General features: G+C 39.5%; 3 protein-coding genes across 7 annotated transcripts; 1 reads left to right on the top strand and 2 right to left on the bottom strand.

The window, feature by feature from the left end:
• The first annotated feature begins 44,087 nt into the window (after window positions 1–44,087).
• On the top strand, window positions 44,088–100,257 carry LOC580133. Of its 2 annotated transcripts, none has more exons than XM_011672497.2 (4): window positions 44,088–44,246; window positions 74,018–74,106; window positions 88,361–90,438; window positions 90,980–100,257. In XM_011672497.2, the coding sequence occupies exons 3-4, from the start codon at window positions 88,426–88,428 to the stop codon at window positions 97,694–97,696; spliced, it is 8,730 nt and encodes a 2,909-aa protein (XP_011670799.2). In that variant the 5' UTR covers window positions 44,088–44,246; window positions 74,018–74,106; window positions 88,361–88,425; the 3' UTR covers window positions 97,697–100,257. The 2 variants fall into 2 exon arrangements, with proteins under 2 accessions (XP_011670799.2, XP_030831168.1); XM_030975308.1 differs by lacking the exon at window positions 44,088–44,246 and adding an exon at window positions 65,182–65,472.
• A 5,016-nt stretch (window positions 100,258–105,273) lies between these two features.
• LOC590990 (anillin) lies at window positions 105,274–136,798 on the bottom strand. 4 transcript variants are annotated; one of them, XM_030975862.1, is made up of 19 exons: window positions 136,666–136,798; window positions 131,565–131,706; window positions 130,290–130,415; window positions 129,392–129,591; window positions 128,406–128,616; window positions 127,639–128,198; window positions 126,466–126,546; window positions 124,785–124,899; window positions 123,910–124,067; window positions 123,175–123,375; window positions 120,019–120,459; window positions 119,180–119,315; window positions 117,405–117,584; window positions 116,867–116,987; window positions 111,159–111,315; window positions 110,458–110,598; window positions 108,836–109,030; window positions 106,609–106,781; window positions 105,274–105,857 (listed from the first exon to the last, which is right to left on the bottom strand). In XM_030975862.1, exons 1-19 carry the CDS (start codon window positions 136,681–136,683, stop codon window positions 105,740–105,742), a joined length of 3,474 nt encoding a protein of 1,157 aa, XP_030831722.1. In that variant the 5' UTR covers window positions 136,684–136,798; the 3' UTR covers window positions 105,274–105,739. The 4 variants fall into 4 exon arrangements, with proteins under 4 accessions (XP_030831722.1, XP_030831719.1, XP_030831720.1 ...); XM_030975859.1 differs by having other exon boundaries at window positions 127,639–128,616; XM_030975860.1 differs by having other exon boundaries at window positions 127,639–128,616; window positions 129,401–129,591.
• On the bottom strand, window positions 112,691–116,535 carry LOC115920310. The gene is made up of 2 exons (XM_030975863.1): window positions 115,107–116,535; window positions 112,691–113,154 (listed from the first exon to the last, which is right to left on the bottom strand). The coding sequence occupies exon 1, from the start codon at window positions 116,459–116,461 to the stop codon at window positions 115,133–115,135; it is 1,329 nt and encodes a 442-aa protein (XP_030831723.1). The 5' UTR covers window positions 116,462–116,535; the 3' UTR covers window positions 112,691–113,154; window positions 115,107–115,132.
• Window positions 136,799–144,179: the final 7,381 nt, after the last annotated feature.

Genomic DNA, 144,179 nt, shown 5'->3' with positions numbered 1-144,179 from the left:
GGGCTAGATGACCACTCACTGGCAAGGAAACTCACGCCGCGTAGGGCATACCCTCTCACATACCCGGTCGAATTGTAATAATCAGAATAATCAAATTAAGGAAAAAAACAAACTCGCTAAGGGTGCCTTGGAAAGGGCGGCGCTACGAATGGCTCATTCAGATCTGGCCAAATGTTGTCTTAGACTGTGGGGGCTATCCTCCCGAGCATAGAGAAATTTCAGGGCCAGATGACCACTCACTGGCCAGGAAACTGACGTCGCGTTGGGGCATTCCCCCTCACATATTCGCTCGAAATGTAATTATCAGAATAATCAAATTAAAGAAAAAACCAAACTCGCTAAGGATGCCTTGGAAAGGGCGGCGCTACAAATGGTTTAACAGTTGAGATCGGGCAAAAAGATGTGTTAGGCTGTGAGAGCCATTCTCTCGAGCATTAAGAAGAAATGTTAGGGCCAATGACCACTCACTGGCCAGGAAACTCACGCCGCGTAGGGCATACCCCCTCACATACTCGGTCGAATTGTAATATTCAGAATAATCAAATTAAAGAAAAAACGAAACTCGCTAAGGATGCCTTTGAAAGGGTGGCGCTACGAATGGCTTTAACCAAAGACTTCGGGCCAGCAAAAGTCTTGGACTGTGGGGGTATCCTCCCGAGCATAAAGAAGACATTTTAGGGCCAGATGACCACTCACTGGCAAGGAAACTCACGCCGCGTAGGGCATACCCCCTCACATATTCGCTCAAACTGTAATAATCAGAATAATCAAATGAAAGAAAAAACAAAACTCGCTAATGATGCCTAGGAAAGGGCGGTGCTACAAATGGTTTAAACAATGGAGTTCAGGCCAGCAAAAGTCTTAGCCTGTAGGAGCATCCTCCCGAGCATAAAGAAGACCTTTTAGGGCCAGATGACCACTCACTGGCAAGGAAACTCACGCCGCGTAGGGCATACCCCCTCACATACTCGGTCGAATTGTAATATTCAGAATAATCAAATTAAAGAAAAAACGAAACTCGCTAAGAATGCCTTGGAAAGGGCGGCGCTACGAATGGCTTTAACCAAAGAGGTCGGGCCAGCAAAAGTCTTAGACTGTGGGGGCATCCTCCCGAGCACAGAGAAGAAATTTCAGGGCCAGATGACAATTTATTGGCCAGGAAACTGACGCCGCGTAATGCATACACCCTACATAATCTCTCGAAATGTAATAATCAGAATAATCAAATTAAAGAAAAACCGAAACTCGCTAAGGATGCCATGGAAAGAGTGGGCGAGGAATAATTTAAACAATTGAGATCGGGCAAAAAGATGTGTTAGGCTGTGAGAGTCATCCTCTCGAGCATTAAGAAATTTTTTAGGGCCAGATGACCACTCACTGGCCAGGAAACTCACGCCGCGTAGGGCATACCCCCTCACATACTCGCTCGAATTGTAATAATCAGAATAATCAAATTAAAGAAAAAAACGAAACTCGCTAAGGATGCCTTGGAAAGGGCGCGCTACAAATGGCTTTAACCAAAGAGTTCAGGCCAGCAAAAGTCTTAGCCTGTAGGAGCATCCTCCCGAGCATAAAGAAGACATTTTAGGGCTAGATGACCACTCACTGGCAAGGAAACTCACGCCGCGTAGGGCATACCCTCTCACATACCCGGTCGAATTGTGATAATCAGAATAATCAAATTAAAGAAAAAAACGAAACTCGCTAAGGATGCCTTGGAAAGGGTGGCGCTACGAAAGTTTTAAACATTTGAGATCGGGCAAAAAGATGTCTTAGGCTGTGAGAGCCATCCTCTCGAGGATAAAGAAGACATTTTAGGGCCAGATGACCACTCACTGGCAAGGAAACTCACGCCGCGTAGGGCATACCCCCTCGCATATTCGTTCGAATTGTATAAATCAAAATAATCAAATTAAAGAAAAAACGAAACTCGCTTAGGATGCCATGGAAAGGGCGGCGCTACGAATGGTTTAAACTAAAGAGGTCGGGCCAGCAAAAGTCTTAGACTGTGGGGGCATCCTCCAGAGCATAGAGAAGAAATTTCAGGGCCAGATGACCATTTATTGGCTAGGAAACTCACGCCGCGTAAGGCATACCCCCTCACATATTCGCTCAAACTGTAATAATCAGAATAATCAAATTAAAGAAAAAACAAAACTCGCTAATGATGCCTAGGAAAGGGCGAACAGTGGGCCAGGGAGGAACCAAAGTGCGCCAAAAACTTAGTTTGGGTGATTTTTTTTTCTTCAATTTTTTCTTGCCCAGTTGAAAGGTAATACATAGAGGAATACCTCAGTGAAATATTTAATTCGGGTATGCACAAAAAGGGTATCAATTTACTACTTCAAACAGCAAAATCCTACATATTCACAGTTTTAGTGCAAAAGTGACTTATTTTATAAATCTTTCAATTCAACATGAATTTTTAAAGTTATTGATATGAAATTGCTCTCACATATTCCTGATAGTTCATTTCGTTGAATGAATGGGTTACAATTAATAGAAACACAATCTTCATGACATATTATAGGGTAATAAGCGAGTTCACGGTTGCAGTCTGAGCATGAGCAGATAAAGGTCATTGCAGAACAAATTTTGAAATACACGGAGGTGATATTCTGGATACGTGCTCATGAAAGTTATGTAACATTATGCATTCATGCACATTCAGTGCACTTCATGATACACAGGTGGAAGTATTCTTTGAAAAGAGGAAACAAATGCTATTTATATAGCCCCTCCATCGCTGTAGGAGTGATTGTTTCAAAATGTACAAAGTGGGACCTCTTCATGTTTTGAAGATCTGTGGATATTCGGGGTCATTGCAGTAATGTGCTAACCGTGAACTGGTCTATTCACTGAAAATTGACTAATTATCCATGTTTTTTATAAATCCAGAAGAAATGTTTAGATCTCCGCGGTGTACCGCTTAAATTTTAATATCACCATTTTCTCTGATGTCTAAGCTTCAGGTTGATACCAAATTTGGATGCCCGATCTTGCCCGTTATTATGTTAGAGCCGATTTCCCTTGCCACATTGCCCCGAAAAATGTGGGTTTTGGGGGTCCGCGGCTGAATCATGAAGGATTCGTGGTCATAAATCACGGCGCGAGGGGGCGCGCGACACTTGTTCTGACACCGCGGACCAAAATAAACACATTTTTCGGGGCAATGTTGCAAGGAAAACGGCTCTAACATAATAATGGGCAGAATCGGGCAGCCAAATCTGGTATCAACTTAAAGCTTAGACATCAGAGAAAATGTTGGTAATAAAATTTAAGCGAAAATTCCTGGAAATCCAAATATTTCCACTGGATTTATAAAAAATAAATCCCTAAACATGAGTTTTGGCGCACTTTGGTTCCTCCCTGGCCCACTGTGGGGCGGTGCTACGAATGGTTTAAACAATAGAGATTGGGCAAAAAGATGTGTTCGGCGGTGAGAGCCATCCTCTCGAGCATAAAGAAGAAAAATCAGGCCCAGATGACCACTCACTGGCAGAGAAACTGACGTCGCGTTGGAGCATTCCCCCTCACATATTTCCTCGAATTGTAATTATCAGAATAATCAAATTAAAGAAAAAACCAAACCCGCTAAAGATGCCTTGGAAAGGTTGGCGCTACAAATGGCTTTAACCAAAGAGGTCGGGCCAGCAAAAGTCTTAGACTGTTGGGGCATCCTCCCGAGCACAGAGAAGAAATTTCAGGGCCAGATGACAATTTATTGGCCAGGAAACTCACGCCGCATAATGCATATCCCCTACATAATCGCTCGAAATGTAATAATCAGAATAATCAAATTAAAGAAAAAACGAAACTCGCTAAGGATGCCATGGAAAGGGCGGCGCTACGAATGGTTTAAACAATTGAGATCGGGCAAAAAGATGTTTTTGTTTTTTGTGAGAGTCATCCTCTCGAGCATTAAGAAGGAATTTTAGGGCCAATGACTACTCACTGGCCAGAAAACTCACGCCGCGTAGGGCATACCCCTTCACATATTCGCTCGAATTGTAATAATCAGAATAATCAAATTAAAGAAAAAAAGAAACTCGCTAATGATGCCTAGGAAAGGGCGGCGCTACGAATGACTTTAACTACAGAGTTGGCGCCAGCAAAAGTCTTAGACTGTGGAGTCATCCTCCCGAGCATAGAGAAAAAATTTCAGGGCCAATGACCACTCACTGGCCAGGAAACTCACTCCGCGTAGGGCATACCCCCTCACATATTCGCTCGAATTGTAATAATCAGAACAATCAAATTAAAGAAAAAACGAAACTCGCTTAGGAATCTTTTGAATGGGCGGCGCTATGAATGGCATATTCAGATCTAGCCAAAAGTTGCTTAGACCGTGGGGGCTATCCACCCGAGCATAAAGAAGACATTTTAGGTCCAGATGACCACTCACCGGCCAGGAAACTCACGCCGCGTAGGGGATACCTCTTCGCATATTCGCTCGAATTGTATTAATAAAAAAAAAATCAAATTACAGAAAAAACGAAACTCGCTAATGATTCCATGGAAAGGGCGACGCTACGAATGGTTTAAACTATTGAGATCGGGCAAAAAGATGTGTTAGGCTGTGAGAGTCGTCCTCTCGAGCATTAAAAAGAAATTTTAGGGCCAATGACCACTCATTGGCCAGGAAACTCACTCCGCGTAGGGCATACCCCCTCACATATACTCCTAAACTGTAATAATCAGAATAATCAAATTAAAGAAAAAACAAAACGCGCTAAGGAATCTTTAAAATGAGCGGCGCTACGAATGGCATATTCAGATCTAGCCAAAAGTTGCTTAGACCGTGGGGACTATCCACCCGAGCATAAAGAAGAAATTTTAGGGCCAGATGACAACTCACTGGCCAGGAAACTGACGCCGCGTAAGGCATACCCCCTCACATATTCGATCGAATTGTAATTATCAGAATAATCAAATTAAAGAAAAAACAAAACTCGCTAATGATGCCTAGGAAAGGGCGGCGCTACGAATGACTTTAACTACAGAGTTGGCGCCAGCAAAAGTCTTAGACTGTGGAGTCATCCTCCCGAGCATAGAGAAAAAATTTCAGGGCCAATGACCACTCACTGGCCAGGAAACTCACTCCGCGTAGGGCATACCCCCTCACATATTCGCTCGAATTGTAATAATCAGAACAATCAAATTAAAGAAAAAACGAAACTCGCTTAGGAATCTTTTGAATGGGCGGCGCTATGAATGGCATATTCAGATCTAGCCAAAAGTTGCTTAGACCGTGGGGGCTATCCACCCGAGCATAAAGAAGACATTTTAGGTCCAGATGACCACTCACCGGCCAGGAAACTCACGCCGCGTAGGGGATACCTCTTCGCATATTCGCTCGAATTGTATTAATAAAAAAAAAAATCAAATTACAGAAAAAACGAAACTCGCTAATGATTCCATGGAAAGGGCGACGCTACGAATGGTTTAAACTATTGAGATCGGGCAAAAAGATGTGTTAGGCTGTGAGAGTCGTCCTCTCGAGCATTAAGAAGAAATGTTAGGGCCAATGACCACTCATTGGCCAGGAAACTCACTCCGCGTAGGGCATACCCCCTCACATATACTCCTAAACTGTAATAATCAGAATAATCAAATTAAAGAAAAAACAAAACGCGCTAAGGAATCTTTAAAATGAGCGGCGCTACGAATGGCATATTCAGATCTAGCCAAAAGTTGCTTAGACCGTGGGGACTATCCACCCGAGCATAAAGAAGAAATTTTAGGGCCAGATGACAACTCACTGGCCAGGAAACTCACGCCGCGTAGGGCATACCCCCTCACATACTCGCTCGAATTGTAATAATCAGAATAATCAAATTAAAGAAAAAAACGCTAAGGATGCCTTGGAAAGATTGGCGCTACGAATGGCTTTAACCAAAGAGGTCGGGTCAGCAAAAGTCTTAGACTGTAGGAGCATCCTCCCGAACGTAGAGAAGAATATACAGGGCCAGATGACCACTCGTTGGCCAGGAAACTGACGCCGCGTAAGGCATACCCCCTCACATATTCGCTCAAACTGTAATAATCAGATTAATCAAATTAAAGAAAAAACAAAACGCGCTAAGGAATCTTTAAAATGAGCGGCGCTACGAATGGCATATTCAGATCTAGCCAAAAGTTGCTTAGACCGTGGGGACTATCCACCCGAGCATAAAGAAGAAATTTTAGGGCCAGATGACCACTCACTGGCCAGGAAACTCACGCCGCGTAGGGCATACCCCCTCACATACTCGGTCGAATTGTAATAATCAGAATAATCAAATTAAAGAAAAAAACGCTAAGGATGCCTTGGAAAGATTGGCGCTACGAATGGCTTTAACCAAAGAGGTCAGGTCAGCAAAAGTCTTAGACTGTAGGAGCATCCTCCCGAACGTAGAGAAGAATATACAGGGCCAGATGACCACTCGTTGGCCAGGAAACTGACGCCGCGTAAGGCATACCCCCTCACATATTCGCTCAAACTGTAATAATCAGAATAATCAAATTAAAGAAAAAACAAAACTCGCTAATGATGCCTAGAAAAGGGCGGTGCTACTATTGGCATATTCAGATCTAGCCAAAAGTTGTTTAGACCGTGGGGGCTATCCACCCGAGCATAAAGAAAACATTTTAGGGCAAGATGACTACTCACTGGCCAGGAAACTCACGCCGCGTAGGGCATACCCCCTCACATATTCGCTCAAACTGTAATAATCAGAATAATCAAATTAAAGAAAAAACAAAACTCGCTAATTATGCCTAGGAAAGGGCGGTGCTACGAATGGCATTTTCAGATCTAGCCAAAAGTTGTTTAGACCGTGGGGGCTATCCATCAGAGCATAAAGAAGACATTTTAGGGCCAGGTGGCCACTCACTGGCCAGGAAACTCACGCCGCGTAGGGTTTACCCCCTCACATATTCGCTCGAATTGTAATAATCAGAATAATCAAATTAAAGAAAAAACAAAACTCGCTAATTATGCCTAGGAAAGGGCGGTGCTACGAATGGCATATTCAGATCTAGCCAAAAGTTGCTTAGACCGTGGGGGCTATCCACCCGAGCATAAAGAAGTCATTTTAGGGCCAGATGACTACTCACTGGCCAGGAAACTCACGCCGCGTAGGGCATACCCTCTCACATATTCGCTCAAACTGTAATAATCAGAATAATCAAATTAAAGAAAAAACGAAACTCGCTAAGGATGCCTTGGAAAGTGCGGCGCCACGAATGGTTTAAACAATTGAGATCGGGCAAAAAGATGTGTTAGGCTGTAAGAGTCATCCTCTCGAGCATTAAGAAGAATTTTTAGGGCCAATGACCACTCACTGGCCTGGAAACTCACGCCGCGTAGGGCATACCCCCTCACATACTCGCTCGAATTGTAATAATCAGAATAATCAAATTAAAGTAAAAAAGAAACTCGCTAAGGATGCCTTGGAAAGGTCGGCGCTACTAATGGCTTTAACCAAAGAGGTCGAGCCAGGAAAAAAATTTAGACTGTAGGAGCATCCTCCCGAGCGTAGAGAAGAATATACAGGGCCAGATGACCGCTCGTTGGCCAGGAAACTGACGCCGCGTAAGGCATACCCCCTCGCATATTCACTCAAATTGTAATAATCACAATAATCAAATTAAAGAAAAAATGAAACTCGCTAAGGTTGCTTTGGAATTGGCTGCGCTACGAATGGCATATTCAGATATAGCCAAAAGTTGCTTAGACCGTGGGGGCTATCCACCAGAGCATAAAGAAGACGTTTTAGGGCAAGTTGACCACTCACTGGCCAGGAAAATCCAGCCGCGTAGGGCATACCCTCTCACATATTCGCTCAAACTGTAATAATCAGAATAATCAAATTAAAGAAAAAAGAAAAATCGCTAATGATGCCTAGGAAAGGGCGGTGCTACGAATGGTTTAAACATTTGTGATCGGGCAAAAGGATGTGTTAGACTGTGATAGCCATCCACCAGAGCATAAAGAAGACATTTTAGGGCCAGATGACCACTCACTGGCCAGGAAACTCCAGCCGCGTAGGGCATACCCCCTTACATATTCGCTCAAACTGTAATAACCAGAATAATCAAATTAAAGAAAAAACAAAACTCGCTAATTATGCCTAGGAAAGGGCGGTGCTACGAATGGCATATTCAGATCTAGCCAAAAGTTGTTTAGACCGTGGGGGCTATCCACCAGAGCATAAAGAAGACATTTTAGGGCCAGATGGCCACTCACTGGCCAGGAAACTCACGCCGCGTAGGGTTTACCCCCTCACATACTCGCTCGAAGTGTAATAATCAGAATAATCAAATTAAAGAAAAAACAAAACTCGCTAATTATGCCTAGGAAAGGGCGGTGCTACGAATGGCATATTCAGATCTAGCCAAAAGTTGCTTAGACCGTGGGGGCTATCCACCCGAGCATAAAGAAGTCATTTTAGGGCCAGATGACTACTCACTGGCCAGGAAACTCACGCCGCGTAGGGCATACCCTCTCACATATTCGCTCAAACTGTAACAATCAGAATAATCAAATTAAAGAAAAAACGAAACTCGCTAAGGATGCCTTGGAAAGTGCGGCGCCACGAATGGTTTAAACAATTGAGATCGGGCAAAATGATGTGTTAGGCTGTAAGAGTCATCCTCTCGAGCATTAAGAAGAATTTTTAGGGCCAATGACCACTCACTGGCCTGGAAACTCACGCCGCGTAGGGCATACCCCCTCACATACTCGCTCGAATTGTAATAATCAGAATAATCAAATTAAAGAAAAAAAGAAACTCGCTAAGGATGCCTTGGAAAGGTCGGCGCTACTAATGGCTTTAACCAAAGAGGTCGAGCCAGCAAAAGTCTTAGACTGTAGGAGCATCCTCCCGAGCGTAGAGAAGAATATACAGGGCCAGATGACCGCTCGTTGGCCAGGAAACTGACGCTGCGTAAGGCATACCCCCTCGCATGTTCACTCAAATTGTAATAATAACAATAATCAAATTAAAGAAAAAATGAAACTCGCTAAGGTTGCTTTGGAATTGGCTGCGCTACGAATGGCATATTCAGATCTAGCCAAAAGTTGCTTAGACCGTGGGGGCTATCCACCAGAGCATAAAGAAGACGTTTTAGGGCAAGTTGACCACTCACTGGCCAGGAAACTCCAGCCGCGTAGGGCATACCCTCTCACATATTCGCTCAAACTGTAATAATCAGAATAATCAAATTAAAGAAAAAAGAAAAATCGCTAATGATGCCTAGGAAAGGGCGGTGCTACAAATGGTTTAAACATTTGTGATCGGGCAAAAGGATGTGTTAGACTGTGATAGCCATCCACCAGAGCATAAAGAAGACATTTTAGGGCCAGATGACCACTCACTGGCCAGGAAACTCCAGCCGCGTAGGGCATACCCCCTTACATATTCGCTCAAACTGTAATAATCAGAATAATCAAATTAAAGAAAAAACAAAACTCGCTAATTATGCCTAGGAAAGGGCGGTGCTACGAATGGCATATTCAGATCTAGCCAAAAGTTGTTTAGACCGTGGGGGCTATCCACCAGAGCATAAAGAAGACATTTTAGGGCCAGATGGCCACTCACTGGCCAGGAAACTCACGCCGCGTAGGGTTTACCCCCTCACATACTCGCTCGAAGTGTAATAATCAGAATAATCAAATTAAAGAAAAAACAAAACGCGCTAATTATGCCTAGGAAAGGGCGGTGCTACGAATGGCATATTCAGATCTAGCCAAAAGTTGCTTAGACCGTGGGGGCTATCCACCCGAGCATAAAGAAGTCATTTTAGGGCCAGATGACTACTCACTGGCCAGGAAACTCACGCCGCGTAGGGCATACCCTCTCACATATTCGCTCAAACTGTAATAATCAGAATAATCAAATTAAAGAAAAAACGAAACTCGCTAAGGATGCCTTGGAAAGGGCGGCGCCACGAATGGTTTAAACAATTGAGATCGGGCAAAAAGATGTGTTAGGCTGTAAGAGTCATCCTCTCGAGCATTAAGAAGAATTTTTAGGGCCAATGACCACTCACTGGCCATGAAACTCACGCCGCGTAGGGCATACCCCCTCACATACTCGCTCGAATTGTAATAATCAGAATAATCAAATTAAAGAAAAAACGAAACTCGCTAAGGATGCCTTGGAAAGGTCGGCGCTACTAATGGCTTTAACCAAAGAGGTCGAGCCAGCAAAAGTCTTAGACTGTAGGAGCATCCTCCCGAGCGTAGAGAAGAATATACAGGGCCAGATGACCGCTCGTTGGCCAGGAAACTGACGCCGCGTAAGGCATACCCCCTCACATATTCGATCGAATTGTAATTATCAGAATAATCAAATTAAAGAAAAAACAAAACTCGCTAATGATGCCTAGGAAAGGGCGGCGCTACGAATGACTTTAACTACAGAGTTGGCGCCAGCAAAAGTCTTAGACTGTGGAGTCATCCTCCCGAGCATAGAGAAGAAATTTCAGGGCCAATGACCACTCACTGGCCAGGAAACTCACTCCGCGTAGGGCATACCCCCTCACATATTCGCTCGAATTGTAATAATCAGAACAATCAAATTAAAGAAAAAACGAAACTCGCTTAGGAATCTTTTGAATGGGCGGCGCTATGAATGGCATATTCAGATCTAGCCAAAAGTTGCTTAGACCGTGGGGGCTATCCACCCGAGCATAAAGAAGACATTTTAGGTCCAGATGACAACTCACCGGCCAAGAAACTCACGCCGCGTAGGGGATACCTCTTCGCATATTCGCTCGAATTGTATTAATAAAAAAAAAATCAAATTACAGAAAAAACGAAACTCGCTAATGATTCCATGGAAAGGGCGACGCTACGAATGGTTTAAACTATTGAGATCGGGCAAAAAGATGTGTTAGGCTGTGAGAGTCGTCCTCTCGAGCATTAAGAAGAAATTTTAGGGCCAATGACCACTCATTGGCCAGGAAACTCACTCCGCGTAGGGCATACCCCCTCACATATACTCCTAAACTGTAATAATCAGAATAATCAAATTAAAGAAAAAACAAAACGCGCTAAGGAATCTTTAAAATGAGCGGCGCTACGAATGGCATATTCAGATCTAGCCAAAAGTTGCTTAGACCGTGGGGACTATCCACCCGAGCATAAAGAAGAAATTTTAGGGCCAGATGACAACTCACTGGCCAGGAAACTCACGCCGCATAGGGCATACCCCCTCACATACTCGCTCGAATTGTAATAATCAGAATAATCAAATTAAAGAAAAAAACGCTAAGGATGCCTTGGAAAGATTGGCGCTACGAATGGCTTTAACCAAAGAGGTCGGGTCAGCAAAAGTCTTAGACTGTAGGAGCATCCTCCCGAACGTAGAGAAGAATATACAGGGCCAGATGACCACTCGTTGGCCAGGAAACTGACGCCGCGTAAGGCATACCCCCTCACATATTCGCTCAAACTGTAATAATCAGAATAATCAAATTAAAGAAAAAACAAAACGCGCTAAGGAATCTTTAAAATGAGCGGCGCTACGAATGGCATATTCAGATCTAGCCAAAAGTTGCTTAGACCGTGGGGACTATCCACCCGAGCATAAAGAAGAAATTTTAGGGCCAGATGACCACTCACTGGCCAGGAAACTCACGCCGCGTAGGGCATACCCCCTCACATACTCGGTCGAATTGTAATAATCAGAATAATCAAATTAAAGAAAAAAACGCTAAGGATGCCTTGGAAAGATTGGCGCTACGAATGGCTTTAACCAAAGAGGTCAGGTCAGCAAAAGTCTTAGACTGTAGGAGCATCCTCCCGAACGTAGAGAAGAATATACAGGGCCAGATGACCACTCGTTGGCCAGGAAACTGACGCCGCGTAAGGCATACCCCCTCACATATTCGCTCAAACTGTAATAATCAGAATAATCAAATTAAAGAAAAAACAAAACTCGCTAATGATGCCTAGAAAAGGGCGGTGCTACGAATGGCATATTCAGATCTAGCCAAAAGTTGTTTAGACCGTGGGGGCTATCCACCCGAGCATAAAGAAAACATTTTAGGGCAAGATGACTACTCACTGGCCAGGAAACTCACGCCGCGTAGGGCATACCCCCTCACATATTCGCTCAAACTGTAATAATCAGAATAATCAAATTAAAAAAAAAAAAAAACTCGCTAATTATGCCTAGGAAAGGGCGGTGCTACGAATGGCATATTCAGATCTAGCCAAAAGTTGTTTAGACCGTGGGGGCTATCCATCAGAGCATAAAGAAGACATTTTAGGGCCAGATGGCCACTCACTGGCCAGGAAACTCACGCCGCGTAGGGTTTACCCCCTCACATATTCGCTCGAATTGTAATAATCAGAATAATCAAATTAAAGAAAAAACAAAACTCGCTAATTATGCCTAGGAAAGGGCGGTGCTACGAATGGCATATTCAGATCTAGCCAAAAGTTGCTTAGACCGTGGGGGCTATCCACCCGAGCATAAAGAAGTCATTTTAGGGCCAGATGACTACTCACTGGCCAGGAAACTCACGCCGCGTAGGGCATACCCTCTCACATATTCGCTCAAACTGTAATAATCAGAATAATCAAATTAAAGAAAAAACGAAACTCGCTAAGGATGCCTTGGAAAGTGCGGCGCCACGAATGGTTTAAACAATTGAGATCGGGCAAAAAGATGTGTTAGGCTGTAAGAGTCATCCTCTCGAGCATTAAGAAGAATTTTAGGGCCAATGACCACTCACTGGCCTGGAAACTCACGCCGCGTAGGGCATACCCCCTCACATACTCGCTCGAATTGTAATAATCAGAATAATCAAATTAAAGAAAAAAAGAAACTCGCTAAAGATGCCTTGGAAAGGTCGGCGCTACTAATGGCTTTAACCAAAGAGGTCGAGCCAGCAAAAGTCTTAGACTGTAGGAGCATCCTCCCGAGCGTAAAGAAGAATATACAGGGCCAGATGACCGCTCGTTGGCCAGGAAACTGACGCCGCGTAAGGCATACCCCCTCGCATATTCACTCAAATTGTAATAATCACAATAATCAAATTAAAGAAAAAATGAAACTCGCTAAGGTTGCTTTGGAATTGGCTGCGCTACGAATGGCATATTCAGATCGAGCCAAAAGTTGCTTAGACCGTGGGGGCTATCCACCAGAGCATAAAGAAGACGTTTTAGGGCAAGTTGACCACTCACTGGCCAGGAAACTCCAGCCGCGTAGGGCATACCCTCTCACATATTCGCTCAAACTGTAATAATCAGAATAATCAAATTAAAGAAAAAAGAAAAATCGCTAATGATGCCTAGGAAAGGGCGGTGCTACGAATGGTTTAAACATTTGTGATCGGGCAAAAGGATGTGTTAGACTGTGATAGCCATCCACCAGAGCATAAAGAAGACATTTTAGGGCCAGATGACCACTCACTGGCCAGGAAACTCACGCCGCGTAGGGTTTACCCCCTCACATACTCGCTCGAATTGTAATAATCAGAATAATCAAATTAAAGAAAAAACAAAACTCGCTAATTATGCCTAGGAAAGGGCGGTGCTACGAATGGCATATTCAGATCTAGCCAAAAGTTGCTTAGACCGTGGGGGCTATCCACCCGAGCATAAAGAAGACATTTTAGGGCCAATGACTACTAACTGGCCATGAAACTCACGCCGCGTAGGGCATACCCTCTCACATATTCGCTCAAACTGTAATAATCAGAATAATCAAATTAAAGAAAAAACGAAACTCGCTAAGGATGCCTTGGAAAGGGCGGCGCCACGAATGGCTTTAACCAAAGAGGTCAGGTCAGCAAAAGTCTTAGACTGTAGGAGCATCCTCCCGAACGTAGAGAAGAATATACAGGGCCAGATGACCACTCGTTGGCCAGGAAACTGACGCCGCGTAAGGCATACCCCCTCACATATTCGCTCAAACTGTAATAATCAGAATAATCAAATTAAAGAAAAAACAAAACGCGCTAAGGAATCTTTAAAATGAGCGGCGCTACGAATGGCATATTCAGATCTAGCCAAAAGTTGCTTAGACCGTGGGGACTATCCACCCGAGCATAAAGAAGAAATTTTAGGGCCAGATGACCACTCACTGGCCAGGAAACTCACGCCGCGTAGGGCATACCCCCTCACATACTCGGTCGAATTGTAATAATCAGAATAATCAAATTAAAGAAAAAAACGCTAAGGATGCCTTGGAAAGATTGGCGCTACGAATGGCTTTAACCAAAGAGGTCAGGTCAGCAAAAGTCTTAGACTGTAGGAGCATCCTCCCGAACGTAGAGAAGAATATACAGGGCCAGATGACCACTCGTTGGCCAGGAAACTGACGCCGCGTAAGGCATACCCCCTCACATATTCGCTCAAACTGTAATAATCAGAATAATCAAATTAAAGAAAAAACAAAACTCGCTAATGATGCCTAGAAAAGGGCGGTGCTACGAATGGCATATTCAGATCTAGCCAAAAGTTGTTTAGACCGTGGGGGCTATCCACCCGAGCATAAAGAAAACATTTTAGGGCAAGATGACTACTCACTGGCCAGGAAACTCACGCCGCGTAGGGCATACCCCCTCACATATTCGCTCAAACTGTAATAATCAGAATAATCAAATTAAAAAAAAAAAAAAACTCGCTAATTATGCCTAGGAAAGGGCGGTGCTACGAATGGCATATTCAGATCTAGCCAAAAGTTGTTTAGACCGTGGGGGCTATCCATCAGAGCATAAAGAAGACATTTTAGGGCCAGATGGCCACTCACTGGCCAGGAAACTCACGCCGCGTAGGGTTTACCCCCTCACATATTCGCTCGAATTGTAATAATCAGAATAATCAAATTAAAGAAAAAACAAAACTCGCTAATTATGCCTAGGAAAGGGCGGTGCTACGAATGGCATATTCAGATCTAGCCAAAAGTTGCTTAGACCGTGGGGGCTATCCACCCGAGCATAAAGAAGTCATTTTAGGGCCAGATGACTACTCACTGGCCAGGAAACTCACGCCGCGTAGGGCATACCCTCTCACATATTCGCTCAAACTGTAATAATCAGAATAATCAAATTAAAGAAAAAACGAAACTCGCTAAGGATGCCTTGGAAAGTGCGGCGCCACGAATGGTTTAAACAATTGAGATCGGGCAAAAAGATGTGTTAGGCTGTAAGAGTCATCCTCTCGAGCATTAAGAAGAATTTTAGGGCCAATGACCACTCACTGGCCTGGAAACTCACGCCGCGTAGGGCATACCCCCTCACATACTCGCTCGAATTGTAATAATCAGAATAATCAAATTAAAGAAAAAAAGAAACTCGCTAAAGATGCCTTGGAAAGGTCGGCGCTACTAATGGCTTTAACCAAAGAGGTCGAGCCAGCAAAAGTCTTAGACTGTAGGAGCATCCTCCCGAGCGTAAAGAAGAATATACAGGGCCAGATGACCGCTCGTTGGCCAGGAAACTCACGCCGCGTAGGGCATACCCCCTCACATATTCGCTCAAACTGTAATAATCAGAATAATCAAATTAAAAATAAAAAAAAACTCGCTAATTATGCCTAGGAAAGGGCGGTGCTACGAATGGCATATTCAGATCTAGCCAAAAGTTGTTTAGACCGTGGGGGCTATCCACCAGAGCATAAAGAAGACATTTTAGGGCCAGATGGCCACTCACTGGCCAGGAAACTCACGCCGCGTAGGGTTTACCCCCTCACATATTCGCTCGAATTGTAATAATCAGAATAATCAAATTAAAGAAAAAACAAAACTCGCTAATTATGCCTAGGAAAGGGCGGTGCTACGAATGGCATATTCAGATCTAGCCAAAAGTTGCTTAGACCGTGGGGGCTATCCACCCGAGCATAAAGAAGTCATTTTAGGGCCAGATGACTACTCACTGGCCAGGAAACTCACGCCGCGTAGGGCATACCCTCTCACATATTCGCTCAAACTGTAATAATCAGAATAATCAAATTAAAGAAAAAACGAAACTCGCTAAGGATGCCTTGGAAAGTGCGGCGCCACGAATGGTTTAAACAATTGAGATCGGGCAAAAAGATGTGTTAGGCTGTAAGAGTCATCCTCTCGAGCATTAAGAAGAATTTTAGGGCCAATGACCACTCACTGGCCTGGAAACTCACGCCGCGTAGGGCATACCCCCTCACATACTCGCTCGAATTGTAATAATCAGAATAATCAAATTAAAGAAAAAAAGAAACTCGCTAAAGATGCCTTGGAAAGGTCGGCGCTACTAATGGCTTTAACCAAAGAGGTCGAGCCAGCAAAAGTCTTAGACTGTAGGAGCATCCTCCCGAGCGTAAAGAAGAATATACAGGGCCAGATGACCGCTCGTTGGCCAGGAAACTGACGCCGCGTAAGGCATACCCCCTCGCATATTCACTCAAATTGTAATAATCACAATAATCAAATTAAAGAAAAAATGAAACTCGCTAAGGTTGCTTTGGAATTGGCTGCGCTACGAATGGCATATTCAGATCGAGCCAAAAGTTGCTTAGACCGTGGGGGCTATCCACCAGAGCATAAAGAAGACGTTTTAGGGCAAGTTGACCACTCACTGGCCAGGAAACTCCAGCCGCGTAGGGCATACCCTCTCACATATTCGCTCAAACTGTAATAATCAGAATAATCAAATTAAAGAAAAAAGAAAAATCGCTAATGATGCCTAGGAAAGGGCGGTGCTACGAATGGTTTAAACATTTGTGATCGGGCAAAAGGATGTGTTAGACTGTGATAGCCATCCACCAGAGCATAAAGAAGACATTTTAGGGCCAGATGACCACTCACTGGCCAGGAAACTCACGCCGCGTAGGGTTTACCCCCTCACATACTCGCTCGAATTGTAATAATCAGAATAATCAAATTAAAGAAAAAACAAAACTCGCTAATTATGCCTAGGAAAGGGCGGTGCTACGAATGGCATATTCAGATCTAGCCAAAAGTTGCTTAGACCGTGGGGGCTATCCACCCGAGCATAAAGAAGACATTTTAGGGCCAATGACTACTAACTGGCCATGAAACTCACGCCGCGTAGGGCATACCCTCTCACATATTCGCTCAAACTGTAATAATCAGAATAATCAAATTAAAGAAAAAACGAAACTCGCTAAGGATGCCTTGGAAAGGGCGGCGCCACGAATGGTTTAAACAATTGAGATCGGGCAAAAAGATGTGTTAGGCTGTAAGAGTCATCCTCTCGAGCATTAAGAAGAATTTTTAGGGCCAATGACCACTCACTGGCCATGAAACTCACGCCGCGTAGGGCATACCCCCTCACATACTCGCTCGAATTGTAATAATCAGAATAATCAAATTAAAGAAAAAGCGAAACTCGCTAAGGATGCCTTGGAAAGGGTGGCGCTACGAATGGCTTTAACCAAAGAGGTCGGGCCAGCAAAAGTCTTAGACTGTAGGAGCATCCTCCCGAGGATAGTGAAGAATTTTTAGGGCCAGATGACAATTAATAGGCCCGGAAACTCACGCCGTGTAGGGCATACCCCCTCGCAGAGTCACTCAAATTGTAATAATCAGAATAATCAAATTAAAGAAAAATCCAAACCCGCTAAGGATGCTTTGAAAGGGCGGCGCTACGATTGGCATATTCAGATCTAGCCAAAAGTTGCTTAGACCGTGGGGGCTATCCACCCGAGCATAAAGAAGACATTTTAGGACCAGACGACCACTCACTGGCCAGGAAACTAACGCCGCGTAGGGCATACCCCCTCGCAAATTCGTTCGAATTGTAATAATCAGAATATTCAAATTAAAGAAAAAACGAAACTCGCTAAGGATGCCTTGGAAAGGGCGGCGCTACGAATGGCTTTAACCAAAGAGGTCGGGACAGCAAAAGTCTAAGACTATGGGGGCATCCTCTCGAGAATAGAGAAGAAATTTCAGGGCCAGATGACAATTCATTGGCCAGGAAACTCACGCCGTGTAGGGCATACCCCCTCACATACTCGCTCGAATTGTAATAATCAGAATAATCAAATTAAAGAAAAAACGAAACTCGCTAAGGGCCAGATGACAATTCATTGGCCAGGAAACTCACGCCGTGTAGGGCATACCTCCTCGCATATTCACTCGAATTGTAATAATCAGAATAATCAAATTAAAGAAAAAACGAAACTCGCTAAGGATGCCTTGGAAAGGGTGGCGCTACGAATGGCTTTAACCAAAGAGGTCGGGCCAGCAAAAGTCTTAGACTGTGGGTGCATCCTCCCGAGCACAGAGAAGAAATTTCAGGGCCAGATGACAATTCATTGGCCAGGAAACTCACGCCGTGTAGGGCATACCCCCTCACATACTCGCTCGAATTGTAATAATCAGAATAATCAAAATAAAGAAAAAACGAAACTCGCTAAGGATGCCTTGGAAAGGGTGGCGCTACGAATGGCTTTAACCAAAGAGGTCGGGCCAGCAAAAGTCTTAGACTGTAGGAGCATCCTCCCGAGGTTAGAGAAGAAATTACAGGGCCAGATGACTATTCACTGGCCAGGAAACTGACGCCGCGTAGGGCATACCCCCTCGCATATTCGCTCGAATTGTAATAATCAGAATAATCAAATTAAAGAAAAAGCCAAACTCGCTAAGGATGCCTTGGAAAGGTTGGCGCTACGATCGGCTTTAACCAAAGAGGTCGGGCCAGCAAAAGTCTTAGACTGTAGGAGCATCCTCCCGAGCGTAGAGTAGAATATTCAGGGCCAGATGACCACTCGTCGGCCAGGAAACTGACGCCGCGTAGGGCATACCCCTCGCATACATGTATTTACTCGAATTGTAATAATCAGAATAATCAAATTAAAGAAAAAGCGAAACTCGCTAAGGATGCCTTGGAAAGGGTGGCGCTACGAATGGCTTTAACCAAAGAGGTCGGGCCAGCAAAAGTCTTAGACTGTAGGAGCATCCTCCCGAGGATAGTGAAGAATTTTTAGGGCCAGATGACTACTCACTGGCCAGGAAACTGACGCCTCGTAGGGTATACCCCTTCGCATATTCGCTCGAATTGTAATAATCAGAATAATCAAATTAAAGAAAAAGCGAAACTCGCTAAGGATGCCTTGGAAAAGTTGGTGCTACAAATGGCTTTAACCAAAGAGGTCGAGCCAGCAAAAGTCTTAGACTGTAGGAGCATCCTCCCGAGCGTATATAAGAATATACAGGGCCAGATGACCGCTCGTTGGCCAGGAAACTGACGCCGCGTAAGGCATACCCCCTCGCATATTCACTCGAATTGTAATAATCACAATAATCAAATTAAAGAAAAAATTAAACTCGCTAAGGTTGCTTTGGAATGGGCTGCGCTACGAATGGCATATTCAGATCTAGCCAAAAGTTGCTTAGACCGTGGGGGCTATCCACCAGAGCATAAAGAAGACGTTTTAGGGCAAGTTGACCACTCACTGGCCAGGAAACTCCAGCCGCGTAGGGCATACCCTCTCACATATTCGCTCAAACTGTAATAATCAGAATAATCAAATTAAAGAAAAAAGAAAAATCGCTAATGATGCCTAGGAAAGGGCGGTGCTACGAATGGTTTAAACATTTGTGATCGGGCAAAAGGATGTGTTAGACTGTGAGAGCCATCCTGTCGATCATTAAGAAGAATTTTTAGGGCCAATGACCACTCACTGGCCATGAAACTCACGCCGCGTAGGGCAAACCCCCTCACATAGGCCTACTCGCTCGAATTGTAATTATCAGAATAATCAAATTAAAGAAAAAACCAAACTCGCTAAAGATGCCTTGGAAAGGGCGGCGCTACGAATGGCTTTAACCAAAGAGGTCAGGACAGCAAAAGTCTTAGACTGTGGGGGCATCCTCCCGAGCATAAAGAAGAAATTTCATGGCCAGATGACAATTCATTTGCCAGGAAACTGACGCCGCATAATTCATACCCACTACATAATCGCTCGAAATGTAATATTCAGAATAATCAAATTAAAGAAAAAACGAAACTCGCTAAGGATGCCTTGGAAAGGGCGGCGCTACAAATGGTTTAAACAATTGAGATCGGGCAAAAAGATGTGTTAGGCTGTGAGAGTCATCCTCTCGAGCATTAAGAAGAAATTTTAGGGCCAATGACCACTCACTGGCCTGGAAACTCACGCCGCGTTCGGCATACCCCCTCACATATTCGCTCAAACTGTAATGATCAGAATAATCAAATTAAAGAAAAAACGAAACTCGCTAAGGAATCTTTGGAATGGGCGGCGCTACGAATGGCATATTCAGATCTAGCCAAAAGTTGCTTAGACCGTGGGGGCTATCCACCCGAGCATAAAGAAGACATTTTAGGACCAGATGACTACTCACTGGACAGGAAACTAACGCCGCGTAGGGCATACCCCCTCGCAAATTCGTTCGAATTGTAATAATCAGAATATTCAAAATAAAGAAAAAACGAAACTCGCTAAGGCTGCCTTGGAAAGGGCGGCGCTACGAATGGCTTTAACCAAAGAGATCGGGACAGCAAAAGTCTAAGACTATGGGGGCATCCTCTCGAGAATAGAGAAGAAATTTCAGGGCCAGATGACAATTCATTGGCCAGGAAACTCACGCCGTGTAGGGCATACCTCCTCGCATATTCACTCGAATTGTAATAATCAGAATAATCAAATTAATGAAAAAACGAAACTCGCTAAGGATGCTTTGGAAAGGGCGGCGCTACGAATGGCATATTCAGATCTAGCCAAAAGTTGCTTAGACCGTGGGGGCTATCCACCCGAGCATAAAGAAGAAATTTTAGGGCCAATGACCACTCCCTGACCAGGAAACTCACGCCGCGTAGGGCATACCCCCTCACATACTCGCTCGAATGGTAATAATCAGAATAATCAAATTAAAGAATAAACGAAACTCGCTAAGGATGCCTTGAAAAGGGTGGCGGTACGAATGGCTTTAACAATTGAGATCGGGTAAAAAGATGTGTTAGGCTGTGAGAGCCATCCTCTCGAGCATAGAGAAGAAATTTTAGGGGCAATGACCACTCACTGGCCAGGAAACAGACGCCGCGTAGGGGCTTTCCACCTCACATATTTGCTCGAAATGTAATAATTAGAATAATCAAATCAAAGAAAAAACGAAACTCGTTAAGGATGCCTTGGAAAGGGCGGCGCTACGAATTACTTTAAAAGATTTTTCAAATGCCCCTTGTTATATAGGAAAGTGCCTTTTTAACTTCGTAAGAAGTGCCCCTTTTTCTATAGGAAAAGTGCCCCTTCCCCCTTTTTACCTCCGATAAGTGCCCCTTTAATTTTGACACGCGCCCCTTTTCCTTTGACAAGTTTCCATTTTCCTCTGCAACAAGTGTCAATTTTCCATTGTTATAAGTGCCCTTTTAAATCTCAAGTGAGTGCTCCTTTTCAGGTACGAGAAGTGCCCCTTCAGCTCTGATAATTGCCCTATTTAAACCTGAGAGGTGCCCCTATTAACAAAATTATCGGTGCCCCTTTTAAAATATGTTCAATTCCCCTTTTTCAGGTGCGATATGTGACCCTTTTCACCTCTGAGTATTTCAATTTTAACAATGATACAATTCCAGCAAGTGCCCTTTTTGTTGATGCTGCCCCCCGCTTTGGAATTCGCTCCGCCGCCCCTGGAAGTCATATTGCTCAAGTTGTCAAGGTGTTGCATCCTCTCCACACTGCGCGCATCCATTGTCTTAGCCCATTGTCTTAGTGCATTGTGACGTCGCAGCTTCGGTACTGAGCATGTGCAGAAACTGTAACCATGGTGAATGATCCATGGACTAAAGTTAGTACATGTACCATCTTAAGCCAGGGGTTTAAACCATGGATCAGTTAGTCCACCTTTCGAGAAATGTAAATGACTTAGTTCAGCGGCCTAAGTTAAACCTGGCCTAACTAATCCACAGACTAAGTTAGGCCAGGTTTAACTTAGGCCGCTTTCGAGAATATCACCCATTAGACGGCAAATAATATACATAAAAATTGCAATGATCATAGTAAACGGAATCGTCTCGAGGGAACCACCCCGGAGGTATAATCTCCGTCACGTTCAATATTGAATGCAACAAAATATAATCAAGCACCAAAAACAACAAATGTCAATCATCAAAAATCAAATATAAGAAAAGCGTTCAATGAAAATAAACGATCAAACCAAATCAGCATTACCGAGGTCAGGCGATGACGATGCTGATGATGGTGACGAAACGATGATGACGAAGACAGCGGCGATGACGGATTCAAAGATGAAGACGACGATGATGACAGAGACGATGATGAAGACAATGACGATGGTCTTGTTGATAATGTCGTAATACGGATAAGGCAGGCACAAAGCTTGATTGTAGGTTGGGTGATGAGCCCATTTATTGGTAGATCATCGATAGATCACCAGTTAAAGAAAAACCCTGCAAATCAATTCAGAAAAGCCAAACATAAATACAAGTATAAATTCTGATCAACATATATATACAAATATTATCTGATACATGTATCACATATATCTGATACAACAATGTGGGCGAGGTATTAAACCAGATAGTAAATTATTAAACTGTTGGTTTACAGTATTACATAAACTGTGACATTTTTTTTTAGCAGATGTTTCTACATTTATTGATAAATCAAATATAAAGCATTCAAATAACAATAATAGTACATAATATAATTGATTTACATAAAGAGTGACAATTTAATACACACAAATAAAAATGCATAATTGAAAGCTTGAAAGTATGGGGGTAAGTAAAAATAATCAAGATAAATGCAGAGGCCAACTATCATAAGCAAAGATGCTTGATTCGATAGCAGCCGGGAAGGGGGGGGGTACATGGCGCTGTTATAGGAGTAAGTAGGTTAATAGAAAGTCACGTATAAAGATTTTGTTTAGAAAGCATCTGAATAAAAAGTCGAAAGAAATTAAAGAAAGAAAAAAAATGTGCAAGTGTGTGCAAATGGGTGTGTGCAGGTGAAGCAGGTGTTCGATTCGTATTGTTAATAAACTGGTCATCTAAAATTAATTTAAATAAACAATCAAAACCTCTGAGACCCTTATAATCTTTTTGAATATGTAGATATTAAATATCTTTTCATTGATGCTTTGAATGAATAAAGAGTTGCAGAGTGTTTAATATTGTCAGGTAAAGCATTTCAAATGTCTGGACCATGATGTCTTATCGATTTATAGGCCATAATAATTTTGGGGTTGGTTAAGTGGAAATCGGATGAGTGTCGTGTGGGATAAGAATGTATATCACTATTATAAACAAAAATATTTCGAAATGCCAAAGGTATAGTATTTATCCAAAATTTATACATAAAGATTGCAGTTTGAAAACTGTGAATGTCAGCGATTTTTAATGTTTTTAGTTTACAAAATATTGGATCAGTATAGGCTAAATAATGCGAATGTGTACAAAGACGAAGTGCTTTCTTTTGGAGACGATATATTAACATAATTTTCATCTTACTACTATTACCCCACACTATGTTACAATAAGATATGTATGACAAAATGAAGGAATTGTAAAGCATAAATAGTGACTTTTGTGATAGATAATATTTTAATTTATATAAAATGCCAATGCTTCTCGAGACTAGCATGCAAATTTTGTTAATATGACTATTCCAAGTAAGGTTTGAATCAATCATTACACCTAAGAATTTTGTAACTTCTTTTTCAATTATGGGCATGTCATCTATAAAAATATCAATGAATTACATGTTTAGAGAAATAATATAAGAAATAAATACAATTAGTCTTATTAATATTTAAAGAGGGTTTATTGGATTTGAACCAAGATGATAATTTATTTAATTCTAAATTGAAGGTTGTAATAAGAATGTTTAAGTCTTTATGCGAATAAAATACGTTGGTATCGTCTGCGAACAGAACATATGTTAGGAGTGGTGATGCATTAACAATACTAAAAACAGTAGGGGACCTAATATGGAGCCCTGTGGTACTCCGCATTCTATGGTGGAAATATTAGATGTTGTAGATTTAAACATAACATATTGATGTCTATTACGCAAATAGTCTTCAAACCAAGAAAGTACAATCCCTCTAACTCCATATGCTTTTAATTTATGTATTAATATACGATGGTCCATTGTATCGAATGCTTTTGATAAGTCCATAAAATCACCTACAATGTGTTCTTTTTTAGAAAGGGAATCAGTTATTTTGTCACATAATTGTAGAATAGCATAATCAGTAGAGTGGTTCTTTCTAAATCCATATTGATTAGGAATTAAAAAGTTATTGATATCTAAGAAAGAATATAATCGTTTATACACTATTTTCTCTAATATCTTTGAAATGCTTGGTAGTAAAGAAATTGGTCGGTAGTTTGAAATTTTAGAGTGATCATCCTTTTTATATATCGGAATTATTTTTGTAACTTTTAGTGGGTCGGGAAAAACCCCTTGGGAAAGAGATAAATTAAAGATGTGTGATAACGGGGAAGCTATGAAGTGAATTATTTGTTTTAATAAAGATACACTTAGCTCATCGTAGCCACTAGATTTACTGCTTTTTAATGAACGAACAATTTCTAAGATCTCTTGAATATTTGTTGGATTAAAAAATAAGGTTTGATTAACGTTATTATTTAAGTATTTCAAAAAATCGTTCTTTTCATTGATTATTTTGGAAGCTAAATCCGGTCCAATATTAGTAAAGTATTTATTGAATGACTCAGCAACATCATTTGGGTCTATGTGATGCCCATTTTCATTAAATTCAATATTATTTGGAGTATCCTTTTTCTTCCCCAAAATGTCATTAACTGTTTGCCATAATGATTGATTATTATCTTTATTATTTTCTATTTTATTACCATAGTATAATTTGCGTGATAAACGAATATTTTAAGTCAATTTATCACGGTACTTTTTATATTTATTTTGATTTTCATTTGTAGGTAATCGAAGTGAGATTTTATATAAACGAATTCGGGTAGATATTGATTTAAGTATACCTTGAGTAATCCATGGTCGTTTATTTTTCTTTTTATTTGACTCAATTCTTGAGAGGGGCACATTTTTATTATAATAACAAAGAAGTTTGTTTATAAATTTGTCATATGAACTGTTCACATCTCTTTCAAAATAAATATCATACCAATCTTCTTGACTCAAGTCTATCTTTAAGGATTCAATATTACGCTTTGTTTCTTTACGTCGTGTTGTATGTTCTTTATTGGGAATTTGTAGTAGGTGTTTATCATTAGGACCTATCGTAAATATTGGTAAATGGTCTGAAATATCATAGTATATTATTCCATTATGTTTATTATCTAATACGTTTGAGAAAATATTATCAATTATAGTATGTGTTAAGTTTGTAATCCTAGTTGGTTTATTAATGAGAGGTTTAAAAAAAAATGAAGATAATAAATTAGTGAAGTGTTGGCCAAGAACGGTAAAAGGTAAGGATATATCGATATTAAAGTCTCCCATAATATACATCTTTATTTTTCTCTAGAAATAAATTCAAGGAAGGATTCTAATTTATCCAAAAATGTGTCGGCTACATTGTTAGGTGGTCTGTACATTACCCCAACGATTCTATTCTTATGTTTATCATCAATAATTTCTAAAAATAATGTTTCTATTCCTTCCAGTTGAATATCATGTCTTATTTTAAATTGTACATCATTACGAGTATAAAAAGCGACATCTCCTCCCTTTCCATTTTTACGGTCTGAATGAATGAATTCATAATTCTCAATGTTGAATATTGGAGGAGAAGTTGAGTGTAACCAGGTTTCGGTAAGTCCTATCAAAGAAAATGAAAATGTGTTTAGGATAGATAAAAATTCTTCAAAATTATCGAAATTCTGTTGTAAGCTTCGAATATTAATGTTTAATAAACTAAAACAATGAAGGTTATTATTGGGTCCCGTTGAATTAAAATTTGAATTAAATTCACTAGTAGTATAATATTTACTCTGTGGTGTATAAACTTGATCATTCCGAATATTATTTAAAGCCATTAAGATTTGAAATTTGGTATTGCGACCAGTATAAATGAATATTCTGTGTTTGGTGCGTGCATGTGCGTGTAAGAGTGCAAGTGCATTTATTATGGGTGTCGGCAAAAACCAACAAAATCAGGGGGGTGTACATGATGTTCACTTGTGCGTGACTATCAGACAGACTCGGGGCTGGTGACAGCGTTCAAACGTGGTCATTAATTAAAAGAAAAAAAACTTCGAAATTTATAATTTATAATTTAAGAAAGTTTTTATTTTTTTAGTGTTAAATTTACAGTGATGAATTGTTTTCGAAACGTATTACCTTTAAGTTACAGAGAAAGGTGGGTAAGCCTATGTACTATACCTAAGGGGATGAGAAGGAAACAACGTTCAGCATTAAGGACTGGATTGTGATTGACATGAGAATAGGGATTTACAGGGGGTATGAGAATACCTTGGCTTTAGCACAAGTAATACAAATAAGCAAAAGTTCAGTTGAATTTTTTATGCCTCCGTTACGAAGTAGCCGGAGGCATTATGTTTTCGGGTTGTCCGTCCGTCCGTCCGTACGTCCGTACGTCCGTACGTCCGTACGTCCGTCCGTCCGTCCGTACGTCCCGTTCTCGTGATCGCGTTATCTGAAGAACCGATTGATGGATTCCTGCCAAACTTTGGTCATGTATGTATCTTGCAGAGCCGATGAACTGATTAGATTTTGGGGTCACGAGTTCAAAGGTCAAAGGTCACAGGGCTCATTATGTATGCAAAAACAGCTCGTGATCGCGTTATCTGAAGAACCGATTGATGGATTCCTGCCAAACTTTGGTCATGTATGTATCTTGCAGAGCTGATGAACTGATTAGATTTTGGGGTCACGAGTTTAAAGGTCAAAGGTCACAGGGCTCATTATGTATGCAAAAACAGCTCGTGATCGCGTTATCTGAAGAACCGATTGATGGATTCCTGCCAAAATTAGGTCATGTATGTTACTTGCAGAGCCGATGAACTGATTAGATTTTGGGGTCATAAGGTCAAGGTCAAAGGTCATGCGGCTCATTATGTATGCAAAAATAGCTCGTGAACCCATTCTCATTAGAACTGACAAATGGATTACTATTTAACTCGGGACATCTTGTAGAGCCAATGAACTGAGTAGATGTTAGGGTCATGAGGTCAAAGATCAAAGGGTCATATATGTATATGAGAAATTGCTTGTAATCACGATATTCTGAGAAACTGTTAATGGATTACAATTGAACTTGAATTTGAAAAATTTCTTCTGTTTTTGTTTGTAAAATTGCTCTATGACGGAGGCATCATTTCGACTGCGCGCAGTTGAAGTTCCATCTAGTTTTTTATAAATGAATTGACATACATCATGCCGATCCACGTCACACCGATGAAACACCGCCAGACACCGGCGAACCAGCATATCGCGGAAAGACCGCGCCACATGATAACAATAGGGGGTTTTCGTTTGTCACGTTGACATAGTCGACGTCTAATATGTGACGTCATTTCCGCGATCTGCGCATGCGTCGGGTCGTCTGGCGTCGTCAGGCCACATTTGCGAACCCGTTCATCGATGATTTAAGGTTCGTCAGAAAACTAGTGACCCGTCGTCAGAATGACGTCATCTTGCTACATCGCAGCGTAAATCAGAAAGTAAAAACAGAAAGAGAAATTGATAGAATGATTAAAAAACAAAGAATAACATAAGGAAAGACAGAAAAAAGTGTGATAGAATGATAAAAACAAAGAATAACATAAGAGAAGATGATAGAAGGAAAAAACAAAGGCTAACATAAGGGAAGACAGAAAGAGAAGGTGAAAGAAGGGAAAAAACAAAGAATAACATAAGGAAAGACTGAAGAGAAAGTGTAAGAAGGAAAAAACAAAGAATAACATAAGGAAAGGCAGAAAGAGAAGGTGAAAGAAGGAAAAAAAACAAAGAATAACATAAGGAAAGACAGAAAGAGAAGGTGACAGAAGGAAAAGAATAACATTAGAGAAGATGAAAGAAGGAAGAAACGAAAAATAACATAAGGAAAGACAGAAAGAGAAGATGAAAGAAGGAAAAACAAAGAATAACATAAGGAAAGACAGAAAGAGAAGGTGAAAGAAGGAAAAAACAAAGAATAACATAAGGAAAGACAGAAAGAGAAGGTGAAAGAAGGAAAAAAACAAAGAATAACATAAGGAAAGACAGAAAGAGAAGGTGAAAGAAGGGAAAAAACAAAGAATAACATAAGGAAAGACTGAAGAGAAAGTGAAAGAAGGAAAAAACAAAGAATAACATAAGGAAAGACAGAAAGAGAAGGTGAAAGAAGGAAAAAACAAAGAATAACATAAGGAAAGACAGAAAGAGAAGGTGAAAGAAGGAAAAAACAAAGAATAACATAAGGAAAGACAGAAAGAGAAGGTGAAATAAGGAAAAAAACAAAGAATAACATAAGGAAAGACAGAAAGAGAAGGTGAAAGAAGGAAAAAAACAAAGAATAACATAAGGAAAGACTGAAGAGAAAGTGAAAGAAGGAAAAAACAAAGAATAACATAAGGAAAGACAGAAAGAGAAGGTGAAAGAAGGAAAAAACAAAGAATAACATAAGGAAAGACAGAAAGAGAAGGTGAAAAAAGGAAAAAATAAAGAATAACATAAGGAAAGACTGAAGGGAAAGTGAAAGAAGGAAAAAAACAAAGAATAACATAAGGAAAGACAGAAAGAGAAGGTGAAAGAAGGAAAAATCAAAGAATAACGTAAGGAAATACAAAAAGAGAAAGTGATAGAATGATAAAAACAAAGAATAACTTAAGAGAAGATGATAGAAGGAAGAAACAAAGAATAATATGAGGAAAGATAGAAAGAAAAATGATAGAATGATAACAACAACAATAACATTAGGAAAGACAGAAAGAGAAAATAATAAAGAATAGACAATGGAAAGATAGAAGAGAAGATGGATGAAGGGAAAACAAAGAATATCATAAGAAAAATAGAGAGAGTATAATAGAATAATAAACGAAGAACAAAATAAGAAGTGAAAGAAGGAGAAAATGAATAAGCGCGTGCGGGGCCATTACGTCATCGTGTAGAGAACGTGTGTCAACTTAAAACGAAAAGGGTTATAAGGTAGTGAACAGGACGGGTGTCTGACGTCAATTTGCATCGTTAGAGGACGTGAACGCCGTCCTCGTCCACACAAACGAAAAGCCCCTATTAAGTCACGTCATCATGGAGCGCGAAACACCAACGATACACCAGCCACCAGACCAGGCAACGAAACGCCAGAGCGGCGCAAACGCTACTTGTTGGTCCCTCCCTGACAACCGGCATGGCAACGAGTCCAGCAGGTGAGGGCCACTGCTCAACTAACCGTGAACCGCGGGCCACGCCCACAGACATGGTCGCCACGCATTACGTTTAAAACAAGAAAAACCAACAAAAAAGAACAAGCAATAGTACACTAATTTCGTGAAATCGACAATGATATAATGCACACCGAGCATGGTATAGATAACCAAAGTTGCATAATAGTAACAAATAAAAATCAGTCGAAACTCGGCCAGGCATTCGAAAAAAAAGTTAAAAGTCGAGTATATGTAATGTATAATAATTAAACTACAGTGAAACAGTCACTACCAATTTGTTTTGGGCAGTCTCATTTGCAAAGTTACTCAATGCTACAACAAAAAATATCCCGCATTACATAATCAACTCAACCGGGCACTGCATGGGTCGGAGGCACGAAAGTAACAATGGCCAAAAGCACAATTTAAGAATAAATACCAAATAGGGCATTTACATCGCCATAATGCTTATTCAAGCATTTTTGTATCTGTATTGACAAAAACTAAACCAGCCATGAAGGTCGAAAAATGTTAAAAAGTCGAGTGTATGTATAATGTATAATAATTAAACAACAATTGAAACAGTCACTACCAATTTGTTTTGGGCAGTCTCGTTTGCATAGTTTTCAATGCTACACCAGAAAAAATACCCCGCATTACATAATCAACTTAACCGGGCACTAGGTCAGAGGCACGAAAGTAACAATGGCCAAAAGCACAATTTAAGAATAAATACCAAATAGGGCATTTACATCGCCATAATGCTTATTCAAGCATTTTTGTGTATGTATTGACAAAAACTAAACCAGCCATGCAGGTCAAAAATTGTTAAAATGTCGAGTGTATGTAATGTATAATAATCTAAAATGAAACAGTCACTACCAATTAATGTATATCAATGACATTATAATAATAATAAGATAATATTGTAGTCTTTAATTATCACATATATATGAAAGCATCTTCAAAGTACATCAATAAACAACATTACACCAATTAAACAATGTATATATTAAATCATATCCTACCCAAGGTCTTTGAAGCTACAGGCCGGAACAGCTTCCGGTTCCCAACGGGCAACACAGTCCCAGCTAGACCTCAACCTGGCAACTTCTAGCAAACCTCGCTAGCATTTCCTCTATAACAATCATTAAAACATCATTATAGTATACTAACAACATATTACATTAAGTAACTCATCAATTAAATTATCATACAAAGATTCCATGGGCCCCGCCATCTTTATCACAATATTACCATCATATGCCCTCAACGGCGAAATTATTACAATCAATAATTCACGCACTAAATACAGGTAGGCGTTAACCACTAACCATTTAAATGACAATTTCTCTAAACATCATATACAATAAATGTAATAACATTTATTTAAACGATCAATGTAATTTGATTAACTGGATACCATATCCCTATATGAAGACACACTATTCTGACTAACGGAAATTGTCAAGTACAAAATCAAATTCTTCTTCCAAAATAATCCTTATTTTCCTCTCCTGAAGGACATAAAAACATTTCATAGACATGTATCGAAGCTTTCAATCTTTACTATCAAACTGACATTTAAAGAAAACAACTTACTTCTTTCAAAGGTGTAAAACGAAACAAGGGCGTTGCACGCTAACATACGGCCCGACACACGCACAACCTTCTTCGCCCTTGACAAGATGCAATGTGTACCTACGTATCTGCTATGTCAGGCAGATTCCCGCGCCCACATCACAATATACACTATGAATATGACAGACAAAGAAAGCGGACAAAATATACAGTTCCTCAGATAGACAAAGGAACATACCTTCACTGCTATTATGTAAAAAGGTGAATATGCATGTGACACCTGTTCTACACATTTTTACATAAAAGCAGTGAAGGGATGTTCCTTTGTCTACCTGAGGAACTGTATATTTTGTCCGCTTTCTTTGTCAGTCATATTTATAATGATAACAATTCTTCCTCAAGATGACAAAACAAACTTATAAATTGAGGAACTACATTTCATTCACCGTATTTTTAACGGCAGTTTTATGCAAATTTTACAAAGTCATTTTCACAAGAAAAAACACGTATAAATCCAATTTCCTACAGATAATAAAAGTGACGAGACGATCAATATTATCGATGGATGCGATGATGGTCATGAAGATAATGTCAATGATGTGGTGATGACGATGACAATATAAAATTATAATGACTTGTTATACAGTGCGTCCCAGAAAAAACGAAACCGAGAATTATCGATGTTTTATCATAACTTAGTCACAATGCATGAAGTCTTTCGTTTACAGCTGATAATTGTCAATGAAACGGAGTTAAGTCTTTTGTTAATTCCGTTTGTTGCTACGGCAGGCAGCCAGTGAAAACGAATTCGTTTAATGAAATTATGGACATGCAAGCACTACTTTAACCAAACAGAACTTTGTTATTCCTAGCTCATTTTTCCTAACTGAGATGTCATATGAAAGGGCAGAAACTCAACTTAATACTTTCGTTGCTAATTCCCATTTGCTTTAAATGTGCTGAAACTCACATGAAATGTAGATTATTAAATACCTCATCGAATACGGGGTGCACAATTACTAGCAGCCGACTTTAAAAAGGTCTTATTTGAGCGCATATCAACCAATGTCCAGAACAAACCTAAACGTATATCGCATATAACGTCTAGAGTATATAGAAGGGGGTGGGGGTTAATACATTCGTTGCTAATTCCCATTTGCTTTAAATGTGCTGAAACTCACATGAAATGTAGATTATTATATACCTCATCAAATACGGGGTGCACAATTACTAGCAGCCGACATTAAAAAGGTCTTATTTGAGCGCATATTAACCAATGTCCAGAACAAACCTAAACGTATATCGCATATAACGTCTAGAGTATATAGAAGGGGTGGGGGTTAATACATTCGTTGCTAATTCCCATTTGCTTTAAATGTGCTGAAACTCACATGAAATGTAGATTATTACATACCTCATCGAATACGGGGTGCAAAAATTGTAGCAGCCGACATTAAAAAGGTCTTATTTGAGCGCATATCAACCAATGTCCAGAACAAATATTTTCGTTAATAGCGAATAACGTGTAGAACATATAGAAGGGGGTGGGGTTAATACATTCGTTGCTAATTCCCATTTGCTTTAAATGTGCTGAAACTCACATGAAATGTAGATTATTATATACCTCATCGAATACGGGGTGCAAAAATTGTAGCAGCCGACATTAAAAAGGTCTTATTTGAGCGCATATCAACCAATGTCCAGAACAAATATTTTCGTTAATAGCGAATAACGTGTAGAGCATATAGAAGGGGGTGGGGTTAATACATTCGTTGCTAATTCCCATTTGCTTTAAATGTGCTGAAACTCACATGAAATGTAGATTATTATATACCTCATCGAATACGGGGTGCAAAAATTGTAGCAGCTGACATTAAAAATGTCTTATTTGAGCGCATATCAACCAATGTCCAGAACAAATACTTTCGTTAATAGCGAATAAAGTGTATATAGAAGGGGGTGGGGGTTAATACATTCGTTGCTAATTTCCATTTGCTTTAAATGTGCTGAAACTCACATGAAATGTAGATTATTATATACCTCATCGAATACGCGGTGCACAAATTCTAGCAGCCGACCTTAAAAAGGTCTTATTTGAGCGCATATCAACCAATGTCCAGAACAAATATTTTCGTTAATATCGAATAACGTGTAGAGTATATCGGTGAACGGGGTTTCGGCCTTTAATACATTTGCCGCTCATTCCCATTTGCTTTAAATGTGCTGAAACTCACATGAAATGTAGATTATTATATACCTCATCGAATACGGGGTGCAAAAATTGTAGCAGCAGACATTAAAAAGGTCTAATTTAAAGGTAAAGACCAGTTATGGTCATGCGATTGCATTGTGAAAGAAACTTTGTGGAATCGATCAGAAAAGGTTTGATCATCTAGCATCTAGTATCTGCAAGGTTCTGGAATCATCAAAATGATAAGAAATTTGGCCCATTCTTCGTAAAGTTACAAGCACTATACACAGAAAGATGTAGATGGGACTACCCTATATCTCTCACAGACCATGAGAGAAATAAATTTACCAAAATTAATATATCAATTAGTAGGCGGTTTCCCGGCAAATTTTTTATCATCATGTATTAGTCAAAACATATTCTTTCACATGATTGGTAATGAGAGCTTCCATTTCATTTTTTGAAATTGGGGCGTTTCCAATACTGGTCTTTACCTTTAAGCGTATATTAACCAACGTCCAGAACAAAACTAAACGTATATCGCATATAACGTCTAGAGTATATAGAACGGGGTGGGGTTAATATATTCGTTGCTAATTCCCATTTGCTTTAAATGTGCTGAAACTCACATGAAATGTAGATTATTATATACCTCATCGAATACGGGGTGCAAAAATTGTAGCAGCCGACATTAAAAAGGTCTTATTTGAGCGCATATCAACCAATGTCCAGAACAAATACTTTCGTTAATAGCGAATAACGTGTATATGTCCAGAACAAATATTTTCGTTAACAGCGAATAACTTGTAGAGTATATCGGTGAATGGGTTTCGGCCTTTAATACATTCGCCGCGAATTCCCACTTGCTTTAAATGTGCTGAAACTTATATGAAATGTAGATTATTATATACCTCGTCAAATACAGGGTGCACAATTACTAGCAGCCGACATTAAAAAGGTCTTATTTGAGCGCATATCAACCAATGTCCAGAACAAATATTTTCGTTAATAGCGAATAACGTGTAAAAGGGGGTGGGGGTTAATACATTCGTTGCTAATTCCCATTTGCTTTAAATGTGCTGAAACTCACATGAAATGTAGATTATTATATACCTCATCGAATAAGGGGTGCAAAAATTGTAGCAGCCGACATTAAAAGGTCTTATTTGAGCGCATATCAACCAATGTCCAGAACAAATATTTTCCTTAATAGCGAATAACGTGTAGAGTAAGTATATCGGTGAATGGGGTTTCGGCCTTTAATACATTCGCCGCTCATTCCTATTTCCTTTAAATGTGCTGAAACTCACATGAAATGTAGATTATTATATACCTCACGGGGTGCAAAAATTGTAGCAGCAGACATTAAAAAGGTCTAATTCAAGCGTATATCAACCAATGTCCAGAACAAACCTAAACGTATATCGCATACACTCTAAAAAAAAGATACCAAATATTGGGTAAAATTTTACACTTTACGAGGGTAAAAAGGGAACATGCATGTTTGTTGGGTAAAATTTGACACAGGGGTGGTTGGGTAAAAATTTACCCAGCAAATGTTTAATGTTTTACCCAACTGATGTGCAATATATTTGACCCAACGTAAAAGGTAAAATGTTACCCAACGACAAACATGTTCCCTTGTTTACACAACATTGGGTAATTTTCACCCAACTCATCCTGGGTACTTTGTTCTTGTGTAATTTTTTACCCAAAAGTCGGGTTAAATTTTAACCCAACCTTATTGTATGATTTTTTATTTTTACACAGATTTGGGTATAAAAGAAAATTTGTCCGAGGAGTTGGCTGGAAAAGTACATGCTATATGTAGTGTAGTGTATAAGTAGCAGACCTCTTTCTCTAGACAGTCTTCCGCTTGGCGTGCTCGCAGTATAGGTGACTGCATCGCGGATGACATTCCATACGAATAATGCAGTGGCGGATCCAGGGGTGGGCCGAAACGGCCGCGCCCCCCCCCCCCCCCCTATTGGGGAAGCAAAAAAATTGAGAAGGAAAAAAGAGGAAGAAAAAAAAGAAGGAAAAAAAAGGGGGAAAAGGAGAAGATAAAAGAAAAGAGAACAAAAAGTAAAGAAAAGAGAGAGAGTTCAAAAAAGAGGAAAGAAAAAGAAGAGAGGAGCCGGGGAGAAAGAAAGACAACGAAATGGCACTAAAAATTAGTGACAGTAACGACAAATAAGGGAAAGACAAGGGGAAGGGGGGAGCGTGAAGGCGGATGCATTGAGGGGAGGGGGGGGGGAGGGGTGACTGGCCGTATTCTTATTTTTAGGTTATGCGAAACTGAGTCGAAATTATGCTTCTTTTTAAAACAATCTTAGCATGCTTGTTTATGTTAAAGGGGAAGTCCACCCTGAAATTAAGTTAGTTTTAATAGGAGTAGAAAAATGAGAGAAACAAGTCAGTGAAAGTTTGAGTAAATTCCGAGTAAAAATAAGGAAGTTAGGATTTTTGAAGTTGTGATCAATCAATCTAGCGTATGCTAGACTTTTGATAACATTAATTCTACCTTTACATCTTTTACTAATATCTAATAAATGAGGCATCCAAGTCATCCGTTTGTCAAATGTGACGCCGAGATCAATTGTGCTCTTTATGTGGTGTCAACTTTTGACCTCTTATATAACTGACTCAGGCGCGTACGCAGGGGGGGGGGGGGGGTTGGGGGTTAACCCCACCCCCCCTTTGGTAATTTTATGTATGTTAACCCCCCCTAAAAAAAAACGTAACCCCCCCCCCCCCTATTGATTTTTTTTTTTAATTTCCTTCTTTATGAAAAAAAAAAATTAAAAAAAAGTGTCCTCTTACCCCCCCCCCCCCCTGCTTATTCAGCGGCTGGCTGAGTCGTTGCGAAATTTTCGGACCGATTTATAAATGTTAACCCCCCCCCCTTGAAAAATTCCTGCGTACGCGCCTGAACTGACTAGTTATCATCATTTTGTACTGTTCGAAAATAAGATAGGGGTCGTTTTCTCTACCGACATAAGTCCAAATGGATTGAGCCATGAGTTCAAAGAGTTTAGATATTGTTGTATAATGTTCTGGATATTTTGTTTTACATCATGGCCTGATTCCCAAATTACGATGTCGTCTGCATAAATCAAGCTATATATCTGGTCTCAAAGGTATGTCACTTATCATTATATTAAAATGGAGGGAGCTCAAAATGCTACCCTGGGGTAAACCGTTTTCAGGATCATGTGTAATTGCCGATTTGACATAACCTATTTGCACTTGAAAGGTACGGTTCAGGACGGTTCAACAAGTATAGTTTCTCAAAAAAGTCAATATGTTTCCTTGGAGACCAATTCTACGTAACTCGACGATTAGAGTTCTAATCCTTTCGTCCAGAGAGTATCATAGGCAGTGGCGTACCTGGGGTACTCCGTCAGGGGGGGGGGGGGGCAAGCGATCGAAACATAACAAAAAAGGCGATGCTAATTTTTACTTCTGGCGAGCGAGCGGGCAAAAAAATATATTAAAGTAACGTTTGGTATATAAACCGGTATTGTTGCAAGTCGGGGTGGGCACATTTATTTGTTAGCCACGTTAATTTCATTTTTGCAAGCGAGCGTAGCGAGCAAGAAAAAATCCCTTCTTTTTTAATATTAGCCACTTAAACTTGGTCAAATTGTCCCATGCCGGGTGCGGGAACAATATTGTGTTTAGGGTGATTTTATACCCATTTTAGCTAGCGAGCGAAAATACACCTTTCTCTTAATGAATTGCTATATAAAACTTGTTTCATTGTTGCAGGTCGGGGCGGGCACAATCGTGTGTAAGGCAATTTCAATCCCATTTTGGCGGGCAGGCCACCCCCCCCTACATTTCTCTTTTTAATGATATTGTAGCAGGTCAGTGGTGGGCACGAGCTAGCGAGCGAAAATGCGATGTTATTTCTATTTCGGCGAGCGAGCGTAGCGAGCGAGCAAAATTTTTGTAATGATAATTGGTTCATAAATTTCATTTTTTTTGTTGTTGCAGGTCAGGGCTTACACAATCATGTCTAAGGGGATGTTAATTCCGTTTTGGCGAGCGAGCACACCAAAACTTCTTTGAATAATGTTTGGTACATAATTATTAACTAGTAATGTTGCATATAGAAACGTTTGCTCGTATTTGTCTCATAAAAGAAGTTGACCACAAATTGACTCCCACACGGTGTTGAGTGCTCAGGGGTCACGGGCCGCTGGCTTCGTCTGGCAGGTAGTTACATTATGTGAATGGGTAAATTAAAGGGAAAGTCCACCCCCAAAATAAGTTTGTTTCGATAGAGGCAGAATAATAAGAAAATCAGGTGAGTGAAAGTTTGAGCAAATTCTGAATGAAAATAAGAAAGTTATGAATTATTGAAGTTGTGATCAATCAAATACAAATTGGCAACTCTGTGACTTATTATACGAGCTCTCCTTCATTTGCTTTGTGCATAATATTCCATAAAATCATGTTTTCTTCGTTATTGATGACGGAATATATATTTGTTCCTTGCAGGGGGAGTATAGAAACATATTTGCAATTATTATATTTAGGGTGCATGTATGGTTGAAATTTTTCTTGAGGGAAAATGAAAATTTTAGATTTTTTTAGTACTGAGCAAATGGAAGTTGAGCTCGCATGATACGTCATAGAGTTGCCAATTTGTGTTTGATTGATCACAACTTAAAAAATCCTAACTTCCTTATTTTTAATCGGAATTTGCTCAAACTTTCACTGACTTGTTTCTCTCATTTTTCTACTCCTATTAAAACTAACTTAATTTCAGGGTGGACTTCCCCTTTAACTATGAGGGGACACCGTATTACATTGTACAATAGGGACACACGTTGTTTTCATTGCGCAGAACATACTCTTTTATTGACTTACTTATTGCATGAAACTATAAAACCAAAATGCATTTTGTATTCTAACAATTGGAGTACAAAGAATAACAGGTGAATGAAATGCATAAACACCACAAACACCTGGGGAGGAAGCATTCATAAATTTGAATAATTTATAAGTGATAAACGACTCCGATGAAACTATAAAACCAAAATGTAATTTGCGTTCTGACAATAAATTGGAGTATATGATAGCAGGTGAATGAAATGATTCAACAACACAAACACCTGAGAAGGAAGCATCAATAATTTGAATAATTTAGTTGATAAATGAAACGTTTGGTGGAGCAGAAAGCAGTGGATTCTTAACAACACGAACCCATTTAACAGAATGTCGGAAAGTTAATTAAATGTGCACGGTTGGAAAATGCATCTTTCTACCCTGTGACTTTAATGGTACGATCCAGTAAATTAAAACAGTAAAATGGCTCTTATTTTAAAATTACTCATTAAATAAAACCCAAAACTTCAGTGATATCAGACAAAATATGTTATATCTTACCAATAATTAAAAAAGATGTATGAACATTGTGAAAGTGTAGCATGTTACGATAAAAGACACCGATTTACCGAAGATGACGTCATTAGTGCGCTTGCATCAGGGAATTCAAGGTCAAAGGGTCAATTCAGACGCTGATAAGTTATTGGTCAAGCCTTTTTGTTTCCTTTATTCCGACAAAATTATACAATCAATCAAAACAAGTTTAATACCAGAAGAAAGCTAACGATTAGTATTTTCATTAACCGCTTGCCCCAAAGTCGCTTGAACACAGTGAAACGAGTGAGAGCTTGCGAGAGCGGCCAATGTGTGATTGAAACTCGCTATTAGCTCTTCTCCAAAGTAAAAAGAGACGACATTGTGCTGGATAAATGTATTTTTCCGACCAAAGTACAGACAATTTGCATATGGTATTTTTATATTATACTTTATAACCTGAGTGACTTCCGGGCGCCCCAATGCTGGAAAGAAACGCACATTTTAGAAAAATTCACTTTTCATGGAAAAATGCTTATTTGTTCTATGCACGCAAGTCAGATTGAGCGGATGATACAACGTTTCCATAATTATGTGCAGGTTAGGGCGGGCACGTTAGCGATGTTAATTTCATTTTGGCGAGCGAGCGTAGCGAGTAAGAATAAAACTAGATGGAATTTTGACTGCGCGCAGTCGAAAATGATGCCTCCGCCATAGAGCAATTTAAACAAGTTTGGAGTTTAAATCTCCAGTGGTTCTTGAGATATCATGATAACAATCTCAATGTATGGAATTTCATAAGTTGACCTCTGTGACCCTTGACCTTTGACCTACGTGCTCCAAAATCTACTCAGATTGTCTTCCTATGGTGATACACACTATCATTAAGTTTGAAGTTTAAATCTCCAGTGGTTCTTGAGATATTATGATAACAATCTCAATGTATGGAATTTCATAAGTTGACCTCTGTGACCCTTGACCTTTGTCCTACGTGCTCCAAAATCTAATCAGATCGTCTTCCTATGGTGATACATACTATCCTTAAGTTTGAAGTTTTTTACATCTCCAGTGGTTCTTGAGATATCATGATAACAATCTCAATGTATGAATTTCATAAGTTGACCTCTATGACCCTTGACCTTTGACCTACGTGCTCCAAAATGTAATCAGATTGTTTTCCTATAGTGATACACACTATCACTAAGTTTGAAGTTTAAATCTCCAGTGGTTCTTGAGATATCATGATAACAATCTCAATGTATGGAATTTCATAAGTTGACCTCTGTGACCCTTGACCTTTGACAAACGTGCTCCAAAATCTAATCAGATCGTCTTCCTATGGTGATACATACTATCCTTAAGTTTGAAGTTTAAATCTCAAATGGTTCTTGAGATATCGCGCTAACAAACTCAATACAAGGAATTTCATAAGTTGACCTCTGTGACCTGTGACCTTTGACCTACGTACTCCAAAATCTAATCAGATCGTCTTCCTATGGTGATAAATACTATTCCCGAGTCTTAAGTTTAAATCTTAAATGGTTCTTGAGATATTGTGATACGGTCAAACGGGACGGACGTAGGGACGGACGTACGGACGGACGTAAGGACGGACAACCCGAAAACATGATGCCTCCGGCACCACCTTCGGTGGCGGAGGCATAAAAATCGCTTCTTTTTTTAATAATTATATTGCCAATTAAACTTGGTTCAATTGTCCTCAATGAATTGGTACATAAACTTTGTGTCATTGTTGCAGGTCGGGGGTGGGTATAATCGTGTTTAAGCCAATGTCAATCCCATTTTGGTGGGCAGGCAAAACAAAGTTAATGATGATTGGGGCATAATTTTCAGGTTTTTTGTTGCAGGTCGAGGCTTACACAATCATGTTAATTCCATATTGGCGAGGGAGCGTAGCTAGCGAGCAAACCAAATTTTCTTTGATTAACGTCTGGTACATAATTATCAACTGGTAATTTGTTGTAGGTTGGGGTGAGCATGTTTGTTAGCGATGTTAATTGTAAAGACAGCGTAGCAAGAGAGGGTAAAACAAAAAACAAATCAACTCATATATCAATCACTAAAATCAATCAATTCATCAATTCTGGCGAGCGAGGAAACATTATCTCTCAAAATAACGTTCGGTACTTATTTACTGGGATTTTCGTTGCAGGCAAGGGAGCGCACATAATAGGAATGTCAATTCCATTTTGGTGAGCGATCATAGCGATGCAAAAAAAAATCAATTCTCTTTTAATAGAAATTAATACATAAACTTGTTTTTATTGGTGCAGGTCGGGATGGGCGCAATTGCGTTTAACATGATATCAATTCCTTTTTGGCGACAGGGCGAAAAACTCTTCCATTTATAATAATATTGTTGCAGGTCAAGGGTGGGCACAAAATTGTTTTCAAAACAATTTCTATTTCATTTATTCGCGAGCGAGCGTAGCGAGCGAGAAAAAATGAATTAGTCTCTTTTAGTAACATTTGGTACATAAACTGGGTCATGGGTGTCGATCCCGGGGAGGATGGGGGGGGGGGATATATCCCCCCCCCCCCCCCAATATTTCAGGTGGGGGGGGGATGGCCTGTACAATCATCCCCCCCCCCCCAATAATTCACCATAAAAAAAAAATTAAAAAATGAAGAGAAAAATTAATGATGAGAGCCCGATGAGAGTAGTTAATGGTTATTACTCGCAAGATGACCATCAGTATACACATTTTGCTATCTCATTTTCATAATACATACATATATACGAAGTTAATAAGACAACCGTATATGAGACAAGAATAAATTGAATTCTCGCTCATACGGCTTCATCAGGAATTGATGAATTTATTCAATTTGTTCAATCAAGAGCATCATAGAAATGCAGTGCGCCAAATGCAAAGACGCAGCGTCAAAAAGCAACGAGCTAAATGTTAAGCGCGAAGCGCAAAAGTAGCAATCTGCAATGCATATCAGACAATCCTGGACAGTGTAATGTAAACAATGATGAACTCTGTGACGATTTCCTGATGAGATCGGAGACAAGGAGAAAGATTTTCGGACATTAGTATGACTTATAAAATAGTTCACTAGTTGTTATGCTGTTTCCGTTCACCCCTTTTAAAATCCAGGTCATTGTATCTTTATTTTTATTTTTTTTTTCACTCATTTTATTTCCTGATATTTCCTAAAACATTTTTCATTTTTGGAGAAAGATTATTATGTCACAACTTATTTGTGACACAACTTATTTTCAGTGGAGAAACTGAATTCAGACAAGGATTACTATAGAGAACAGTCCAACGAATCGTCTTCTTTCTGTAATAATTTAGTGAAAAGGGCAAAGCTGTTAGGGGGCAACTGAATTCAGACGTGGATTAAGAGTAATAATCAAATGAAACGTCAAAGTACACGATACAACGAATCGTCTTCTTTTATTAATAATTTAATGAAACATGAAAGCTGGCCGCGCTACGCGCGGAATGGGCGAAAATGAATACAGACCAAGATTAAGAGTAATAATTTATTGAAACGTTAAAGCTTCCGCGCTTCGCGCGGTAGGGGGGAAACTGAATTCATGAAGGACACGATACAACAAATCGTCTTCTTTCTCTAATAATGTGATAAAATGTGAAAGCTTCCGCGCTTCGCACAGGAATGGGCGAAAATGAATACAGACAAGGATTAAGAGTAATAATTTATTGAAACGTCAAAGCTTCCTTCGAGGGCGGGGGCGAATTGCACTCAAGACAAGGACACGATACAACGAATCGTCTTCTTTCTCTAATAATTTAATGAAACGTGAAAGCTTCCGCGCGGTAGGGGAGAAACTGAATTCATGACGTACACGATACAACGAATCTTCTTCTTTTACTAATAATTTAATGAAACGTGAAAGCTTCCGCGCCACGCGCGGAATGGGCGAAAATGAATACAGACCAAGATTAAGAGTAATAATTTATTGAAACGTTGAAAACTGAATTCATGAAGGACACGATACAACAAATCGTCTTCTTTCTCTAATAATGTGATAAAATGTGAAAGCTTCAGCGCTTCGCGCAGGAATGGGCGACAATGAATTCAGACAAGGATTAAGAGTCGATAATGGTACATCGAATCGTCTTCTTTCTTTATTAAACTAATGGAACGTCAGAGCTTCCGCGCTACGCGCGGAGGAAGGGGAACTTGATTCAAACAAGGATTAGAGTTGAGAATGGTACATCGAATTGTCTTCTTTCTTTAATAATCTAATGAAACGTCAGAGCTTCTGCGCTACGCGCGGAGGAAGGGGAACTTAATCAAACGAGGATTAAGAGTCGAGAACGGTCCAACGAATCGTCTTCTCTCTAATAATTTAGTTAAACGTCTAAGCTTCCGCGCTTCGCATGGGGGGGGGGGAACTCCCCCTCCTTGTATCCAACCCCCTAGGGACCGCGGTTCGCGTGCTCACTATACCGCCCCCTAAAATGAAATCCTGGCTACGCGCTTGAGAGGGGTGCAACTTGCCACACGCTTCTACCTCTTGGTTGCTTTGATCCATTGCCGAAAATATTTTGGCACCTATCACCCCCCCCCCCCCCCCCCCAACCACGGATACAAATCGACACCCTTGAACTGGGTGTTATGGTTGTCATGGTTGCAGGTCGGGGCCAGTCGGGGCAGACACAATTGTATTCTAGGCAATGCTAATCCTTTTCCTTTTTTCAGGGGGACGAGCAAGTGAAAACAATTAATACAAAATAGGCTAGCAAGCAGCTCGAGCCAGCGAAGAGTGTCGAATTTGTTATCACTTATATTTTCCTATTTTCATTTGTCTTTTTCTTTGCCGTATGCGGAATATTTTTCTGATTGGGGAGGGGGGAAGATCGATGCATAAAACGTTTTTGAAGAAACTCAAAAGCAAAAGGAGTGAAGGGAGTTCGAGCGACCAAACTGGTCATGAGGGTACTTTTGCATTTTTCAAAAGTAGAATTGAAGGATTTGGTATAGGCCTTCACTACTTGTGAGCTTTGTTAAACATTTTCAGGAAAAAAACTGTACGTTTTCAAAATATCTGGGGTCAACTGCCCCCCCCCCCCCCCCGGTGCGTACGGCCATGGTCTTTCTTAAAATAACTTCCCCATTTTTTTTCTTTCCTTATCTTTTCCCTCTTTCTTCCTTTTCTCTTCTTCTTCCTTTTTTCTCCTTTTCCTTTTTTCTCTTTCTTTTCTTTTTTTTCTCTCCCCTTTTCCTTTTTTCTTTTTCTTTCCTTTCCTTTCTTTTCTTTTCTTTCCCCTTTTTTTCTCTTTTCCTTTTTTTTCCCTTTCCCCTTCCCCCTTTTCCTTTTTTTTCCCCTGGAGCCCGTCAGGGGGGGGGGGGCACTCTGCCCCCCTTGCCCCCCCCCCCCGCCCCCCTCAGGTACGCCAGTGATCATAGGCTTAATTTGGCCAGATCAATAAATACGACAATGGTTTTCATACCCACAAATATATATTTCTGAATTTCATTTTCTAAATGTACTATCTTCTAAGCTTCTCTTTTTTCTAAAACCATGTTGTTATTTGTATACTACTCAAAATTTCGTTTTTCTCTAAAGCGCACACTTCGTTAGTCTATTTTCAGAACCTGCTCGGCATGCAGACAAGCGCCAAGCTAGCTAGCTAGCAGCGCGCGAGGCCTTTTCCTGTAGAGGCTACAATAGTCTTCGACGAGAGTAATAATATGTCCAGATCTACGTCAGAGCAATTCAGAGGTCAACATCATTACATGTAGTAATGCAGATCGTAAAGTCACACGTTACATGTGGAAAGGAAGCTAATTTGTATGCTGTATCGCTCTGGTAAGATATTTGCTAATATTTCTTTATTTTTACCTCTGATTTTTGCTGTGCATCATACTTACATTACTAGGCCTACGAGTGATATGCCTCGTTGACACTTGCCCGCATTTTGGTCCCGAACTGCATGCCCCGCTAGCGCTAGCTCTATCGCGTGCCAATGCGTGCCAATAGGGACTTTTAGATTTGCGTGGACTGATACGTGTGACGTCCACTCAAGGTAGTGCATTAAAAGGACGTCGATCGTAGCAATCCACATTGTCGTTGTGCAAATCTAAAAGTCCCTTAATTAGTGGGGCACGCACGCACGCAGTCCGCATATATTATACGAATAGTGCACGCAATGCGTTACTTAATACTAGTGACATGCATCATGTGCATTGATTGTCGCGTCATGTTTACTCTCAACTTAGATCTAATCACTGTTCACGCATTGTCACGTCATATTTACGCCAAACTTAAGAACGAATTGCGCATTGGCATTCATTGGGACGATTGCTTCTGGTAGTCACTTTTTTTTCTTCTTTTTGATTAGGAGCAGGGGCGACGATCCCGGGGGGACAGGGGGGACACGTCCCCCCACCTCCCCCCCTCTCAAAATTTGAAAAAGTGCCCCCAAAAAAATGTAGAACAAATACTGACTAAAGTCAAGACTTCAACACACTTTTTAAGGTAAAGACCAGTATTGGAAACACCCCAATTTCAAAAAATTAACTGGAAGCTCTTTATTACCAATCATGTGAAAGAATGTGTTTTGACTAATATAGTCTAGAATCTACATGATGATAACATTTTTGCCGGGAAACTGCCTACTAAGTGATATATTTGGTAAATTAGTTTATCTATTGGACTGTGAGAGATAAACGCACGTGTCGCGCACGTGTGTGTAGCTGGTGTGTAGTCCCATATACATCTTTCTGTGTACAGTGCTTGTAACTTTATGAAGACTGGGCCAAATTTCTTATCATTTTGATAATTCCAGAACCTTGCAATACACACCAATACTTATATGCTAGATGATCAATGTTTTCTGATCGATTCCACAACGTTTCTTTCACAATAACCATAACTGGTCTTTATCTTTAAGCTCTGGAGGGCCCAAGAGTGCAGCATTTAGACAAATAAAGATGCAAAAATCTTCTCACTCGGTAGCTACGCTCCATCGCGTAATATCCTTCAAAATGTACAAGTAATAGACCAAATTTTCTTTCTCTTTCGTTCGTACATAAAAAAAAGGGTCGGCTACTCTCTTTAGAGACAGAAGAGGACCATATGGGCTAAGGTGTAGGTTAGGTGGATAAATCTCTTCACCAAACTTGGCAAAACTACTGGCCAAATTCCATATTTCACAGGATGCATATCTGGTGCATCTTATTTTGAAAATTAGGTATAGACTATAGAGTAGGACAGTAGTGGCTCCCGTATGCGGCCGGTCCGCAGGAACTACTGATTCTATTTTTATGCAAATACTCACAGAATACTTCAATTACCCCCAATGTAGAGTCCATATTACCTTTAACCTTTACTTTACCTCAAATACTGGAAGAATGCTGAGACAGCAGTCGAGGTTCCAGGTCTATCTTCTTGGTCTATCTTCTTGTACTCGTACTCTTTAATAATAATTCTCATTATATACAAGGGAGGCAGAGGGGCCAGAGGTTGCATCTTAACTGGACAATGTACCATGTACAATGTTCCAGGAGCAAAGAAATTAAAGAAATCAGTTTGAGTATTGAGAGATATGACACTGTTTCTTCCAGCAACGATCAAGCCTGGTTTTGAAAGCTTCAGTCTCTGATATCGACGGTTGTTCCGCTGAGATTGCATCTGGCTCCTCTGACCGCCTCTATTCATAGACTGAAGTACAGCCTATGGGGACTGAGTGGAACAAATGGTTCGGTTCGGCCGGACCGCGATGAATGAGATATGCAACAAGATTTTCACTCTTTACATCCTTATAAATGCACTTTTGCTGCAATATTACAATAGGCTTATTAAAATATAAAAAATAACAAACAAATATGGCTTTGACTTAATACGATAGCTTGCTCATTTAGATCCTAAATTAATGATTAATCCAAGAAAGTCGTGTAGTACGTCGACATGATTCGTTGTCATCCATCTTGGTTTTAGTTGATGAATATTCATTTTTTCTTTTCGAACGTCCAATAGCTAAGTACGAGTCAACCCAGTGATATATTCTGTAAACCCAATACGAAACGAGTGCTCAATGCAGCTTCATGATGCTTTGCCCCTGGACCCCACACCAATTTACGCTTCACTTTGCTTTGCTTTGCTCTACCTGATCGTAATTACTTTAGCCCCCCCCCCCCCCCCCCCCAGTTGGAAAAAGTTCCCAGGGCCTGTGTAACATGTAAGAGTGGTGGTGATGTGGATTTGTTTCTGCCCCCCCAAACGTTTTTGCTCATTACGCCACTTCTCCCTCGTCCCTTGCTATTCGTCCTCCCGGTCATGAAAAGAAATCGCCACCCCTGATCAGGAGACTTGTTTCAACTCATTCACATACTAGTTGGACAACATTTAAAATGTTGAATACCCAAGAAGCTGTTTCAGGGCAAAGAGAGTGTTTATATGTCGTGGCTCCAGGGCTTGAGTTGGTCTTGAGCAGCATAAGAATCACAATAAATCAATTTACTGAAAATATTATTCCAAAGCAACAAGAAGCACTGTCCCGCTTTCACCTAAACATCCAAAGCTTAAGTAAAAACTTGGACCAATTTAAGTACTTAGTTGAAATATATCTTCACCCCCATTTATAATTGGCCTAAGTGAAACATGGCTTCGCGATGAACCTCACCCAATTTATAACTTCATTTCAAATAATCGAAAAGACGAAATCGGATAATACAGTTAGGAGAATTAAAGAATCAATCAGATCAGTTTTTCCCAATTTGTATCATTAATGACCGTCTGTTTTTACTCAAACTTTCAGATTATCTTTAATTTTACATCTAGCATTGAAGTCACCACCTTGGCACCATTTTCTGTCTTCAGAACAATGTTACCAAGTACCTTTAAATGAGTTAAACGCAGTTTACGGTCATCTTCACAATTAAACCTCGAGTCGTATCTACTTCTGTGTCAACTCTTTCTTATGGTAATCGCTCCTTTCGCAAAGCTTCTGCTGAACTTTGGAACAGATTACCTTTAAATGTAAAAAACTGTCAAACTGTTAACCTATTCAAAACTAGTCTCAAGACACATTTATTCAAAATTGCGTTTGATGATTAATTAACTCTGTTCACTTTGACGTGTATTCCATATGTATTGTAATTTGTATGTCTATTTGCATTTTTAGTTTTGTATAAGATGTAATTGTATATCAGTCTATTTTGTGTGTAGAGCGCTTAGAGACTTCGGTGGTAAGCGCTTTATAAGTAACGTTTTTATTATTATTATTATTATTTATTATTTGTAGTTGTAACCCTCTGCATGCACTATTAAATCATATTTCCGATAGGTTGGAAATCAGGTCTTAATTTGTGGGTTGAAAGTTTGTTCATTGACCTTTATATCTGTACTGTGTGTTGTGTGACTAGGGTGCATTCATCATGTTTTGCCACTCAAAATCAGCGTATCTATACTAGGCCTGTAAGTTGGGGCTTTGATCGGATCGGAAGATCGAAGCGACACCCTCGCACCTTTGATGGGTGTCCGCAAAAATAATCTGCAAAAAAAATCAGCAGAATTTTTGGTCTTAAAGGTACTATGTCCCATTTGCAGGCCAAAAAAATGAAAAAGTTAAATTCCAACTGCATTTGAAAGATTGTACTAATTTAGAACTTCCCTAAAAAGGTGGGGCTTGAAAATGTCTTCAAGTGGGAAAATAACGACTATTAGTTGTCAAATCGACTTTAGGGCTATAGAGCCCAAAAGTAATAGTCTTGATTTTCAGACAATTGTACCGAATGGTCATACGTTTTATGCTGCGCAAAGATTCAATCAGTTTACAAGAAGTGGGTTATTGACGTAGACAAATGCTTATGTACCCTTTACAACTCTTTTCATGTATGTTATTACCAAAGAAGAAAAAAAGCCAGTCAGTCACTCAATAGTGTCTGACAGTGAAGTCTAGCAAGTAAACAGGTTTCCTTGCATAATTTGAATATGAGGACACTGCTAACATTTAAATTTCACAGATAGGACATACATGACATATTCATAATTCCTGCAAAGTTCTACTGAATTTGAGGTTGGCTGCAAAAGGGACATAGTACCTTTAAGAGAAGAGGCAAAACATGCAAGCCGCCATCTTGGATTTTGATAACAATGGACAAAAAATGTGCCAACATTATTATCCAAGATGGCGGCTCACATGTTTTGCCTCTTCTTTTAGACCAATATTACTTCTTTCAAAGTCATGAAAAGGCACTTAATATCAACAAATATGGTCTACAACAACTCTAAATGACAAAATATTCCCAGCTATGCATGGTTTTTTAGAAATTGTTAGCCCCAAACTTGAACATTTTTGGCATTTAAAAAAAGAAATTGATCATTTTTATTGATCGGCAATCCAAATTTATTATCCGATTTCACCTGATCAGCTCAAGATCGGCTCCCGATCCTATGATCAGTTACAGGGTTAATCTGTACGTACATATCAAACCCCACTATAAGAACTTTAATCTGGGGATGTTGCGTTTATCGACTTGTCACGATTTGGATTGAAGGCCTTGTCTCTGCACAGCTGCTTTTCGCCGTTTGACCCGGGAAGCAGAGAGATGCTCGGTGGTCAACTAGGGCACGCGCCTTTTCTTCTTGGAGAAGTACGTAGCGCTTTGTGCATGCGATGAAAAAACAGTAATTAAAGCACGTAATCGCACAATGCGTAAACAGCGAACACATGGCGCACACTATTTCTTATCACCTTGAAAAGTTGCCTGAAACACGTTTGAAAACGCTGATTCTAGGCAAAAAAAGGTACTATTAACGCACCCTAGAGCTGACGTAGCCTAGCAGTATATCATGTTTACAGTTTACATTGTATAATATATTATAGTGCTGTAACATCACGGATATCTCCAATTCCGTTTAACCGCCAGTCAAAACCGGACGGTTTTTGGTTAAACGATTTATTTATTTATTTTTTTTTTATTTATTTTTTTTTTAAATATTTTTTTTGCCGACTGGAAGCCAGGTTCGTGTAAAAAAGCGGGAAGGACTTTCATTTAACTGCGAGGTGCAGTTGAAGGCGCCGATTTGTGCTTGTGAACTAGTCACAAATAATAGTAACAATGACGTTTTTAGAACAATGTGTGAGATCATTAATGTAAATTAAAAACAGTAGAGGACCTAGGATAGAACCTTGTGGTACGCCATGTGTAAAAATTGGAAGAATTATTATTATAAACTACATATTGAGATCTATTACAAAGATTACCTTCAAACCAAGATGACAGACAAATTGGAGGGTTGTTCTAGCTTCCGAGTGGTGAGTCATCACACCGATTATTGAGCTGGGAGACATTGCCAGGCATAGTGCCAGGTGGAGGGGCATAAATCGAAACTTAAAAAAAAAAAAAAAAAAAAAAAAAAACGGGAAAACGAAACCGTTCAATTGAAAACGGAATCCGCCATGGGCGGTCGGATACCGGACGGTTAAACGTTTGACTACAGCACTAATATATTATTTTAAGTGACAGATTTTTAATAATTTTGTGTGCGTGTTGAGAAATTTTTCTTCCTTTTAAGGACCATTAAAGGAATCACACTAAGAAATATCTACTACAACTGATAATTAGAACAAATTACATAATATATAGATGGAAAGATTTTCTTTTGAAAAACATGAATGACTTGCTGAGAAATCATATAGATATCATGGAAAGGCGTAAAATGTGATTTTCCAAGACCCCTCTCAGACCCCGGAACCCCCTGAACGTGAGCCCCACACACGAGCTAGCGAGCTCCGAATAGTGACGTCACATACTGGACACATACAGCCAGCTAGATCTTGCACTCGATCTTTCACCTATACAGTCAGACCGTAAGCAAAAACATGGCACAGTTCTCGTTCTTCTTATCTGCTCAGGATTCATTTAATGACAATGAATTCATCCCCATAGCCATCATGATCGCCATCACCACTGACATCATCACCACCGTCGCCATCACTACCATCATGCTCACCACCATCACAATCATCATCACCAACCTTGAAACTATCAACATATGTCATTGCTTGACTATTTACATTATGTTCACCTTGTGTTTAGGTACTATTTTTGGATGAAATACAAATCTGAAAAAATATCTTTTAAAAAGATTATTTTTCTTTTTTGGGTGGCATTATTTAACAGGTCTGTGTAATTTACATTTCTTAATCAACATTCATGCTAACTAACCCAGAAGAAACCAGCTCTGGTTTCTTCTGAATAGCCTAGTAAACAGACAACGGTTAGGCAAAATATTTATTATTAACCCTAAATGAAATAGGACTAGGAATAAAAGTTCAATTTTTTAATATTAATTTTTATATTTTATTTATAAACTGACTTCGACATTCATGGTGAGACCATCACACGCATAAAATGTGTCGCTGAGAATAAAAATATTATTAGAGTAAAAAATTGTTAAATTGCATTCAAATTTATTTTTTAAACAAATTAAATTATGGGTGTCAGATTCATAAAGTTTTCCCCTCATTTTTTCACATGTGCACAAGTTGTAAAATTTCTATGGCTGGTTGTAAAGTTTAGGAATGCCTAAATTAATAGAATTAATTATCCTGTAATTTGTAATTCTACTAATAATATCCAGCTCGGCCGGCAGCCTCAGCTCAGCTCAGGATTCCAGTTCTTTACATTCGATCACACCCCTTGATACTTATCTAAACATGCTTAAACCCTTGGAAATATATTTATATAAGTTATAAAACCTATCATTTGATCTACATTTATAATGAATAGCAATGACCAATGTCTACAAATGAGCAGTCGATTTATTAACATTACTGTCAATTCGCGACAACAAAAACAAACAAACAAACAAGCAAAAATATATACCAGCTTCAAACGAAAGATGAACATTTAAATAAGTAGGTGGACTACCGGTATGTCAACATTTTTCTTTGAAACTCACCAATTATCCGTATTTACAGTATTTGTTATAATAATTTGCTTGTATGATTACTTTTGTACAGGGCCCCATTCTCACAAGCTTGGCTTTTCTTGGGGTCCTTCCGATTTTGCTGTTAATTTGTTATGTATTTTATTTTGAATTTTAATGGAAAAAATAAATGAAATGAAATGAAGTATTTCTTGGGTCGAGACGAGTAACATCAGTTCTCTGTTTACCCGAAAGCCAACACCGTCACCTAGAGCAGGTATCGCTAGCAATTGCTAGCCCTTGCTCTCGCAGGCCCACCGGCTGCAGCGGCTCTGGTTCGTGCTGGTAGGCTCGTGGCATTTGATCTCTACCATCATCGCCGAGTTCTTCCTCTTCTCCTTCAAGCTCTCCTACCTCCCCATCATCATCATCATCATTTGTCAACGGAATCACTTTCTTCCCTGATTTCAATGTCCATATTTAATAGTTCAATTTCCTCGTCTACACTCTACAGCCGACATTTTGATCTCAAGAGTACATGTATGCTTCGAATTTCACAAAAAGTCGAGTCGCGTGTATTTACAATGTATTATCACATAGTGCGCTAGAGCTTTGGCTAGCCGTGTCCAGTATATGACGTCACAATAGCGACGCTCTACGAAGGGCCACTGAAGGCAGAAAATCTGGATCTCAAAACAAAATTTTTTAAGGGTTGATTACTGCGGGCCCCAAACATATTTTGAAGAGGGAAGTTGTTGTATTTGATCAGTAAGGCTTCCCCTTCGCAATGATATGAATTTTGCATCAATTCAAAACACTTTTGCTTCCTAGTGTGATTCCTTTAAATGGAAATCTTGCACATGGTAATACGTAATAGATTCTATCGGGATCTTCTCTTGGTTGGTTGGTCCTCCAAAATACTCGTCTGGGTTTTAACTGGAGCTGCGGGTAGGGTGTATTAATTTGTAGAAGGGGGGGACGTCAGGGCAATTTTGAATTTGACAGGGTCAGTGTGGGCGATAATCTCTGGTTTAAGCTGGTTCCAATCATGCACTGTTCTCATGAAGAAGGAGTTCGCGAATGTGTCCGTTCTTGAGTGGGTCTGTTGGAATTGTCTGTTATGCCCTCTTCTATCTCTGGTCGTTTTAGGTTGATCAAACAAAATTTTACGCTGACGGTTCAAGACTGCAATTTGATAACATAATCTGCCAAGGATTGTGGTTGAAACTTGAAAACAAGAGCTGAGAAATGATTTTTACAGCATACAGTTGAGATTTATTTCCACTTCAGATTGATTTATAGACTTCTAAATGCCATTTGACATTTTCTTTGAGCTTTTGAGATGTAAGAGCCTAGTATGCATACTTCTTTTAAGGTCCCATGGCCATTATTAGAGAAGTGAAATAATACACCTATTATTATGTAAGTTTCCTTTCCTTCCTTGTGAACAAGGTACTTTAAAAAAAAAAATTAAAAATCATTTCAGGGTTACCTTGTGACGAACCATCCGCTACTGTGTTACTACAAATGTGCCCTAAATCATTGAATTTATTAAAAAAATGAATTTGCATAGTTTTCTTTTGTTTTGTTGTGAACTTTTTGTTAGCCTTAACCTGGATTTTTTTTTCTTCATATTCATTAAAGTCAAATCTTGGTTGTGGAGTAATAAGTTTCTTTCTCATGTTTTAAAGGTATAAAATGCATGGGAGGTGTACTTGCGTTGAAGTTAGAACATCTCAGTGTATATACTCTGTACATGTGTTTGTGAATATGTACGTGAATATTATTATCTGACACCCAGATAAACTTGTATGACTTTTTTGCCCCTTTGATAACTGTCAGCAAATATTTCCAGTTGGCCTCACATGGCACTCTCTTCCTGTTTACATGGCTTGATCAGTTGAATGCATAGCAGCCAGGCTGTAGCCAAAGCACAGTACACACTATACTAGAAACGTAGCCGGGAAGCTATACATATAATGTATGGGGAAATTGTGTACTTGGTGGAGGTCGACCACGGCACGCTTAGGCTTTGCCTCATTGGCTGGCTGCTTCTTGCCTGTCTAAGAGCATGCGTCTCCCACATGACAAGTCTGGAGTGGTGTTGCACTACGGGCCAATACCACTTGGGGTAAGGGGAGCTGCGTGTATAGAGTCGAAGAGTTTTTACGTTTAAAAGGAATGAATGTTCTCCTATTGACGCGAGTACATACTGAACGTGATTGTGCAACTGTTTGCGTGCATATTTCTTGACTTTTTAATTAAAGCTCCATGAATCAGTTATTTTATTTTTTTAATGTATTTTGTAACAAAATTGATGACACTTTAATTTCTATATAAAAGTTATAAAGGTAAATATTTAAATGCAATGTGCAGTGTTGCAGGTCAGAAAGGTTACTAAAAGAAAGAACAGATATGTATTATTCATCTAACACACTTACCGGTATGGAGTAAACATTTAATTTGCATACCTTGTGTGCGGGTAAGCATGAATCCGATGACCGGGGTAAAAAATATATATCTGTAAAGCGCATTGAGAGGTCTGCGGTCAGGGCTCAAATTAATTTTTTGCCCACGGGGGCTCTTCCAAAAAAAAAGAGCCCCCGTGAGCCTTCTTACGAGGGCGCTTTTAGTGCTGACGGGGGTCTTATTTTAATACAAGTTTCCATTGAATTGGTACCCGTGAAACTCCTTGGTATTTTATCATTATCATATATCTAAGTTGGTATTTTTCTAGCTCTTAGAAATGTACTTGTTACATAGCTGTTATTGACTTTTATCCCCGTGAGGACATTTTCTCCATTTCTTCCTGTTCTGCACATAATTTCCTCCTCATTATTCGGAGCAACCTTATTTACATTCTTTCTTAACTTTTAGTCTTTACCATATCCTTCCAAAACACAGGGGCGGATCAAGCTTTTTGCTAAGGGTGGGGGGGGGGGGGGGGGGGGGGAGGGACCCCAAATACGATGTGGAGCATCGTCTATGAGCCGCGTAGTGGCGAGGCGATTTTTGTTGTTGCTTTTTTGAACCCTCGTAAGTGGTGTTTTCCTGGCATCCGGCCTGGCATCTACTAACATGCGGATCATCGTCCACGAGCCGCAAAGCGGCGAGGCGATTTTTTGGTGCTTTTTTGAACCCCCGTTAGTGATGTTTTCCTGGCATCTACTGACAGCTACTAATACTGTGTAGGTCTGGACACATGATAGCATTTTTCCTTGGCAACCCAAAGGGGAGGGGGGGGGGGTTAAACCCCCTAAACTGCCTAGATCCGCCCCTGCAACATCTTATGCCTTCTTCTTCTTCTCAATATTGATTTACTGGTCGGGTTACATTATTTGCTGGTCTTTAAGAATCACCAGATTTCAGAGGATTCAAACTTTCACAACGAAAAACTTCTCCATGTTTCAGTCCTTGCGCGATTGTCGATCTCCAGCTCCAGCAGATATTGGTCGTCAGCGTGCACACCGGTACTACCAGCGCAGTATAGCCACTCCGTTGTTTGTATCGGGAATACTCGTAGAGATGGTTGAGAAAGTGCCATCTAAGTTCCATTTCCAGTTCCAAGTTTAAGGTTTGAAAATTGATACTCAATTATTGTGTTAAAGTTATATCAGAAAAGATAATCTTAATTTTATAATTCCACGGGGGCGATTTTTAATTTTGCAATCGCCCCCGTGAGCAACCTGACGGGGGCGATTATGGAGCTCACGGGGGCGAATCGCCCACCGCCCCCGTGTATTTTTAGCGCTGTCTGCGGTCCTGAAATGCGCTATATAAGGACAAACTATTATTATTATTTTTTTTGACATTTTCAAGTATTTAATTATCTAATTTGCTTTTTCCCTAGTGTGCTTATTGTTTCTGAAGTATTAAAAAACATTGAAAAAGTGCAAAAGAACAAATAACTCTGTAATTCTTGAGTAATTCCCAAAGATACATGTACCGGTATTGCTGCTATAATCCACTTGTAATTTTCAGGAATATCAGAAAACAAATTGATATTTTCACGTGATCCATGTCCTTGACCGTACACTATAATGCGCAGTCAGCGCGGCTCCCAAGTCCCTCGTGGTTTGGCAGCCGACGTTCAGACGGGTATCTTGTGTGTAAGGAGGTTTTTCCCTTCTCCGGTGATCTCCTCCTGTTCTAGTTTTAATGGGCGCCAGTCTGAACCTGACGAACTATTATTATTATTTTTTTTGACATTTTCAAGTATTTAATTATCTGATTTGCTTTTTCCCTAGTGTGCTTATTAATGAATATCTAACAAATTGAATTGTTTCTGAAGTATTAAAAAACATTGAAAAACTGCAAAGGAACAAATAACTCCGTTGGTGGGAGTTGGGCTGTAGCTCCTGCCCTGGACGATCCTCCAGGTAGGGAGTCGGCAGCAGCTTTGGGGACCTTCCTTCACCCGTGGGGATGGGTGCCCTAGCCCCTTCGGGTTGACGAGTGCTTTTTCTCGCGGTTATCTTCAGCATCTGCAACACGGTTTCAGTTGAGTTCACCACTCGACAGAAGGTTGTCGACCAAACGCAAGTCTTTCGCACCAAGCTCTTGAAGCCTCTGATGCGGTGAGGCGTGGTCTAGTGGTGACCATGCTGAGCCTATTTAGCTAAACCTTCCAGCTTTCGCAAGGCCCAAGAGCGAGCTTCGTCACCCGACGCTTTGGCGAGGGGTAAGAAGTTTGTAGTTGGTTTTGTTATTGTAGCCTTCTAATGTCAAGTCTTCGACTGTGACTTAGACGGAGAGAGCTGTGGTGTTTTTAGACCTCAGCCTGCCTGATCCCCAACCGTTCAGACTGGGCTTCACGCGGTGTTGAAGTATCTTGGTGGGCGACAGGGTTTACCCTGGTCCCATCTGTCTGGACTGAAGCCTAGTTATGCTTGTCTGGTGTAAGCCGGTACCCGTTTTGGATTGGGGACCGTCTTACCGAGTTAGGCCTCGGAGGGGCTCTGTTCGGTGGTTGGCATTTCTCCTCGGGCTTTTTGCTTGTGGTGATGGCTAAGCTCTCTTCTCCAGCTTCTTTTGCTACCCCACCAAGAGAGGAATGGGTATCTGGATTGGGACTCACCCTTCCCCTCGGGGGTTTGGGGTTTTCCCAAATGACGGCTATGTCTGTGACTCTTCTCGCAAATGGCTTTGCCATCTGTGTTAGGTCTCAGTGAAGCCTAGTCATGCGGCTGACCAGCCCTTGAGGGCTGTTGCGCCGCCTTGGAGGCTTGTCAGTGTCCGTCGCTGATGTTTGGGGAAATGGGCTCCCCGGCGGGTTTCCTGTTTCCGGCTGGTTTCAGTTTAGTGTTTCTGGTTTCTGTCCCTTTTGGCTGCGGACATCTGTTCCCTCTCCCGCTGAGACTGGACCTGTTGTCCCAGTCTCTGTTGGGGATTTTCCGATTTACTTGTTTGACAAGGGTAAAGTCCTTTCCACTTTTCGTGGTTAACGTTCGTCCCTCGCGGCCACTCATGTCTGGTTTCTGGATGGCTCGGGGGTTATCTCCCTTTTCTTGTTCAAGTTACTGCGTTCTTTTTCTGCAGTGGCCAGCTTTCCCGAAGCTGGCTCCTGCTTGGAGTCTTCTGAAGTTTTTGGAAAGCCTCCTTTTGAGCCTTTGTCTGAGGCCTCACTTATTTGCTTGACGGTGAAAACATTTTTCCTTATGGCAATAGCTTCCGGACAGCGGAGGAGTACGCTCCATGCGCTGTCTACCTCCCCCAGCCACATCAGGTGGGAGAAGCGGGAGTTCGGTTGGTCCCACGACCTTCCTTCATTGCCAAGAATAGGTCGGCATCCTCCAGACCCGTGGAGGTTTTTCCTCAGTCCTCTTTCGGAATTCTCCTCGGTCGAGGAGGACAAGGTCTGGTGCCCCATCAGGGCACTCATGTGGTTCTTAGATGGAACTAAGGTTCATCGAAAGGATGACCAGTTGTTCCTCATTTCGCGGGAGCCCTTTTCTCCTGTGTCTCGAGAATCCATCTCTAGATGGATAGTGGACGCTATTCAGGCGGCGGGTCCTGAGGCCCTGTTCGCAGAGGGCAGGGCCAGTGCCCATAATTTCAGATGTAGTGGTACTTCCTGGGCGTTGTGCCAGGGAGTGGGTTTGGATGACATTGTGAAGGCCGTATTTTGGCGGTCTCCCAATTCCCTTGCGTCTTTTTATCTTCAGGGACGTCACCTCCGGGGAGGTGTTGTTTGCAACTGCATCCCTGCGGGCGGTCTTGGTTGCCATTGCTCCCCAGTAATCTCCTTGTTCGGGACATGCCTCCTGGTCCATTTGTGTGCTGGTCTAGCAAATAATAGGTAGATACATTGATTTATTGTGGTAAATCAGAAAAATTAGAACTGATATTATTTACTATATATCTACCTATGTCCCTCCCTCCGTCCCCTGTCCTTGCGGGAAACATGTCCGAAGCTTTGTCTTTGGAGGCTCGTGATGCAATGGGCACGTGAATCCTGGGAAGGCGATGTATGGGGATGGGGCATGCGCGAGTGTGACGTTTTTAAAGAGTTCTCGATGGTAGCGTAGTTTAGATAAACTAGCAAATAATAGGTAGATACATAATAAAATCAGTTCTGATATTTCTGGTTTTTCAAGCTCCGGTGATATTAGAATTAGATAACAAAATTGATGACACTTTAATTTCTATATAAAAGTTATAAAGGTAAATATTTAAATGCAATGTGCGGTGTTAGCAGGTCAGAAATGTTACTAAAAGAAAGAACAGATATGAGTTCTCGATGGTAGCGTAGTTTAGATAAACTAGCAAATAATAGGTAGATACATAGATTTATATAGTAAATAATAAAATCAGTTCTGATATTTCTGGTTTCTCAAGCTCCGGTGAGCTTGATTTTTTGTCATAAAAGGTAACATTAACGATTTTTAATTGTTTTTGCTTCTCTCTCTCTCTCTCTCTCAATTTTTATTTCCCAAGCGCCGGTGATATTTGAATTAATCTTCTTAATTCATTTCTTTCTTTCCGTCGGCTTAATTTTTGTCATAAAAGCTCTTTATCGTTGTCCAGTCACACTAACGACATACAAGTAATGACAGATTTATTATGACATTCCCGCCACAAGTACATTGAATGTCCTGAGTCGGCGCTCTCAGAACAAAGGCGCGTAACAATATTAAATATATGCAGTGTTTTGGAACTGTGGTGTTGATTGACATGACGCCTCATTTTAGATAAGCAATCAGCCTATACGGTTTACCCACACTATACAGTGTGTCCCAGAAAAAACGAAGCCGAGAATTGTCGATGTTTCATCATAAATTAATCACGATTATAATTAATAAATGACACATATTTGTACAGCTTAGATCCTCTTCTTTTGATGCCACTTATATGATTCATATTTCATGCATATTTTACACATGAGCGATTAAAAACAATTTGTAGAGAGGTCCAAAAAGTCATTTGGCCAACAGTATTTCTAGAAAGTTCATTTTCTGCCCTTTCGTAAATATGACACCTCAATCAGGAAAAATGAGCCAGGAATAAAACAGTTTTGTTTGTTCAAAGTAATGCTTGCATTTCCATAATTTATTATAAAAAAATATTTTCACTGGCTGCCTGCCATAGCAACAAACAGAGTTGACCAAAGACTTAACTCTGTTTCGTTGACCATCAGCCATGCGTGAAATCTTTCGTCTTCGTTGTGCGGAAATTTGTTATTCCTGTGCAAATATGTGTCATTTATTAATTATAATTGTGATTAAGTTATGATTAAACATCAATAATTCTCGGTTTCTTTTTCTGGGAAGCACTGTACATTACAGACACTACGAAAGAAAGTGTTCATTAAAGAAAGAGATAGTGGTAGAGAGAGAGAAAGAGAGAGAGATTAGAAAGGAGACAGTGTGGATTAGAGAGAGAGAGATAAATTGGGGGAGGGACATATAATGTACATCCATAGAGAGAGAGAGAGAGCCATAAAAAAAGGTCGTAGAGAGAGAAGGCCTCACTTCATCAGTTCGAGATTGCCAAGTATCCTGCTATTTGAACTATCTCGATGGCAAACTATCCAGCTAATTTGCGTCTTCATCAGTCCGAAGTAGCAATTAGCGGGATATTTGGTCGGGATAATATCCCAAGAAATCTCGGTCTAGTTTGCAAAATATCCCGCTATTTCCCAAATAGCAGGATAGTTTGCGCCCGTCTTCATCAGACCAAAGTAAGGAGTCAAATATCCTGATCCCATCATGCAACGATTTCCGGTTTTCAGTGTTTGTAAATAATCCATTTTAAATATTGTTTTTTCACCATTTGGTCTGATAAATATATAATTTTCAATTAATATATCATCATAGCGATATATATTAATTTGGATTTTTTACAAAACTTAACATTAATGTAAAATAGAAATAAAACAAATCAATTTAAGCCCGTGCCCCATCTAGCTAGCATAGCATTGTTAAAGTGACTTGGTAACATTGTTGAAGGTTGGTGAAAAAACTGCGTAATTTTTGTATGAAATTTTACTTATTATGTTACTTCTACTGTACTAACACTCTGACATGCAAAAGATCCGGGAAAAATTGTCAAACCACAAAGATATGTGCAACACCCTCTAACAGTAAATTCTCCCAACCATATTTGAATTTTCCAAACCGTTTTTCCATGAAAATAAGATGTAAAACAGGCTTTAAAAAATCTTTCAACACTTGCGGTAAATGTCTTGAATGGTATTTACCAGTAGATCCAATTCATTGCTTTGTGACGATTTACGTTCACCTAAAATGTAATTAAATTGTTATGATATAGTTTTTCCCAATTTTTATCATTGGTAATGGTCTGTTTTCACTCAAACTTTCATATTATCTTTAATTGTACATCTAGCATTGAAGTCACTACCTTTTACTTTCAGATGAACTACATTACCAAGTGCCTTTAAAAAACAAGTAAAATCAATAAAATAAAAATGACAAACAAATATATAACAATTTTTAAATATCTACAAACAAATATTTAAAATATGAAAATCACATAAAGAGAATTGAGTTATATACTCATCAAATTGAAGACTTTCAATTTGTACCAAGCTCCCCCCCCCCCCCCCCAATGAATACAAATTGACAGACTTAAAGGGCGATCCAACCCTTGCAATAAGTTGATTTGCATGAAAGCAGAAAAATAACAGAAACAGAATGGCAGAAGTTTGAAATGAATCGGACCAATAGTAAGCAAGTTATGAATGGCTGAAATATGGGATCACATAGAGTGTGTTTCTATTACCGTATTTACCGGCGTAAAGGCCGCAGTATTTTTGGAAGAGAAAATATCAAAAAGTCGGGATGCGGCCTTTATGGCGAAACAGGAAAAAAAAAGGGGAAAAAAAAATCAAAACCAGCACGAATTTGTACATATGGGACTAGATCTATGTACGGTACAATAACTATACATTTCCACACATCTTACCAACAATTTTATCTTGCATTGTTGACATAAAGACGAAAATAAACTTCCAAAAACAACATCTGCCGATAGATTTTGATCTAAGTTCGTGCTAATGCATTGCAAAAGTAAAAGAAGGGCCCGTTTAACGGAGGTTCCGCGAAGCATCCAGCACGCGAAGTCGCCATTTTCAATCCATTTCAATGACTACATCACAGAAAACTGCAGTGTATGGTATCAGCGCGTGATGGCCGAGCGGTTTAAGGCGGTGATTTTAGTCACATCAACATTTGTACGCAAGAGATCGAATCCCGACTTTGGCAAAAGTTTTTTTTTTTTTTTTTGGTCAAAATCTGGGGTGCAGCCTATACGGCGCTGCGGCCTTATCGCCGGCAAATACAGTAGTTGTAGTAATGCCAGAGAAGGGCAGTTTCTATCTACATGTATTATCCGGATAAATACACTGCTCCGATTTAGCAGGTTAAAAAGCCTTGAATAAAGGTATTGTGGGACTGCTAGGTCAACCTGAGATTTTAGTGTCGGGGTAAAATATTCTGATTACGTGATCACTCTGATTTCCGGTTTCTCTCTGTTATGTGCTCCAGCGCTCAAAATACACGGGGGCGAGGTGCGATTCGCCACGTGAACTACATAATCACCTCTGTCAGGCTGCTCACGGTGGCGATTGCAAAATTAAAAATTGCCCCCCGTAGAATTATAAAATAAAGATTATCTTTTCTGTTATAACTTTAACACAATATTGAGTTCCAATTATCAAACCTTAAACCAATGAAATGGAACTTAGATTAGCGTGCAAGATTTCTCGATCGAATTTGTCAGTGTCTAGAGAGTAAAGGCCGCCATTATTGTAAAGAAATGTACGCTTATTCGCCGGTGGTTGGTGCTATATCTCCCATCTCTATGAGTATTAACGATACAATCAACGGAAGCTCGCAGTGCAGCCGCCAGCACTGGCTATACTGCGCAGTTAGTACCAGTACGTGCACGCTGCCGCCCCATATCTGCTGGAGTTGAAACATGGTCATGGAGAAGTTTTTTGTTGTGAAAAACGTGAATTCTCTGAAATTTGGTGATTCCAAAAGATCAGCAAATTGAACCTCGACCAGTAAATCAATATGGAAAATAGTTGGAAGACGTTGTGGAAGGATATGGTAACATGGGCGGATCTACGGGGGGAGGGCCAGGTTAGGGGGTTAACACCCTCCCCCCCCCCCCCCATTCTTTGGCTGCCAAGTGAAAGTGTGACGAAAAACGCCATTATGTGTCCAGTCCCACACAGTATTAGTAGATGTTAGTAGATGCCAGGAAAACATCACTTACGTGGTTTCAAAAAAGCACAAAAAAAAAAAAAAATCGCCTTGCCGCTATGTGGTTCGTGGACGATGCTCCGCATGTAAGTAGATGCCAGAAAAACATCACTTTATTACGCGGCTCGTGGACGATGCTCTGCATTGGGTCATATCCCCCCTTAAGCCCCTTTCACACCGGATCTGCGTAGAGTTGCGTAGTGTTTCATACCGACTACGCCGAAGTTAAGCTGCGTACTCATGAATAAATTGATGCTTCGGCGTAGTCCCTGCGTAGGTTATGCGTAGGCTTGCGTACGATGGCTTATAGTTACGTACCCTGTGCGTAGGCACCACATACCTACGGCGTAGGCAATTGGCGTAGGGTTACGTACGCTTGCGTAGGCCTGGCATAGGGTTGCTTACGGTAGCGTACGTTTGTTTACTGTGTGCGAAAATGCCATGTAAAAATGCAATAGACGCTCGTAGGAGCCGCGAGTATAGCCATTAGCGCTTTATAAATATATATAATAACAAAATATTTTAAAAAGACAGTTCAATTTATTGTATAAATGAACTGTGCAGTGTACAAACAATTGTACATGTTATTACATGTGAACATAACTTGATCTTAGTATAATAATAACATTCTGACAAACTGTGACATCCAAGGGGCAGTGGGTCTCTTTTGCATGCGTGAAATAGGGCTGAAACGCCAATTTGCGTAAAATAGTGAGTGCAGGAAATAACATTTATAAACCTGCCATAAGTTTTAATAGTAAAAAGTGGTATTTGGTATACGTTTTTGAACGTTAAATTTTCAGTTTTTTTAGTAGGTATTAGCAACTGCTGAGGTTATTTTGCAGTAATGTTAATTTGTTCGGGATTTTATTTTCCAAAAACTGCAGACATTTTTGTTGATGTACTACATTATTGTACTATGTATCATTCAAAAGGGTAATATATGAACTTTCTTTTGATGAACATTGGAAGGTCACGTGATGTGATTTGATACCTCAAAACGCCAACAAACGAGAGCGCTTATTTTGATTTGTGAATAAATGTGGACAGAAGTCTGATATTTGTTGACCATATCCCTTTTTTTCACTCATTTGTAAAATATCATTCCATAACAGTTTCCTGAAAGTTTGAAGACGATATCTGTTGTCCTTGGTCCGTAGCGTATTTGTGTGTGACAATGTAATGATATAAATGTTAGTCATTTATTAGATTTAAAGAAATACTTCTGACATACACACTCACTCAGTCTCACTAACAGAGTGAGACAAAATTATTTCTTTGCTCATTTCAATTAAACAAAATTATATTACAAACATACAAACAGGACCACAAACGTACACACAAGCAAACAAACCGACACAAATACATACAGATTTCCACAAAACATAATAAAATTTTCGCATGAGGCATCAGTTTATGAATCTTATCTCTGTTTATTATATCAACAGCCTGAGATGTCAATTATCACAAATTGAATAAACCATAACAAAACAAAACATGTCAGTCTGATATACCTTGTGGTAGTACAAACAGAATTACAAGCAAGAATGATCAATGATCAATACCTGCCAAGTTTACATCCAGGTATTTACCAACAAAAATGTTTATACCATACGTTTTTAATGCTTCGTCGGACTGGCGTAGGGTAGCATATTGTTGCGTAGGCTTGGCGTACAGTTGCGTAGTAAAGTCTACGCCGAAGGTACACGAAAAAAATTAAACATGTTTAATTTCTTGCGTTCATCTCGCGTCCCTCCGCGTACAGTTGCGTAGGGTTGCGTACGAGCGGCGTAGTCGCTACGCGACTCTACGCAACTCTACGCAACACTACGCAAGGCCCGGTGTAAAAGCCCCTTTAGCAAAAAGCTTGATCCGCCCCTGGGTAAAGACTTAAAGTAAAGAAAGAATGTGAACGGGAAGAAATCGAGAGAATGTCATCATTGGATGAAAATCAGTAACAGCTATGTACATGTAGGCCCGAGAGAAGGCTCACAGCCAGTCACAGGGCTCTTTTGGGGGGGAAGAGCCCCCGTGGGCAAAAAATTAATTTGAGCCCTGATGTGCACTCAATCGGAACAGCGTGAGTTAGTACTTACATTATCCGGTTAGCTTCCCCTGCATTATCCTTCTAAAAGAAGGATAATTTGCCGGTGAACGCGTCACAGCTCTCACGGCCATTATCCGGATAATAGCGGAGAAGGTCAGTTTCTTTTAGGCAAAATTTATTCCTTATTGGCCATTAACTGTATAATGGTTTCTAATAGAAACACGCTGTAAGTGTATGCAAATCTCAGATTGGTAGTTTGGTTTATAGAGGATTGTGACATAGGACGTGGATAACTCTCCCATTTGCCGTGTACAAAAATATCACTAATTTCTGATTTTCTTGTAAGTTCCTTCTCTCTTAATTGGGGCACTACTCAATATATACTATAGCTAGCATATTATTATAGATCCTCCAAAAAGAACTCTCCTGGGCCATTAACTTTTGAAAAATTTAAATTTGTTGGTATTTTATATGTTGAAAAAGATGGGAAAGTAGTCCGGCACTACATCACATTGATATTACTGCTTCTGCCAATTTGAAGTGCCCATACTCTACGTATAGTGATTACAGCTAGCTTCAAGAATTCATAACTTTCTTATATTTAGTCAGATTTAATTGAAACTTTCATCAGTTTGCTTCTCTGATTTTACTGCTTTCATTTAGAGTAGTTATCTATTTGGGTTGGATTTCCCTTTAAAATTATTTATTATAGTTTTGTGCGTTTGGTTCCTGAAAATTAACATTAACCGCTATTTAATTTTCAGGCCAAAGTTCCTAAGCACACCTCACATGTTTTTATTACCCGAATGGCACTCCATGTATTTTGGTAGAAAGAATAAGAATTTGTTGTCGTAATCTTTCTGGCACTGCATGGAAAATTATTCCTCTTCCTTCGCATTTGTTCACCCTCCAGCTGATAATGGAATGCCCGGTGGTGGCTCAGAGTGAAGCAGTGTTGTTATGCAACACTTTTTTGTTTGTGTGTATATTTGGACTAGGTGGGTTCTTTCTCCATTTTTCCAGCTAAGCTATGTATTGTGAATGAACAGCTGTGAGGTGTTATGCTAATGCCTCTCTGCCCATATGATAATGAGGCTTTTCAGGGCTATGGTACGGGGCATGCATGCCAGGTCCTCTCCTCTGACACATAATATGAAAAGGGGGTTGGGCTTAGCTGTGTGTTCCCACATGCATAGTAAGAGGTCTCATTTTCATACACCACTTGGCATGCTTGTGTGTGCGGTTTGTTGATGATGCATGCATGTGAAGTTATGCGGTACAACTTCCAAACTTTGAGAGAGAGCAGGGAACCTAGATGTGCTAGCTCCAGTCAGAGCAGGTTGCTGTCTACTGCCATTTTGTTTGCAGATGCCTGACTGCACTGGTAAGGTCTTGCCTTGTGTATTCTCAAATTTATTGTCTCATTTTCAGATATTTTTTCTGTAAGTTGTGAAATAGGACAGTTATTTAATATCATTCTTGGGTTATGATTTGTAATACATGTACAGTATGCCATGCTATCACTTTATCAGCATGTTGTATTGTTAATTGTTGAGTTGTTGTACTATTTTCTAACTGGACAAGAGTTTGATAAAATCTGATTAGACTGTTCCTATTCCTAATTGTAAATCCTATGGTTTGATGATGTTCATGTATGACAGAATGTTGCATTTTGTTGTTGTTCTTGGTGTTATAATTAGGTGATCTGCAGCAGATCTGCAGATCACCTTTTGATTTCATCAGAATCTTTAATTATTTTTTATTTCTTTACTACCAGGTATTGTTGTACGTTTTTTTATGGTCAGATTTTCTCCAAAAAATCATTCAATTTTCCCCCACTAACTCCCCTTGGTCAGGAATAGAAAACCTCTCCCTCTCAATTTGATCACTCGACCATGACATCATATATTTTGTAAAATCACATCAATCATATCTTTATAACCAGCCATCAAAAATTATTTAAATTTGGTCCTCGTAGAGGTCAAGGCTGATTACAAATTATGTGTAGTGTCTGCAGTCTGCATGTGCATCATAACATGCTCACCACAATGTAAAAGGGCTCAAAATTACTTCCTGATCAATTCAATTTAGCGTACGTTTCAGTCAGTCCATTTTTCGCAATTAAAGATTTTAGAAATCGGAAGTTAGCTTGTGCACGTCATTGCGCGGAATGTTGAAATGTCTTTTTTTTTTTGCATGGATCGGATTTCTGGTACTTCCCTTAGCAACTTTTCCAAATTTTAGTCCTTTCTGACTTAATGACTTTATACTAAGGCTGTGCACAACAGTGTAATGAGGTACCCGAGTACACTCCCAGGCTTACAAGCGAATACTTGCATATAATCGGACGCCATGTTTTATTTAATTTTTTTAAAAAAAATTAAATTTTTTTCTTTATTTTTTTTTCTTTTTTTTTTCTTTTTTTTTTGCCACCACCAGACCTCTATCGCCGAAAACGCATGCAATTTTACTTCGAGTTGCAGTTGAAGGCGCCGATTTAATAATAATAATAATAACAGTGAACAATGCTGTTTTAAAAACCAAAGATGGCAGAATAATCCATTGCCCTCCGAGTCTAAACAGAAATCTGAACATTTGGTCCCAGTTTCTGATTGGTGAGTTTGACAGTGCTTGAGTTGCATGAAAGAACCCCCAAATTTCTTATATTTCTTATATTCTTATTTCATATTACATTAGAATATGTCATGTCATCATATGTCAAAATCAGAATTCAATTTGGATAATAGCACTGCTAATGATTCATGGTCAATTTTTTTTTTCTGCACCAAATTTGAATATGTTGTAGCTAAGAGAAGTGACATATTTTTAAAATTTTGATGAAACTTTTTATTACCGGTAATGTGACTCTGTAACATTGCCTCAGATTCTGAAACAAATCCTGGATTTAGCTCAAGCTGCAATCATAATAATAAATCTTTAGGTCGGTCAGGAATCCCATGACTTTTACAAGCCGATCACCTGTCTGATTATCAAGAAATTTATGATTGGAAATCGAAATTTCATTTTTCGTTTTCCTAACTGTTTTTATAACACTGCAGGCTATTTGGGAAAATGGGTATGGTAAAACCGGTCACTCAAAGATTTTTAATTTTTTGAGGCACTTCATGATCAATTTGAACCGCAATTTGTTTAGGGCTTCAATATTATACGATATGACAGACACTCATAACACGTAGGGCCATGCATCTCAGATTTAACATTGTTAAAGTCAAACAAGCTTTTTAGCAAGAACATGCCCACCTCTACAAACTCTATAGCCAACGTATTGTTTTAAAAATTCACAATCAATATACATGTACATGTGTTTTATTTCTTCAAACTTTCCAATTATATATTGAGTGTCCCATAAGACCTCTTTCTCACTCACTTTGCTGGACGCTAGACAGATCCACTGGACCACTCCAGAAGTACGGTTCATTTGGTTTCACAATCATCGCAATTTTTATCCTGATGCAGGCGATATGGAGCAGTGCAATAAACTCACAATTTCGTTTTGATTTGAGGAATAATCAATATTAACTATACATTGATTTTGTTCGTTTTAATAATGAAGGGAAAATGACAAGAAACTTTGTATGAAAAAAGAACAGTTAGAAATATTGTATAAAATTACACATTTCTAACCTGTAGACAACAGAGATATTCAAATATGTTATTAAAAGAATTAAACCTGGTTGTTCCTTAGTGCAGTCAGGAACATCTTACATTTCCTAATTCATCGTGAAGAAGATGCACATCTTATTTCTTTCACGTATTTGCCTGGTAAATTGATAACTGTATGCTTGATGTTCTGTTGGCTCATTAATCTTAAGTTCTGAAGACACATTTTTGCTGGAATTTGATAACAGGAAAATTGAATAAATAAGGTTCATTCATATCTGATCATAGGCTTGATGCAATATGCTCCACGTTTTATTATTATAGTTCATTTATCACTAACTATTGTTGGAAAAGCGATCTTTTGGAAGGGCTTTTGCCAATCAGGGATTTTACAGTAATACTCTTTTCACACTTGTTTTGCTTAACCCCGTACTTTGCTTAGCCCCGTACTATCCTTAACCCCGGACTATTTTTTTTGGGCTTTTCTCACTGCAATTCCTTAGCCCTGTACTAGCCATAGTGTAAATATTCATTAACTCGCTCCACTGCGTAGTCCCGGACTATTTTTCGTTTCTGTTCTCGTTCATTTGCTTGGCACCGCAATTGCGGAGTTAGCATCACAGGAGTTAGCACCTGCTATTTTGCAGGGCCAGCTAACCCCGTATTATAGGTGGGGCTAGCCCACTTTGGTAAATACGAGTCTGAAAAGAAAGTGGAATAGGCTTAACCCGGACTATAGGTGGGGCTAAGACCCCCCTTTAACCCCACCTATAGTATGAGGTTAAGCAAATTTTTGCCAGTGTGAAAAGAAAGTGGAATAAGCTTAACCCCGGACTATAGGTGGGGCTAAAACCCCCACTTTAACCCCACCTATACAGGGTGCTACAAGAATTTTTTTCACCACTTGCCCTGTCGGGCAAGTGGGTTTTCAATTTACTTGCCCAAACAATATTTCCACTTGCCCAAAACTTTAAAGCGAAAAAGGACTCGAGGTTAAAGCATTTATTATCTCGTAATGATAAGTTAGTGTTTTAGATAGCAAATTAATGCACATACATGTACAGTGTAACTGTACTGAATAATAACCTAATATGTCAAAGAAAATGGTCAACAAAGGATGGTTGAAGGTTTAAAAAACGCATTTTATTGATTCTCCATAAATAATCAGATTCACATGAATCTCGGCAAGGTAGAATGGTTCAAGCAGGTTTAAGTTTTTAATATTCAGTCATGTAAAAAAGCATAATGACCCTGTTGTAAAAAATATGATACAAACATGTCATTAATGGTAGCCACATGTACCATGGTGCAACATCACATGTGTGTCTGTGCAAGCCGCTGTCATTTGGAAACGTAGGCTAATTTTCAGCTGTTAATAATTTGGGTCAACTCTTCCATCAAGAAACGTCATGTAAATAATGGGTAATCAACTATTTTAAATAAAGTACGGACATTTTTATTTCATCATTCACTGCTATAAATATCATGCCAAAATTTGTAAATTCTTACTAAATAATAATATTGAAGATATTTTACGATAAATCTCGGATAAGTATGCGAAAACTAGACTAAACAACGTCGCTAAAACCATGAAAACAAAACAACAACGGCTTATATTCTGGGGGTCTCGATACTATTATCAAAATGACTCGCTCGGTCGGATCTTGAGACCGCAGTAATAAATTGAAAACGAGACAAAAACATTCATCTGATTTATATGAGCAGCGAGTTTTAAATAATATGTTCACAATCATTAACAGTCATTATGAATAAATATCAAACATTTGACTTTTTGTACTTACTAGAAAATCCCTGTTGTTTATTCCATTCCGATTCGCACGTGTTCATTTCCCTAGAATAATGACGTCATATTTGGCGTGATTCAACCAATCGGCAATCAGAGAATAGCAAAGGCCTGTCGGTGCGGCCTGCAGAGCTAGAGAGAGAGAGCGCGAATAAGCTCGCAGCTGGTACGATCGCGCTAGCTGTCTCTAGCTAGCTCACGGCCGGCCGTGCGTGGAGGCGGAGCGGCATTCATGGCTTGAAGTGTCACTGTTGCATGCGCGCTGAGCTAGCTGAGCTGGCTAGCTGTCTGTGAAGTTTTTTCGAAATCGGAACGATCGCTTTTTTGCTTCTGGATTTTGACGACGGGTAAGAAGTTGACGGGTGAATGGTAGAGTTCTTGGACACTAGGAAATTACTGTAAAAGTATCACTTGCCCGAATCGGGCAAGTGATAATTTGATTTACTTGCCCGACGGCTCAATTTGGTTGCCCCGGGACGTCGGGCAAGCGGGTTTGTCGCGCCCTGCTATAGTACGAGGTTAAGCAACATTTTGCCAGTGTGAAAAAAAAGTGGAATAAGCTTAACCCCGGACTATAGGTGGGGCTAAGATACCCTTTAACCCCACCTATAGTACGGGGTTACGCAAAATATTGCCAGTGTGAAAACAGTATAAGACATTCTAGCAACTACCCCAAATGGTGGTTCTGTCCAAGACTATAATACCTGTCTGGATGCGCTCTATCATCTTAGTTAACCAGTTCAACTTTCATCAAAATCAGTAGTCACTATGCAATTAATCCAGCAATTTAGAATCGAGTATCTATACATAAATCCTTATAGATTTGAAATTAATGATAAACGTTGATATAAATATTAAAAATTAAATTACAGCAGGAATGCATTGAGCCCTGCAATTGTTCCGATCATGCTCATGTCTTCACTATGTATAGTATTCCAACTTTCTACAAAATGAAGCAAAACTGGAAATTCCAAACTGAAAAATCATAACAATAGTAACAGAAAAAGAAGTAACATTGCCATTTGCAAGATTTTTAGAAAGATATATTTGAAAAATTGCCTAGTTATATTAGTTTGATACTCCATTTGGCATATTTTGGTTTTGCTGGGCAAGTGTGTACTTGTAGAATCCTGGTGAGGACACGAAGGAAAGTGTAATAAATACAGATAATAATAATAAAAACGTTGCTTATAAAGCGCTTACCACCAAAGTCCTTTAAGCGCATAGCATAGCATTTGGAGGAAAAAGAGAATTGTGCATAACCTAACAGATAATTGTTCTGTGCATTTTACCACTGCATGTCTGCGTAGCATTAACAACATGTTGCAGTATAATATAACCGATAAGTATTATGTTCTCCCCCCCCCCCCCCTCCACCCTTTAATGTCATTGACCTTTTGGGAGAAAGATGAAGAGGGCTTCAAACCGGCCAGCCGGCCGCTACCTCACTTCTCAACTGGTGCAACTTTGTGAGAAAATTGGCAAGAGAAAAGGAATGATGTAGGCCTATCACTTCAAACTATTTCAGTTGAAGTTATTCTTGTGTTAATTATTAGTGGTTTTAAATTATTTAGTTGCCCCTTAACTCTGACTTAAGATTATTCAAGATTAGGAAGAGCTGTTCAGCAGCCAAGTATTCTCCTTTCCCTGTGATTTCAAGAATATAAATTTATTCATAAAAGTTCCACACTCTATTGCAACAGGAAAGATCCAAGACTACCCTGTGAAATACGTCTTAGAATCACCAGCCTGTATTCTATATTTATCATGATATCCGTTATAATTTCCGGATTACACAAACATCCACACAAGTGAATTCAGTGTTTTGATGTTTGTTGTAAACAGTCATTATTTGCAGGTTTGTTCGTGTAGTAATTAACACAACTTGCCTTTTATTAAACTTGTGAAGTTTTTATAAGTTCTTAACTTAGCTTAAATTCTTTGCATGAAAGTTTTGCATGTACGCCAAACAGTACACATACGTGTATGGTACAAGCCATGTATACCGTACAGTCTTGTTGTGTGTAGCAGTACTAGCACACGGGCTGATACAGACTGTACGTGTAGAGTTTTGTAATATGTTTGCATTTCCACATTGCTGTACACTGTACGTACAGTACATGCCATATACCATTGTCCATACGAGTCCCTGTTTGTGGCCTCTTACGCCAGCCTTGAATATATTACCCGGGAGTGTAGTTTTCCCTGCTGGCTGGTGGCAGAACTTTGGCATTCAACCAAGAGCCCTGCGCCACAAACAAACAACCTTTGACTCAGACAGCCGGGGCTGCCTCATGCTAACCAAGCGTGGGATTTCAGTTGACGACTGCATAATTACGTAGGAATATTCCATTTGGGGTAGAGGGATATTATTAGAAACCTGCCTAGCTTCGGTGAGATGTGCATATGTCGTGTTTTTGCAAATTTTACGTTAAAAATTGTATGTATTACTGTATATTGTACGTGCGTAATAGAGGTTTGTTCATGTTCTGTTTAAGAACGGTAAGGTTGAATTGAGATTGTTCAATTTTGCCAAAGCTCCTGAAGATCTTGGTTTCCACGTGAATATAATGTCACACTAACATGAATACGTAGAAAATTAATCATGTTACCTAGGTCATACTAACAACCTATGAACCTGTTATACGTGCATTGCTGCATTCATGACAACTGTTTGAGACATACAATTGTAATTATCTTGATCGATTTAAAAAATTAAAAAAATTGAAAGTAGAAAAAAGAAAAATTATGTTCATGTGAAGATAGGATTTCCTAAAAAGTAATTGAAAAGTGCCGAAAAACTGCTGGAAGAAGTGATTTCATTCAGCTTATTAAAAGCCTTCAACAGTTATGTGGATATTTAATAATTTGCAGAAAATAATTGTATTTCCTGGTGAAATTGAATTTCAAAAAGTCACAAATGCTTAGCTTGACATAGAAAGGGATATGGGAGTTACCAAGAAAGGATGGTTGAGAGAGTCCATGAATGTATTTTGAGTCATTCTAACTTGTTGCTCAAAGTCGCGTTTATCATCCTAGTGGAATTTACATACTAGACCATCTTTGTTATGTAAAAAAATGTTGTGCACAATTCTTTGTTGTCTCTTTTTACAAATGAAATCATGCACCTGTTATAAATAATTGTATTTTAACAGGTAGAATGCAAATTGCATATAAGTTGTTGCTACACAACAACCCATGCAATTTGCATTCTGACTACCGAAAAAAGTGTGATTGTTATTAATTTAATATGTCCATGCCCTGATAAGATATGGAGCAAAACATTGAGCAAATGACACATATCAATGGTATTTGAATTCTAGACACATGTTACTAATCTGAGCTATTGCAAATACTAAAATACAGGTTTCGTGTGGGCCATCCACTGAATAGTGTGATTTTTCATTGAAATGCTCATAAATCTGTGCCTTCACATATTTTGTGTGTGTTCACACTCAAGATATGGTAGATTTCCTTGTCTCATTTTTATACCCCTTTCATAGTGCTTCTATCGGAGTCACACCGATGAAAATACAGATAGAATTTTCCTTATGTAAACAAAGGTGACAACCCCGCTTTCTCTGCTGTCCTTTTCATACTGTGGGTGAAATTCACTCGCTGTGGTGAGCCCTGGCCAGAAGTGAAGAATGATTGCACAGAAAACGTGTGGCAAATGAAACGAACGAACGGTAGCGAAAGTTTATATGTGCAAATTTAGTTAAAACGAAACAACATCTACGATAAACAAAAATCCATTGTACTTTTATTACATTTGTTAGTAATTATTTTTATAAATTGTTTTGTTCACCATTTGGTCTAATAAATATATAATTTTCAATACCGGTAAATATATTATAACTATATATATTAATTTGGATTTTTTACAAAGCTTATCATAAATGCAAAATACAAATAAAACGAATAAATTTAAGTCCGCGCACCATCTAGCTAGCATGCAGCATGTTCAACAAAATGTCAATAAACACCTGTAGCTGGTTCCGAGAAAGCGTGTGTACACTGCAGACCTTTGACCATTTTCATTGGTGTTTTAATCAGTGTTTTCTCCCAAGCTCATTCACAGTGGCCCTCTCATCGGAGTCACACCGATAGAAAGAGAATTTCTCCTGCTCAAGAGCAGGAGAATCGCCTGTTTTTCTTCTTTACATCAGTTATTCTATCTGCTTTTTCTCCTATGTACCAATCGTAGTGGCCGTTTCATCGGATGCGTCCGGATGCATCTGATCAAAATCAGGCCAGTTTGAAAGGGGTATAAGACCCTAATCATTAACTAACTTGTCTCTCATCTTGAAAACATGTTTTTGATGTGATCTGAATCACAATCATGTATGAATGATCTTTCATGTTCACATATGAATAAAGGTCAGTTACAAGCGAGATGCCAGAATCAAATTTGAAATGCACCAATTATTATGTGTTTTGTGAACGGTCATCTTTAATACTGGAATTCCCTTTTAACAGATTTATTACTTGTTATATCTTCTAGACCGGACTCTTGTGTCAATGAATGATCTATTCAAACTACAACGTACATTACACATAGCTCAGCCAGAACAGCTACACTTCAACTCACAAGTAAGTCTTTGTTATTTCCTTGGTATCATACAATATCCAATTAGGATATAATTTAGGATATAATTTACGATAATGACATAATGCAAGATCAATGAGTTAGGAAAATGAGGAATAAACATGTTGACTGCAGACTTTATTTCTCCTCTCTTAAAGGGGAGTCCACCCTGATGTTAATTTGATTTTTATGAAAGCAGAAAAGAAAGAGAAACTAGAGTTGGCAATGTTGATTCTGCCGGAACCGCATATACATGCAGTGACTGCGAAAATGGCTGATTTTGTGTTGCCAATGTGATGCAGACTTCATCACAATAGTGATTCAGAATCAGAGCTGCCAACCATTACGTTTTTCCTGGAATTATTCTGTTTTTTCCTCAAAATTACGATAGTTCATTATTTCTTCGTAAGATACTTCTTCTTTTTTTCCAAATATTTTTGTTGTTGCACATACTGCAAGTTAACCAAATGCCGTAGAATGTTGATCACTACTTCAAAAGAAAACTCAGATTAAAACCCAAATATAACTTGGGTTTTGGAAAATGGTGCTCCGACTTATTTTTAATAATTTTTTTTAATAATAATAATAATAATAATAATAGTGGGTTCTTGTATAGCGCTCATGTCAGTCAGATTTGACCCTCCTGGTGCTCCTGATTATTACCCTGGCTTTAGCACTGCTGCCATACGGCGCTCTAGCATTTCAAGGAATAAATTCCTACCAGGTATCCATTTACTTCACCTGGGTGGAGTGTGGCAAATGTAGATCAATGTCTTGCCAAAGGACATTAGTGCGGCGGTGGGACTTGAACCGCGGACCTTGTGAATGGAGGCCGGCGACGTATCCACTCGACCACAACACCTCTAATGAGCATTAAAAAAAAGTTGACGATCGAGCCAGTTCTCCCCCACAATGCACTGCACGACATTTTTTGTGATGTAGGGTAGGGCTGCGACGAGTAGTCGAATGCTTGAGTACCAGCACTGTTGACAACTACTAGAGTACGATATCTCAAACTCGAATATTTGGCAAAAAAAAAATCACGGTCACCTGGCACTGTCCAGGCCGACACTTACCCGTGCCATGGAGAGCGCCGACTGCCAGCATGGTACCGTGGGTAAATATGTTTCAAGCTCAATCAATGTCAACTCACCACTCAGAAACTGGGACCAAATGTCCAGATTTCTGTTTGGACTCGGAGTTCAAGTCATCTTTCGTTTTTAAAACACCATTGTTTACTATTATTATTATTAAATCAGGGCCTTTAACTGCAACTCGAAGTAAAATAGCGTGAGTTTTCGGTATGAATTTTATGTATGGTGGTGGCAAAAAAAATTTATTAAAAAAATTGCCACTACCATAGTACTATGGTAGAAATATCCCAGGTCCGTCTCCGAAAACTCATCCTATTTTACCTCGAGTTGCAGTTGAAGGTGCCGATTTAATAATAATAATGATAGTAAACAATGCTGTTTTAAAAACCAAAGATGACTAAGACTTTACTTCCGAGTCCAAACAAAAATCCGGGCATTTGGTCCCAGTTTCTGAGTGGTGAGTTGACAGTGATTGAGCTGGAATTTTTTTACCCACGGTACCATGCCGGCGGCCGGGACGCTCCCTGGTATGGGTAAGCGTCAGCCTGGACAGTGCCAGGTGACCAGGATTTTTTTTTGGAGGGGGGGGGGGGGGGGCGAATATTCGAATACGAGAAATCGTACACGAATAGTTGTCAATAGTGCAAGTAGTCGAATGTCGCAGCCCTAATTTTCATAGTCTATGGTCTTTCATATCATTGAAAAGTTGATTACTATTGTGTCATAGTCATTTCCCTCAAACTTTTTTGATCAACTGTCTGATTTTTACTGCTTCTATGAAGATCAAATAATTCCTGGCCTTTTAAAATTTCACACATTTTATTTTCTTGTGTAAAAGATGTCAAATATATTATTATTCTTGAGCTATTAAAACAATTTTAGGTGGAATGTTTCTCATGAGCATTTGATGTATGTAAACAATTCAGAAATTCTTCCATACTGCATTTTCTACATGTTTTCATTTAGGAAGAGCAAAAGACTTTTAAAGTCCAACTCTGAAAAATACATTTTTTTTTGTATAATTTTTTAATGTGTTTTCCTTTCATTCTAAAATGAATTTACTCACAACTTAATCAATAGAGAAGGCTGTAAAATGTTAAATGGTACCTTTAAACATGTAGCTTCTTGGTACACTAGGTAAACATTATTTCTAGCAATTGTACATAGCGATTTGTGTTCTACTGTGATGACCACAAGTGTGTAATTGTGTATTTTAAGAGGGCTATCACGTCAACCGGAAGACCAGTGTATACAAAATCGATTACAAAGTTTTAAACGTGTTTTCACCATGCCAACATTTAGTGCATATGTTTACCTGTATTAGGAGTACATTAAACTTTGCTAACCGTTGGATGTTGCCGTACAGTTTTACGTCAACTTATCAAAAGCTTAGAATGAATTGTAATAAAAACAAAATGTTTAAATGGGAGAAAACAACTTTTTTTAACTCTTTGTCTACCATGCCTCGTACTTCAAGTTTACATACTAAAGCTCAGATTTTCATGCTTTAATTGTTAGTATAACAACAGGAGGAAGACTAGGTAAGATTCATCACTTCACGTGCTTGTCTTTTATACACACACTCCCTATTTCCTGTATTGGGAGTTGCTGTGTGCCTTGTGTATTGTATGTATGCAGTCAGCCATACCGCCTGCATAATCAGTGGACCCTTCCATTGCACAGAGGGAGGGGAGATTGTTACAGTACGTACTGATTCAGCTACGGTGTAAAACCTGATCTAGAGCTGCTATCAGTGAGCAAGGCACGCTGCCGGAATGCATGCTCATTATGTACACGTCCGTACCACAGATAAAACCAGTACCCTGGCTTTGGCTCGTAGTGTCGTGCACACAGCGTTGATCCATGTTGGGCAGCATCTGCGTGAGAAAATACATCATAATTTGACTCGCACTTCGTCACAAACCTGTGCTTTATATAGTTCGCTTGTATACTTTGATATTCATTATCATGCTTTCATATTTGAAGTGAAACATGCGTAGAATGTTTGGAGATATCATGCGTTTCACACGTCATACGTGACATTGACCAAGCCCTTTGTGTAAGTCAATGTACGTTAAGTGGGTTTATCATGTGCCGGTATGTACACTGTACGTATGTGTTAGATGTACTGTGTAACATTTTAAGTTTAACGTGCACAACATGCAAAATGTGTTCCAGTGTACAATTAACACAAATCAAGTGCAGCGATACGTAGTATCGATTTACATTGATTTACATGATTTACGTAGGTCTTATTTAATTTTGCAGAGTTTGTTTTTGTTTCATGCCATCAGGGTTCGCACGATTTAAGTCACCATGATTTTTTGGCAAAATCAATGATGTCAATAGACTTATGTGTGTAAGAAAATCATTTTTTTCCTGCTTTTGTGCAATTTGTGCTACAATATTGCTTATTTTGTTGTGAATGTAGGACCTTTTTGTTGGCCCATCAGTTCTAGGTATGGCTTAAACCTAGGACCATCAGTAATGCAAGCACATTCAAAGCCCAGTTTCTTTTTAAAAAAACAACACTTGACATTTGTAGTTCAGAGCGTTTTGAGGGCTCCTGTGTCACCAAAATTGATCATAAAGTTTAGTTTTTGTGCATGAATAGTATGAACCTCCTATAACCTAATATTACTTTGAACGTGAAACGTGATGAGTCCGTTCAGGAATCTGACTGTTTATACAATCAGAATGGGTATTCCTGACCCTGCCCCCCCCCCCCCCCTCCCAAGGGGAAAACCAGTGGTTTAAAGGGCAATCCATAAGATAAACAGAATGGTGGAAGTTTGAAATAAATCAGATCAATAAAAAGAAAGTTATAAATGTTTGAAATATGAAATCACTAAGTCTGTGCAAATCTAAAATTGGCAGTTTATCAGTGGATTGTGACATGGGTGTGGATAACCCTCTTATTTGTTGTGTACAAAATTATTCGAACTTTCACCTACTCTGATTTTTCTTCTTTCATCTAGAGTAGGTTGCTATCAAAGTTGGATTTCAGCTTTCACATAACAATATTTTGATGTTGATAATGCCTTAAAAGAAAAGTCTTTCAATTACCGTAGGCGCCGCATAGGCCGCACCCCCAACTTTGACATTTCGTAGAGGAAAAAAAACAAAAAAACAAACAAAACAAAATAATCATAATTTTCTCGTAGAACACTATTTTTTCTACAAACTGATACCAAATTCATCAATATTCATCAATATCCTTATAAATTTACAACAAGTTTACCTTAAAAATGATCGTAATTTAGCAGATCTTCATCGATTTTTAAGCTAGTACTGTATCGCACGCAGATTTGGTATCCTACCACGATGTGCAGTGTAATCTGGAATTTGACATGCGCAGTTGCGTTGCGCGGCAGCTAGCTTCGTAAGTAACGGTCTGTCCCTTTTATGGTACGGACTTAAATCTAGATCTATCTGCAGATTTTATTAGAAAAATAAGTTATGCTGTTTATTTTCGTCTTCATGTCAACAATGCAACATAAAATTGTCGGTAAGTTGTGTGGGGTTATTCTAGAATTGTCCTGTACCATTGTCTAGTCATCCTAGTCCCATATGTTCAAATGGACGTGCTGTTTTGACTGCTGAATTTTATTGTTGTGCAAAGGCCGCACCCCGACATTTTGATATTTTTCTTCCAAAAATACTGCGACCTTATCGCCGGCAAATACAGTACACTACATTACTGAGCAGGATAGCCAATTGATCCCAAATATAAGAATGATCTATTTTTATTTAATTTTTTTTTAATAAATTGATTCAATCTAAAAATTGCCATTTAAATCATTTTTTTGGGGGGGGGGGGGGGGGGGGGGGTGGGGGAGGGGGGTTTCAATTCTTTTCCAACCCTGCATTCCATGGTTTAATGTGATTTGGTTTCTATTATGCGTAGTAAGTCTCAAGCATATTGTTTTCACTTTCATGTTTTGAAAGTCATTAGAAAGGAGACACTGTTCAAATGTATAATTAAATGTATTTAACATTGGGCTGTGAAGGAAAATTACTGTTGTGGGCAGGTAGATAGACCCAAAAGGAAGGAAAAAATTGAAAACAGTGATTTAATTTAATTCTTTCATTTAAATTTCATGCTTCAGAATTAGGCATTTTCAAAGACGTTTAGTGTAAAACACTGTTGTGATCAAGCGATTTTTCGTCGGTCGTAAAAATAAGTGTTTAAAAACACAAACGTAAACATGAAACGCTGTAAAAGATGCATTTTGTATCGTAATTCTGCAGAATCACGGTCGCTAAAATTCGCTTGAACGAACGGAGATCTACTCATGATTCTATGACATCATTATCATGGCCTGTTCTGGTTTGACCGATAGTCGACCGCAAACATAGCCAGAGAGTATGCGGCGAAGTTGTCCTATACTTCCTGGGTCAAACTGCACAGTGTAATGAGCAGTGGCTGGGCTTGAAATGAGCGAGAATCAGCGTTGATTCATATCAGAATATGCTTTCACATCCTCCTGTTTAGGACCATGTTCTGTAATTTCATATTAGGGTAAAATATCCTGATCAGAAAAGACCAGGTATTTAATACCAATGTGAAACAACCATAGGATACATCACAGAAATAGATCCCCAAACCTGGATACGGTGTACCGTGTCAGACGGTCATTCTGCAGGTTTGGGATAGATCTAACATGGGCATTAGTGGCATGAAAAACAAAATTACAAGAACTAGGGAAAAAATTAATATTTATTTTTCAGGGCCTACATTTCAAGCTTGCCTGCCTGTCAGACGGTCATTCTGCAGGTTTGGGATAGATCTAACATGGGCATTAGTGGCATGAAAAACAAAATTACAAGAACTAGGGAAAAAATTAATATTTATTTTTCAGGGCCTACATTTCAAGCTTGCCTGCCTGAAAAATAACATGCTAAAATTTCTTTTGCATTGAACTCTATGTAAATTGATAGGGCTCTTTTCTGATTTTCGGGGCTATTTCGCCCTGACCCCCCCCCCCCCCCCCCCCCCCCCCCCGTGTATTTATTTCACTAACAAAAATTTAAATTGAGTGGCTGCTTCAAAGTACAGTTGTTTCTGCTTGGAAAATTGTAACCTCCAATGTTCAAGTATTATTTTTGCAAAGCTATAACATTCCCCCTTTTAAAAAAAAAATTACACAGTGGCCTACCGGTAATGAAAGAATAACATAACACCCATTCCCATTGCACACGTAACCCAAGTCAGACTTTGGTTCTTCTATGCAGGCCATATTCTATGTGAGGGCTACAGGGCCCTTTATTGTAAAGAGTTGCGATTAATTCAAATTAATTGCAACTCTTTATAAGACGGGACCCAGGTGCACTATTCTTCTAACAGGTCGTTTGTTAAATGGCAATATCTTTGAAGAAGTAATGTTATATAAGCTAATATGTTTAATGTAGTACGACACAGAACCTGTAGCATACAGAGAATATTACTCTTAGTGATTACCGTAGTACATTTTAAATGGAGCACGTGCTTAATTTCACACAACAAAAAAATGCGTTGCTGAAAGAATGGCAAAACCCAAGCTTTCAGATTATGCTATGAGTCACAGATGGCTGATTCACTCAACCGTAAATATCTTTCCATTCGTTTTATTTCCTTAGAAATTCCCACACATACATTACAAATTTTGCATTGAATACCAGTGAAATATAGTGTGATCATGTGATATTAGGATTTCTGTTTAAATTTAATAGACCTCATCACAGTAGACAGTTATGCCTCAGTCACATCTTTGCATATTTGGCTTGCGTATTGCTGCGTATTTATGACAAGCTTTCCTTTTTCTTGATATCAAGAATTACCATTGCTTTTTAACAGAAAATCATTTCTTGTCATTCACCGGTAAATAGGGTGCTTCTGATATGACCTTGTCAGTATTGGGATGTTGAGTTGTAATAACGGTCTGCACAATTTTCAAATTTCCGGCCCTCCCTATTGAAAAATCCTGGATCCGCGCCTGTTATTAGGCCTGTAAATTCACTTCATGGAACTTAATAATTGGATGATAAATAATCAAGGTTTTTGTCTCGCCTGCGTAGCAAAAAGTGAGACATAGGCGCCGCTTTTCCGGTGACGGCGACGGCGGCGGTGTCAACATCAAAAACTTAACCTAAGGTTAAGTTTTTGAATTTTTGATATAATTTTTAAAGTATAGGTTCTTAGTCAATGAAATTTGGACTATAGGGTTATCAAGTATCCCCAATCATGCGAGTAGAATTTCAGGTCACAAAGTCAAGGTCAAAGGTCATTTCAGGTCAACAGATTTGGACTATGTTGTGGCATCATCATCGAAAACTTAACCTAAGGTTAAGTTTTTGAATTTTTGATATAATTTTGAAAGTGTAAGTTCTTAGTCAATGAAACTTGGCCTATAGGGTTATCAAGTATCCCCAATCATGTGAGTAGAATTTCAGGTCACTAAGTTAAAGTCAAAGGTCATTTAAGGTCAACAAACTTAGACTTTGTTGTGGCATCAACATCAAGATTTTGAATTTTTAGCATATTTTCAAAATTGTTTCTTCAAATTCTTTGAAACTTGTACCCAAGGGTTATCAAGTATCACAAATCATATGACACAAATTCCAGGTCACAAGGTCAAAGGTCATTTTAGGTCAGTAGACTCGAATGATGTATTCACAACTTAATATGAGAATTAATAAATCATTTTTTAAAATTATGTTCATTTGTTCATATTTCATTCAAGTTATCGATCCTGGTACAATTAATAGTAAATATTCTTCTGATGATTCTTGGTCAATATTATCTTCAAAATGCTGATTATATTCAGAGGATTTCATTTTTGGGGTCTGCTAATAGGCCACCCTGCCTATGAATAATGTTCCAATCTCAATTTTTTCATCATATCAAACGGTGTAATGCAGGCCAGACCACCAAGAGCGTTTCCCTTGTTTTTCTCATTTGAACAAAAAAAACTTGCTAATTGATGAGATTCTGATCACGATTCAAATGTTACAACTTGCCAGGCGTTCTGAGTCCGTTAAAACAAAGGGCAGTGAAGTGCTTTTGTGTAACAATCAGTGTGAGCAAAAATCATTTTATACGTGAATGTACATGTAGTCCACTGCCTGGACTGTTTCTGTGTTTCTGAAAATTATGTTTAGCTTGCCATAATTTTCTGCAAATTTCAATTACGGTAGCCAGATGTTGGTTTTATGACCAATTTTTTGTTGTTTGATATGCAATAAGAGTTCCTTTTATTTAGCTGGCTCTCTTTCTGTTGCAATACATGTTAAATTTAATCAGGAAAAAAGATTATTAAAAGATAGAGGTATTTCTAATCCATGATAATCATGTAAACCTTGGTGATGCAGTATAATATTTAAGGCTTTATCTTATTTTATCCAAAAGATCTGCATGTATGTGTACTGGGATCTATGCAGATTTCATATAATTTGACAAGTAAGCGAACTAGGTTCATGTAGGCATATGTGTACATATATATATATGCACTGGGTGCTGTTAACACAAATTTAAGTGTGTACTATAATATCATCTAGAAGCTTCCCAAATATACATTTGTGACGATCGATACTTACTGTCATTAAAGTGGAAATTCAAAGAAAATCACAAATATGTCAACTAATGTATCACTAGAAACGGGTATTAGCTAACAGATGGCCATCGTACAAGTTTTAGGTCTACTACATATCGGGTGATTTATCAAAATACAAATACAACCACCTCCATACGACGGATAGTCAACCTGTTCGAAACGTCGAGCAACTCATCCTCTCCAAGCGCTATAGCTCTCCTGAGAACTATATGCGAAGAAAGATAACTAACAGTCCTTTTCAGGACTACACTCCTCCAAGAAAGATTACCGAGTCAGAGTCCTTTTCAGGACTCCTCAAATCTCTCTCTCTCTCTCTCTCTCTCTCTCTCTCACACATGGTGCAACCGCAAACCTACTGTACACCTCCATATATACGAGAGATTCGCCAGAAAAATAACAATGTTTTAATGACGTCACATACTGTATTTGCCGGCGTAAAGGCCGCAGTATTTTTGGAAGAGAAAATATCAAAAAGTCGGGGTGCGGCCTTTACAGCGAAACAGAAGAAAAAAAAGTCAAAACCAGCCCAAATTTGTACATATCGGACTAGATCTACGAACGGTACAATAACTATACATTTCCACACATCTTACCGACAATTTTATCTTGCATTGTTTGTTTTTTTTTCTTTTTTTTTTTTTTTTTTTAAAATGTCAAAATCGGGGGTGCGGCCTATACGGCGCTGCGGCCTTATCGCCGGCAAATACTGTAATGGACCAATACTGCCCAAGCAGACGACATCCTATAAAGAATGAACATAATATAATTGCAAAGCTATTATTTCTCAAATTAAAATGAGTTTAGTGTATATAATGTGATGGCATTTCAAACTATTCAAAGGGGGATATGAAACCAATTCTGATAACTAAAATCTTTTGTTTGTAAATACACAGGATAGGGGTTAATTAACAATCAAAGAAACCATACTTTCAAATTGAATAACCCCCGGCATGATATTAAGGACGGCATTTGTTCCCTCTTGAAACGCCGAACATACCGCGGTGTGTGCAGCTGAATATACAATGGCGTCTTATTTTGTTTAAAAGCGACAGATTCCTTTATTTTTGTATCGCTGCATTTGACATCAAAATAAAACCATGTGCACGTTTAGAGGGAGGCATTAGATTATACATTTAGCCTGACGGTAGTAAGTAAGAGAAAGAACTCAAGAGAAGATGAAAAAACAGGCACTGAAAATGTGTGAGATGTCATAGGAAATCATCTGCTTATGCAAATCATGTCCATCCCGTGAACTCACACATCTCAGCAGCGTTCGGAGAGCTCTTCAGGTGCTATGCCGGGGCTGTAATTAAGCGTTTTGTAATTTATAATAATCCTTACTTCGAATGTTTCCAAGCATTGAATTTTGATAACCTTGTCAAATCAAAGTTTCAACTTTGCAATAATGAAAATAAAGTTAGTTTTTAAAATCAATGAATATCTACTTTAAGAACGATGTCTTTATTTTGCTTTGCAGTTTCTCTAATGTTACGATTGGAATATCCTGAGCTTATTTGTGGACAAAAGTCAGTTTGGATGGGAGTTGTTTGAAATGAGCATTACTCAGTACTTTGCAGAAGTTTTGTGTACCTCGCATAGTTTGTGCGAGAGTTAGTAGGTCACGTGACTCGCCATTTCCCCTGAACGCACACCCAATTCCAGCTCAAGTCTGGAATGCTGAAAGAAGCAAAGGTCACTCACTACGCTGTGCTGTCATGCCATTGGCTAACTGATGTGGAGTCTCTCTTCCCTCCTACTCCCCCCCCCCCCCCCTTCCCCCTCCCCTCTCTTGCTCTTTCTGAATGCAGTCTGTGGTATTAACAATCTGGGCATGGAGAGACACAAGGAGAGAGAGACAGAAAGAGAGAGAGAGAGGGAAGGAATGAGGTTATTCAGTGTTTTGAAGACGGATGTGCTGCTGTGTATTATTTTCAGGCACCCTTGAAGTACTCCACTTGCAAATTGAAGGGGGGGGGGGGAATAATTACACCCTGATTAATCATTTTGGAATTTTGGGATGGTTAATTTAACATTTGTCTATAGTGAACGCATTATATTTAATTTAATGTAACAAGTGTACGAACAGGTGTTTTTATAATCTTTTCCCAACAAAGAAAAGATTATTTAATCTGCATTTTGGCATTGATCTATTACCATGCATACATGTACGTACGGGTAAATTACCATGCAAATACATGCATGACTATGTAGCCAGGCCTATAAATGTACACTGTACATGTACAGTGTATATGGAATAGTCATCTTCTTTGACTTGCACCATGCGAAGCTTAACAAAGTAATGCATACATGTACATGTATAATGAAAATTCAGGGGAAAGTAGAATTTTATTAGGTGGTCTGTCAATGACAGAACACTTATTAATTTCATCAGAATTTTCTTTCTTTTTTTATTCTTTATTTTTATTTATTAGCACCCACTTTTTTGTGTATATAACATAACTCAAGGTTGGTACAGTCAACTTCTTTCAATTTTTGCACAGTCATAGGTCATTGTCATGAGATGTGACAATAACATTTTCATGGTCATCAATTCTTCATGACGTCATCCAGGCGCCATTTTGTGAATTTTTCTGAAAATCAACTCATGATCGTAACTTCATATCAAATAGTCATTTCTCATTCATATTTATCACGATTAAAGTCATATCCGTCCGGCCAATTTCAGATCAATTAACGCGCGCATTACGTGCGAAATAATTTTTAATCAAATGAGAGTATGTTTCAGGCCATTTTGGACATTTCGCAAAAAAACGTGCACATGCTACAATCACAAACGATATAATAAAATGCCTAATTTCCTAAAAATAATGGCCTTGGAACTCAAAATATGAATTTGCATATTATGACATCAGCATATTTATGAAAAATTTATTGTATTTCTGTAAATATTGATTGATTTTCTTCCAAATTTTGATATGTTGTAGCTGTGACAATTCTGAACAAGATCAGCGTCCACCAGATTTAATAACAGACCACCTAATTTGTTTGAATGACAAATTCAATTCTCGTGATATTTTGTACTGGTACATGTTGTAGTTTTATGTCACATTACATGCATCTAGGTTGATACGATGCATTTCATCAGTAATTTTATAGGTCAGTCTACAAAACTATTCATTGATAATTACGTATGAGCCCGGTAGCAGCTAGTTTTATTGTTTAACACTAAATAGATGCATCATATGGAACTTGTTCTTTGTATACATATATACACTATATGAATTTCTTTAATAGATTAATGATTAGATTAACGTTAATCAGGTGTAAATTTCAAAACAATGTTAGTACATTTCAGACTTTTTTTATTTTTTGTTTTGGTGCTGATATCACTGAATGTTACATCGATCCATGTGATGGTAATATACACTGTACGTGTATATTAAAGTCCAATGGACTAGTTCATGTGATACTGTACGCTTTTGTTCATTTTCTAGCCGCACTCAATTTCGGAGCAGTAGAAGTCGTATTGGAAGTCTAATACATGGTGAATTTGCGCTGGTACCCCTGACCATGAGTCATTTCCCAGTGAGAGCAATTACCGGGCACACGTCGTTATACTGCGCTCAATACCCCTTGCTCATAGAAGTAACTGCATACAGTACACGGTACTGCAGTGTTTGAATCACACTTGTTCAAATTAAATTCAGCACAGGGGTTCGATGAATTCTAAGGATAAGTATAAATTTACACGAGGACTATAGACTTCTGCACTTTCTTGTACACTTCTCTCACTTCTCGCTTTATGTGCAAGGTGTTTTTTGTACCATTTCACTAAAACTTCATGACACGACTAGCAATCATTGACAAATGGAAAAGGAAAGTTTGTGTATGACTTAAGGAGCCTTTGTTTATTGAATAAAGATCTTAGGACTTACATGTAAATTCAAGCATGTTCTTTAAAGGAAAAAAAATTAAATGCAATACAGTGCATATTCTCAATACTGTACATACTCATCTCAAGGCATGCTTAATTGTCATACTTTGCACAATAATTGCACATGAGGTTATTAATATACCCAGGATTTATTATTCATTTGCTTGCATTCCGAATGGGGAATCATTGCACTCTCTGTCCATCTTGGCTTTTGTCACCATGATGATATTATCATCATCATCAACTTCAGGTGGCACTGTAAAGCGCTGCTGTGATCTTCACGAGAGCACGCCATGCAACTCTTTCACCTGCCATTTGTGTTGCACCTTTCATTCCTTGTCGCGACACTTTCTTGATATCATCAGTCCAAGATATTGGTGGACGACGTCTACCCCGTTTTCCTTCGACTGCTCCTTGCAGTATTTGCTTCTCAACACCTTCAGATCTCCTAACAATGTGCCCAAAATAGTTTAGTTTTCTTTCCATGATTCCCCTTCTGATGGTCAAATCTTTTCCAGGACCCACACATTTGTCTTTTTATCTTTCCATGACACCTGCAACAGCCTCCTGTAGCACCACATTTCAAAGGCATCAACTCTCTTTCTGTCATTCTTTGTCATGGCCCAGGACTCACTCCCGTAAGTCGCAATAGAGAAAGAAGTTGCTTGAAGCAGACGAACCTTCAGAATGAGAGATAGGCCTCTGCTCTTCCAGACGTGAGACATATTCTGTACTATTGATCTCACCATTGCCATCCTTCTCCTTATCTCTGTGGTGCTGTCTGTCATTCATATATTCTTGTTCAGTGATTGGTTAAAAGTGTGTCACATGAATAAAAGTAAACACTGTTTTCCCAAGCCGTAAATAGTACCGTGTTTGCGTAAAGACGTTAAGGCCGCAGCGCCTTATACACTGTAGGCCGCACCCCCGATGTTGACATTTTGTATACAATTTTTTTTTTTTAAATACTATCATCAGTTTTATAATCATCCACTACCCAATGAAGCCATATTAACATTATCATCACCATCATCAATGAATTCCCCAGACAATGACTAATTATTACCCTTTGTGGACATTCGAAAGCCGCTCCAAAGCCCCCATTGTATTTGTGAAAGCTGGTATGTATGTTTAGTGAGCACGGCAAAAGCTGGGGTACACACACATACTTGCAAAGCACTGTGCTGCTGGCCGCTCTAGCTAGCTCGGCTGTGCTGGCTTGATACTGCCCTCTCCGGCCACAGTTACACTGTCGTGTATTCTGCCATAGCTAGGGGGGCTAGGAGTAGGATTGAGGTTGCTCTAGCGATGGCACGAACTTAGATCTAGATCTACCGGTAGTTTTTGTCTGAAAAATAAGTTATGAAGTTTATTCACGAGATCATCAAAACTTTGTGTCAACAATATAACACAAAATTGTCGGTAAGATGTTTGGAGTTTTTCTAGAAATGTCCTGTACCATAGTACATTAACGGGTATCCAAATTCATAACCATCTTCATTGCTGTGTACTGGAGGGTCAATCTATTATAAAAACATCAATGTAATCTATAATTGACGTAACAAACTTGTTCATGCACCTACATATATAACTCTTCTTAGAGTAGTATATACTCTCAGTTGACCTTTAACATGTTTACAATATTTAATCTTTGTATGTCATTGCTTATATCTTTCAGATCAGTCTACAGCATTGATATGACAGTTCCCTGCCTTCTGATGTTGGGGAGAGTTGAAGACCACAATGGATTCTCTTGCCAGCCCATGTAGACCAACCTCCAAGTCCATCATCATGGAATCCCCAGAGTCTCCACCACCTATGGACCAACAAACCCTGGGATGTGAGCGGACATACACTGATTCTGATGAACTCATCTCACCAATAATAGCTGCTGAGCCATTTCACAGCTGTCTCTCTAACAGCAATCTCATGTCACCAGAACCTGACCTCTCCGAATCTGATTCCACTAGGGGTGAAGACACTGCAGGAATTGCGAGGAGTAGTGAGGACTCTGGAGATATTGAAAGTGATGTTTCACCTCAGGCAGGCTTTGTCCAAATAAGTGAATCCCAGTATGAGCAACCTGTCGCGGTTGATGAATCTAGTAACCCACATGAGGAGGAACTGCAGCTTGAACCTTGTCTGGTTTCAGAATATTCCTTGGAATCTTCCTGTGCAAATGCTCCAGCATGTTCTAATACAGACAATGTCGGTAGTGAAAGCAGTTATCATAATAAGTATGTGCTGAGAATGAATGTTTCATCAAATGAATTATCAGTTATGGAAGAGGAGGAGCATGAAGTTTCTACTGAGGTCATTTTAGGAGAATCAGAGGAGCACTCTAGATTAGATGATGCTATCCCTAAATCTGTTAAAGTGATGAGCACTATATCGTCAAACAAGCAAAATAATGATTCTGAAAATAGTGTTTCATTTGATTTGCCACCTAAAACTCGATCAGCGGAAATTGACAGTCACATGGAACAGAAAAATGACAAAAATAGAGGAATTGGCTTTGTTGAGCAAACAATGACCCCAGTTGCTCACATCAGTAGTGATTCATCTAACATTATAAATAGCAGTGAAATACCATCAAGTGGTCACTCATCTATTGCCATTCCTAATTCAAATTCTCTTGGTGACTCTGTTGGGTATTCCTTGGAATCGTCAATTCCAAATGTGATCTTTTGTGAAGAAAGCAGACCAGTTTTAGATGAGCAGGAAGACCCACTAGTTAACATAAGAACTGGAAAGAGTATGGAGGAAATGAAAACAGCACAGGATAACTCGAGTACTACAAGTCCAAGGAAGAAATTAGACAGTAGCAAAGACTCTTCATTAAATGATGATCAAGAGAATGAAAGCGTACATGATTCTACAGCAGGTTTGGGGCCAAAGGAAAGTGGTATTCCAACCCGTGTTGATAACACAAATTCTTCCACTCCCACCACCCTTGTTGGCAAAACAACACAAAAAAAGAAGTTCTCTCTTGATAACATGCTTGCCAGGGTAAATGATTCAAGCATTTCCTCAAATAGTCAAATTGCAGTACCACAAGAGAGCGAACAGAGGGGTCCAAGTAGCTCTCAGTCCCAGTCCAGAAGAAAAATTTTCAAACAAAAATCCCCTGCAGCTGTTACCAAACCATCCTTTCAAAGCTCAGATATAGATGATTCACAGTCAGAGGATGACGATTTGTCCATGAGCCAGCTGAATATCTCAGAAGATGCAAGTGCAATGGACTATGAAGATGGCATTGAAGCACCAGAAACTGTCCTTTGCAAGCCAGTTAGCAGTATGCTGGGCAACAGCAGTAGCCAGAGGCGCAGAAATCCCAGTTCTCCCCGCATCGCTCCAGCAATTGAAAACATGCTGGATGAAGCTTCAGACATTACAGATTTCTGTGACATTGCAAATAAATTCTTTGATGGTGGGAAGGAAGAAATTAATGACCAGGAAAGTGCTTATGCGGGGTCATCGCCAAATGAAGTGTGCCAGCAAACTGCTATTGAGGACAGACATGAACCACCTACAGAACTTCCTGATTTGCAGGAGAAACACCTGCATCAAACAAATCAAGTAATACCTACTGTGCCTACTAGCTCTTCACCATCAGCTCCTATGATAAAGGACAGCAGAGTCAACAGGGTGTACCAAATCCAGGGCAATCCTCCACAGCTAACCATCGCCCCTCCAGCAGGAGTCCAGCCAAATAGTGCGGTGGCAGCACCTGTCCCTGACAGTACCACTGTAAAGGTGAGAATCTAATCACATTTCTCACCCCATTCATTTGCCTGTATGTATGTGTGTTACACAGTTATGGTGCTCCCTTTGCTCTCGTTGGGTGGGTATATTTGTTTAATTGGCGGATAGACTGATCTGTGTAATTCCATAAATTTGGGACCCACTTTGTGACAATTTTTGTGTCCCTGTTACATAAGGAACCCACACGTTTTTGAGGCTCTGAGTAAAGACTTAAATAGTGGAGTGAGATTCTAAAGTGATTTTGAAGCATTATATAGCCTCCTCATACCTATAATCACTTAACAATCATACTCCACTATTTAAGTCTTTAATCAGAGCCACAAATACATGTTAGTTCCTTATGTAACAGAGTCACAAAGTGGGTCACTAATTTATGGAATTACCCATTTCTAATTTACTCATTCGATGGCACCCCTGGGCTATTTGATAGTATGTGTTTATGATGAAATAACATAGGGTCAAAATATGGTGGATAAGCGACTATACATACACTTGCTTTAAGACTTTTTTTCATTTTTCCCCTCTATTCTAGAATGTTGCCATGCCACCAGGAACACCATCGAATCAGAAGACTGTGCTGATGCTCCAAGGAGGCGATACTCTCAAGGTTGACATGCAAGGAAATCTCATCCTTTTCAACAGCCAGGGCAAGCAGACAGCATGTGTAAACAGTAGTTTGATCAATGGCATTGTGTTGTCAAAGACTGTCATCAAGGCTGCTGAGGAAGCTAGCCAAAGTACTGTCCCAGCTTCACCTGTAGCACCACATACACCTGCCAGACCTCCCCTGACACCACCAGCACAGCAGCAACGGTCAGCTGAACAGCCAGCTGGACAGCCCCCACCTCTTATTCCTGCACCACACCCTGCACCACTAGTGCGAGACCAACAGGATCAGTGGCACATGTCCAATCCTGATGAAATTTCAATGGCATCAGAAGGTACGGTGCGGCGAAACAGCACTGAGGGCTCAGAAAATAGGACTACTTTCCCTCGTGGAACTGTACGTAGCATGATAGCTTCAAACAATTGGGTCCCTAACAGTGGTGTACCACCACCCCCTTCTAGCCAGGTTGTCCATGTACCTCAGGGCCAGTACTCATCTGTCTTGCAAAAGGCTTTGATGCAGCAGCAAACATCACAACAACCAGTGCAGCACAAGTCTATTCTTGTCCAACAGTTACAGCAGCAACCCGGTAGTCGTCCACAATATCAAATACAACCACACATCAGTAGCCACCCTAAACAAATTCAACCAAATACACAACAGGGATCTTTCTCACAAGCACACTATAATCAGCATTTTCAGCAAATTCCACCACAGCAGCTTCAGCTTCACCAGGTTCCGCAGCCAGTCCAACTGGAGAATGAAAAGCCACGGACCAGAGTAGTTGCTTCAGTAAGCATTCCGCCAGTTGGCCTCGATCCACAAGCAACAATTCCTAGTGCTCCTCGACCGACAAACTCAAGTGGAAATACACAGCAGACCAAATTGTCTACATATTTATCAGAATCCAACCAAGGCGGGAAGCTACATAACCTGCCGAACGTATTGAAACTATTGACCTCTGAGAAAAAAAATGAAAATTCTACTTTTCCAGCAAACCAAAGTGCAGAGCATGTTCAAAATGAGAGCAGTGAAGATGACAGGAGTGGAAATTTGGTCCCTCTGAACTCTGGGGGTTCAAGTCAGAGCACAGGAGGGAGTGGGAGTTTGAAGCACTGTGAGTTGTGCAACCGCCTATTCATTAAAGAAGAATCATATGAGAAGCATCTACAGACCTCTCCCGGACATTGGGAAATATGGAAGGAATTTCACCGTAAGAAGCAGCGAATGAAGTACATTTGTACACAGTGCAAGAAGATATTTGTGAATCGAGAAGCACTTCTGTCTCACAAAGAATACTACCACAACCAAACTAGAGCCATTAAGGGTAGATTCCTGGTACGCTGTCAACTGTGCCATCTGAAGTTTATGGATGATAGACAGTTAACAGCTCACATGGACAAATGCCATACAGATGTCCAACTGGAGAATGACAAAGAAACAATTGAGAGTAAGGAAACGCCTAGTGTCAGTAATATCAGCAATGTAGAAGAACCTTGTAGCAACAGTTCATCATCGCCAATAACTATTAGTAATGGGATGAATTCAAACACTGAGATTATACATTCTTCATCATTTGGCAGGGGTACAGGTAGAGGAAGAGGAAGAGGACAAGGAAGAAGAATGTCCTTGAAGATAAGGGCAGAATATGGCAGCAGGAAGGCAGGGGAGCAGGCAAACAAAGTGAAAAGTGAGTGTGGTGGCCGTATTAAAATCGAGTACATCAACGTGAATGCGAGAAGGGGTCCAGGCAGACCAAGACGAAGGAGTAGTGATGAAGTACCCACCTTCATCATTTACAAAGACCCCAAGGCCACGACTACTGATCTTGTTGGAAGATACGGCAGATGTGAAGCTGGTACATTGCGCCCATATAAGTGTAATCTCTGTCCAAAGAACTTTAACTCAACACATTGTCTCCTGGAACATATCAAAATACATGTCAAGCCATACTCGTGTGGAGCATGTGGTTTGAAAGCATCACGGAAGGACAATGTGGCCAAGCACATTGAACTTGTCCATGGAGGTCCAAAGTATGTTCCAAAGAGACAGCCTAATACTCCTGAAAAGCCAGTCATGTCCAAACATAGGAGGAAGAAATTACTGAAGCGTTGGCGCAAACGGATGACCCGAGAAGCTGCTGAAGCAAGTGCAGGAGCTGATGGTCTAAATCAAGCAGAGAGTTTTGAACCTATGGACATGGGAGATGGCACAGGTAGACTTGCATCCACAGAGCAAGCTGAAACTGAAGGAAATGCTAGTCTTAAAGGAGAAGATATAGGGAACGCTGGAGGAGAGGAAGGTGTTGATACAGAATCTGCCTGTATGCAAGGTGGAGAAGTTGGTAGTTTTGAAGATGCTGAAGATTCTGACATTGCCTCATTGCAAGATCAAGTGACAGTTACAGACATAGAATTTGTTGAAGATGGTGATGGACCAATGGGAGATGATTATATTACCATTAGTGCTGAAGACAATAAGAAAAGCAATTGGAATGGAAGTGAAACTGTGAATGATGAGCAAGGTGATTCAAGGTCAAAAGAAGAGAACTCAGATGATGTTATTGAGGAAACTGGAGATCCAAATAAACCAGATACTAAAATAGATGATGAACTTCCAGAAAATATAAGTCAAAATACATCTCTTCATAACAGCAATAACAATACAGAGGGTCAAAAAGAAGATCCACATATTCTTGAGCATAATGAAGAGTCACCGAAACATGTTGAGGATCCAGTTGCTCATGAAAATGAAAGAAAGGAGAAAGAAGAGTTTGAAAGTAGAGAAGATGAAGAGTCGCCTTCTCAAGAGTTGCAGTCAGATGATATTTCAGTTGCAAGTGATGGCTTCATACCGATTGAGGATGAGAAAGCTGAAGGAAATTCAGACCAGGAACAAGAAAAAAATACATGTATTGAAAGATCAGATGGCAAAGATTCACAGACTAAAGCCCAGGAAAGCAGAACAGAACAGGGCACTGTTGTAGAGGATTCTGACATACAGCTTGAACAATCAAAGTCTAGCATTATGACTGTGGGCGATTTCTTGCTGGACATGTCCTGTGAAGACGTCACTGACTATCACGATGATGTGCATCAGAAAAAGGGAAGTTCAGAAGGCAAAGATACATCAGGTGATGTTATTGAAGTAGCAGATGAGGATGATGAAGAAGATGCTTGTAATGATGTCAAGCTAACAGATGATGCACAAACAATAAAATCTGAGAAAGAAAATCAGGATGACGATAATATGGTTATGCCGGTAATTGTATCGGTAGAATCACTGAAAGGAAAATCCGAAGCCATGAGCAATGAACCCGAAGAGAATCCAATTATTTCTACCAGTTATCAACATCAGCAAATGGAGTACGCCAAAGGGCAAGCTAGTGACTTCAGGATGCAAAGTTCTACAATGGGAAATGCACATGCCCAAAGATTTCCCCTCCCGCAGGCTCCACAATTTCAACCACAGGGTGGGCAATATCCACCTTCTAACATGCCTGGATCTGCTGTAATGCCACCAGGAATCCAAGGACAATTGGGGATGCATGTACAGCAGCCAGTGTATTACAAACCAGATAATGCCATGGGAGGCAATGCCATAGGAAGCAATCCATACATCAGTGCTTTAAAGCAGCAGGCTTCTTCTATTCATGTAGCGCTGGGTCACCCTCAATACCCAGGTATGATGCAGCAGCAGATTCCACACAATGTGCCATCTCAGCAGCCAGTATTCATCCAGCCAGAAACAGCAAGCAGATTCCAGATGAACCCAAACCTGAATCCCATGGGCTTAGCTTCGGCAGTGACACAAGGAATGCGTTTCAATGCTCCACACATGAACATGCCAAATCATGCAGCAACGTCTCTTCCTCAACCAAGTGTTGGAGCACAAGGGTCACAGATATCCCTGACAGCCATGCAACAACTTCAACAACAGTATGCCCTGAAACAACATCATCAGCAGGAACAGCAACAACTTCAACAGCAGCAACTTCAACAACAAAAACAGCAACAAGAACAACTTGCCAAACAACACCAACAGTGGGCCACTCATCAGTTGATGATGCGAGCTCAGTACAGCCAACAAGGACTTAAGCAGGGTATGGTGCATAACATTACGAATATGCCTGGTCAGGTGAGACCGAGCCAAATACCACATCAATTTGTACAACCATCACCTCATTCAGTAAGTGCAGCTAATCTTCTGCATTCGTCTCATCAGGGTGACAGCAATCCTCATCATTATCCAGGACAGGGGTTTGAAAATAGAGAGAACAAGCAATCAGGAAGTCCAGCACACCATCAGCAGTCTGAGTCTGTTATTAACAATAGTACTGGACAGATTGCAAAGAGACCCAGCACCTCATCGTCATCTACATTACAACCAAATGTGATCAAACCAAATATGGGTCAACAAAGCGATTCATCAGAATCATCAAATGTATCTCAAGAAAGTCCAGATATTCTCACAGTAGTAGCACGTAGCATGATGGACAAATCACCTCCAAATGCTGAAGTGAGACCTGTAATCTCATCAAGGCTATCTGAGAGCAGCTCGCCTTCTGGATCAGTTGGCATAACCTCCAATGATGAAGTAATAGGTGGGCTTCAGTCACCACCTGCGGGTAGCATAGCATCAGATCATTCAGCTTCCAGACCTCACCAGAAGGCCAAGTCCCCACGAAGTCCAAGATCTCCAAGAGCAAAAGCATTCCAGTATAAAATAGATCCAGAGCGTCCATTCATCTGTCACATATGTGGGAAAGGCTTCAAGCGTAGAAACAACCTGACTGATCATGTGCGAACTCACACTAGACCGTATAAATGTGGTGAGTGCTCCTTTGATACCATTCGATGGCAATACCTGGCTGAGCACATGAAAAAAGCCCATGGTTTTTCGGGAGATCCCAAAGACCTGGAGATGCTGTTTAAGTCTTCTTCTAAGAAACTCATTCCCACTGACCGTATACCAGCTGCCAGCCTGACACCCGCAATGGGTGTTGTAATATCAAACCTTCCTGTGGCACCAACTATGATTGGGAGTGATCTTTCCAGAACTACACCTGTGCAAACCTCCCTAGACTATGATCTTGATCTAGTTGATTTCTTTGGAAAAGATGAGGAATGTGAATCTGGGAAAGCAGCCAAAAATGGAAGTCCCAAATTAACTCCAACTCAAACTACAAGAGTAATTCCCACAGGGGAAGGCAATGGCTCTACTGACGATTGTCAAGCAAATATCGGTGTAGAGTCGGCCAGACCTGAGGGCAACTCAGGATTGGCAAGTTCTGAGGAAGTTGCAGAAAACTCTGTTGAAATGGTACCCCAGATTTCAGAAGAGATCCCTGAACCAACTCCTCAACCAGATAACACTGATGTACTGACAGTACAACCTATTGCTCCAGAAGATGCTTCTACCTCCCTGGCCAGTGGAGAGTATGACTTGTCACAGGAAGAGCCAGAACAGGATCTCCATTTCCAAGATGATGATGAAGATGAGGACTATTCTCCAGTGCCTAGAAAGAAATCAAAGTTCAGTCGAAAGAAGCGTTTCCACAAGCGATGGGCTGCAAAGAACGTTATTGCAAAGTACAAAAGCAGGGGTAGAGGTAGGCCAAGGAAACGTCCACTGCTACAGGTGACAGAGGCCACAGTCATAACACCTGCTACTGGGGATAATGTGGTGGAAGCCCCCCTAGATTATACTGAGGTGGAAGCACTTGTAGATGCTTCTGTTACCAGCATTAGTTCTGCCCTTGACTCATCAAGCTCCAGTGGCCAAGAAGCACTACCAGATAAACCAGACGATGCGTCTCTCCTACCAGCTGTAGAGCTTGATTCTCCAGCAATGCTTGATACTACATCCACACCTACTTCCCCTGCCCAAAATGGATCCATCCTTCTTGAGCTATCAGAAGATGAACTACTTTTCACACCGAGTGGCCGGCCAAAACGTCGCACAGGCAATTACAACCCTGGTCATGTTGAACAGAAGAATAATGATGAACTAGGCCAGGGGCAGGTGAAGCCAGAGCCACCACGTCAGCCACAGTCACAGGAGCAGCATGCACAGGTAGTCAGTCTGTCCCCGGTCAAGAGGGGAAGAGGTCGCCCACCAAAGCATTTAATGAAAGGCGATCTTGTGATGCGTATCCGCATGAAATCTGGATCAGAAGAAGAGCCTCAAACTCAACCAGTGGTTGTCAACGGGGATGAGATTGTCAAGGTAGATGGCCGTAAGAGGAAGCGCAACTCTGATCACTCATCGCATCTTCTTCTCAATCCAAAAGGAGGTATTCAGTTGTCAGAGTATTTCAAGGTCACAAAGGATCCTGCTCGCCCATTCTGTTGTACTATTGAGAACTGCACAAAGAACTTTAAGAGCAAGCAGCACATGAGGGAACATCTCTTTACCCACCTCAAGCCCTATAGATGTGATCACTGTGACCAGGGTTTTGCCCGTACAGACTACCTGGCCTTCCACATGAAAGAAGATCATGGTGTATATCCCACCAAAGAACAACTCTTTGCAAAGAGGAAACTTGCCAATGCCAGAGCAACTTCCTCTAGGTATCGTGCCAATTGCAAAGACAAAAAGAGACAAATGTTACATGAAAATGTAATGATGGGAAATGGATAGGAGTAGCATCTTTATTCATGATACACAGCATTTCATTTTGAATACTTTCAGAATATAGAATCTGCATTTCAAGATTGATGAGAAAAATATTTTAGATTCTGTAATATTAATATTTGTATTTAAAGACATTTACAATCAACATTAAGACATTTAGCAATGAATAGTCTACATTTTGATATAATTGTCTTCAATGAATATATATATACTAGCATGGAATCTTTGGCTATCTGAAGTGATTAGCCTCTGCATTTTCATGTTTTAATCACCAAGTCCTGAAAGTCAAAGGTACTATTTAACATTTGGACAGAATCAAAAATCAATTCTGTTGTTTTATAATCTGTCTTAGAGAGTTGGTAATAGAATACTTGAATGTTTTGTGAAAGATGCAACATATTCATTTCCAGTGGGGGGGGGGGGGAATCAATTTGTACCATAGTTTGAAAAACTCAGAATTCTAGATAGGGTGGTTTCAACGAATTAGAAGTGTAGCTTCAAAAATGTTAATTCTGCTACCCCAGCCTACCATGGATCTGACTGCATGCACTAATGCAAAGAACACAATCTTAAAAGTACGTTTCAGCTATTCCTTGTTAGAATTTTGGTACATTCTCCTTCAGCCATCTCCTTCAGCTTTGTCAGTCACCTTTCTCAGCCCTAAAGAGAAACAACTTGTGCTTCCTGCCTACACGTACTTATATGTCTCATGCTAAAGTGTAGTCTCTTCACGATGTAGTTTATCTGGCAAAGCATTTTGCATACGGGTGAATACAGTGAAACATGCTTTAGCAATCACCTATCTATAAAGACCAAATACTTCGATTCCCTTGATATTTGTTTTCTATTGGAACCTAGTGCGACCTGTTTACCTTGTCTCCCTCAAGTGTTTTTTATGTACAGGTTTCACAGTACAAGTTTCACAGTATAAAAATTGTTGTGTGCCTGGCAGAAGGGCATGAACAGATTATATTTATGTCAAATTTCTGATAGTCTAGGATAAGTTATCTTCCATAGACGAAGTCCAAGAACAATAAAAGATATGGGAATTTTCTCGATGTGGACATCTTTTGTCTAATCATTCATTCATGCCCATCTGTCAGGCATGAAACTAAATAATTAACTTAATGAACGTGGATAAGATAATGAAACAATGCATGTATATGCTTGTTTCCTGTGGCAGAAAAGTATGTGATATAGAGGAAACTACATTTTGTCTGATTGAAGCCAGAAGGGCGTTAACTCGTCTCGTATCATTTTACACAGGGCTAACACCCTTTTAGTTCCAAACATTGACTTAAACTTTGTACATGTACAGGTATAAGCTCTCAACTAATGACTGCTATTTAAATTGCTGTTTATTTGACAACTTTGAAAGTATTTGGGAGAAATGCTTTGGGATATGTTTCATTCAATATTTGTAAACTGCACTGCACACTATACGATCTTCCTGTGATCCTATTTTTAAAGAAATGGTACTTATATTAGATATGGAATTCTAAACAAATTTCATCTTCCTGATTAAGGTTGTGGAGATGTCGTGGTATAGTGGTTCATTCACGATTCTCATTCAAAGGGTTGAGAGTTTACATCTCAGCCCAGAACTCATATCTTTCGGCAAGACCTTAATCCGCATTTACCACTCTCCACCCAGATGTCGAATGGGCACCAGGCAGGCAGGATTTATTCTTTGGGATGCATTGTGCTCTGATCTGATTACGGCTCCAGGGTATTAATATCCAAACTTTTTTAGAAGCAGATGGGGAGGCTATATCATAATGTGATATATACAACAAAAGTTTATTTGTATTGTTTTCATTTATTATAATGGTTAGAACACTATTAACGGCCTGAATTTTATTGCATTTAAAGGGGGTAACGTGTAGCATTACGAGACTATGTGTTTTCCCATGGCCCGACTCGGGGGCCAGTTGAGTATAATACCAATACCGATGACGCTACCGCAGCTATCACGTGCGTACAACATACACAAAAACCAAAGTGTGAGGAGAACTTCGGTCTATTTTCGGGAACGCGCGCTGACCATGTAGAGATTAAGTTGCTGACTAACAGTAATCAAGTCCATGACGTTAACCAGCATTTACCCAAGCTACACCCCCTTTAACTCTTCTAGTCGGAATAAAAGCAAAATCAGCTTTTCTTCAAGGAAGTATGAAATCCCTCACAATTTAGATTTTTATTTAACGTATTATTCAAATCCTCAATCATTATGATTTTACAATTTCATATCACATACTATTGCAAACTTTCCAAAATTGTGCAGAGTTAGGTTAGTGGGCTGTAAGCAGTATGGTTTGAATACATGTAATACACAAATGACCCCATACAAGTCTATGATACATAATTTCTTGATTTATATAAATAATCATTGCAATAAAAGGTTTGACATAATTTTACTCTAAATCGAAAATGTCATATACATGTATGATTTTCGTTAAATGCTGCATTAATTGAGTTCTCCCATAATTGCAGACTTCTATTGAAAGATTTTCATTACGCATTGTAGAAACTAAAGAAAGGTTAAATAAAGTATACATGTTCAATCAGAGGTAGAAGAATACTGATTCTTGTGTGAACTTTGGGTATTTTAGCTAAAGTCAGTCTTGCCTTAAAGAGAAGGTTGAGTTCTGGGAAGAGGTGAAAAATAATTTGTGAGCGTTATCATTGTTATTATGCAAGTGTGGAAGAACATCAGATAATACATGTTCCCTGAAAAGCATGGCTCTTCAAATGCCTTCGTATTCTAAATATGTCGTGTAGCATCGTAAATATCTGGACGGATTCTCACGCCACGTGTTCATGTAGTCCCATATACATCTTTCTGTGTACAGTGTTTGTAACTTTACCAAGACTTGGCCAAATTTCTTATCATTTTGATGATTCCAGAACCTTGCAATACACACGAATATTATGCTAGATGATTAACCTTTGCTGGTCGATTCCACACCGTTTCTTTCACAATGCAATCGCATGACCAGAACTCAACTTCATCTTTAATCAAAGCAAGTTTTATCATGTATGTGTAATCTTTTGTATCGTATTTATCTTTTGTTGAGGGATCATGTAAATTTTAAGATTTCTCCAGGGTTGTTTCATCAATCCTTGAAGGTACAGGCCAGTTCTGGTCAATGCGATTGCATTGTGAAAGAAACGTGAAGTTGACCAGAACAGGTTGATCATCTAGGATACAAGTATTGGTGTGTACTGCAAGGTTCTGGAATCATCAAAATGATAAGAAATTTGTCCCAGTCTTGGTAAAGTTACAAGCACTGTACACGGAAAGATGTATATGGGACTACGCGATATCTATACAGGCCGTATAGATATGATAATTTACCAAATATATCAATGAGTAGGCGGTTTCCCAGCAAAATTTGTATCCTCACGTATTAGTCAAAACATATTCTTTCACATGATTGGTAATAAGAGCTTCCATTTCATATTTTGAGAGGGGTGTTTCCGAAACTGGTCTATACCTTTAAACACCCCTGATTCACATTGATTTCATGACCCTGGATTTAAATGCAATTATGTGAGAAATTATGAACACCTTCAGTATGATTGTGAATGTATTCAAATTATGGTGGATGCAAACAATCTTTTGTATTTCTATGTACATATACACTTTCAATTAGAATTTTTATGTTATTCTTATAAGTTGAAATAATTTGTCATTTTTTTTGTCCTTTTGTAAATATTTTAAAGTTTTTAGATTTAGTGGGTATCTTGTCCAGTTTCTAAGCTTTGTTCAATACATGTACTGATTTTTCATTGCCATTCATTCTTTTAAAAAACTCTACATTTGTGTACATGTTATATTCAGTTCTTGTTGATTTACACACAACTTGTATGTGCATAATGTGCCTTGAACAAATTTTATGTTAGATGTTAAAAAGTCAGGCAAAAGTGCTCTTTTGATGATAAAATGGCATTGTCATATTTATCAGCATGACCATGGGGTTATCTTCTATGCGTGAAGATGTTAAAATGTTATATCCTTAAGATTTATTTATTTTTCTCAAGTTATTGCGATTATGGATCATTTTCCCCTTCTGAAAACAGGTGCTAGATACATACAAATAAGAATATTGATTGTTTATTGTTAAATTCTAGGGAGGAGAAAGCTAATCTGACTTCAGACGAATGCATGTACATTCATACTGCTTTTTTATTCTCTCAAGTACATGTAATAGATACAAATGTTTTTAATGAAAAGACTTGCCTGTAGAGGTAAATTGTATTGCGTATTACTTAGAAGATAGGACTTTCTTTGCCTTTATTGAAGTTCACTGTTGCCCTATTATGTCTTTTTTATATGCACGAACAGTTACTATTTTATTCAAAGAAAGATAGAAACTCTATGTACATGTATCTATTGTATATTGTAGATGCTGGAGCTCAAAAAATGTTTTCTTAGAAGAGAGAAGGAAAAAAAACTTTTTATATTAAAAAAACCCAAAATATTCACAAATCAAGAATGTTTCAAGTGTTATTCATCTTGTCTCCATGTAAATCTGTCTCTTTTTCACTCAGATGTACTTAAAGGTAATACAAAGTTTTGGTATGGGGTCGTGACTTTGGTTCAAATTTACATATTGGAAGCATATGCGATCCTACAATATTCACCGATTGTTGTCACGGTCGAAATCGACTCTATAAAGTTATGAAATTGTAAATAATAAACACTTTGTTGTATAGCTCCCTCTCAAGGTCACCGGTAAATCTTTATATTCAATTTTTCTCAAAAGCAGAAGTGTTTTAGGGACTAAAGATTCTAGTGTTTTTAATACATCCACAGGGGCATCCAAATATATCAAAACTTTGTAATACCTTTAATTAGACATTCTCTCTTTCATCTACTTCAAATAATAACAAAATAATAACAAAATGTAAACAGATTAATTGAAGGGCTATCAAACCCTTTTTATTAATTCAGAAAAATAAATTGGACCAATAATAAAAAAAATTATGTTTTAGTATACAAACTCTTAAATAACGTGAACATGTATTTTTTTATAATCCCAAATCGTTTTCATTACTTACAAACATGCAGCCATCCACAATTGAGTTTCTGACAGGACCACTTCAAACTACATGTATATGTCATTCATGACAAAATCCCTCATATCAACAGTTTATACATTTAATATCTGTAATAACTCCAAAATTAATACCTTTGTCTTGATTAAATATATATTCCTATATACAGTACATTCATTTAGAATTATCAGAATGTACACATTACATGCAAATCTACAGGCTGTATGAAACTACCAATCCAATTTAAAACTTCAATGGTCCAACTTCATCAGCTACAAAATTGTTGCACCCAATTCCATTCTCCACCCTATTGCACCATTCTATAGGTCCAGTCCTCCAAAAGTTAACTTGCGTGCTTACATTTCATCTCATTCATTAAAGTTTCAATACCCATCAAATACATATTCAATTTTAACTGGGTGCCACTAAATGCTCCTTCTATTGGTGCTTTGGGAGCTCGATAGCTACAACCATTTTTCTACTATTTTTATCTTGACAGTTGAATAAATGTATGTTAAAAGTACAATGCATCAGAGAGCCAACCCTTGTAATAATAAAGCAGAAGAATAAGATCAACAGAATGGCACAAATTTGAAATAATCGGACCAATAATAAGTTATGAATGTTTGAAATGTACTACCGGTAAGTCTATGCGAATCTGGAAGTGGCAGTTTGGTCATTGGATTGTGACATACCAGTAGTCACAGATATCTCTCCCGTTTGTAGAGTACAGAAATATGATCTGTTTTTCTCATCAATGCTTCCTCCCATGAGGCTCTACTCAAACATATTATGGAAAGCATACTATTAAACATTCTCTAAAGAGAAGAGACCCCTCCTTAGTCATAATTTGTTTTCAACTTTATTAGTCATTTTGTGTGTTTGAACAAAAGGGAAAGTTGTCCACCACTAGTCCACTACATCGCAGAGACATTACCGATTCAGCCAATTTGAAAAGCCCATACTTCTTTCTACTTCTACTTCTCTTGAATTTTCTATGTTGGAAAATCAAGGTTGGATTTCTCATTACTCTTTGTGTAAAAATGGCATTATTCACTGAACTTCCAATTATAGCCTTTTGACTACTCTACAGAAATTTGAATTTACAGATACATTAAGATTACAAAATTGAATTCCAAATAGTACTACCTATATGATACTTGAATACATGTATGTCGCATAAAAAGCACATGGTCGCACATTATATAAGTAATGTTCAGGATATAGAAGTAGAAACATACATGTATATCATCTACTCAGACCCACAAGGGCATATGTGCTAAACTAATTCAAACTGCACAATGACTATGCAGATTTATTTCTTCCATGAATGTTAGAGAAGTATTTTTCTGCAAACAATTGATGTAACTTGGGTCAATAATACCTAAAGAAAAGCAATTAACTTGAGAAAAGTTATGATGTTAACAGTGTGTAACGTTCAAAACACCGGTGTGACTTACGGAAATTATTAGGCAATGCACTGGTTCCCAATTTTTTTGTATGTATTTACCTTATTGTTGTTATTTAGTTTGACCCAAGAAAAATCATTTTATCTATTGAAATAAAAACTTGTTATTTTCAAAACCCTTATTTAGAGCTATTTTTCACTTTCAAGGGATACAAAATCTGTATTTTTCAAGATAGAAACTCAAAAATGTGCATGAATAATCTCTGAAACATATTCTTAAAGACCAACAATAATTGTTGGTGTAGTTAATAGCAAAAGAGTTTTATATCATAGTTATTAAATATGCTATAGCTCACAATAAAATTATAAGAACTCGTAGTATTCATATCTGGTGAATAAATAAGGAGAAAGATTAAAGGTAAAGACCAGTATTGGAAACGCCCCAATTTAAAAAAATGAAATGGAAGCTCTTATTACCAATCATGTGAAAGAATATGTTTTGAATAATACATGATGATAAAAATGTTGACCGGAAACCGCCTACTAATTGATATATTTGGTAAATTAGTGTATCTCTCGCCTGTTGAGAGATACAAATGCACGTGTCGCGCTCGTGTGTGTAGTCCCATATACATCTTTCTGTGTACAGTGATTTTAACTTTATGAAGACTTGGCCAAATTTCTTATCATTTTGATGATTCCAGAACCTTGCAGTACATCTATGCTAGATGATCAACCTTTTCTGATGTTTCTTTCACAATGCAGTCGCATGACCATAACTGGCCTTTAGCTTTAAGCTCCAAAATTTGCATTTCTCAAATAAAATGTATACTACTGATGCTAAAAATACAGGTTTGAAGTATGTAAACATAACTTCATTTGTTACCCTCTTGGGGATACATTTTGTATACAGTACGTTAAAAAAACCAGTGCCATTAATTATATAAAAGAACATAACTTAATGCTCTTTTGGCTCTAAACAGGTGGTACGTTCAATACCTAATTTACAGGGTGTGTAACCTCTAGCTAATTGGATATAATATCAATATTTTAAATACTGTGAACTAATACAAGGCAAGTAATATCACACAATTAAATTAGCAACAAAAACAACTACATGTACATGTACAAATCAATTTATGAAACTTGTAGAATAAATGGAGAATGATTACAGAGCAGCAATCAGTACTTTGATTATATGACTATAGCAAATCCTTAAAATACTACAAATTTTCCCAAATTATCAATTGAGCTAGTCATATTTCCCATAGGAAGTCGAGTCCCAAGTGCAATTCAGAACTTGCACGCTACATACATGTAGATGAGCCAAGAAGTAGTATGAAAACATGACAGATTTTTTTTTTAACAATATAAAAGCTAGCTATCTAGCCCTAGTATATTTTGTCTTCATTTGAAAGGAAAAAGAAAGTCTAATTATTGTTTAGTCTGGCTAAGTCTCGACACCACTTCATAAGTTGCAGAAGTCCTTGAAAAGGCTAGTGTCGATCATTCACAGCTTTGGTCTTACAGCATCCACATGCATGGCTAGTCCCAATGGTCTGTGTAGATTGAGACATGTTTTATTCATGGCTTGGTCTGACAGCATCCTTGCACCACAACCTCAGCTCCAGGAGGGTCTTGTTGAGAGAGGTTGTCCATTCAACCCGATCTTCTTTGGTGTCTGCTGACAAGAGATGTCTGCTCAACAAAGGATGGGATACAGAGAGGAGAGGGAGGGAGAGGAACAGATAAGGGTAAGAAAGAGAGGGCCAGGGGGAGATAAGGTAAGAAAGATACAATAAATGGTGGGGTAAGCGAGATGTAGAGTAATAGCATTGCAAAGATGGAAGGGGAAAGAATAGGTGGAGAGGGGGATATAAACAATAGGGTCGGGTATCGGAAAATAGTGAGAATTAAATCATCTTAAAGTGGGACTGCACTACTTGTAGCTACTTGCGCCCTCTATATAGCAAACAATGCCTAAGTGGTACCCGTTGGTCTCCCATGATCTCCTTTTTCTTATGTTAATTGAGAGCTGATTTGATGAGATAACCACCGTCAGTGACCACGCATGGAGGTCTAATCCATCCTGGCCAAACTAGTGAAGAGGGGTTTTAATAACATTTCAGGAACATTTAAAAAAATTACAGTCCCAGCAGATTGGACTTGTACTTTAATTTTGACTTTGGAATTGGGGAATCCCATGTGCAAAACCAAGTAAGAGCACTGTTACTTGTCAAAAACTAATTGGAAAATATCTAAAAATAGAATGAATCTGGCCAATAAGGGTTAACTGAGCAGTATAATAGACATGTACATAGAAAACTGGTACAAACTATTCAGAAAATTGTCCTTCAGTTGAACTTAAGAGACATAATGGCGGAGCCTAGGGAAAAGCAGTGCTTGTTGTGGATAGGTCACAGCCTCCAAACTTAAAATAAGAACTCACTTTGTGATAGTGTATGAGTTGGTGTGTTTAGAGACCAGGGTATCCCTATCTGACTTGCTGGCGGGTCGGCTGGTCTGGAGCTCAAAGGTGTTAGGTCTTGCACAGTGGATACGAGAGATGAGCTTCACCTCCCTGGTGATACATGCTTTCAGATCTATTGTACCGATGGGTGGCTGCATGGTCGGAGAAAAACATGAGTTGTTTGCTTTAGCTAGACAGACATTATGACCGCATTAAAGGTCCTATGTCCCATTTGCAGGCCAAAAAAATGAAAAGGGTAAATTCCAATGGCATTTGAAAGATAATACTAATTTAGAACTTCCCTTAAAACGAAAGGGCTTGAAAATATCTTTTTGTGAGAAAATAACAACCTTTAGTTGTTGAATTTAGGGATTGCAGTCCTTTAATTAAATAGTCTGATTTTCAGAACCGTGTACTGGATGGCCGTACATTTTTGTGCTGCGCAAAGATTTAATGATTTTAATCAGTTTAATTTTGGCCATTACAAGAAGTGGGTTATTGATGTAGACAAATGCTTATGTACCCTTTACAGCTCATTTTATGTACTGTATGTTATTACCAATTAAAGAAAGAAGAAGTCACTCACTCACTCAACAGTGTCTGACAGTGAAGTCCAGAAAGTAAATGGTTTCCTTGCATAATTTGAATACTAGGACACTGCTAATGTTTAACTTTCACAGATAGGACACACATGACATATTCATTTTTCCTGCAAAGTTCTACAGAATTTGATGTTGGCTGCAAAAGGGATACATTACCTATTACACACAATAACTATCTTTTATCTCAAATATTCTTGTATCTTCATCATTGAAACAGAATTGATACTATGAAAACCTTTCTTTTTTCTGTCCTCTTATTTCTCTACCCAGTGCTCAAATATTGTGCACCCAGTGAATGTAAAGGAGATTAAAATCTGTTTTGAATTTAATAATGCTCAGCAGATAATACTTTAATATAAGAGGTATTCAGAAAGTTCTTGTTATTTCTTTTATCTTTTCTACCATGATACAGTGTAATAACTATCTACAACAGGGTAGAGGGTGTTGTATCTCATGATAGTGGCAATTTTTCTCACGGATTTCACATCCATAATGTGATTACATCAAGTTTTGATTGGTAAGGTCTAAACGAATTGGGGATGTCAAAGATTGCGGAGCTTCCAAAGATAACAGACTGCTGAGACAATTTTCATAGTACCAACTTTCACAAATGTTAGCACTCTAGCACTAGCACTCTCTCAAAGATACAAGAAAACTTACAAGGATTTTCAGAATACCACACCTAGTTCTAAACTACATGTAGTAAGGCTTAGTTTTCTACATGGGGGAATACATATTTTTATGTAACACAATCAGACTCCTCTCCAAAATAGTTAGCTCTTAATCAGGATATAGCCATAAACAATCAACCCTTTTTTCAATGACTAAAATGTTCTCATCATCATTGCTCTCTTTTTTCATGATTTTGATATCTTCGAATCATCCAAATTATTTAATCGTTACAATTTTTAAAAAGTAACATCACCATCACGAACACTAGGGCCTAACGAACATAGAGTCAATTGTCAGCAGAATACAGAGTCATTTTCACATTCCTCTAACCAGTCCTATAATAAAATCATCATGATTACACAGCCTCAGGTAGATGTGAGTTGGTCTAGAAATACATTCACCTGGACAGCTCCTTGTCTTCGCCTACAAATTGGCTAGGTCTGACCCCGGCTAGAAACCGAGTCACGTCTTTTGGATGTTGACTTAATAAAAGGCATCATTTAACAATGTTAAATCTGAGATGCATGGCGCTGGTGTAATATGGTGTAATATTGAAAATGATCATGAAGTGCCTCAAGAAAGTAAACATCTTTGAGTGACCGGTTTTTACCATACTCATATTCCCCAATAGACTGTAGTATTTTAAAAACCGTCAGGAAAACAAAAAATGAAATTTCGATTTCCAATCATAAATATCTTGATAATCAGACAGGGGATCGGCTTTTAAAAAAAGGGTGGGATCCTGACTGACCTAAAGGTTTATAATTATGATTGCAGCATGAGCTAAATCCAGGATTTTGTTTCAGAATCTGAGGCAATGTTACTTTAAAGGTGGGCCCCCAAACGTAAATTGATACTCGTCTATAAAAATCCAATTACACACACACAGACATACTGATTGATCTCTTTCAATGTAATCTTCTTGCTCTCACCTTTTTCTTCTCATCACCAGGATACTTCCAGAAGGACAGGTTTCCACCATGTAGGACACACCATCTCCTATGCCACATACCCATTCCACTGCAGTCATCAAACATTGTAAGGAAACCCTCTGCATGGGTCTGGCTGTCTGTGTGACATGACATCATCATATGAATAGCACCCTCTAAGGGTGATAAGAAAGGAACCTACAGGAAGCAAAGAAAGAAAGACACATGTCAAATATTGATCAAAGAGTTTATTCATTGGTGATAGTAGTGGTCAAGAGATTCTCTCTCTCTCTAAGCATCAAAATGAAATCATGGGAGTGTGCATGTACATGCGATCACAGGAGTAGTAGCGGTGGTAGTTAGTCTCATAAAAAGTTCTATTTCTAGTACAGTAGTTGGAAAATAGACCAATTCACAACTGTGTTTGAATTCATGGAGATTTTTCTGCTAGAATAGTTACAAACTATTCATCCATGATATCATTAGGCATCTTTCAATATTCAAAATGCAGGTTGAATAAATTGATTTTTACTACATCAGCACAGCTGCCAACCTGTCACTTTAAAAGAAAAGTAAAACTGAGCTTTAAAAAAAGACATGTTTTTAGGCAAAAGAAAGGAGTTTAGCATTTTCCTGTAGGAGGGGGGGGGGGGGGGGTTGAGTGAACTGAATTCAGACAGGGATTAAGAGTAAAAAATGGTTATACAATCGCTTTCTTTGTCTAAGGATTTAATGAAACGTAAAAGCTTTTGCGCTTCGCGCGGGAGGGGGGGGGGGGGAACTGAATTTAGAGGAGGATTAAGAGTCGACAACGGTACAACAAATCGACTTCTTTCTCTAATGATTTAATGAAACGTAAAAGCTTCCGTGCTTCGAGCCAGAGGGGAGGGCAGAATGAATTCAGACAAGGATTATGAATCGAAAAAGGTAATACAAATCGTCTTCTTTCTCTAAGGATTTAATGAAACGTAAAAACTTAAGAGCTTCGCGCGGGAGGGGGGGGGGGGGGGGTGGGGACTGAATTCAGACGAGGATTAAGAGTCGACAACTGTCCAACAAACACCTTCTTTCTCTAATGATTTAATGAAACGTAAAAGATTCCGCGCTTAATATATTCAAGAACAGTTCAACGAATCGCCTTCTTTCTCTAAAGATTTAATGAAACGCAAAAGTTTTCGCGTGGGGGGGGGGGGGGACTGAATTTAGATGAGGATTATTTTCGAGAACGGTACAACAAATCGCCTTCTTTCTCTCATGATTTAATGAAACGTAAGAGGTCCCGGGAGGCGTCGGGGGGTGGGGGGAGGCAATGTCTTTGTTTAAACGCAATTATGCAAAACAATATAGTTAAAAGACACAGTTAGCATCAAAAAGCAGAATTATCTTCGTAGAATGGCGTAATTATAATTCTTTGATGCATTTCAGTCACTGTGTAGCAATACCACCAAGTACAACACAGTTTTTTTATGTGAAAAAACTATGTTTCATATTTTAAATAAAATTTTAGCCCACAAAATACTTCAACATTTTAAACAATAAAATACCTTTAAAACAATTTAAACAAACATGTTTTCATGTTTTTATTAAATAAATACATTTTTATCCAAAGCCTGCCTTTGACTAACCTTTGTGAGGGTGCATTTCTTGAGTTGACAGCTGGCTAGACTAAGTCTTGCTGATCCCACCATAGCAAAGCTGTTCTGTCTTACTGTGCTGTGGCCTGATGATGATGGACCTGGTGACTGTGGGTAACGCCCTCCTCCTTGCTGTAAGGTCGGTCAAGGCAAAAGCAAAACAAGAATATGTCAAGTGGTAAACCTCTTGTACTGGAAATCATTTACTTGAATATCTCTGAATATCACCCCCCCCCCCCCCCCCCCCACCTCATTTTGTATTTACCATATCCAATTTGACCTGATAAGCAGTGACCTAGGTTATAAATAGAAGTTGTTTGATGAATTGGCTTTACAGAACAATCCTTTACTGGAAGACAGAAACTTTTTATGCCAAAAAGTTTAGTCTTTTGACCTAACTCTTTTTTTTCTTCTCTCTCCCCCCCCCCCCCCCACCCCCCCCCCCCCCCCCCCACACACACACAGTAGGGCGTTTTATTGCATACTAGTGCAGTATACATTTGTCTTCATAACAACTCCCTTTTTTCTTTTTCTTCTTATACACATACCACAACACAATACTCCTCAATACCCATGACCACAACATATAGTTAAATACTACCCCACGTTCAGCTAGGCTTTCAAATGTTAGTGCTGTTTATAGAGTGGCAAATTCAAAGGTTTTAAAATGGCTGTTTTGCTCATAGACATACCCTGAAATTGGATGCTCCCTTGAATCTCTTTGGTGTGAGGCTCCATCCATGTTTGGCGGTAGCAGCTTTCTTGCTCTGGACTGCATCTAAGGTAGCGCACCTTCCTCTCATCTCATACACCAAAAGCTCAACGGTGAAGTCACTACCTAGATCATTCCTATATTAGAAATGAGCATTCGTTTTAAAAACAGTGTTTTCCGTTTCTCTTTCAAACAGAAAAGGTGTCAATAACAGCACATTGAATATATAACTCTATACACTTCATCTCAGTCATTTAGCCAAATAATCTAATAGACAGCCTCTTTTATGTGGACATTTTGCATTTAAATAAAATATCCAAAATTTCTAATCTTGGCTAATAGCCTGTTTCAGACTGCAGAATGATCAAATGATGAACTTGAATGAATAAAATGTTACAACCAATTGATATTGCAATATATTAAAAAATATATAACAGATTAATAAACTTGCATTGCAAATGATTTCTATGCAGATACCAGGAACTGCAGTTTTAGATAGATGGCTCTGATGAACTTTACAAAAGTTACTCAGTAATTTGAAAGATTAAACGAGAACTCGTTTGAGATTTAATCTCAATTATATAAGTAATATAAAATGAGGGTTTACGTTAAATGAGACCCCGTTAGTGCGCATGCGCTAATCAGCAATATTCGTAGATAGCCGAGGATGTGCCTACTGAACCAAGCAGAAAGATAACGAGAACTGTAATTAATAACAATACCCAGCACTAGGGAGGGTAAGGGAGGGACGTAAACCCTCATTTTATATTACTTATATAATTGAGATTAAATCTCAAACGAGTTCTCGTTTAATCTTTCAATTATACTACGTAATACCAATTTCGGGATTACGTTAAATGAGATTTCAAAGCTCAGTAGGCCATCCGATCCAGTGCTCAACACAAAAGTATACATTATTGATAGAATAGCAAGCTAAAGCATGCTACTAAGAAGGTAAACCAGCTGACCTTAAAAAGGCGATGCCAATTCTAGGACATCCTTTAGGGCGCCATGATTGCACCTGTGAAATTGACGTTCCTGTTCTCTACTGGTTTCATGTAATAGTTTCGAAACGTCCGTTCAGAAGACCAGCCCGCCTGGGCTAGTATATGCTTGATAGGCAGATTTGAACTGTTTGCTGCTGAAGTTGATGCAGCTCTAGTAGAATGAGCTTTGTAGATGTCTGTGTCGATCCCTGCTGAGGTCAACGTTTCCTTCACCCATCTGGCGATGGTCTGCGTAGTAACGCGTTTGTGCGGTTTCTTGAAGCTGATGAACAGATAGCGTTCCTGTCCCCTGACGCTCTCCGTTCTGCGCAAGTAGTGCCGCAAGTAGTTAAGTACACATAACCTCCTGTCTGGTGGATATGCCTTCATTTTCAAGTTGAAGTTCACATTCCCTGGTTTTGTTTGCTTTAGGAGGTCCTTAAAAATGAACAGAACTTCGCTGCCCTTGATTTTCATGTAGTCAAGATGCAAGCTGTGCAGTGACTGGACCCGCTGGGCCGATATCAGCGCCATAAGTGTGCAAAGTTTCATAGTCAGAGTTTTTAGCGTGAGCGAATTCGCTGGTGCCCACTTCCGTAGATAATTAAACACTATGTTCACATCCCAAATCTCCTTATATCTTGGCGCTGGAGGGCGCAATTGAAAAGCTCCTTTACAAAAACGACTAATAAGAGGATGAGTTCCAACTGTACATGACGAATCCTCAAGTACTAGGAATGCAGACAAGGCACTGCGTGCAGAATTTATAACACTATAACTAGCTCTTTCACTTTCAAAGAGTTCTGACAAAAAATCAATTACATCATTGGATCTCGCCTGGAGATAGTTCAAGCCTTTTTTATGGCAGTATGTCTTCCATTTCCTTATGTAAACGGCATAGTTCTTTGTCGTGGATGCTCGCCACGATGCTGCTATTACATTGATAGCTCTTGCACTCAAACCTTTACTTTCTAGTGGCTGGCGCAGCACCTGCAACAAAGCAAATCAAGCTGATTATTAAGCGGGTGTGGCTCATTTGTAATAGGCTGTGCTAGTAAGTTTGGCCTTCTAGCTATGAACATTGGCTCCCCAATAATCATACTCTTCAAAAGAGGGAACCATGGTTGGGTAGGCCAGTTTGGAATTACTAGTAGGCCTGTTGCATCATCGCATTTAATCTTTTGTAAGCATTTCGCGATGAGGCAGAAGGGTGGGAAAGCGTAGAAACTTAATGGTTTCCAGTCGATTGTGAAAGCATCAACTGTTTCAGCTCCAGGGTCAGGCAGCCATGAGATGTATCTGTCAACTTGCTTGTTTAATCTTGATGCAAATAGGTCTATTTCTGGGGAACCAAATTGCTGAGCAATTTCTTTGAATGCATCTGTATTTAGCATCCACTCTGTCTTGTGGTTAAAGTGTCTAGACATGTGGTCTGCCTCTGTGTTTAGTTTCCCTGGTAAATGGGCAGCTGATAGCCATATGTTCCTACTCATGCACCATTCCCAAATGTGTTTGGCTGCCTCATTGCAATCTGCAGACTTGCAGCCCCCCATATTGTTAATGTATGATACTGCGGTTACATTATCAACACGGAGTAGTACATGCACATTTTCCATATCAGCACAGAAGGATTGAACGCCAAACCCCGCAGCAACTGTTTCAAGGTAGTTAATGCCATAATGCCTAGCTTTGTGCAATTCTTTTTCATTCCATCTACCACCTGTGCATGATTGGAGGTTAGTAGCACCCCAGCCAGCCCCACTGGCGTCCGTGCGCAACTCAAGGTCTGGTTTCGGTCTTCTTATTGGTGCAAATGAAGACGTTACATGCTCGACCCACCATTGAAGCTCACCCTTGGCTTCATTTGAAAGTGTCATTTTTCTATCGAAATGACCTCTGTTTGCTTTTAGTGCTGCAATTTTGTCTCTCTCTAAAGTACGATAGGAGAGAGGGCCATATTGGACTGCTGGGAAAGTTGAAACGATCTTCCCAATAACCCTGGCAACATGCCTTATTGAGGGCTCCTTAGTGTCAATAAGCTCTTGACAGAGGCGTTCGACTTCAAGCGCCTTGCTTTCTGGAAGCCTAATTTGCATAGTATTTGTATTCAGAACAAAGCCAAGGAACGTTATCTCTTTGGTGGGGGTAAGTACCGATTTTTCAGGGTGAATAATGAACCCGAGTTGTGCAAGGATGTCAGTGGTAGCCTTAACAGCTGCTTTGAGCTTTTCCTCATTTTCTGCAATGAGGATTGTGTCATCCAAATATCCTACCACAATGTGACCAGCTTGTCTGACCTTAGAAAAAACTGGCTTTAGTAATTTTGTGAATAGCCTTGGTGCTGTACTGAGACCATTGGGCAGTGCTTTGAATTGCCAACATTGACCATTGACAATGAATTTGAGGTATTTCCTATCCTCTTGGTGGATCGGTACTGTATAATATGCATCTCTGAGGTCGACAGAGGCTAGAAAATTGTCAGGGGATACAAGATCCAGCACAGTGTGGATATTATCCATCTTAAAATGCTTATACATCATGCATTTATTCAATTCTGAAAGATCGAGGATTAGACGTACACCTCCAGTTCTTTTAGGCGTAGTAAAAATATTAGAAATGAATTCACCCTCTTCGTGTACACAGGGCTCAATAACATTTTTACGATGGAGGCTAGAAATTTCTTCTTGAATGCGCTTAGCATCCTGGACACTCCGTTTATAGCGTTTAGCCTTTAATTCAGGCAAGTCTTTAATTTTTTCTACATCAAACTCGATCTTGTATCCCGTGACAGCCCTAATAACAATAGGGTCTGTTGTTAGCTCTTGCCAATTTTTCCTAAAATACCTCAGTCGACCGCCCACTGGGGGAACACTACTAGTACTAGTACTAGCATTAGTCATATCATTTTCGCTAAAAATGAGATCAAAGTGTGAATCACTAACCTTGTCGTGACTTGGTCTTGGGAGTTCTACTTCCTCCTCTGCTGGCCCATGGGACCCCTCTGGGCACCTGGCGCTTGCATTTGAGGCTGGTTCGGAGCCTGAGACTGAGTGTACGGAGGCTGTCTGCCCCTCCTGTTCTGTCTGTACCCTAAAAAAGGGCCACCCTGCGATCCTGACATTGGCCTGCTATACCCGCGGGATTGGCTCTGTGAGCCCCAGCGGTGCCCCGGTGCATTGTAGCCACGTCCCCGATAGGGATGCGAAGTAAAGCGGTTTTTGAATTTGTCCCTCATTACACCGGCCGCTGCCAGTTGCTGATCTTTGAGATCCTTCACCTGCTTTCCAAGATCATCACCAAACAAAAGTCTAGTAGCTGGCAGAGTAGGTTTGCACAGATGCGTAAACCTTGCATTCAAGTCAGGTTTTATGAGCTCTTTTCGCAGGCAGTTCAGTTCAAAGTTAGCGTTACAAATCAACGCCAAAGCATCTTGCTGAGTATCAGTTATACCGCCCGTAGAAACGGAGCGGGCAAATGCATTGATGCCATGAGTGAGTGATTTCTGAACTCGCTGTAACTTCAAGTCACGGCTTTTTGTCATCGGAGGTAGATTGTCCCATATCACAGGGTTCACCTTTGGTGCCTCTATAATCTGACAATTGCTTGGAGCTGGGTATTTTGCAGTAACTTCATCAAGAACTTTCCCCTCCAATTGGTGTGTCATGAGATATGAAGTAGATTGGGCTATCTCCTCCTCAATAGGATCTCCGATATCCGACGCCATTGCGAATTTTGCGGCGATCGAGGGAATGACAAAGTTATCAGGTTGAGGCATGTCCGAGTCAAAATTCTCTTCCTCCGAGACGGCGCCCGCTTCGGTTGCATCCGCGGGTAGACCGTAAAAATCCATGAGCCCGGTGGGCGGTATGTCATTCCCGTGGTCGAACGGAGGCCGTTGCACATAGTCTTCCCCGCCGGTAGCCCCGGTGGGGCCGCGAGACGAAGACGGGTGTGAGCTGCCGGTGACAGCCGTAGCATTAGTAGCGGGCAACGCCTCAACCACTCGCGCAAGAAGCGCTTCCATTTTATCAAGTCTGTTATTAAAAGTAGAAAATGGAACCGTTGATTCCACTTCCTGATTTTTCTCGCTCATTGCCTTTGGCTCCGAGTCCGACTTTGTTTTACTTTTAGCTTTCCCCGGCCCACTCTTGCTGACTTTGCCAGCCGTGACTTTGCCACTGGAGTTGGGTAATTTTTTCTTTCCGTCGGAGCCCGTGGCTCCTGCGCTACCAGGCGGTGCCTGGGGTGAAAGCGCGGACGGAGTAAACGCAGCAGTGCTGCTATCCATTTGAGACATTACAATTCTATCGATAAAATATCACTTCAGAAAGGCGTGATTTATAAAAATAAGCGTCTCAAAGTTATCAGTAAATGTCAAAGGTGAAACTAAAAACGTTTTTTACCTTTGGATTTCGGGGATTGCGTGGATAATAAATCTGATTTCTTGAGCCAGAAAGGGGTCCTTTCGCTCAAATAACACGCGACTAACGAATTGCTGATTAGCGCATGCGCACTAACGGGGTCTCATTTAACGTAATCCCGAAATTGGTATTACGTAGTATAATTATTATTATTTAACAAAGTGTACTCAAGATGTTTAAGCAATAAGATTTTAATACTTGTTCAGCCCTTCTCCACAGTGCCCTCATGACAACACTAATAACTTTCTTAAGAGGGTCTACTAAATGATGAAGATACTTACAAGCAGACTAGGTTGGTGAAATGAATACAGTCTCCACTAATCTCCCTGGTAGAGAGGATCTGAGTAGCTATGACATGCTCCTGACATTTCACTATCACAAAGAAGCTGTGGTGAATTTGATCTACGTGATAAATAAAAAACAAATGATACTTAGATAAAGATCATTGCTGAAAGTCTACAGAAAAACCTGCTCACAAATGTATTCTTTCATAACAATTATATATAGGAGCCTCTACAAAGTACTTTACAATACTCAGGCCAATTTTGCAGTAACAAGTACTTCATACAGTACAGACAGTGTAAAATGCTTTAATATTCAATTCCAATTGCCATTTTGAAAAATCTTGTAAATTGGATTTCCACTGGGGGAAGTCATGTCCACCCCACAGCAAAATGTACAGCTTTCTTGTGGCCACTGCAGATCCCTGTGTTCATGGAAATTCAGGGTTGATCAGCATCTTTACATCCTATATCTGGCATATGAAAACAATCTCTTGAATGCCTAGTTCATAATGTATGATTTGAATGTAAGCCATACCTTTGCCTGAGTCAAGAGCCATAAGGTACTGAGTCTTGAGGGGTAGTCTTATATCCTTGATGGTCACAGAGCCCCTACATGGTACAATCTCTTCTCCATCTTCAGTCACAATCACCTTGGGTGTAGTAACTGGGTTCTTCAAGTACTGGATCTCCGATAGGCAGGCCTGACGACGCTGAGCTGTAACATGCATCAAACGCAAAATTAATGTTGTCATACATAGAAAATTCCAAAGGACTGGTAACTGGGTTACATATTTCATGTTTTATATAATCCGACACGGCACAGATTAAAGGGCAATCCAAGCCTTATAATGAGTTCAATTGAATGAAAGCAGAAAAGCTGAGAAACAAAATGGCGAAAGTTTGAAATAAATCGGCCAAATGGTAAGAAAGCGAATGTTTGAAATATGAGATCACTACAGCTGAATCTCAAATTGGCAATTTTGACAGTGGATTGTGACATAGTCGCGGAGAACTCTCCCATTTGTAGTGTACACAATTTCTGTTGGTCTCCCAAGTGGTTTCTCCCTTGGGGCACTACTCAAAATATACAATGGATAGAAAATTATGATAGACCCTCCTGAGTCATACAGTAAAAGTAAAAATCTTTAAGTGACCGGTTTTACCATACTCATTTTCCCCAATAGACTGTAATGTTATAAAAAACGTTAGGAAAACAACAAAATGAAATTTTGATTTATCATAAATATCTTGATAATCAGACAGGCGATCGGCTTGTAAAAGTCATGGGATATCTGACTGACCTAAAGATTTATAATTATCATTGCAGCATGAGCTAATTCCAGGATTTTATTTCAGAATCTGAGGCAATGTTACAGAGTCACTTAGGTAATTTTTGAAAATTGGATGGATAGTAATCCTTTAAAATGTTTATATATTTGGATGACCCTGTGGATGTCTTATAAACACAAGAAAATTTAGCTCCTAAAACACTTCTGCTTTCGAGCAGATTGAATAATCAAAATTTACTGGTGCTCCCGGTAAATTTCAAATATTTCAATTTGCTATTCCATTCCATGGTAGCTGCGCCCATGAAAATCTCAGAATATGCAGTTCTGATATATCAATTTCAAACGTTGATTATAGTCAAGAAACAGTGTTTTAAAGCTAAAGTAATATCAGCCTTGAGAGGGAGCTATACAGCATGAAGTTAATTATTATAATTTCATCACTTCAGACACGATTTTAACCGCGACAAGGATCATCGAATATTGTAAAATCGCATATGCTTCCAATATGTTCATTTGAACTAAACTCATGACTCCATACCAAATCTTTGTATTACCTTTAAATTATAACTGACCAATATAACCTCATATGGTTAGGTGCTACATGCACTTGCTAGCGTACAAAATTTTACTTGGCAGACTTGACATTAATATGTTGTTAACAGAATTCCTGAGAACACAGCATTTCTTAATCTTAAAAAATTGCAAAATAATTGTAGTTCATTCATTCATTCAACCACAAACTTTGGTATAAATGGATACATTATCATTATCATTATTCTTTTTTTGAGGGGGGGGGGATAAGGGATAAGGATTCCAGCTGGATTTATCTAAAGAGCCTGAAAATAGTCACTGGGATGTCAAATGGCTCATTCCTGCTTTAAAATACTAAAATGAAACCTGCAAAAGCCTAAAGGTGTCCAGGCCTGAAATCAGGCAATGCCCCCCCCCCCAAAAAAAAACAACAACAACAAAAACAACAACAACAACAAACTGGCATCCCTGTATGTAAGAAAGGACTTACAGGCAACTACAAGAAGCCTCTCAGCTTCTATTTCCTCCTTGGTACCGTGATACTCCTCTGTAGCAGCGATTAGTTCTAAAGCTTGACTGGTCTGATGGATGATACTCTGTTGGGCAGAAACCTCCTCCATCATCATCTACAATAGACATAGTGCAAAGAGGTTTCATTGACTGGGGTTGTTTTTATAACTTCTTGTAGGTAAATATCACAATATAAGCCAACAATGAAGATAAAAGGGGACAGTTTACAGGAACTAGAAACAAGAGGTTCGCGGACCTGACGCTCACCTGAGCCTATGGTAGTAAGGGCCTCGCAATAATGGACCTGAGCTCCCAACATGAAGTTAATTATTATAATTTCATCACTTTAGACTCGATTTCAACCGCAACAAGGATCATCGAATATTGTAAAATCGCATATGCTTCCAATATGTTCATTTGAACTAAATTCATGACTCCATACCAAATCTTTGTATTACCTTTAAATTATAACTGACCAATATAACCTCATATGGTAAGGTGCTACATGTACTTGCTATCGTACAAAATTTTACTTGGCAGACTTGACATTAATATTCTTAAATTTTTTGGTTACGATCCAGCCAAAGGTTTTCAAATAGAAGAAGATGTGTAATTACTGCCACTGAGGAACTTTGGAAGGGCACAGCTCTCAGCCCTCCTCCCCTCCCTTAGGGGTACGTAGCCCATTTGAACAACTTTCCTGCAAGAGATTCCTACACATTTTGGTAAGATTCCAGCCATAGGTTTTTAAGAAGAAGAAGAAAATGTCTTATTATTGGTTAGAGATGGTGCCTTTGATTGGGTATGTATGTATCTCACCTGGATTCTCTCTTTGGTGCTCATCTTCTTGGCAACCAATCTCTTCTGATCTTTAGGAGGACCACCCTGTCGCTGGTGATAACCTCCATTACTGCCCTTTGACGACGATGCAGAGGACACTGCTGATGATGTAGAAGAGGATCTTGGTCTGGAAGTGGAGGATGGTTCTCGGACGACACTCCTGGATGCAGTCTCCCTGGTAACGGTACGGTGGGTGACGGTTGTAGGGCTAAGGGTCTTTTGCTGCTGCTGGGACCGGTAGCTCTCCAAGCTGATGGGGGCCAAGGAGGAGGCAGCTGAGATGCAGGAGTCGATGGAGCCCACGCTGGAGCTCCTCCTCCGTCGGGTTCTTGGAGCAGGTCTTGGGTTCCCCTCATCCTGGGATGAAGAGGAGGAGGTTGAGTTGGTGATTTCAGATATGTTTGCGTAAATTGGCTCCATCTGTAAGAAAATTAAACAAAATAAAGATTGCACATCATACCAAAGGCAATTTTTATCAATAACTCATGACATCGTTTCTCAAGCTTTTTTTAGTTGCAGCATATTTTGAAGAAATAAAATGTTTTGTGTCGATTTGATCACAATTCATTTTACATCACTCTATCAGTTGTCAAGTGCCATGCCTGTGAACCCCCTAGAAAAATATAAAATCCTGTATGTGGGCTCGCCCGCTGCAAAAAATATAAATGAATACAAAAATCATAATTATACCTCAATACTCAAATATGAGGTTATTCGGGCATCTTGTTGTCCTGGATTATCTAGTTTCTAAATGTTCCAAGTGAAGCAAACGAGCCATAGAATATTGAGAGAGATAATTGTAACATACGCATTCAACGTACGCGAGATGGGTCATAGGTTTGATCTTGGAGCTCTATTCCTGAGGCTGACCAATCAGAAGCAATTTCTGGTGACTTACAGGGATCGGGTAACTTTGCCTTAGATTCTAAACAAAATCCTGGATTTAGCTCATGCTGCAATCATAATTATAAACCTTTAGGTCAGTCAGGAATCCAATGAATTTTGCAAGCCGATCGCCTGTCTGATTATCAAGATATTTATATTTTCATAACGTTTTTATAAGATTACAGTCTATTGGGGAAAATGAGTATGGTAAAACTGGTCACTTAACTTTTTTTTTACTTTTTTGATCATGATCATTTTGAAGCGCAATTTTGTTAGGGCTTCAATATTATATAGATAATGACTGCAATGAGGGTAATAGTTGTTTTATAGTCTCAAGGGGATTTTGCATCTTGATAATCACTTGAGGCGTGCCGAGGGGTGATATCAGGATGCAACATCCCCGAGAGACTATAAAACAACTATTCCCCAAATATTAAAGCAGTCATTATCTCTTTTATATACCGAAAAATAGGTCATAGAATATGCAATCATGGTAATCAAGTTTGTTTACGCTATCGAGGTCTGTGTTGATAACTTGCAGGTCTCTAGGCGCATTCGATTGTGTGTCCTAAAATCCTTCCTATTGAGATTGCACGCATACCTGTACATCCCTATGCAGTCTACGTGCATTACGTGATCATGCAAAATTGGTTTTAAAAAATATTTACAAATGGAGATTCAAACCTTTAGTGCTTGTGATCCTCAAGTTGATATGAAAGAGCAGATTTATATCCATATTTCCAAAAGGCCTAATCTCGTCATTACATGTAGATCTAGGCCTACAATCGAGATTGGCGGTTGTCTGCACTGTGTGCAAATGTAGCAACCAAATTAATTGCACAAAAACTGTATGGTAGCTGTGCTGCGAATTCCACAAAGAACATTTTAACACGTAAACCAATAGGTATCACAATAACATTTACTATTTTCACAGTAACCAGAATTTTGAGCTCTTGGACTATTAACCGGTTTTGGCATTTTACGTTTCTTTACGGGAATGGCTAAAATCACGACTCCAATTTCGACCAATCAGATGGCTGGATTTCTAAAGTGAATGGTCATGAGTGGCCAACAAGTTGCCAAAATATTGAGGTATTCAGGCATTTTGCTACATGAAATCATCCTGTTTCTAAATGTTGTGAGCAGCCGAGGAAGAAAGATGCTTCGTTATTCTAAAATAATTTGCAATATTATACATATAGTAAATGGTTATGAGTTCAAGAATGTTAATCTTTCAAAAACGTTCATTATTTGTTTTATACACAATCAAAGAAGATCTAATAGAACGTTAATCAACAAATTATGCTTTACTCCTTATATTAAAAATAAATTAAAGTTGGAGTCAAGCCTTCTTGATTACATTCAGATTGCCTTCGCGTCAGATACACGCAGGGATACGCGCACGGCAGAGAGGTACGCAGTCTGCATATAACCAAAAATGCATGCCCGTGCAATAGAACATCTATTGAATATCATGTGACCAACAATCCTCCAATCATATGACAAGGATCCACGTAGGTGTTGTATAAAACATAATATCTTGTGGCAACCATAGAGATGTTTGAGGCGCTGCAATTGAAAAAGCACTGCATTAGGCAACCTATAGCACAGAAAATGAATAGATCTGCATTTTTTTTAAACTCTGAAAAAGATGAAAGACAAAAAATACAATGGAGGATAGGAAGAAAGAACAACAAAAAAAGAAAACTTCAGGATTCCATATCAAAATATACATATCAAGGCTGTACTCACAGTACAATCTATATGATATCACCTCCTATAAATCATAGCGAAGTTGAAAAATCAAATTCAACCCCATACATGCAAAGTTACTATGGCTTGATATGAAGGAAAGTTCAAAGCAAATTATCAATTAATCATGTTACATGAAAGTATCTTCTCAATAAGCCAGTTCACAGTTGCAGTCTGAGCATGAGCAGATAAAGGTCATTGCAGACCACATTGTGAAATACACAATATACTGAATACTGAATACGTGCTCATGAAAGTTGTTATCATTATTCAGTTATGCACAAGCAGTGCACTCCATGATACACAGGTGGAAGTATTCTTTGAAAAGGGGAAACAAAGGCTATTTATGTAGCACCTCCATCGCTGTAGTGATTATTTCCAAATGTACAAAGTGGGACATCTTCATGTTTTGAAGATCTGTCAGGGTCATTTGGGAAATGTGCTAACTGTGAACTGGTCTATATGACAAGACTTTCCCTAGAACAACTGCTGATATACCTTGTCAATGTTATAGTCCCATCCAGATAAATCTCCCTTGGGAGTTGTAGATTGTGTAGGAGGCTCAGCATATCTCTTCAGACTCTCAGCCTTTGCCTTCTCTTCTTCCATCATAGCTTGCTCAGCCTCTACGATCAGCTCATCAATGTCACCAAGGACATCGCTGATGTTCACTTCACTCTCGTCTGCATTCTCAGTATTCTAGAAGGCAAAGATGGTCATATTTGAAATAAGATAAAATCATGGACGTGGCCAATGTAGTGCTGTCAACCGAGCTAAGATCAACCAGGGATCCCTGCAGTTTCAGCCTCTAACAGGGTACCTTAATAGATCCGAGATCATTTCATCTCAGCAAAAAAGCAACATTTTGAATACACTAATGCAAATAGCAAAGCAATACATATAATAGGACTGCTGGTACCTGCAGGCTATTTTATGGGTAGGTTTCCGCCAGATTCTGATTCAGATTTCTCTGCTGGCACGAATCTTTTACTCAGAAACAATATATGACAGACGTTTTTTTTAGAGTTCATTTAGAATTTTGCAAGAATTAATGGGAAGGGTACCAAATATCTCAAAGTTGCATGGGGGACTCCCTTTTTGGACAGGTATTGGTCTGTCCGGAAAAGGGATTCTCCATCCAACTTTGAGATTTTTTCTTTAATTCCTGCAAATTCTACATGAACTCTAAATAAGATTTCTGACAAATGGCATGTAATATAACCAACCCCTTACCTTTTCATCTATGACATCAAGACGATCATTGGTAGGGAATGCTGATCTCTCCAACGTAATGGGAATGATACCAGTTTGTTCCATCTCTCCTTGGGTTTGAATGGGGACGATCTCATCCTCTTCTGTTGAGTAGTCCTCCTCCACGTTGGACTCACTCACTGTACAGTGTGGGAAGAAATTAATGTAATGATGACATAATGATGATCATGGTCATTCATGTTCACAAGAAAGCAGGGATTTATCAAAGGATACCACTGACCTGATCCATATAACATAGCATATGCTCTGTGGTCAATATCCTAAACTAACAAAATATGAAACTTCAAATCTGTACCAAACACTATACCTATACCTAACTTAAAACCCATTATAAGACAGTTCTAGAATCTAAGCAATCCGATTGGTCAATTGACATCACGTGGGCGTGCATTTATTTTTCCCACCATGCAAAACATCTCCCATCAAAAATTGATAACGCATGCTCGATATCTACCGATCTTTTACTTTTGTAGAGTAGCCTAATGTATCTAGATCTAATATCTATCTTTACTGTAGATCTAGACTTATATTGTAGGAATGTACTGCCAATCTTTCTTATAAAACAAATGATGCACTGTTTTGCTCGTGTGTTACGGTAGTTCCAGTGCACTCAGGTTAGTCATTGCGATATCTGAGGTCACCAGACATTCTAGTTTTTTTGTAAACACAGCAAACCTACACAATGTGTTCAATTGTCGAGAATGAGCCTGGGATGTTGTTTTTTGACTCAGTAATCATGACATTTATTTCAAACTGATACAATCATGGTTCCAGACTTAGATTTTGGGTGCCTGTCCTGTTAGTGTCAGGTCCTAAAGAAATTTAATCCAACCAACCATCTGCATCATCATTGGACTCTGCATCCATCTCTTCCTCTGTCTCTATTTCTTGTTCTTGAGACATCTCCTCAGTGTCAACATGTTCCTCTTCTGGAACAGATGTTGATTTGGGCTGCAAAGAAGAAATGTACACATGTTAATTAGTTATTCATACAAAATCATACACTTCTCATTGATTGGCAGTATGTTTTTTGTATGTTTTGTTACGTTTTTTTTTTTTTTCTTAATTTTTTTTTTTTTTTTTAGTGACGTTTTTCTTAATTTCTGATCATGGGCTTTGTGTCGTAAGTGTATTACGCACCTACATCTTCAATCAATGCACGCAGGATTGTGATACGGGCCCCAAACTGCGCACATTGCGAACAACCCACATGTAATGTATGCACGTCGCGCTCCGATCCGGGTACGTAAACGTGGTACTGCCGGATTTTTTTAAGCTGCTCGATTGGGCGATATGTTAAGTTGAGAGATTTTTTCAAAAATACTGTTTTTTGCTCTTAAGAATACTTTTTTTTGTTAAAGAAGGTTGGCATCTCTGTGATTGTGTATCGATTTCTTTATGATGTACCAGACAGACAGGAACAGGGAAGGAGACAGAAAGCAGAAAGCAGAGTAAGAGGAAAAAATAATGACACGGAGAAGAGACAAGAGTAGATAGAAAGTGAGAAATAGATGGACAGGCAGGCAGAGAAAGACAAAGAGGGAGTGGTGTGGAGGCAGAGGGAAGTGATGAGTGAGAAAATACACAAATGATGTTTGTTTGTAATCATAGCTATGAGAAAAATAACTGAAGAATTATGGAGTGAGGGAGAGAGTGCCGATAGGAGAGAGAGGGATATAGACAGGGTGAGCAATATCTTGGGCAACACTGGTAAATACTGGATAATACTAAAACACATGGGAAAATTATTGCTTGATCTTTCATCTGAATTTCATCTTTTAATTCTACTTCAAACGTTTCTTAGTTGTTTATTTTCAATAACTTCACAGGCTTTCTTGAAATGTCTTGTGTTTAAACATCTTTGACAAAATAAATACAACTGGTTATTCTTTGGCCAAAAAGTGACCCAAATGACCACATTCTTGTTGATTGGGGTCAATTTCACCACTTTTTTTTTTAGCATTAGGGCACATACGTAGAATAGGCCTAATTAATCTCCTTTGCTGATAATAACAATTGGGAAAATTAGCCCTGACCAAAAGTGACCATATTGGTCAGTTTGGGCCAAATTGACCAAATTATAGGGGTAGTATTCTGAAGTCTGAACACAATTTTATCTATAAAATATTTTATCTCACCTTTACGAAATAATCGGTATTCAGAGATAAAACTTGATTTCTTAGCTTCATAAAGAAAGCGAAACCCAGTCATTATTCCAATGCATGCCCGACACTCCCGACAGTAAAGTCTCTGTCTCATTGAAATGGATAGTGTCATGGACGGTCGTTTACCCGACGGTAAAACATTTGACCACAGCACTAAAAAATACTGTATTTTCCACCCTGGTATTTACCGACCAACCCTGGATAGAGAGGAGAGAGATAAAGGGAGAGGGAGAGAGAGAAAGGGAGAGGAAGAGAGAGAAAGGGAGAGGAAGAGAGAGAAAGGAAGAGGGAGAGAGAGAGAGAGAGAGAAAAGGGTAGGGAAGGAGAGACAGAGACACAAAACAAGACAAACCTCTTCCTTCGTTCCATGGGTTCCTGTTCCAGGAGCTTCCCAGCGTGTTTTGATGAGAGCCATCTCTTTCTGTCTTTCCTCCTGATAATAAACGTTAGTCATGGAAACAAAAATGGAGAAATATCAAATAATATTTACAAATAAAACACAAATTGCAAAATGCCAACTCATGAACACCGGCCAGTAGCAAAGTATGTATCTTTCATCAATTTCCTCTTTCTTACAGCTGACATAATGACAAAACGCAGCATGGAGATTTCTGTGGGGACAGCGACAAATAAATTATCAAAGGAAGAAGGATGAACAAAATTATGACAGCGTATGCGAAAGGTAGGAGCGAGACTTTCGCAATACAACATACTAATATGAAAATTGATAATTTTCAAATGGAGATGAGTATGGGTAATTTGATATATTGATGAAAATGGAAAGAAAGCATGAATCCTTCTCAGTTAGATTCTCAAACTGATTTTCAGATAAGAAACATCATCAAAGGACCAATCAACCCTATGTCCATCTGATCCATATCAAGTGTTACCTGGGACCGGTTTCACAAATCCTTTTTCAATGACAAACGCCAAAAATCAGTGACAATTGACAAATCTGCTGATCAACAATCTAGCACAAGCTGACAAGTATGTAAATGTCAATAATCGATAATCGAGTATATTTGTTTGAATCTTGAGCTACGTTTGATAACTTGTGACCGCTGTCCTAAACAGTGCTGGTCCTAAAGACTACATAACACCTCAGTGCATTGAGAAAAATTGCAAAAAAGATCTTGTTTTTGTTTTTGTTTTCAACTCTCTGCATTTTCTATGACAATATAAGATTAAGAGAATATCGTTAATTTTTCAGATAGAGAATATCAACACCAAGTTATATATTTATAAGAAAATAAATATATAAATAAAATTTTAAAAAGAAGTCTGTTATATTGGTGTATTAGTATATTTCAAACAAAGTACCCAATACATGCACCAATACAAATCACATATGAGAAAGAAAACAAAAAGTGCTTTAGTACAAAGAATGACAGTCATCTAATATTTTTTGTTTAATGGAATATAATTATGATAGGTACATGTTCTTTGAATTGTTCAATAATGCAAACACTGAGTAGTAAGAGGGTACAGAGACTAGTGGATTGCAAAATACATCTGATTGTCTTACCTGTACTTTCTTGTTGATAGCATTACTCTGCCAGTTGCTCTGGTCTGCCTTGAGTCGTTCCTGGATGCGTTGAGCCATGGCCCCCACCTTCGGAGTAGTCTTGACAGGACTCTGCCTGGATGACGCCCTGCCCCCACCACAGCCCTGCTCCAGCAGCGCCATCGCTTGAACAAATTTCTGCGAACTTCCACCTCTCTTGGCAATGGGAGTGTTTTTTGTCTTAATGGCTTGTTTAACAGGTGAAGACCTGATGGCCTGCTGTTTGACAGGGGACTTCTTGATGGGGGAGTTATGTTTGAGGGGAGACAGTGTGACAGTTGTGACAGCTTTCTTGGGGGATCCCCTAATGATCGCCTGCTTTCTGGGTGAATTGATTTTAGGGGTGGCTGGTGTGCAGGACTGGGGTGAGGGGCGCTTCACCGGTGAGGCAGTTGTGATGTGTGTCTTGCCTGGGCTTCTGGCGGCAGGTGCAAGCTTCTTGGCAGCTCGAGGAGCGGGTACGGGTTGATCTGCGGGGGTGTTTAATTCATCCTCTGATGAATTCTGTCTCTTGGTGCCCACTGCAACAAATAGGCGGCCAGAGAGGGGAGTTTTAGGGGTCTTCACAGGACTGTGCTTGTTGGACTGCACAGTTATTATGGTTTTCAATGATGCGGATGATAATTTGGATATGGTGTCTTTACTACTACCATGCACTATCTTAGATGGACACTTGGTGATTGAAGTAGAGTGCCAGTCATATGGAATGCTTTTGAATTGGGCCTTACCTTTGCCACTTGGCTCTCTCTGCAGCATGCTCGCCTTCTCTTCATATTTAGTGCGTTTTGGAGGAGAGGGCTGAGTAGAGGGGGCGGTTGTCTCGACAGAGCTTGTTTGGGAGAGGGTGGTGGGGGAAGAGCGTTTGGCAGGGAATTGGGTAGAATCTTCAGCTGACTCTTGCCTCTTAGGGGGTTGCCACTTGCGAGCTGCTGGCTTTTCCTAGGCAAAAAATAAATAAAAAATAATCAAAATAGGTCAACAAATCTTAATCACAATATTACCAGTACACCTAACATGAAGTATATCTGAATGTGCTCCTCTCTATTTTGAGATAATGACCTGTTGTAGGAAATGCAAAAAGTGCAAATGGGATAACAGTTGCATTCACGTTGATGTGGAAGATTTGATTATTTACCTTAATTCAGTACGGTACACAATTACACATGAATCGGGGATGTATCTCTTTCACTGTATTGCATCATAAGAATAAGAATTTTGTGTTTTTCAATTCAGCATAAGTTTGTCATTATCATTAGAACTGAGAGATGGATTACTGTCAAACTCAGGACATGTATTTATCTTGCAGAGACATGTATATGAAAAATAGCTTGTAATCACGATATTCTGAGAACCTGTTTAATGGATTACAATCAAATTTGGAATTCCCTTTTGGTTTGTAAAAACACTCTATGGCATAAGGCATCATTTTTTGACTGCGTGTAGTTAAAGATTGATCTAGTTTTCAGTAACGAAATCTTTAAAAACAAAAGGATGAACCTTTTGCTTTTAAAGATTTCGTTACTGAATTTTTAAACCAGAGCTTGTTTAAGAGCTATTTTGGTGCATCGAGATTTATATTTCCCTCCACTCAGTGTTTTTTTCTTCTTCATTTCGTTGAGGTAATGATTACACCGAGAACTACACACATGGACAGTAGTTTCTATTAAAGTTGAGCAATAGTTTTAAAATTTCCTGTTGAATTACTGTTACCCACCCAACACACCTTATGAAACTCATGTTTAGGGTGATCTGTGTCGTCCTCCCAGTTGTTGATGTTGGCGGCAAGGGCAGCGAATCGGGACCGACTGGAGATGGGTGCTTTGAGGGCAGGGGCTGCAGGGACCCCCTCCTCTTCCTCAAAATCTGGCCGTTTTGGAGGGATCACATTCTGTGGACTGTCTATTTCTGTTCCACCTGCACATGTTAGGAAAACATATACCAGTAAATAGGAACATGGTTTTCTTTTAAAGTATTAAAAAACAGAGATAGCTCTGACATATAAGATATAACACTAAAAAAGACCAGATGATAGGTAGGAAAGCATGGCTATAACCTGATGACTAAATCCATAATTTCCACAGAAATACAATGTGCAACATAACAAACAAAAATAGATCTGATGATGATAAAAACAAATGATAAAACAAAGCAGCTTTTATGCAAAATGCAATCATAGAAATATCAAAAATCTTAATATTTGAATGCAATAATTCATTTGCCTGGCTCTTGGAGAAGCATCCATAGACATGTATTTGTAAAGTGGTCTATTCCCTCCCTAAACAACAAAAAACTATGCAGATTGTAATATTGTAACAGATGAATGCAGAGGTTTATCATTATCAACTATGATAACAAATGCAACCTCCACCTTGTATATCTTTAAGTAAGAACTTATAACAGATGAGGGCAAATCAGAGAAGGTATATCCGACCGATCGAATAACAAACAAAATACCACATGAAACCTATCCCCCTTCCCTCTAATTCACACAGCCATGAAACAACTTGAAACAAAAATAATAAAAACAATAAAACAAAACAAAAACTTCTTTTTTTAAATCAATCTAAATAACGGTAAACACAAATAAGCCTAAAAATAGAAATCCTTCCTACATGTACTTGAAGCATTCCAGACTTGTCTTTGTTCAGCCAAGCGCTGTAGTCTGTTCTTGACAGAAGGAATTGCTGGTGTGTCTGGTTTGAGTGTCATTTCAGCACGTCTTCCCTTCACTGGTGATACTACATGGTCGAGAAAAGAGGATTATTTGGGAATTGCATTTCCATAGTTATTAGTACTCTAGAAGGAACCAAAAAAATTAGAGAAGGAGACTGGTGAACTATGAGATCACTAAGTCTATGCGAATCTCAAATTGGTAGTTTGGTCAGAGGATTGTGACGTAGGACGTGGATTACTCTACTCTCCCATTTGCCGTGAACAAAAATATAATAAATTTTTAATTTTCTTGAAAGTTCCTTCTCCCTTGGGGCACATATTAGTATAGGTCCTCCAAATCGAATAGACTACTCTCCCCCCCCCCCCCCTCCATCGAATAGACTACTCTCCCCCCCCCCCTCCCGAGCCATGAATTCAGATTTTTTTTTAAACTTTAGAGTCATTTTATCTGTTGGAACAGATGGGAAGGTAGTCCGGCACTACATCACATTGACATTACTGCTTCAGCCAATTTGAAGTGCCCATACGTATAGTGATTACAAATTTTCAAAAATTTCTTATATTTAGTTAGATTTACCGAAGCTACATGACGTCATAAAAATCTATTTTTACAATTTCTCAATTTTTTCTTCATTTTCCGAAATAGCATCAAAAATAATGTCCAAATGTCGAAAACCAATTGAACCTATATATAAGAACTCAGTGTTATAATATGCTCTGGCTCCTAATGGTTAGGAGCCAAAGCATATAACACCGAGTTCCTATAGGAAATATATTCATTCAGATGGTCATATCTTAGCCAATACTTAACATATTCAATTGGTTTTCGACATTTAGACATTATTTTTTATGCTATTTCGGAAAATGAAGAAAAAATTGAGAAATTGTAAAAATAGAATTTTGATGACGTCACACTTCACCACTCTATTGTAAATTTTTCTTAACATCACTGAAATTGAAAATAATGTGATTTTGAGATAAAACATTTATAGTGTCCCAGCATCAGTCTAGTTCCATGTAATTATACATGTTTTCATCTTTTACACATATGAAAGTGGGTGCATTTACTCCATTCCTCACAATAGTGAGGGCTTAAAAAGTACTTTACGCACTTTATTAATGTTCTCCGCAATCTGTAGAGGTATAATATCATGCTTATTTTCCAAATTTCAACGAACCTTCTCTTTAAGAGTTTTGAAATAGAATAGTCATACCTCTGGGTTCGTGATTATGTATCTGATTTTCCCTCAGGGGCACTCTAGCTGGTGTTGTGGTCGTCTTTCGAGGAGACATGTTTGATTCTGCCATCTTACGAGCTAAATTCTCTCGTCTTGCCCGAGCTCTTTCCAACAGTTTCTGTTTGGCAGGGAAAAAAAGAGAAAAATAGTCAATCAATACTGGGGGCAAGATGATTTTTATGTGGACATGTACAGTAGTCTATTTCTCCCAGCAAAGCCAAGTGATGTGGATAGTCTTCATAAACAAGGATAAAACGCAGACAAAATGCGTCCTTATAAAAAAGGATCGTCTGCATTTTCGCTGACGTTTTTTTTCATCGGCGCTCTGCAGGTTTCGGTTACCGAACCGCCCGCTGGCGATGTGAAAAATGGATTCCTGTGGGAAAATAACCCTAGTTCACAGTCTACTTTTATGGGTTGTCCGTCTTCCCAAGGATTTATTGCTCATAATGTGAAGATCTCTGTACAAAGTCAATGTAAAATGCATCAAGAAAATCATCCCGGAATACGTTTTTTGCATCGCCAATGTGAATGTGCTGATCAAAAATATGGAACATCTGCTTTTTTGCAGACGATCCTTGTTTTTGAGGACGCATTGGTCCGCGTTTATAAAGACGATCTTCGTTTATGAAGACGATCCTTATTCTCGGACCAGCGCCCCTACTGCCTAGTACAGAGATGCCAACCTTCTTCGACAAAAAAAAGTATTCTTAAGAGCAAAAAATAGTATTTTGGGACAAAAAGCAGTATTTTTGAAAAAATCTCTCACCTTAACATATTGCCCAATCGAGCAGCTTAAAAAAAACAGCAGTACCATGTATACATACCCGGATCGGAGCGCGACGTGCATACATTACATGTGGGTTGTTCGCAATGTGCGCAGTTTTGGGCCCGTATCACCATTCTGCGAGCATCGTTTGAAGACGTATGTGCATAATACACTTACGACACAAGGCCCATATTAAGAAAAACGTCACTAAAAAAAATTTAAAAAAAAAAAAAAAAAAAAAAAAAAAAAATTAAATTTAAAAAACGTAACAAAACATACAAAAAACGTACTGCCGTATTCATAGTGAAAAAACGGGACAAATACGGCAAAAACGGAACAGTTGGCATCTCTGCTAGTAGTAGTAGATCTAGTGGTTAACTCGCTGCAAAGTGCAAGAGCACGGATGCTGCACCAATCTAAAGAAACCTTGCGTGCATGCATTTACCACTAACGCACGCTGGGCCGTGCGTTAGACCTAGATCTATTTGTATAAAATTATACACAGCCAGGATAGTAAATTAATAATGCTGCTAAACTAAAGTAGTACTAAAGTAACAAATACCACACAAAAATGATACCGAACGAATTGGGATAAAACACTCTTTCATAAGATGTATAATACTAGGTGTAAACTTTTTTTTGACTCACACTGTATATGTTAGTGTGTAAAACACCCCGTCTCATTTGAGTACTTTGTTTTCACTGACTTTAAAGTCCAAGTCCACTCCAAAAATAAGTTACTTTCAATAGAACCAGAAAAATCAGACAGACCAATCAAAAAAAGTTTGAGCAAAATCGGATAACTAATAAGAAAGTTATGAATTTTTAATGACACGAGTCTGTGACGTATGGTCCTCACTATCCACTAATTATTTTCTTTATATTGATAATATAAATTTCCTATTTTTCACCCTAAGAATCTTATTTCTTCACAACAGCATCCAAGCTAAATTGTTAGTAATACTTTTATGTGTGGATGCACAAATAAAGAGTAATATATGTCCAGTTAAATCATGAAAAATTGAATTTTGATAAACTATTTAAAATCAATAATTTTGAAATACAATATTCAGAAAATAGTTAATAGTATCAATTCTTCAAAATTCATAAAAGTTTTTGGGAAATGTCATGCATGCAATATGATACAAAATTACAAATGATATAACCTGGGCAAAGGCATGGGGAAATCAAGTTTTGAGGGATAAAAAGGAAAATTAATGGGATTAAACTATATAAAGCAATTGATCAGTTGTGAGGACATGACGTCACAAACTGATAACCCTCTTGGCAAATTGTGTTGTGATTTTCATTGTTCCATACTCCATAGTTTACATACTTTTTCAAAAAATCATGACTTTCTTATTAGTTATCCGATTTTGCTCAAACTTTTTTTGATTGGTTTGTCTGATTTTTCTGCTTCTATTGAAATGGAAGTTATTTTTTGAGTGTACTTGCCCTTAAGGGACTCACGGAGCCACCGGAAGAAGAGCAATTGGCTTATCATGAAGAACTAACATCAAACTACAACAAAATGATTTGTATAAATGGGAAAACAGAAAGGCTGCCATCTAATTTTCCCGTCTGAATGGGTTCTCATTCTCTTCTTTTCTTTATTAAGTATATAGTGCCCTTCAAAGCTTATTTTGATACCTCCCCTGTTGTTTTCTAGAACTTCCATGATGACCTAGATCTAGTAGTACATTGTATAATGCTTTACTGGTTTATCTACTAAGATGCATGTGCTTGCTTGCATTGAGGTCATTTCAGGTCTTACATATTGATGAGCTGTTTGAAATTAACTAAGAGGTAGGTTGTGCGCGTATTGGGGAATGTGGCTTGCTCCTCTACTTTCTTCAAAAACTTCCCATGACATATGTGTTTAGACTAGTCTAGTGTACATTAGTCTATATGGGACGTACAGTGATAGATGGAAAGTTATTTCAGTATATTCGAAATGACTTTTAGGTAACTCTTTTTTCCTCCCACATCATCAACATTCATTCATTTCATCTAAAATATTCAGAAAATGAAGAAAAAGAAAAAATGAAAATAACCCGTGAAAAAAATGTATTGTCGGCGAAGCATTTGTCATAGACTAGATCTAAGGTCTAGTCAGCTAGTAGTACTAGTACTAGTACTACTAGTAGGCCTAGGTCTAGATCTAGTACTAGATCTAGTAGCATTTGTATTTTATGGGACACTTTTTGGGCGGAGCAAATGTCGTCGGAGCAAATGACACCGGAGCAATTAGCAAGTGTCGCTTTATGCGGAGCAAATGTCACCAGTAGGGGCGCTGGTCCGAGAATAAGGATCGTCTTCATAAACACAGACCGATGCGTCCTCAAAAATAAGGACCGTCTGCATTTTCGCAGACATTTCATATTTTTGATCGGCGCATTGGCGATGCAAAAAACGGATTCTGCAATGATTTTCTTGAATCATTTTACATTGACTTTGTACAGAGATCTTCACATTATGAGCAATAAATCCTTGGGAAGACGGACAACCCGTAAAAGTAGACAGTGAACTAGGGACTTTATTTTCCCCTGGGGAATCCATTTTTGGCATCGCCAGCAGGCCGTTCTGTAACATGAAACCCCCAGAGCGCCGATGAAAAAAAACGTCCTCGAAAATGCAGACAACCCTTATTTTTGAGGACACATTTTGTCTGCGTTTATGAGTAGGGTGTCTGATCGCGCACCCGATGTTGTGTGCTAAAATTCTTCCCATAGAGATTACACGCATCCCTATGCAGCCTACGTGCATTGCGCGACCATGCAAAAAAAGTCAATTTTTTTTTTTCAAATCGAGATTCAAACCTTTATCAGTTGTGATCCTGAAGGTGATAATCAATGAATGAGGTGTCATATGAAAGAGCAGGTGAATTCCAATATTTCCAAAGGGGCGTAGCCCCCGAAATTCTAAAAATATCTTGGTCAAAACAGCAATTTAAACATTGTGTCCTGGCTAACTCTGAGGTTTGTCACTTTTGAGATATGACGCCCCGATCGATAAGTAGTCCCAGTCCTAAGGAACAATTCTATGTGATTATATTTTCGCTAGCCCCCAGGGATCACAACTGATAACAGTTTAAAAATACCCTTCTCGCTATTTGGTGGATCAGCTAATTAGGAGGCGTGCGCTCCGCTCAGTCCAAACCATGGTTACATCGCGTAACATCTCCGCGCACGAACGAAACCCCAAATTCAATTACACATTATAGTGACTGAAATTATGGTTGGCAATTCCCTCGATAAACCCGGAAGTGAATACACGTTATAGTCAATGGCAATATCGCGGAGACAACGTGCGTTGTCTCCGCGATATTGCCATTGACTATAACGTGCATTCACTTCCGGGTTTATTGTGCGACGAACGCCAACCATACTAGTCAATCGCACATGTCGCGGAGACAGCGTAGCTCAAGCTGCAAGTCGCGGATTGGCTTAGCAGCATGCGTACGATATGCATACGCTTGCATATCGCGCGATACAGCTGTTTGGCTAAATTTAGCAAAACAACATCACTCTGCGTGGACGTCTTTTTCGTCGATTTTGACCAAAATGATATGAATATACCAGCGTGTTGGAGGGGCTGTAACTTTTGATAGAAACATCGGTGAGACTTGAAATTTGAAATGTATTATTCTGATAACATTTTTTATTCAAATATCAAACAAAAATGGTGAAAAACGATCCCAAATTGAAAATTGAAAAATCGTTCAGACACCCTATTATGAGGATATCCTTGTTTATAAGGACGATCCTCATTCTTGGACCAGCGCCCCTACCTGCCTACTGGTCACCGGAGCAAGTGTCGGTGGAGCAATTGTCGGCGGAGCAACTGTCGTTCGAGCAGCATTTGTCGGCGGAGCAATTGTCGGCGGAGCAAATGTCGGCGGAGCAAATGTCGGCGGAGCAATTGTCAGGGGAGCAAATGTCGCGGAGCAAATGTCGCGGAGCAAATGTCGCGGAGCAAATGTCGCGGAGCAAATGTCGCGGAGCAAATGTCGCGGAGCAATCGTTGGCGGAGCATGTGTCAGGTTACCCTAGATCTATATCAAATATCAGTTTAGACAATCTAGTCGACACACACACGGTAATAATTGTAAGCACGGCCGCTGCGCTGCGGGACCGCACTGCCACTCTCAGACTCTGCACTACTCATCATGCTCATGGACATAAACTGCACCGCACCCTAAATTCAACACAGCATTCTAATTAATTTCAATGATTCATTCCACACAAAATGCACTCAATGCATTTGGACAAATTGCGAAGATTTATTCCAAAATAAATGTATACGAACCTCAGTCAAAGGGTCCATGATTTCCACGATAAACCAATGGATAACGAACCGAATTTGATTCAATATATGCAACACAAAAACGTTTCGCCGTTGTTTTGAAATAAAAAGACGTTGCAATTTGAATTTCGCGATTCACTTTACATACTCGTTCAGTTGTACGTTTTTTTAAATATTTAGATAAATGATACATCAAAAACATGGCCAACAAAATTTAAACATAAAATAATATCTAAAGAGATTGTATAAAAATTAAAAGATATATGATGCTAAAAATATTATAATGTCTAATTGTCTACCATAAAATAAAGTAGTTTGATATGACCGTGCAAAATAGCGCCTACTCGTGGGTGTACACCGTACGAAAAAAATCTGGATATATCTCATTTGCATTGGCTCTACCAACAATGAAGCCGCCGAGTGGCCATATTACCAGGTACATCCGTATGCCAAAGCTCCAGGAAGCATCATGGAGTCCAATGCTGTAATCAAGTTTTCGTATTTTTGCTACAGCTTCTGAGGCCAAGAAGAAAGAAGAAGAAGAAAAAAAGGAGAAAAAGAAAAAGGGAAAAAAGGAAGAAGAAGAAGAAGAAGAAGAAGAAGAACAAAAATTTAAAAAGGAGACGAAGGAGAAGAAGATCGAAAAAGAAAAAGAAAGAAGGGGGAAAGCCCATGTTTGATCTGTATAATTTTATTTTAAATTAATACCCGTATTATTGTAGTACACGTAACAGTCATTATGGTCATATCATCATGGTCATATCTCAAAAGAAATCTTGTTTTGGTCATTTTTTTACACTTTGTGGAGGTCTGACAAGGGCTATTTACCGAAACGAAGGGGAAAAAATGAAGGGGTTTAATTTTGAAGTTCAGGCCTGCATGTATTTCTTTTTACATGCAGATCCAGACAGATCAGTGAGGACTATGCCTGGATTTAGACCAGATAGTTTTTAGAAAAAGCAGAGATGTCGGCTAGTTCATCGGAAAATGCCAACTCACGAAACGAGCACGTCCCCCCAGCCTGGGGCGTCTCCAAAAGGGGGGGGGGGGGGTGTGGGGGTGCGACACCCCCCACCTGTCAGGATATTGTCGGTAAAATTGCGCTGCTGTCGGGAAAAGAGAAAAAACAGGGGGAGGGAAAAAAAGAGAGGGAAAGGAAAAGAAAGGAAAGAAAGGAAAAGAAGAAAGAAAGAAAAGGAAAAAAAGAAGAAAAAAAAAGAGAAAAGGGAAACAAAAGAAACGGGGGATGAAAGAGAGGAGCATGGGTGTCGATCCCGAGGGGGATAGGGGGGATATATCCCCCAATATTTTCATAATACATACATAATCAAAGTAAATGAGACAACCGTATATGAGACAAGAATAAATTGAATTCTCGCTCATACGGCTTCATCAGGAATTGATGAATTTTTTCGATTTGTTCAATCAACAGCATCATAGAAATGTAGAGCGCCAAATGAGACGCAGCGTTAAAAAGCAACGAGCTAAATGTTAAGCGCGAAGCGCAAAAGTAGCAATCTGCAATGCACATCAGACAATCCTGGACAGTGTAAACATAGATGAACTCTGTGACGAATTCGTGATGAGATCGGAGACAAGGGAAAAGATTTTCGGACATTAGTATGACTTATAAAATAGTTCACTAGTTGTTATGTTGTTTCCGTTCACCCTTTTTAAAATTCACGTCATTGCATCTTTATTTTATTTTTTTTCACTCATTTTATTTCCTGATATTTCCTAAAACATTTTTCATTTTTGGAGAAAGATTATTATGTCACAACTTATTTTTGTTTTATTGAAAAGCTGATGTAGGCCTATGTCACTGGCGTACTGGTGGGGGGGGGGGGGGGGGCTTGGGAGGGGGGCCATAAAATCCAACCCATGACTTATTTTCAATTTCATACAAGTGATTTATAAATGTTCGTGATATATGATTTTCAACAAAATTCGCGTTTCTCCATTTCTGTTGCAAACTGACACTTTCCCAAATAGCCAGAAAGAGCATATATTGTATAGTCACTAATGGGCCTAATTAGTGGCCGTTAACACTAACAGTAGTATTATATACAATTCCTTTCCAGAAGCTATTGCGACAAGCACTGCCGGGAGATAACATGCTACTCACCACTTGGGCTGTGCATGCAAAGATTTGCGAACGAACGGTTCCATACGTACAGTACATCATGTGGGGAAACTGAATTCAGACAAGGATTAATATAGAGACCAGTACAACGAATCGTCTTCTTACTCTAATAATTTAGTGAAACGCGGGAGGGAGGGCAACTGAATTCAGACTAGGATTAAGAGTTATAATTCAATGAAACGTCAAAGTACACGATACAACGAATCGTCTTCTTTTTCTAATAATTTAATAAAACTTAAAAGCTTCCGCGCTACGCGCGGGATGGGCGAAAATGATTTCAGACGTGGGTTAAGAGTAATAATCAAATGGAACGTCAAAGCTTCTGAGCTGAGCGCGGGAGGGGGGAAACTCAATTCAGACAAGGACACGATACAACGAATCGTCTTCCTTCTCTAATAATTTAATGAAACGGTAAAGCTTCCGCGCTTATAGCGCTGGATGGGCGAAAATGAATACAGACAAGGATTAAGAGTAATAATTTATTGAAACGTCAAAGCTCCGGCTCTTTGCGCGGGAGGGCGAGGAAATTGTACTCAGAAAAGGACACGATACAACGAATCAAGTTCTCTAATAATTTATTGAAACGTCAGAGCTTCCGCGCTACGCGCGGAGGAAGGGGAACTTGATTCAAACAAGGATTCAGAGTCGAGAACGGTCCAACGAATCGTCTTCTGCCTCTAATAATTTAATGAAACGTCAAAGCTTTCGCGCTTTGCGGGGGAGGGGGGAAACTCCCCTCTCCCTGCACCCAACCCCCTATAGGGAGCGCGCTTCGCGTGCTCACTACCACCCCCCCCCCCCTAAAATGAAAATCCTGGCTACGCGCTTGGGGAGGGGGTGTAACCTGCCACACGCTTCTACCTCTTGGTTGCTTTGATCCATTGCCGAAAATATTTTGGCACCTATCATCCCCCCCCCCCCCAACCACGAATACAAATCGACACCCTTGGAGAGGAGAGAGGGGAGGTAAGAGCCTGAGAGAGGAGGAGTGGGAGTAAAAGAGAGGAGGGGGGGATTATTGTGTGGAGTCGTCTCGTCGAGGGAGCAAGAAAGACACGGGTAAATATGTTGCTGTGTCGGGTCAGCTACGTCGGTATTCTTGCTCGGTCCTCGTGTACTATATCAATTCAGAAGTTTGAAGTCGGTGGGATGTACATTATATTGTCGGTCGGCCGACAAGTTTTTTTCCCTACGAACAGTGATTTTTTATCCGCTGTGACGACTTCGAGAGTGACTACAACTACAATACCGGTACTTGTATTTTCTCGAAGTTTCACTTTCCTATAATATCAGCTAAAGAAATCAGAGGTTTACAATTTTCGGGGAAACTAAATTCAAACAAGGATTAAGAGTCAACAACGGTACGACGAATCGTCTAATTCCTTTCTCTATATTTTGATAAAACGTCAAAGCTTCGGCGCTTCGAGCGGGAGGAGGGAAACTGATTTCAGACAAATTAGGGTTAAGAGTCGCGAACGATACATCGAATCGTCTGCTTTCTCTAATAATTTAAGGAAACATCAGAGCTTCTGCGCTTCGCGCGAGAGGGGGGGGGGGGGGAACTGAATTCAGGCAAATAGGGCTTATTAAGGGTCTAAAACGGTACAACGAATCGTCTGCTTTCTCTTATAATTTAAGGAAACGTCTAAGCTTATCGCGCTTCGTGCGGGAAGGGGAAAACTGAATTCAGACAAGGATTAAGAGTCGAAAACGGTACAACGAATAGTCTGCTTTCTCTAATTATTCAAGGAAACGTCAAAGCTTCGCGCTAAAGGTGGGAAACTGAATTCAGATAAATTAGGGCTTATTAAGAGTCAAAAACGGTACAACGAATCGTTTACTTTCTCTAATAATTTAATGAAACGTCAAAACTTCCGCGCTTCGCGTGGGAGAGGGAAACTTAATTCAGACAAGGATTAAGAGTCGAGCACGGTTCAACGAATCGTCTACTTTCTCTAATAATTTAATGAAACGTGAAAACTTCCGCGCTTCGCGCGTGAGGGGGAGAACTGAATTCAGATAAGGATTCGGACAACAATACACCGAATCGTCTGCTTTTTCTCAAAATTTAATGAATCGTCAAAGCTTTCGCGCGTGAGGGGACACTGAATTCAGACAAATAGGGCTTATTAAGAGTCGAGCACGGTTTTATGAATCGTCTACTTTCTCTAATTATTTAATGAAACGCCAAAAGTTCTGCGCTTCGCGCGGGAGGGGGAGAAATGATTTCAGATAAGGATTAAGAGTCGAGAATAGTACACCGAATCGTCTGCTTTTTCTCATAATGAAATGCAAGGCTTCCGAGAGTCGAGAATGGTACAGCAAATCGTCTTCTTTTTATAATAATTTAATGAAACGTCCAAGCTTTCGCGCTTCGGGCGGGAGGTGGAAATCTGAATTCAGACAAGGATTAACAGTCGAGAATGGTACACCGAATCGTCTGCTTTTTCTCAAAATGTAATAAAATGTCAAAGCTTCCGCGCTTCGCGCGGGAGGGGGAGAAACTGAATTCAGACGAGGATTAAGGGTCGAGCACGGTTCAACGAATCGTATACTTTCTCTAATAATTTGATGAAACGCTAAAAGTTCCGCGCTTCGCGCGGAAGAGGAAGAAACTGAATTCAGACAAGGATTAACAGTCGAGAATGGAACATCAAATCGTCTTCTTTTTATAATAATTTAATGTACGCTCAATGCTTTCAGCGCTTCGCGCGGGAGGGGGAGAACTGAATTCAGATGAGGATTAAGAGTCGAGAATAGTACACCGAATCGTCTGCTTTTTCTCATAATGAAATGAAATGCAAAGCTTCAGCGCTTCGCGCGGGAGGGGAGAAACTGAATTCAGACAAGGATTAACAGTCGAGAATGGTACAGCAATTCGTCTTCTTTTTATAATAATTTAATGAAACGTCCAAGCTTTTGCGCTTCGGGCGGGAGGGGGAGAAACTGAATTCAGACAAGGATTAATTGTCGAGAACAGTACACCGAATCGTCTGCTTTTTCTCAAAATGTAATGAAATGTCAAAGCTTCCGCGCTTCGCGCGGGAGGGGGAGAAACTGAATTCAGACAAGGATTAACAGTCGAGAATGGAACATCAAATCGTCTTCTTTTCATAATAATTTAATGAAACGTCCAAGCCTTAGCGCTTCGCGCGGGAGGGGGAAACTTCATTAAGACAAGGATTAACAGTCCAAAACGGTACAATAAATCGTCTCCTTTCCTAATAATTTAAGGAAACGTCTAAGCTTCCGCGCTTCGCGCGGGAGGCCTATCACCCACACCCCCTAATGATTCGCTTGCTCACTACCGCCCCCCTACCCTAAAATAAGATCCTAGCTCCGCGCCTGCATTAAAATATATAGCTATGATGGTGACTACAAAGTTGACGAATTCGTATGTTTATGTCGTTGAGGAAAATGACCATTTGCGCATACGCAAGTACTAGATAGTCCATAGGAAAAACAATTGAGCCTTCGGCCCCAGGGTTATAGGGTTAAATTTGTAGATATTGGGACATTTAATTTTGTCGGTAATTGGTGGCTAGTTTTGTCGGTAATCTTTGGCCTCTACACCCCCAGTTAAAAAGGTCTATAGCGACGCTCCTGCCCCCCCCCCCCCCCGCCCCGGGGGGGGGGGGGGGTGATACCCACTGATTAAGTCATACGGAGATGTGCCGCTCTAATGGGTCGCTTTTTTCATACAAAATCGCTAAACATGGGTCCCATGTTTTACAAATATATGGTATTAAACATGGGTCCGTTTTTCAGAAATTCCGAAATTTTCGGGTGTTTGCATGGCGAACACACGAAAATTGTGAGAAATGGGTACATTTTTTCTTCCAAAATGACCCTTTAAAATGTGTAGGGGTTTCGAGGCCTTTTTCGCCCAAAAATAGGTTTGCCAATTACTAATATTTCCGGTCTTCTACTTTCTAAAGTTTTTATTGATAGATGAAGGTCGAACTCCACGACGTTGACTGTCTTGTGTATATCGTATCTCTACTGGCTCACGAGTGCGGCTCTATACGGACGTAAGCCTATATACGTACTTCGATTCGAACAACATTATAATTTGTCTCATCAAATTCAGGGTCTATATTTCTGATCTTTCCTGATTTTGGGTTTGCAATTTTGCCTTGAACCAATGGCGTAATGAGCAAATTTTCCAGAAGCTCAGGAGTTTTAGGGCATTAAATCAGGGGGGCATAGGGGCAGAAGCGGATCTAGAGGGGGGGTTGGGGGGGTTGCAACCCCCCCCCCTTGGGCGGCCCCCCCCCCCCAAAAAAAAAAAAGGAAAAAAAAAGAAAAAAAAAAGAAAAAAAGAAAGAAAAAAGAACGCACGCTGGAGAGAAACCCTTTCAAGTGCAAATATTGTGAGAAGATATTCAACTCATCTGGTAACTTAACCAAACACATGATAACTCTGGATATAACTATGTATTAAACTGTTACTTGATTTAAAAAGACGTTATCATGCACTGCTTTTTATGGTCTCCATTGTGTTAATAGATGCCAGGAAAACATCACTTACGGGGTTCAAATAAACACCCCCCCAAAAAAATCGGCTCGCAGCTTCGCGGCTCGTGGACGATGCTCCGCATCGTCATTATTTTGGTCAAACCCCCCCTTAGCAAAAAGCTAGATCCGCCCCTGAGGGGGTACGTGTCCCCCCCCCCCCCGTTAAAAAGGGGGAGGGGAAGGGGGAAAAGAAAAAGGGAAGAGAGAAAGAAGAAAAGAGGGAGGAGAGAAAAGGGGAGAGGAGAAAAAGGAGGGGGAAAGGAAAAAAGGGGGAAAGACGGAGGAGTGAAAAGATGGGAAATGAGAATAATGAGAAGGGAAAAGATAAAAATATTAATAAGAAGGCGTTTTTTTTACGGGGAAAGGGGCGGGGACGCTATTTTGCAGTGTGCATAATATGGGGTCCCTCTTGCTCCCCCCCCCAAAAAAAAAAGCACAAGAAGAGATGGGGGGAAAGAGATTTTTGAAAGGAATAAAAATTAAAGAGAACTTAACACCGATAGAAGAGAGGCGCGAGAGCGTGAGGAACTGCATTTCTTTTAAAAGAATAATGGAATAACAACCAGGGGCGTCGCTAACAGGGGGAAGGGGTGAGCACAATTTTTTCTTATTTTGGCCCCGAAAAATTTGAGACCAGATATAAAAAAAAAAAAAATGGGGGGGGGGGGGAGGTGGCATAGTTAGCGCAAATTTAAAAAAAAGGCCCGCTCGGTGCCTGGATCCGCGCCTATGAGAGAGGAGGGGTTGGGAGTTAGAGAGGGAGGGGGTTGTTGGGTGGAGTCGTCTCGTCGAGGGAGCAAGAAAGATACGCATAGATAATGTTGCTGTGTCGGGTCAGCTGTGTCGGTCGCTCAAT

Source organism: Strongylocentrotus purpuratus, unplaced genomic scaffold (assembly GCF_000002235.5).
Source record: "Strongylocentrotus purpuratus isolate Spur 01 unplaced genomic scaffold, Spur_5.0 spur5_scaffold_8, whole genome shotgun sequence".
NCBI classification, from domain to species: Eukaryota; Metazoa; Echinodermata; class Echinoidea; order Camarodonta; family Strongylocentrotidae; genus Strongylocentrotus; species Strongylocentrotus purpuratus.
Note: the sequence above shows the minus strand (reverse complement) of the source record. Positions and strands in the feature narration are given on the sequence as shown.

Bases quoted from the DNA above. Each gene is read 5' to 3' on its own strand.
- LOC590990 (XM_030975859.1), bottom strand. The intron at 124,068-124,784 runs GTTGGTTGGATT...CACACTGTACAG, and splicing joins GTCCAATGATGATGCAGATG to TGAGTGAGTCCAACGTGGAG. The intron at 106,782-108,835 runs GTGAGAGCAAGA...CCGACCATGCAG, and splicing joins CTGGTGATGAGAAGAAAAAG to CCACCCATCGGTACAATAGA.
- LOC115920310 (XM_030975863.1), bottom strand. From the start codon at position 116,461: ATGTCTCAAATGGATAGCAGCACTGCTGCGTTTACTCCGTCCGCGCTT.
- LOC580133 (XM_011672497.2), top strand. From the start codon at position 88,426: ATGGATTCTCTTGCCAGCCCATGTAGACCAACCTCCAAGTCCATCATC. The intron at 90,439-90,979 runs GTGAGAATCTAA...CCTCTATTCTAG, and splicing joins CTGACAGTACCACTGTAAAG to AATGTTGCCATGCCACCAGG.